The sequence below is a fragment of the Mustelus asterias genome, chromosome 2 (genome assembly GCF_964213995.1).
Source record: "Mustelus asterias chromosome 2, sMusAst1.hap1.1, whole genome shotgun sequence".
Lineage (NCBI taxonomy): Eukaryota > Metazoa > Chordata > Chondrichthyes > Carcharhiniformes > Triakidae > Mustelus > Mustelus asterias.
In genome coordinates this window covers 75,109,683-75,253,861 of record NC_135802.1, presented here as the reverse complement: position 1 = coordinate 75,253,861, position 144,179 = coordinate 75,109,683, and the positions used below count along the sequence as shown (strand labels likewise).

The 144,179-nt window shown below is 45.2% G+C and overlaps 1 non-coding gene across 1 annotated transcript; it reads left to right on the top strand.

Moving 5' to 3' along the window:
* Window positions 1–101,775: 101,775 nt before the first annotated feature.
* trnas-uga (transfer RNA serine (anticodon UGA)) lies at window positions 101,776–101,857 on the top strand. The gene has a single exon. It is a non-coding gene; the product is annotated as a tRNA-Ser (tRNA).
* The last annotated feature ends 42,322 nt before the right edge of the window (window positions 101,858–144,179 follow it).

Genomic DNA, 144,179 nt, shown 5'->3' with positions numbered 1-144,179 from the left:
GCGCCCGTATCGGCCGTTGGTAAAGGCGCGATTGGCCTTGGGTCAGGTCTGGACCGCATTTTAGGCCCGACGCCCAACTTTACCATGATTTCGCGCCCGATCGGGCCCTGAAGAAAAACTGTCAGGTCCAGGTTGGTAATGAAACAAAACCATCCACATTATCCTTGGGGCTTATAGTCTTCAGGCATTCTGATTCATTGAAAAGTCTCCTATCATTACTCAGTACGTCTCAGTACTCAGCATATAAATAAAGCATTTCAGTTGGAAACCTTCTGAGCAGATGCATCTTCAGTCAGTGTATCCTTCACTGCAGTGAGAGTACAACTTTTTAAAATGAATTGACTTTTGAGTCTTCAGAGATGTTTAGAGAAAACTCGACTACAAAGAACAAAGAACAATACGCCCTCCAAGCCTGCGCCGCTCATCTGCCCAACTAGACCATTCGTTTGTATCCCTCTATTCCCAGTCTGTTCATGTGGTTATCTAGATAAGTCTTAAACGATCCCAGCGTGTCCACCTCAATCACCTTGCTTGGGAGTGCATTCCAGGCTCCCACCACCCACTGTGTAAAATACATCCCCCTGACATCTGTGTTGAACCTTGCCCCCCTCACCTTGAACCTGTGACCACTCATGTTCGTCACCTCCGACCTATGCCCTTCATAATTTTATACACCTCTATTAGGTCACCCCTCATCCTCCGTCTTTCCAGGGAGAACATCCCCAGTTTACCCAATCTCTCCTCATAGCTAAGACCCTCCATACCAGGCAACATCCTGGTAAACCTTTTCTGTCCTCGCTCCAAAGCCTCCACGTCCTCCTGGTAGTGTGGCAACCAGAACTGGATGCAGTATTCCAAATGTGGCCTAACCAACATTCTATTCAGCCGCAACATCATATGCCAACTTTTATATTCTATGCCCCGTCCAATAAAGGCAAGCATGCCATATGCCTTCTTCACCATCCTCTCCACCTGTGCTGCCACCTTTAAGGACCTGTGGACTTGTACACCCAGGTCCCTCTGTGTGTCTATACTCCTGATGGTTCTGCCATTTATTGTATAGCTCCCCCTTACATTAGATCTACCGAAATGCATCACTTCGCATTTATCTGGATTAAATTCCATCTGCCATTTCTCCGCCCAATGTTCCAGCCTATCTATATCCTGCTGTATTCTCTGACAATGTTCATCACTATCCGCAACTCCAGCAATCTTTGTGTCGTCTGCAAACTTACTGATCACACCAGCTACATCTTCCTCCAAATCATTTATATATATCACAAACAGCAGAGGTCCCAGTACAGAGCCCTGCGGAACTCCACTAGTCACAGACCTCCAACCGGAAAAAGACCCCTCCACTGTTACCCTCTGTCTTCTATGGCTAAGCCAGTTCTCCACCCATCTAGCTAGCTCACCTTTTATCCCGTGAGATTTAACCTTTTGCACCAGCCTGCCATGAGGGACCTTGTCAAACGCTTTACTAAAATCCATATAGACGACATCCACGGCCCTTCCCTCGTCAATCGTTTTTGTCACCTCCTCAAAAAACTCAACCAAATTTGTGAGGCATGACTTAAAAGACTCCCACATGCCAGATGTGGATTTACCCTCGAACAGCCTCTCCCAATCAACAGCCACCAAATCCTGCCTAATCCAGCTGTAGTTTGCCTTCCCCCAATTCAGCACCTTACCCATAGGACAACACTCATCTTTTTCCATTACTACCCTAAAGTTTACAGAATTGTGGTCACTATTTGCCACATTTCATCACATTTACTACATTTCATTCCTGAACCCGATTCATAATGAAAACAATGTAGAAAATCCTCAGCAGGTCTGGCAGCACCTGCAAGGAGAGAAACAAAGTTAATGGGCCCGATTTTACCATTTTCATTCGAAGTGCGAATCTGGGCATAGTACAGATCCGACTTAGAAATCTGCTTTCAGGCGCCCCCATACGCTCTCAGCCATCTCCAGTCCTATTCACGCTGTGGGCGGGGCTTAGTGCGGCCAAAATGATCGGAGCTCTGAACCACGCTGCACAGTTAGAAAACAATTTGAAAAGCGCGCCCGTGTCGGATCGCTCCCGAGCCACAGAAAGCGGAGAAAGCAGCCCAGGAGCGAAAAGCAGGAGCGAGGGTGTATCTCGGGAGGGAGGATGGAGGCCGGTGAGATGTATCTCGGGGGGGCAGAGGGATCTCTGGTGAGGGGTGGGGGGGCAGATGGATCTCTGGTGGGGGGGCAGGCGGGTCCGCTGCCACTCTGTGGGTGATCGGTGGGGGGGGAGGGGGCAGGGGTGGCAATTGGTCTGGGTAGTGGGGGGGGTGGATAAGGGACACACACACACATCACAGTCTGATCGCCACCCCTGCCCCCCTGCCCACCCACCGATCACCCGCAGAGTGGCAGTGAACCCCCCTTCCCTCCACCAGAGATCCATCTCCCCCCCCCAGAGATCCATCTCCCCCCCCACCAGAGATCCATCTGCCCCCCCAGAGATCCATCTGCCCCCCCAGAGATTCATCTGCCCCCCCACCAGAGATCCATCTGCCCCCCCACCAGAGATCCATCTGCCCCCCCACCAGAGATCCATCTGCACCCCCACCAGAGATCCATCTGCCCCCCCACCAGAGATCCATCTGCCTCCCCACCAGAGATCCATCTGCCCCCCAGAGATCCATCTGCCCCCCCAGAGATCCATCTGCCCCCCCCACGAGAGATCCATCTGCCCCCCCACCAGAGATCCATCTGCCCCCCCACCAGAGATCCATCTGCACCCCCCCACCAGAGATCCATCTGCCCCCCCACCAGAGATCCATCTGCCCCCCCACCAGAGATACATCTGCACCCCCCCACCAGAGATCCATCTGCCCCTCACCAGAGATCCATCTGCCCCCCCCACCAGAGATCCATCTGCCCCCCCAACCAGAGATACATCTGCCCCCCACCAGAGATCCATCTGCCCCCCCACCAGAGATCCATCTGCCCCCCCAACCAGAGATCCATCTGCCCCCCCAACCAGAGGTCCATCTGCCCCCCCAACCAGAGATCCATCTGCCCCCTCCTCCCGCCTCCCTCCTCTCCCCCCCCCCCCCCCCAGACGATGATCTGGCCTCACTCCCCCCCCATACAATAATGTGGCTCACCTCCATCCCCCCAAGACGATGATCTGGCTCACTCCCCCCCCCCCCCCCCCCCGACGATGATCTAGCCTCACTCACCCCCCCCCCCCAACAACGAACTTGCCTCACTCCACCCCCCAGAGAATGGTCTGGCCTCACTCCCCCTCCCCTCCAGAAGAAGGTCTGACCCGCCTCCTCCCCCCCACCACCAGACAACGATCAGCCCTCCCCCCCACCACCAGACAACGATCGGCCCATCCCCCCCCCCACCACCAGACAACGATCAGCCCTCCCCCCCACCACCAGACAACGATCGGCCCATCCCCCCCCCCACCACCAGACAACGATCGGCCCTGCCTCCCCCCCCCTGCCAGAGATACATCTGACCCGCCTCCTCCTCCTCCACCCCCCCAACCAGACAACAATCTGACCTCACTCCCCTCCTCCCCCCTCCAACCAGAGAATGATCTGACCCACCTCCACCCCCACCACCGATCTGAGTCAGGGAGCCGTTGGAAACACTGAACGCACCCTTCAGAGGCTGGAGCACCCGACTCAGACTTTTATTCAGCAGGTCCCTTATGGCGCGGTTCCGGATTGGCAAACGCGGTGGTAAAGGGGGAAATGCTGATAGAATTGGGCGGGCAGTTCATTAATTCAATTTAAATGCATGCAAATGCATTTAAATCGTTGTTGCGCCCAATTTGGGCGCGGAAAGGGTCCCCGCCATTCGCGGGTCTCGGTAAAGTGGCAATCTGCGCGGACGCGGATGCAGATCGCGATAAAGGCCTCACACCCGGCTTTACCACGTTTTCGAGCCCGAAAACGGGCGCAAATCATTGGTAAAATCGGGCCCAATGTCTCTAATTTTCTAATTTGCACCCATCGGTGCAAAGAGCTGGAAAATCCCATCCAACATTTCATATCAATGACCTGCCACCAGAAAAGTTAGAAATTTTGATTTGATTTATTATTGTCACATTTTTAAAGTTTATGTATTAGTGTCACAAGTAGGCTTACATTAACACTGCAATGAAGTTATTGGGAAAAGCCCCTAGTCGCCACACTCCGGCGCCTATTCAGGTACACTGAGGGGGAACTTATCATGGCCAATGTACCTAACCAGCACATCTTTGGACTGCGGGAGGAAACTGGAGCACTCGGAGGAAACCCATGCAGACACAGGGAGAACATACAGATTCTGCACAGACACTAACCCAAGACGAGAATTCAACCCGGGTCTCTGGCGCTGAGAAGCAGCAGTGCTAACTACTGTGCCACTGTGCCGCCCATGTTGTTTTGGGATACAGTGAAAAGTATTGTTTCCTGCGTGCTATACAGACAAAGCATACCGTTCACAGAGTACATAGAGGAGAAGGAAAGAAGAGTGTGCAGAATATAATGTTACAGTCATTGCCAATGTGTAGAGAAAGATCAGCTTAATATATGCTAAGTCCGTTCAAAAATCTGATGGCAGCAGGGAAGAAGCTGTTCTTGCGTCGGTTGGTACATGTCCTCAGACTTTTGTATCTTTTTCCGAATGGAAGAAGGTGGAAGAGAGAATATCTGGGGTGCGTGCGGTCTTTAATTATGCCGGCTGCTTTGCCGAGGCAGCAGGAAGTGTAGACAGAGTCAATGGATGGGAGGCTGGTTTGCGTGATGGACTGGACTACATTCACAATCCTTTGTAGAAATGTTAAAAGTTTTGAGCAATTGAAAAGTGGGAGGGTGAGAAAGCACAAAAAGGGGGTTTGTAATAGGGCAGAGAACAGGAAATGAGAAAAGTTGTTAATGGTGCAATTAGATGAACAAAAGATATGCACAGAGGAGGTGTGAAAGACAGCATCCTGAATGGTGGCATTCCAAAAACAAAGGAATGAAAATACGATAGGAACAAAACAAACACAAACAGGGGTAGAGATTACAATCTAAAATTGTTAAACTGAATATTGAGTTCAGAATGCTGTAAAGTGCTCAGTTAAAAGATGATATGCTTACACCGAGCTTCCTTGGAACAGGACATGATTCAAAGGCACAAAAGTCGGAGTTGGGACAAGGTGGAGAATTAAAATGCTAAGTGTCTGGAAGCTCAGATTCCTACTTGCCTCCCACAAAGTGGTCACCCTGCCTGTATTTGGACTTCCTAATGTAGAGGAGACCACACTGTGAGCAACGAATATATTACACCAAATTGAAAGAAATCCAAGTCATTGCTGAAAAAAGAGACCTGTCAAAGCTTTTCAGCTTGCACTCATCAGGACACTTTGCAAGGATACTAAAATAAGTGAAAACAACTTATACAGTGTGATAAGAGAATGCTGATTAATTGGCAAGTGGACTCTGATTGATGGAGACATTTCCATGAAGAATGCACCAGTTGATGGTGACTGACAGATAACTGTCAAGCATTCGACCTCATTCTTCCGGCAGAGCGGGCAGAGAGGGAAGCGTTTTTGGAAGGGAGAGCTGGAAGTTAAGCTGTGTTTGTTTTCACTTACATTTTTGGAGCTTTTTTTAAAAAAAGCAGCAGGAAACCGGAAACCGGAAGTTGGCCGTGAGGAGACCTGGGTAATTTTGTTGTACCCAATAAATCTGAATGGTGAGGAAACCAGAGACACTCAATGTGTAGAGTCTCCCACCCCTCCCCCCTCCTCTAACCTAAACAAAAGACCCGGAGTGAGAGCAGGTAAGCTCTTTCTTTCTTTCTTCTTGTTGTATTAGCAAGTTATCTAGAGGGGATGGAAGTGAAGGCAGTGCAGTGTTCCTCCTGCAGAATGTTTGAGGTGAGGGACGTTGTCAGTGTCCCTGCTGATTTCACCTGTGGGAAGTGCACCCATCTCCAGCTCCTCAAAAACCGCGTTAGGGAACTGGAGCTGGAGCTGGATGAACTTCGGATCATTCGGGAGGCAGAGGTGGTCAGTAGTTACTCCAAGGAATGAAGATAGATGGGTGATGGTGAGAGGGGCTGGGAGGAAACAGCCAGTGCAGGGATACCCTGTGGTCATTCCCCGCAGCAACAAGTATACCGCTTTGGATACAGTTGAGGGGGACGACCTACCAGTGGTAAGCCACGGTGACCGGATTTCCAGCACTGAGTCCGTCCTTGTGGCTCAGAAGGGAAAGGGGGAGAGCAGGAGAGCAATAGTTATTGGGGACTCGTTAGTTAGAGGGATAGATAGGAGGTTCTGTGGCAGCGAAAGAGACTCACGGATGGTATGTTGCCTCCCGGGTGCCAGGGTCCGTGACATCTCGGACCGTGTTTTCAGGATCCTTAAGGGGGAGGGGGAGCAGTCACAGGTCGTGGTACACATTGGTACCAATGACATAGGTAAGAGAAGGGACGGGGATTTAAAACAGGAATTTAGGGAGCTAGGGTGTAAGCTGAGAGCCAGGACAAACCATATTGTCATCTCTGGTTTGTGGCCGGTGCCACGTGATAGCGAGTTGAGGAACAGGGAGAGAGTGCAGATAAACACGTGGCTGCAGGGATGGTGTAGGAGAGAGGGTTTCAGTTACATGGATAATTGGAACACATTCTGGGGAAGGTGGGACCTGTACAAACAGGATGGGTTGCACCTGAACCAGAGGGGCACCAATATCCTGGGAGGGAAATTTGCTATGGTTCTTCGGGGGGGGTTTAAACTAATTTGTCAGGGGGATGGGATGAGGAGCTGTAGTCCAGAAGCCAGTGTTGAGTGTAGTGAGGTACTGAGGAAGGTATCAAGGTTGCAGGAGTGTACCAACAGACAGGAAGGTGGGTTGAAGTGTGTCTACTTCAATGCAAGGAGCATCCGGAATAAGGTAGGTGAACTTGGAGCGTGGATTGGTACTTGGGACTATGATGTTGTGGCCATCACGGAGACATGGTTAGAACAGGGACAGGAATGGTTGTTGGAAGTTCCGGGGTATAGATGTTTCAGTAAGAGTAGGGAAGGTGGTAAAAGAGGGTGAGGAGTAGCATTGTTAATCAAGGATAGTTTAACGGCTGCAGAAAGGCAGTTTGAAGGGGATCTGCCTACTGAGGTAATATGGGCTGAAGTTAGAAATAGGAAAGGAGCGGTCACGTTGTTAGGAGTTTTCTATAGGCCCCCAAATAGTAATAGAGATGTGGAGGAAGAAATTGCAAAGCAGATTATGGATAGGTGTGGAGGTCACAGGGTAGTTGTCATGGGTGACTTTAACTTTCCAAATATTGATTGGAACCTTTATAGGTCGAATAGTTCGGATGGGGCAGTTTTTGTACAGTGTGTGCAGGAGGAAAGGTTGAGGGAGCTAGGGATATAGTGGGCCAGATGCTCAGGAGGCAGTTGAAGTAGTAGTGGTGGAGGTCAGTGTTTGGACTGTTGCTCCAAAATCATGAATGCGTTTGATAAGGTCCCCCATGGTCGGCTTATGATGAAAGTGAGGAGGTGTGGGATAGAGGGAAAGTTGGCCAATTGGATAGGTAACTGGCTGTCTGATCGAATGATGTGGAGATGCCGGCGCTGGACTGGGGTAAACACAGTAAGAAGTTTATGGACTTTAACCTGGTGTTGTTAAACTTCTTACTGTGTCTGATCGAAGACAGAGGGTGGTGGTGGATGGAAAATTTTCGTCTGGAGGCAGGTTGCTAGCGGAGTGCCACAGGGATCGGTGCTTGGTCCTCTGCTCTTTGTGATTTTTATTAATGACTTAGAGGAGGGGGCTGAAGGGTGGATCAGTAAATTTGCTGATGACACCAAGATTGGTGGAGTAGTGGATGAGGTGGAGGGCTGTTGTAGGCTGCAAAGAGACATAGATAGGATGCAAAGCTGGGCTGAAAAATGGCAAATGGAGTTTAACCCTGATAAATGTGAGGTGATTCATTTTGGTAGGACTAATTTAAATGTGGATTACAGGGTCAAAGGTAGGGTTCTGAAGACTGTGGAGGAACAGAGAGATCTTGGGGTCCATATCCACAGATCCCTAAAGGTTGCCAGTCAAGTGGAGAGAGCTGTGAAGAAGGCCTATAGTGTGTTAGCTTTTATTAACGGGGGGTTGGAGTTTAAGAGCCGTGGGGTTATGCTGCAACTGTACAGGACCTTGGTGAGACCACATTTGGAATATTGTGTGCAGTTCTGGTCACCTCACTATAAGAAGGATGTGGAAGCGCTGGAAAGAGTGCAGAGGAGATTTACCAGGATGCTGCCTGGTTTGGAGGGTAGGTCTTATGAGGAACGGTTGAGGGAGCTGGAGCTGTTCTCTCTGGAGCGGAGGAGGCTGAGGGGAGACTTAATAGAGGTTTATAAAATGATGAAGGGGATAGATAGAGTGAACGTTCAAAGACTATTTCCTCGGGTGGATGGAGCTATTACAAGGGGGCATAACTATAGGGTTCGTGGTGGGAGATATAGGAAGGATGTCAGAGGTAGGTTCTTTACGCAGAGAGTGGTTGGGGTGTGGAATGGACTGCCTGCAGTGATAGTGGAGTCAGACACTTTAGGAACATTTAAGCGGTTATTGGATAGGCACATGGAGCACACCAGGATGATACGGAGTGGGATAGCTTGATCTTGGTTTCAGATAAAGCTCGGCACAACATCGTGGGCCGAAGGGCCTGTTCTGTGCTGTACTGTTCTATGTTCTATGTTCTATGTTCAGTGCAAAAAAAAGTTTAACAATCTGACACAAGTTGTCAAGGTCAATGAGTTCATTGTCAAATGGCACATCTTACAACTACATATCTAGGACAGAATTGAGTTCCCCCTCCCCCTCCCCCTCACCTAGGAGCAGGCAGGGAGGTGGGAGAGAATCACATAATTAGGTTGGAAGATGGGGAGTGGAGTGCTCATACCTTCCCAATGCTCCTTCAGTCAAGGGCAGTGAAAGTCAAGCTCTGCCTTCCCATCTGGAGGCCAACTGATCCTCAATTGGCCAATTAATAGCCAGTTAAGGACCTCATCTCACCATCGCTGGTATTCTGCCAGCAGCAGGGATGGGGACCATAAGCCACATGAAGAGGTTGTTATGTATACGCTGGGTATCTTCTTGTGGGCTCAGGTGGGGGGTGGGGGGAACGGGGGCTTCCATATTAGGCACCTCCAGCTGCATGCATGCATACCAGTTTCTGTAATCTGGATTTAAGAGTCTGCTTGTGCCATATAAATATTCCACATCATATCTATTAATATGGTGCAAAGGTTACATAAACTGAAAATTTAAATTAAACATCACAAAGACTTATACTTGATTGGAACCATCGGAGCACCAGGAAGAAATAGAAACCAAATTCAACTCCGGGTCCTCAACCTATGCTTCTCAAGACTGGTAATGTATTTTAACCAATTGGCACTCAGAAGATCAATTTTTGAACCATCAGAGGAAATTGCTTCCAGTTTGAACATTGCATTTGCTCCATATACTAGGTTTTGCTGATTCACTATATCCTCTGTTTGGCATCTGTTGTTTGGAGATCCTTTTTCATTGAGGAAACAAAATATTATAATTTATGAAAATTGATGAGGCTAAAAATAGAATAAAAATAGTAGAGTTGCCATGGTAGATGACATGCATCCCATAATTCTGGGAGAGGTGGGGGAGAGGTAAACAGAGTTAACTGCAGTTGTCAAAGTGTATGGAATTGTACCAGTTGGGCAATTCATGTGGAGTCACTGTGAATTCATAAAGAGTAAGTCTGAGCTTGACTAATTTCATTGAATTCTTTGAGTAAATTGCATTGTGTGAAAAATAATAATGGGTGGGGACCCTGCTGCCTCCCTGCCTCCATCCTGATTAAGTCCATGTAATTCTCAACAGACAGGACAGAAGTCCTTGATCCTGGGAAAGGATTTCCACTGTCCAGTTAAGTGCCTGAGTTTTTCCTCTCCTTCATTTGGTTATCTAGTTTCCCCTTCTTTGCCCGTTGCCGCAACCATTCCTTAGGGGCTTCTGGTTTCAGGGCCCACTTGCCATCCATATTATTGGGTACTGGACTGGTGGGATGATGTTGGATTGATGACATAATCTGTGTAAGTGCTAGGGCCAGTTTGAGAAGGTTCCTGATTTTCCTCATTAAATTACAGCCCAAAGTTCCCTTTTTTCGAAAGGTAAGTGATTTGGAAGCTACAACAGTCACCTCAGCAATATGAGTTCTGTTTGCTGAGCAAAGGATCCTGAAAGAATAATATGTGACAATGGAACCCAATTCACCTCCAGAAAATTTAAGGAACTTGCTGAACAAGTTAGAATTTATCATCACCTCATCATCGCATTGCCCAGGGGGACACTGGTTTATAGGATGATCAAGGGAACCCTCACAAAATGCTGAGAGATAAAGGAATACCCAAATCTTGCCTTATTGTCACTCCCATTTGCACCTCACCAAGGCTGACATAAAATCCCCTTCAGAGTAGTTGTATGGAAGAAAGCATAAGGCAACTCTGTCAAGCAAGATACTTCCTCAAAGTGACCAGGAAGAATTAAGTAAGATAATAGCTCACTGACGCACAGGTAGCAGGAATCATGATGTGGATTCACCAGATGAAGGAGGAGCGCTCCGAAAAATAAACCTGTTGGACTTTAACCTGGTGTTGTGAGACTTCTTATTGTGCCCGGGTAGAAGGAGGTCAACCCATCCACAAGCATGCCAAACCCTTGCCTGAGTTGTTGAAAGGACAAACTATAATATCCATAGGATCCAATCATGAAAACCTGAACCCGGTAAAGGTTGTTGGTGAAGCTGAGACTCCATGGTCATATACATCATTGAGACCAAAGAGTAAGCAAATGAGAAGGAACAGAGTTCATCTTCGAGCTACACTGAGTTAGGAAAGCAAAAAAGACTAATACCACTAGCAACATCATTGACCAGCAAGACAATATCACTAACATCACCGAGCAGTGAAACAGCAATGTCGTCAGCAAGTGACACAGTAATAGGAACATCAAGCACGACTCCTACAATACCAGGAACAACACATATAACATCACCCGTGCAGTGTCCCAGCTCAACACTCTGAGTGACAAATGCCAAATCCAGAAGATGGAGACACAACATCTACCACTTTAGCGATACTGTGAATAATATTTTGAGAAATGAAACAAGACATAACAGACTCTAAAGGTGTTCAGTTTAGATATAAAAGTCAATTGTTAGTCTTCCTCAGGTAAACATAACACAAAAAAGTAAATGATTGGAACAGTTATATTTATATAGAGATATTATGGGGGGGCGGGGGCGGGGGGGGAGGTTGCTCTCCAGCTTCATCAGGCAGCCCACAGGAATCCCGATGCCCCACAGAATGGGGCGTCAGCCAAAAATCGGGATTCCCCATGGGCGTCAAGTCAAGCGGGTTTGTATAATTCTCAGATTACTGCCCGCTCTGAGTGGGAACCCGATCAGTGCCGGCGAGGGATGGGGACGGATGGTCAGTCACGAGAGCCCTCATGCCCAGCGGGAATCCCGATTTTCGGCTGACGCCCCAAGCACCGGGTCATCGGAATTCCCAATGGCCGTCTGAGAGGGTCAGAGAATCATCCTCCCTTAAAGTGTGCTTATTTCAAACTAATTGGAACCAGAAGACATTACACCCAGGGCGGTGGAAGTAAGCGATGAAGTATCAAATTCAATTCAAATGCAAATACTTTGAATTGAATTCACTAGCCAAGGATAAATATAATATTAGAAATCATCTCTGAGGAAGAAGCTCTGAGTACAGGAAGTCATCACCTCTCACTTCAGGCTGTTGATGGAAATGTGCTGAAATATGAGGATACAAATATTTGATTACCTGATTGATTGCTATCTGCCTGTCATCTGTCCAATAAAAACATTAGAAATATGCTTCTAATTTCTTATGACAGGGTCATTAATTTGTCATCTGATTTCAGTGCAGTTACTCAATCAGCTGACTGAAAATCTCTGTAATGCTAGAACCCTGAGATTAATCTGTAAATAATCTTTTGGCAAAATTAGATCATGTTTTCTTTGATATATATGCAATCACTAATAATAATGGGACATTTCAAGCAACTGGATAAAAATGTCTATAAATAAATACAGCCCCCCAAAAACTGTAAAAGCAGATTTTGGAAATATACATTACGCAGGATTATGTTTTTCCCTCAGCTTATTTCTACTGACTTTGAAAATATAAGTGCTGCTGAATCTGAAGAACTGTTTTTGAGAATTGACACAGGGATTTGGAGGAACACTGAAGTACACTTAAAATGATATGACTGTCAAACATCTTCAGATAATGACTGGCTGTATTTGTTCTCTGTTCAGCTCTGTTTTGCACTATTTGTGTTCATAGTTCATATCAAAACATTGCTTTATGGTCATTCAATTTATTGCTAAATTAATTCACTGCTTAGTAATTCAGCTGTAGACATGAAGCATTAAAACACAAAATTTGGCACTTTAGTCCCATTGGTGTTGGCACTCCAGGAGCTGTCAGGCAAAAAATGGAAGGGGTCCACTATTGACAACTTCTCACGATGCCAGTCAACAGGTTTCTGAGGGTAATAGTGCAGGTGTCCCTTACTTACATGAGAAGCATACAGAGTGAGCAGGTTATGATACCACTCAGCACCAAACCCCTGATTTTGGCATCTGTTGTACAATGGTTCTTTAGATGTCTCAATGATGCAATCTTGAGACTTGTATATTTAAACATGAACCAGCTATTGTTAATCTTCAACTATTTATAGATTTCAAATTTTGTTATGCATGGAGCTACTTCTCCATGCAGCTAGACTTCCTCTTAGAAACTCATAGATCCCTACAGTGCAGAAGGAGGTCATTTGGCCCATCAAACCTGCACCGACAACAATCCCACCCAGGCCCTATCCCCGTAACCCCACATATTTACCCTGCTAATTCTCCTGACACTAAGGATCAATTTAGCATGGCCAATCAACCTAACGCGCACATCTTTGGACTGCGGGAGGAAACCAGAGCACTCGGAGGAAACCCACACAGACATGGGGAGAATGCGCAAACTCCACACAGTCACCCAATGCCAGAATTGAACCTGGGTCCCTGGCGCTGTGAGGCAGCAGTGCTAACCACTGTGCCACAACTCCGCCCGTTCCTGTTCTCTCTATTACCATCTGACTTTATACATCATACTGTGGGTGATGCTATTCTCCAGTCCTACGCTAACTGAGCACCTTTACATTACAATGGCACAGAGGCACATTGCACAACATCCCTCTTTCTTCTCCCTTCCAATAGAGTATAACTGTTTGAATTACAACCTTTACTTGTGATCCCTTCTCCCCCACTTCTGACTTTATAAATTTAGATGGTCTTGAGTCTTGACTGTTCTTCCACATCTTGGTCTGTCTCGTGTGGTGGAATAGTAGTGGTGCTCTGTGTTTCTGGAACTTGTTTATCTCCATTTTATTAGCTTTGTGCGCTTCTTCAAGTTGCATTTCTGAATATTAGCAACTCATCTGCTTTTTCCGCACACTGTGTGTTTGTCCCGTTTCTTTCGAGGGAATTGCGTACTCTGTCCATTCCTAGAATGGACTCAGATTTATTTTTTCCATTGTGTCTCTATGTTCTTGCTGGACGTTCTGTAAATGGAATCATCATTTTCACGTGTTTCACAATCTCAGCCAAAGATTTTTTGCTGTTTTATTTTCAAATCGTTTTGCAATCTTACGAATCTTGTCATTAAGCTAAATGGTTCTCAGCATGCCTGAGACATGCAGTGTTTTTCTTCCACTAGTATCTTGTACTTCAGTGTCTGATTTATAGTTTCCAATCTCATTTCTGTCTGTTCTTCCTCTGCCAGCAAAATAACTTGTACTGTTGGGCAGGCCTGTCTCTAGTAAAGTCCTGATTTGTTTCAGTTCTGTAATTGTGCTACTCCTGGCTGCATCATTCACTCGCAGCATGGAAAGTTTGATGGCTTTTCCTTTCAATGCCTCCTCATTTTCATTCAACTGTTTCTTAAACTCTTCAGTCTGTTTCTTGTAGCTCTTGGCTTCCTCCTGGACTATTGAACATTGCTGAGTCTTCCCTGTGAACTGGTTCTTCAGTTCATTCAGAGATGTTAAATTAATTTTGCTTCTCTTCACAATTTTCCAGAGGAATACATTTTGACCTGAGAGGTTCTTGTGGTGCATGAAGATCTTTCAGCAGGTCTTCCCTTTCTTTGGGAAGATCACTTGAAATCTCCCTTCTTTTCCAGCTCTTCTATCTGGCTTTTTAGACTTGAGTTGAGGGCAGCTGGAACTCTTCTCGGCTATATTGGTCTTACAATCTCATTTACCTACTTCTAGATGATAGTCTCTTGATGGACATCCCAACCCTATAAACACATCTTTGTATTCCTCTAGGATCTCTTTGGTAGTCAAGGGTTTTGTATGCTGTGACGCATTGTAAATCTCTCTTGGCACCTTCAAGTTTTAGACTCGTTTCAGTTGAGATGAGTGGCTGTTGTGTCCCATTTATAATCTCTTCCTTCTTGTGATTGCACTAAGCTCTTAGGCTAATTTGTCCTTTCAGTATGAGCATCGTGCCATCATGTACACGGTACCTCACTTTTCAGTGCTTCAGTTTTGGATCACCATGTCGAGCCACTTTGCACAAATTTGTGAAAGTCATTATGTTGCATGATGCACCAGTGTCTATCTGACATTTAACATTCGCTTGATACTCTCCTGTGGTCATCATTATAACAGTTACAAACCATTTATCACCTATAAACTTGACAGAATCATCCTGTTGTATTGTTTATAGTGCTTAATCAGACTCCATGACTGATATCTCTTATAGTTTTGTTTGGTTTCTTTCTGGCCAAAAACATGTATGGTGAAATGATTCAGCTTCATGCAGTTAAAACACTGCCTTTCCCATGCTGCACAATCCTTATCCTTTGTATGATGTCCTCTGCAGTATTTGTATTCTGACCTTTCTCTGTGATTGCTCTGCTCCTTTGGCCTATGATGTCTGTCAGCGTAATGTATCTCCCGGTCTGCTCCGCCATACATGTGCTCTATAGATGACATTTTAAAAATTCCACATTTTTACACACATCCATTGCTTTCGTGAGTGTACCTTTCTCTTCTTTCAGTAGACTTGCTCTTACTGACGGATCTGTTTGCCTAAGAACATTCTATATTTAATCAGATCATCTTTTAGCTGCTGAATTCATATGATTCTACGAGCTCTGTTATTGCAGTCACATACTGTTTAGTATATTCATTTGCAACTTGGTCTCTAGTGTTGAATACATAACATTCACAAGTAACATTCACTCAGGGTTCAAAATGTGCATTGAAGATAATCAAAACCTTTGTCGTCTGTTTCCTTCATTCTTCAGATAGATATAGGGTGGAATACAATTTATAGCAACCTTGCCCAGAAGTGTTAGATGTGTGGCTCCAGCTTATTAATTAAATCTATTGCTAGCTCATACTTTTGCCATTGCAGGTAGAAAAACTGCCAGTTTTCCACATATCACCTTTCATTTTGACAGTACCTAAGAGTGGAAAGTTTACAGCCATGTTCACTCACCCTAGTACTTCACTTGCAGCCTTTGGTTTGTATTCATTTTCTTTTTCCTTTTTCAACAGCTTTTAGCAGATTTGAATAGTTGTGTGTCTTTCTGAGCTGTGGCTTCTCCGTAGACATTCCAGGGTCTTAAAACTCCATTTTAAATCCTCTCCTTGGCATCGTGTTTTGTGTTCAAAGACAGCAGTGCTTCTTTAGTGTCTTCTCACTAAGAGGCCTTTATTGAACTTATGGTGAGATGGCAACTTACAGAGGCTCCCTCCTGACAAAGGTCACATAAGTACCAAAAGCCAGCTAGGACATGTAGCACTGTATCATTTCAAAACCCAGCCAGGTGATGTGAATGGTAAGTATGAGTCCTGATGGCAAAATATTGCTGATGACTGGGTGATGGGTGTGTGTTATATCAAGTACTGTGAGGTATATGGTGTGTGGTTAGGTGAGGTGTTAGATGATGCATTCACTAAGCTAGACCATTTGTGTGAAGCTATTAAAGCTCTTCAAGTACTGCAGCTGAATTCTCAGGATCAATATTCCAGCATTGGATTCTGTGTCTATGCTCACACTGTCTTTATAGTGTCTGTCGGGAAGCTCCCTGGACCCAGTGGGAAGCTGATTTCTCTCCTCCTTTCAGCACCCTACATGAAGGCCTCCAGCAATGGACTAGAGAATCTGCGAGTCCTGTCTCTGGCCTGCTGGTCAATTGCTGCTGTTCCTTCCTTCTGAAAAAGTCTTTTCCAGAATCTTTCCTGTGATCCATCGCTCTCCCTCCCTCACTCCCGCCTTGAGTCCACCATGTTGGCTTGCACATGGACCAGCCCGATCGATGCGTGCCACTCACATTGCCAACTGCAAATCCCAGTTGAAGCAGGAACGGGACCTTATCATTCATTGTCGTGGATTAACTGCCCGCTAGGAAGTGGTGGGCAACTGTTCTGACCCCTCAAGCCAGCCTCATTCAAAATGGCTCGGGTTGGGAGAGTGTCGGGGAACTGGCACAGAGGGCAGCAATGCGAAATCTGACCTAATATCGAATAATTTAAATTGAGAAGTTGTTATTTTGTTTCACTTATTATGCATTAACCATGATGGTATTAAATGTGTTTCACTGGGTTAGCTTCTGCCTTCTGTCATCATTTTCACTTAGGCATAAGCCTAGCCTGTAGCTTTGCTATGGATGAGAGTGCTGTAATTTCTACAAAGCTGGAGTACATTAACACTGATTACTCTGCAATCAGAAAGCTTTGGGATCTGTAAGCAATTCACACATTTCACAAACCAGCTTCAATTTCAAACTACTTAGTGCATTCAAAAGGGCTGTCAAAATATTCAATAGATTGGAATATTTTATCTAATAGCCTTGATCATTTACTTCGCAAATGACTGACTGCGAGCAGTGCTAGAGGTCCAGTGCAGACATTAGTGAATAAGCATCAGAAAAAATGATTGTGGAAGTTTTCAATGTATTGGAAGAACAGGGAAAGGAAGCTGCTGCCCTTAGCGGCACAGTGGTTAGCACTGCTGCCTCAAAGCGCCAGGGACCCAGGTTTGATTCCCAGTTTGGGTCATTGTCTGTGCAGAGTCTGCACATTCTCCCCGTGTCTGCATGGGTTTCCTCTGGGTGCTCCGGTTTGCTCACACACTCCAAAAATGTGCAAAACTAAATTGGCCCTTAGTGTTAGGGGGAACTAGCTAGGATAAATATATGGAGTTATGGGGATAGGGCCTGGGTGGGATTGTTGTCAGTGCAGACTCGATGGACCGAATGGCCTCTTTCTGCACTGTAGAATTCTATGATCCTCAAAGTTAGACTATCTGCAGGGTGACCAACCATACCTTATTTTACCATTCACCCTGTAATTTATGTTTTGTTCCACGCCTTGTACCTTGGCAATTTGTCCTGCATTTCTCAGGCAGTGATAGGGGAACCACTGGAAAGTCTCCTTTTATTACGTACTGCCTGAATATCGTTTATGTGAAGAAATGATTTCTGACATTAGCCCTGAACGGCCTGGCTCCAATGTTAAGGTGCTGCCCCCACCCCCTGACCCTTGTTCTGGACTCAAAAAATCATTTTCTCTCTCCACCCTCGCAACTCCAATCTTCTTAAACCCCTCAGATAGATCAGTCCTGAGCACCTGCGAATGCAGTCCACTCAGCCACGAGGCCATTGCTCTGTCTCTGCGTCTTCTGGGCAGGGATGTACTGCTGAGGCTGTATAAGGCTCTGGTTAGACCCCATTTGGAATATTGTGAGCGGGTTTGAGTGTCTTTAGGACAGAGGTAGATAGGTTCTTGATCAATAAGGGGATCAAGGGTTACAGGGAGAACGCAGGAGAATGGGGATGAGAATCATATCAGCCATGATTGAATGGTGGAGGAGACTCAATGGGCTGAATGGCCTAATTCTGCTCCTATATCATATGGTCTTGTGATCGTAAATGATATTTCAGTTGTAGAAACATAGAAACATAGAAAGACTACAGCACAAAACAGGCCCTTCGGCCCCACAAGTTGTGCCGAACATATCCCTACCTTTTAGGCCTACCTATAATCCTCCATCCTATTAAGTCCCATGTACTCATCCAGGAGTCTCTTAAAAGACCCTATCGAGTTTGCCTCCACCACCACTGACGGCAGTCGATTCCACTCGCCCACCACCCTCTGTGTGAAAAACGTCTCCCTAACATTTCCCCTGTACCTACCCCCCTAAGCACCTTAAACCTGTGTCCTCTCGTAGCAGCCACTTCCACCCTGGGAAAAAGCCTCTGAGAGTCCACCCGATCTACGCCTCTCAACATCTTATACACCTCTATTAGGTCTCCTCTCATCCTACGTCTCTCTAAGGAGAAAAGACCGAGCTCCCTCAGCCTATCCTCATAAGGCATGCTACTCAATCCAGGCAACATCCTTGTAAATCTCCTCTGCACCCTTTCAATCTTTTCCACATCCTTCGTGTAATGAGGCGACCAGAACTGAGCACAGTACTCCAAGTGGGGTCTGACGAGGGCCTTATATAGCTGCATCATTATCCCCGGACTCCTAAACTCAATCCCTCGATTGATAAAGGCCAGCACACCATATGCCTTCTTAACCACCTCCTCCACCTGTGGGGCCGATTTTAGAGTCCTATGGACCCGGACTCCAAGGTCCTTCTGATCCTCCATAGCACTAAGAGTCTTTCCCTTTATATTGTACTCCTTCATATTGACTAATATTGACTGGAATTGTTATAGCTCTAGCTCGTTAGAGGGGTCAGTTTTTGTTCAAAGCGTGCAGGAAGGTTTTTTGACTCAGTATGTAGACAGGCCAACTAGAGGTGAGGCTATATTGGATCTGGTGCTGGGAAATGAGCCAGACCAGGTGCTAGACTTGGAAGTTGGTGTGCATTTTGGTGATAGTGACCACAATTCGGTTACGTTCACCTTAGTGATGGAAAGGGATAGGCATGAACCTCGGGCCAGTGGTTTTAGCTGGGGGAAGGGTAATTATGAGGCTATTAGGAGAGAATTAGGAAACATAGGTTGGACTAGGAGTTTACAGGGACTGGGAACGTCCGACATGTGGAGTTTTTTCAAGGAGCAGCTACTGCGAGTCTGTGATAGGTATGTCCCTGTCAGGCAAGGAGGAATTGGTAGGGCTAGGGAACCGTGGTGCACCAAAAAAGTTTCTTTGTTGGTTAAAAAGAAAAAGGAGGCTTATGTTCGGATGAGACGTGAGCACTCGGGTAGTGCACTAGAAAGCTTTAGATTGGCTAAGAGGGAGTTGAAGAGCGAGCTTAGAAGGGCTAAAAGGGGACATGAGAAGACTTTGGCGGATAGGGTTAAAGAGAATCCTAAGGCGTTCTATAGGTATGTCAAGAACAGAAGGTTGGTTAGGGCAAGTTTAGGGCCAGTTATAGATGGCAGAGGGAAGTTATGTGTGGAACCGGAGGAGATTGGTGAAGCATTGAACCAATATTTCTCTTCGGTGTTCACGCAAGGGGACATGAATATAGCTGAGGAGGACACTGGGTTGCAGGGGAGTAGAATAGACAGTATTACAGTTGATAAGGAGGATGTGCAGGATATTCTGGAGGGTCTGAAAATAGATAAATCCCCTGGTCCGGATGGGATTTATCCAAGGATTCTCTGGGAGGCAAGAGATGTGATTGCAGAGCCTCTGGCTCTGATCTTCAGGTCGTCGTTGGCCTCTGGTATAGTACCAGAAGATTGGAGGTTAGCGAATGTTGTCCCATTGTTTAAGAAGGGGAACAGAGACTTCCCCGGGAATTATAGACCGGTGAGTCTCACTTCTGTTGTCGGCAAGATGTTGGAAAAAATTATAAGGGATAGGATTTATAGTTATTTGGAGAGTAATGAATTGATAGGTGATAGTCAGCATGGTTTTGTGGCAGGTAGGTCGTGCCTTACTAACCTTATTGAGTTTTTTGAGAAAGTGACCAAGGAGGTGGATGGGGGCAAGGCAGTGGACGTGGTATATATGGATTTTAGTAAGGCGTTTGATAAGGTTCACCATGGTAGGCTTCTGCAGAAAATGCAGATGTATGGGATTGGGGGTGATCTAGGAAATTGGATCAGGAATTGGCTAGCGGATAGGAAACAGAGGGTGGTGGTTGATAGTAAATATTCATCATGGAGTGCGGTTACAAGTGGTGTACCTCAGGGATCTGTTTTGGGGCCACTGCTGTTTGTAATATTTATTAATGATCTGGATGAGGGTATAGTTGGGTGGATTAGCAAATTTGCTGATGACACCAAAGTCGGTGGTGTGGTAGACAGTGAGGAAGGGTGTCGTAGTTTGCAGGAAGACTTAGACAGGTTGCAAAGTTGGGCCGAGAGGTGGCGGATGGAGTTTAATGCGGAGAAGTGTGAGGTAATTCACTTTGGTAGGAATAACAGATGTGTTGAGTATAGGGCTAACGGGAGGACTTTGAATAGTGTGGAGGAGCAGAGGGATCTAGGTGTATGTGTGCATAGATCCCTGAAAGTTGGGAATCAAGTAGATAAGGTTGTTAAGAAGGCATATGGTGTCTTGGCGTTTATTGGTAGGGGGATTGAATTTAGGAGTCGTAGCGTTATGTTGCAACTGTACACAACTCTGGTGCGGCCGCACTTGGAGTACTGTGTGCAGTTCTGGTCCCCACATTACAGGAAGGATGTGGAGGCTTTGGAGAGGGTGCAGAGGAGGTTTACCAGGATGTTGCCTGGTATGGAGGGGAGATCCTATGAGGAGAGGCTGAGGGATTTGGGATTGTTTTCGCTGGAAAGGCGGTGGCTAAGAGGGGATCTTATTGAAACATATAAGATGATTAGAGGTTTAGATAGGGTGGATAGTGATAGCCTTTTTCCTCTGATGGAGAAATCCAGCACGAGGGGGCATGGCTTTAAATTGAGGGGGGGTAGTTATAGAACCGATGTCAGGGGTAGGTTCTTTACCCAGAGGGTGGTGAGGGATTGGAATGCCCTGCCAGCATCAGTTGTAAATGCGCCTAGTTTGGGGGCGTTTAAGAGATCCGTAGATAGGTTCATGGACGAAAAGAAATTGGTTTAGGTTGGAGGGTCACAGTTTTTTTTTTTTTTTAACTGGTCGGTGCAACATCGTGGGCCGAAGGGCCTGTTCTGCGCTGTAATGTTCTATGTTCTATGTTCATCCCATTTGACCTGCCAAAATGGACCACTACGCATTTATCTGGGTTGAAATCCATCTGCCACTTCTCCGCCCAGTCTTGCATCCTATCTATGTCCCTCTGTAACTTCTGACATCCCTCCAGACTATCCACAACCCCACCAACCTTCGTGGGGTGACCTGCCAGGCATCCCCCTGCCTCGAGCTCCACTCACTGAAGGGCCTCAGTTGTGGTGAGGAAAGGGTCCTGTAAAATTGTGGATATTTTGGGTTTGGATGGGATAGCAGCGGGGAGACAACGGTGGAATCTTACAGCAAAAGAATAAAATGTGAAGCAGAAAGTTGTAACTAAGATAAAAGCAAAATACTGCGGATTCTGGAATCTGAAACAAAAACAGAAAATGCTGGAAAATCTCAGCGGAGAGAGAATAGAGCTAATGTTTCGATGGTCCTTCGTCAGAGCTGAAGAGAACTGGAAATAGGATGTTATTTATACTGTTGTGAGGGGGGAGCGTGAAGGGTGGAGCAGTAGAGGCTGGATAGAGGGCCAGCGATCAGTGGAGGCTGGAGAGAGATTGAAAAAAGACAAAGGGAATGTAAATGATGGCGATCATGGCTATGTTCTGTGTGCTGATAGCGGAACATTAAGAAATCAGAATGTGTTACCGGCAGAACAAAGGTAAGCAGTGTGACAAAGGACAACCTGTCACAGGTAACAGATGGCCCTGGTGGGGTGAGGGGGGAGGAGAGACAGTGGTGAGGGGAAAAAAGATGTGATGGGGGTTAAAATAGAGATTGGAAAAATGAATCAATGGAAGAAATGTAAATAAATAGATAAAAATAAAAAATGGGGTGAAGGTGGAGGAGAGAGTTCGCATTCTGGAGTTGTTGAAATCAATGTTAAGTCCAGAAGTGCCTCTTTGGAAAGTGGAGTGCTATTTCTCCAGTTTGCATTGGTCTTCACTGGAACATTGCAGTAGGCAAACACAGAAATGTGGACATGTGAGCACCTGTGAGATTTTCCAGCATATTCTGTTGTTGTGTAAGTTGTAACTGTTAAAGTAACTGTGCTGCAGTAAGGGAATTCAGTGTTAGTGAAAAACTGCTGTGAGAATGGAAGAATCCACCTTGAGGAAGATGCCCAAGATCAAACACCCAATGAGAACAGGGACCAGCCACTGGCCTGGTCTTGAGAATATGTATCAGAATACATCCTGGAAAATTGTCAGAATGGTTACTTCATCAACAGAAACAAAATGTGTATTTACGCACTTAAATCCTGAGTCCAGTAAATATTTCAGAGCAACAGCTTATTGGTGTAGCTAATTCATGGAAGAAAAAATGTCTCATGTTGCACCTGAAGACCAAGATTGTTCAGAGACTAACAAAAAAACCTCGATGCCAAAATGACCAGATTCCAGCAATTCCTCACCAGACTGCAATCCTTACAACGAGGCCATAGCCACAGTGATGCAGAATTAATTTAATGAAATCTCTGCTTCATGTGCTGAAGACAGTGAATGCAAAGCTTTTTAAAAGCTTTGATTGTGGTTAAAGATGTCCTTGTAGAATTAATTCCTCCAACATAATGTTACACATTGATCTAATTTGCATTATTGGTTTTTTTTTAACATTTCATAATGGCAGCCACACACACAAACACAGGCAGTTCACATTTTTCTACTCAACGTATAAGTCGACCCTTTTTTTGGGAAGATTTTTCGAGGCTTCAAATGACCTAAAGGCTGTGATCTACAGTAAATAATATATTAACTAGACAGACAACCCATCTAGCCAACAATACTGAGTCAATGGTCCAACGCAGCTGAAGGCTAAATGGACGATTGTGTAAACGATTGGCAAACTTGAACGGTGAGTGGCTAACTGGTGGTGCAAGGTTACCCGACAGTGCACTGAGCCTGCCATTTCTATGGGCAGTCAGCTTGTTGGAATAATTTATCAACTTTCGGATCAGGCTATGAGATGATTTTGTGTCTTTTTTACATGGGTGTGGAGGTTGGGCAAAGTCCAAACCACCCGCCATTTCTTTGCTGTGAAATGGAACTTACTAAGAGCTGGGTACACTCGGCTATGTTCCTGAACACATGGCCCTTGTTACCTATTAGTAAACATCTATGCCCTGATCAGATCTTGCTAAAAATCACAGTAGCTTTTGTCTCAAAGTTTGAGATCAGGAGAGATTTAGAAGGGAACTTATGATTTTATGGATGAATCTCCCTCTTTGTTTGTTGGAATACCATGAAAGAATGAGAGAATCTCTCCCTTCTATCTTACTCAGCAGTCAGGTTGTGAGGAGGTTCATGCCGCATTGCTGCAGAATGCTGATGTTTGGATTGGAATTGAATATGTTTTGATTATCATAGAAAAAAGTTTGCTCTACAACTAAGGTATACTGCAGCTGACCAGACAACACAGAGCAAACCCTCTCACACAGCAATGAAACAACTGACCAGTCAAGCTATTAGGTGAAAATAAAGATTGTAAAAACTCGCCGGTTCTTCAAATTGTGTTCTGGGATCTTTTGTACCTCCTGTAAACAGGCAGATGGGACCTCAATTTAAGATCTCATCTGAAAGGTGACACATCCGACTGTGCAGTATTTACTGGGCCTTAGATTATGTGCTCAGGTTCTGGATGTACCTTAAACCCATTACCCTTTATTTCAGAGGTGGCAGAGCTACTGCGGAGACATGCTGACATTCAAAAGGTGCGGAAATCTCATTTCAAGCTCACAAATGGTTAAAATTAACAGAGTGGTAAAATGAAAGAAAAGATTTTGAGCTCTGAATTGGGAGATCAACAGTGCATGTCTAGATCAGGAAGCTATTAGTCTGTTTTGTTCAATGTCAGATTTCACCTGATCCATACACATACTAAGCATCCGGAACATTATGGAAGCTATTGAATTTTTTTAAATCAATGACCATACTTGAAAGCTAATCTATCATGTGTAGTCCATCAAAGAATCAATGTTATGTTTTGTCAAGTACACTGCAGAGTATAAGTGATATTTAAAAACACTTTTTCACTGAGATTTTCTGGCCCCGCCATTGCGGGTTTTCCCACGGCAGATACAACAATCCATTAAAATCCCCATTGAAGTCGGCAGGACTGGAAAATCCCGCCAGTGGAAAGGGCTGGTAATTCCATCCTCAATTTTTGCCATCATTGTGCCATAATCATCAAAGCTCCATTGAACCAAGGGCTATCCAATTGTTTTCCAACCGTGCTTTGTCATTAATATTAGCTGGGATTTTCTGGCCCTTCCTGCCGTTGAGATCTTCCAGTCCCGGCAAAACCAATGGATATCTGAATGGCTCGCACATCTGCTGCAGGGGAATCCTCCATAGTAGAGCCATAAAATCCCACCATTAAGTTTTTTATTCCTGTAAACAGCAACAATTTCTCAATTGTGATCCCAGAAAATTGTCACCCCCACCCCCCCATCCCATCCACTCCACTCCAGGCGTTTTGTCTTGGTAAGAATGAGAGCATTTAAGATCTGAAATTAAAACGAAAAATGCTGGAAATACTCAGCTGTTTTGCAGATTCTGCAGAAAGCAAAAGAGAGTGAACAGATGGAATCTTCCGGTCCTTTCAACAGCAGGAAGATTGGCAGCTGGGCTTGGGGAGGCGGGGGGGGGGTATTTTAATTTAATGTGCATTTTCCCAATGTTAGGATGAACTTTAGTAATTACATTTTTGAGAACATAAAGGCAATTTAAAGGCAGGTCGAGCTTCCTGATGACAAATGCTGAGAAATGCTTTTGCATACATTAGCATGTTATACATGCTCATTAAAGGCCAATTTAACGGAATTAAGATCCCCCCCCAAATGAAATTCCCCACAATTGAGAAATTAGAATGTTGACTTTTATGACTGCGCTGAAGTGGCGTGCGCCCAGCGAGGTCGAGGTCTTCCATGATGAACCATGAGTTGCTGCTGCATTGTCCTCTGTGGGGATATCTGTAAATGGCAGCCTGTGCTTGAGAATGGTTGGTTACAGTGCAAGCTGTGTCAGGATGACCAAGAATGGGAGGAAGTGTTAATGGATGAGTGGAGCAGTGGCCAGGTAAAGGTGGAAGGGAAATGCAGGCTGCCCTTTAAATATGGTGCCAGTATTTTTGTCTCCATGAGGTAACGGCAGGGCTGGTGACTTCCCCCCGCCCCCCCGTGAGATTCAGCGAGCTCCCTTGGATGCATGTGTAACAAGCTGAACACATATGGTCAGCCATCCCACCCGCCCCCAGCAGAAATCACACCCGCATCTGCGAACCTCGACTCCAGACAGAGGATTCTGGCCAATGTTTCTGGTCAATGATATTTCATCAGCAGTTAAGGTTGATTTGGAAGGGTAATTTTTAATACTCCCCAACAGATGGAAAACAGAGAGAGGCCTCACTTCCCAAAGACGCTTGCTATTATTCCTCTTCCATTGTGTGTTGTGCAGTTTTCAAGCCTGTTGGGCACCTAGAACAAGCATTTAGTCCCTTGCTCATGTTAATGATGACCCTGATGCTTGTTTTAGATTTCCTCTGCTAAAGTGGCCTTGTGAGCAAATAGCCCCTATGAAAAGTGTAATTTCAATGTTTGTAAAGCTTGACCTGGCATTATGAGGAGCTGGCATGCTCCTTCCAGTTCCACAGTGCTCCGGAGGGCTGCTAGTAACCCACAATTGACAGCACTGCTGTAGTCCTTTCCTTACTTCCTGCTACTCACCCAGCAGCACAAGTAGATCTCAATTGATCCCTTGAAAATGGGTAAGTCATCTCTGTAATTACCACACATGATAGCGGATCCCCAACATATTGAAATGAGGCCCAGGGCTTAATTAAGGCGAGACTCAGGCTTCCCAGTGTTTGATGTACACTTCCTTTGCTCTGCTGATTCTGTGCCCCAAAAATAAGTCATAACCAATTTCCACCCCATTATCTGAATATAGTTTGCTTGCAGTCATCAATGAAAATCCCCTGAGGGACAGTGTTCATTAGACTCTATTCCATGTTCCTGTACTCTCAAAACCATCTCCTCTTGGATACCCAAGGTCAGACCTTTTCAGCTGCCAAGAGGTGGAAAGCACAGAAAGCTGTCACTATGTAGGAGATAAACACAGGATCCTTTTGATTTGATCAACCAAAAAAAAAATACCCTTCAGAACTCTAACAGTTCCCACGTGACCTCTCAAGTTGAGGAATGGGCCCTGTAGCCTTCATCAGCAACTGTTCCCATCACTCACAACAGTCACAATCCATGGGAGCAATGGGCAAGTCTTAACAACAAATGTCATCTGCATGTTTGAACCCTTCTTCCTAAATCGCTGAAGGTGGTTGGGATTCCAGAGTACAAAGGTGTGATGACAATTATTGTATTTATCACTCACACGCGGAGCTGGTGACAGGCTATTTGAATGTGAAGTGAGTAGATATTGAATTTTGTCACCGGCATCTGTAAGAACATTTTGAACTCACACAGAATGCCATGTTGCTGTTGAAACGACTTATTTCTGGTCCAAATATGAAAGTCTAACTTAAACATTACGAGCTGCTGTGATGCTGGTTCAGTCCAAATGCAGAGGATTGCTAAAAGCTTAGCCCACTTGGCTTTGGTGCAAGACCCCAGCCGAATCGAATCCTTTTGTTTACACAGCTGACTCCAAAAATGCAGTCTATTCCACAGAACTCTATTTTTGTCACGATGATGGGTAGCTGGGTTGGCACCATTGTTGGAAATCATTTTGAATTTCTTTCATTGGTTTCTGATTCATTCTGTTTTGAGCTGAACCAAACTAATCATCTGATGATAGGGTCCCAGATAATGACCAATACTAGCAAAGAAAGTGGATAGCCATGTATCTTTAATGAATTAAGCAGGTTGCCTTCATCATTGTGGTTGCATCTTGAATGCCTGCTTACCTCAAATGTGGCAATTTTCTCCTTTCCTGTTGCTGGGAAGGAGATTCAAGTCCCTTTGTAAGTGTGCTTGATTTTGCCGAAGGATATAGGCTATGATTCAAACTAGAACCCTCAAGTGGACATCCCTTCCACCACAAAGTGAGCTGATTCAACTTGCAGTCTGAAAATCTCCAGCCTGAGATGTGCCTGCCTATAGCCAGTCTCCTTGTTTTGGGAAAGTGGAGTTTATTTCAGCTCCTCATGAATCACCATGGAAACCATCAGCCTAAGGGTGGCCTCTGGACTAATTTATTGTTCTCCTGCTGCACTCCCATCAGGATTACAATGCAACTGTGAGAGAAGCACCATGATATTTTCGTCCATAGTGGTCAAGGATAACCTCCAAGAGGTTAATGTTAGGGGATTCAGTGATGATGGGTGAATCTTGTGCCCTACCCTGTGGCAATTCTGGTGGAGGAGGGCACTTAATCAATTGGAAAGATGTCAGGTGGGGGCCTCGCCATCTTCCTGCCTTCATCCCAATTAAGTCCAAGGTGGGAAGGCCCATGGAAAGCTTTGCTATCCCATTGCCAAATGCCTCATCCTGCCATCTCAACTATTAATCCAGCAAAGGACAGGGGGCTTGCCATGTGGGGAGAATAACAAGCAAACCCTTGCAGAGTTGCTTACCAGCCCTCATTGAATAAGTACTCAGTGCCTGATTGAAGGATCCGGCACTAGGAATGGGGCCTCGCTGAGAGCCACCCCTGTTATTGCTGCTGATCATCCTGGAAATCATTCATGGGATCTGGGCATTGCTGACTAGGCCAGCAATTTTGCCCATCCCTAATAACACCTTGAGAAGGTGGTGGTGAGCTGCCTTCATGAATTGCTGCAGTCTGTGAACCACTGCAGTCTGTGTGGTGTAGTTACACTCGCAGATGCAATAAATGGCTGGATTCAATTTATTCTGCCTTTTATAAATAGGTGGATAGGACATAGCTTGGCAATTTTCTACTTTGGTGGGAGGAGCCAGTGTTGTGGTTGTACTGGAATAACTAGGGGCCTGAGTATTCTTGGAGCAAGAAGTTTAACAGCACCAGGTTAAAGTCCAACAGGTTTATTTGGTAGCAAAAGCCACACAATAAACCTGTTGGACTTTAACTTGGTGTTGTTAAACTTCTTACTGTGTTTACCCCAGTCCAACGCCGGCATCTCCACATCATTATTCTTGGAGCACCAGTGGGATGGTGTCGGGGCCCATACTCATTGCCATATTTAATGTCTTCAGTCATATCTTGATTTCGTGTGGAGTAAATTGAGTTACCTAAAGACTGGCATGTGTGATGGTGGGCCCTCGGGCAGATGCCATGATGGATCCTCCACTCGGCACTTCTGGCTGTAGATTGTTGCAAAGATTTGCTGTGTCTTTTTCACTCAAATGCTGGGCTCCACCATCTCTGAAGGTGGGAATGTTCCAGGTGCCTCCTCCTCCTCTGGTTAGTTGTTCAAGTGTTCACCATCATGTATAAATGGACATGGCCAGAATGCAGAGCTTTGATCTCAGCCATTGGTTAGGTCTATCTGTCGCATGCTGTTCCCGTTGTTAAGCATGCATGTAGTCCCTGTTTTGTAACTTCATTAGGTTAGCATCTCTTTTGTAGGAGTTGCAATCAGCAATGAGAAGGCTAATTTATGGAAGGCTAGGTTATCGATTTCTGTGGACTGGATTTCTGTGTACGTAAGTGGAAAAAGAATCAGCAAAAGAAAGTGGATAGTAAATTGTTTTAAGTTCTGCACGACAGAACTTCAAATAGCTCAAACATATGCCATTTCACAGTTTACTTAAAAGAAGTGTGGGCTAATGGCCAGAATAGAAGGCATCCTTGGTGCCGTCGGTGTCACCACTTAATTTTTTTAAAAGTTTATTGACGAGCTTCAGTTTAGCTTTGCTGAGCATGTGCTTCATTAAGAATAATTAGCAGATAGCCGGTATGTCAGGAATATCGGAAATTGTAACACGGGTGAGATATGACAGATTACCCCAAAGCCTCTGCATGTTTGTAAAATGCAATATAAATGTAAATGTGCAATCCTAGTACTGGCACTGCTGGATGGTTTGGGAAATGATTGCCGTAGTGAGTTGGAATAGTGCCCTTAACTTCTCTGCTGGTTCAATGAGTTTATATAGCAGGTAGCTGAGCCACCAGACCAGGAATGGCCTGAGGTTGATTCCCAGCTTGCGATGTGTTCACTGATTTCAGCTCATGTGGTGTTAGAGGTGGCCTCAGTTCACTTTGGTCAGATAGCAGAAAAACCTGTCTGGATTATTGCTTCAGATCAATTATCTAACAGCTCTGCTGGAAACGTCTAGATGTGAACGTTGGTGGGGAGAGGATCAAACATTTGTTGGCAAAGATTGCATTTATTATCCAGTGCACTGAAGGATAAATTGGGCCTGGGAAAGCACAGAGTTAACTTAAAGTTTATTTATTAGTCACAAGTAAGGCTTACATTAACACTGCAATGAAGTTACTGTGAAATTCCCCTAATCGCCACACTTCGGCGCCTGTTCGGGTCAATGCACCTAACCAGCAGACTGTGGGAGAAAACCGGAGCACCCGGAGGAAACCTACGCAGACATGGGGAGAACGTGCAAACTCCCCACAGACAGTGTCCCAAGCTGGGAATCGAACCCCGATCCATGGTGCTGTGAAGCAGCAATGCTAATCACTGTGCCACCGTGCTGCCCCCAGACCACAAGTGAAGGAAAAACGTTGGAAGAGGGGCTGACAAGAATAGAGGCTTCAGTTTATCATCACAGTGTTCACCATCTACAAGATACACTGCAGGAATTTACTAATCCTCCTTAGGCAGCACCTTCCAAACCCATAACCACTACCATCTAGAAGGATAGAAGCAGTAGATACATGGGAATACCACCATCTGAAGCTTGCCTTCAAGTCACTCACCATTCTGTCTTGGAAATACATCGCCATTATTTTACTGTCACTGGATCAAAATCCTGGAACTGCCTCCCAACAGCACAGTTGGTATACCGACACCATAGGGACTGCAGCTGTTCAAGAAGGCCATGCACCACCTTCCCAAGGGCAATTAAGGATGGGCAATAAATGCTGGGCTAGAATTTACAACACAGAAACAATCTCTTCCACCTTCTTCCATCAGGAAAAAGACACAAAAGTCTGAGGTCACATAACCAACCGACTCAAGAACAGCTTCTTCCCTGCTGCCACCAGACTTTTGAATGGACCTACCTTGCATTAAGTTAATCTTTCTCTACACCCTAACTATGACTTAACACTACATTCTGCACCCTCTCGCTTCCTTCTCTATGAAGGGTATGCTTCCTCCATCTCACTTCATCTCTTTCTATTATCCACCTGGCTTTCAAAGTAGATCAATGCTCTTTGCCTCAATTACAACTTATGGTAGCTAGTTCCACATTCTAGCCACTTCTTGTGTAAATAAGTTTATTTTGAATTTGTTACTGGATTTATTGATGACTAACCTATATGTATAATTCTAAAGGGAAACAATTTCTCAATGTCTACCATATCAGCTGCTCTCATAGTCTTAAAGGCCTCAATTAGGTCTCCCTTCAACCTTCTCTTTGCTTGAGAAAAAGCCCACAATCTGTTTAGGCTTTCATTATAGTTACAACCTCTCAATTTGATATTTTTCTCTATATATTTGGTTGATTCCACCTTTTTACCATCTTCTCTTGCTGTCTGTCTATCTTACAATTCTTCTAATTCAGTTTCCCATGTTATTCTCTTGTTCATTGTCAGAGTTTTTCCAACTTTTGGACGGTGGAAATACTGAATCAGACAAGTATACAGGTGTGGGGCTAGTGATGCATGATTAGTCCATGCCCATTCATTCTGATGTAGGCAGGATGTAAACTTCATTGTCTCTGCTAATTTAAATGATTGTTAGCCCAGTGCTCGGTGCGCTGCTGAGGGGCTGCACACCTCAGCAGGGAGTGAAACTAGCATCATTTAAATTTGCCCGCACTACGTAAGGGCAGACCTCTCTGAGTTGAGATGCTGAACCAGCTGCTGGAAGTGATTGCGAAAGAGACTTTGAGAAGAGTGAAAATGGACCAAGGATAAATAACGTACTCCAAGGCTTTGATTCCGTTTTCTGGAGGAGGTGAACAGGAGAACATAATTCCTCTATTTACAGAGGGCCAGGAAATTCACTAGACAGACACTGCAAAGCCAGTGGGATCAGATCGCTCTCATAGCGAGCACCACCAATATAGCTCTAAAGATGTGGATGTGGTGCTACAAGTTTATTGACCTCGCATGAGTGGTAAAGGTCAGCAAATGCATCTTCAAATGCCATATTCTTGCAAACAAACCATTAACCTCACACACTGTTCAATTCGTCAGAGCTCCTTCCCCCTCTCTCGCCTACCCACAATTTCCATTGATCATTACTCATACATTGTTTCACCTCACCCTCGCACGCTTAGCACTGCTGCAAGACACACACTTACATCTCACACTTGCACATACTGCCAGCTATTAAACTGTGGCAGGCACATCATCCCAACCCATTACACTACATTCATTAACTCTCTCTTTCAGGACAAGACAACTATAGTGTGTACAGTTCTGGTCACCCTATTATAGAAAGGATGTTATTAAATTAGAAAGAGTGCATAAAAGATTTACTAGGATGCTACCAGGACTTGATGGTTTGAGTTATAAGGAGAGGCTGGATAGAGTGGGACTTTTTGCTCTGGAGCGTAGGAGGCTTAGGGGTGATTTTATAGAGGTCTATAAATTAATGATGGGCATAGATAAGGTAGATAGTCAACATTTATTTCCCAAAGGTAGGGGAGTCTAAAACTAACCTGAATCTAAATGTATTAATTAAATTAATTTAAATTTTAAAACTAATCTAAAACGAAAGTAATGAGAACTAAAAGAGGGCATAGGTTTAAGGTGAGAGGGGAGAGATACAAAAGGGTCCAGAGGGGCAATTTTTTCACACAGAGGGTGGTGAGTGTCCGGAACAAGCTGCCAGAGGTAGTAGTAGAGGCGGGTACAATTTTGTCTTTTAAAAAGTATTTAGACAGTTACATGGGTAAGATGGGTATAGAGGGATATGGAGCAAACGTGGGCAATTGGGACTAGCTTAGTGGTAAAAACTGGGCGGCATGGGCAAGTTGGGCCGAAGGGCCTATTTCCATGCTGTAAACCTCAATGACTCTATGACAAGATGACGCACAATTTGGCAACAGTGCCAAACCCAGTGTGAGATAGTCCCAGCTGTGTGATCGGGCCCCACGGAGAAGACAGTGCTAACCATCATTGGAGTGGTTATGACTGAGGTTATGGCCAGTGACAGGGCTGAAGCTATTGAGGATACTGGAATGTTCCTACTTAATCCATCATCCCATGATCTCTCCGATTTACAAGCTGCAGATGGTATGAGCATTCACCCATTACCTTTTCCTGTTCCCCTGATCAAAACCCTACTTTGTTCTTTTCTTCACTGAGATACAGAAGAACTACTGGCTGGGTAGGCAAAAAATGAGAGTATGAACTTCAAAAGGAACAAAGAGACTGATGGTGATTAAATATCATCGTTCAATCTCAAACTGGCAGCTACCACCTCAGCTTTGACACTGTGTGTACTTTAGAGGGCAGCATAGAGGCGGAAACAGCATGTGGTGACTTCCCAGCAGAAGTGACCTGCAGCTAGGACAGGGGAAAGGACTCACAGCTTCCCAGTGGGCAGGGTCAGACATTCCACTGCAGGGGACCCAGATGAGGACATTGATGGGAAAGCCTGCAGGAAAGGGGAGGTACAATGCTTGGTGCATTGGTGCCAGAAAGCCTGCAATTACTGTCAAGCAGCATGGTCTGACACCAACTTGGCAAAGGGCTTTGCACAGACATTGGTGCCCATCCTTTCTTGCATGGTAGTGATGTGAATTCAGCATCTGATGGTCAATTCTCAGTTTCCATTGCAGCACAAGCAGAAACTACCTAGTGTCTGAGAACTGCAGTGAAAGCTCAGGATGAAGTTCTGCAATCTCATCTTGCTGCCTTGGAGGCCTAGGCTGCTGCCATCATGGCTGCAGATTCTGGTATTCAAAGGGGCCTGCAGGGAGTTAGAGCTTTCCAGCAGTCTGTACTCCATCACATTACCAGGTTTGTTGAGATTCACCCCTGGGGAGTGACAGTGGTTCCATGGATCAAGAGCCTGCTGTCTCTGATGAAGGCTCATCTAGACTTGAAACATTGGCTCTACTCTCTCCCCACAGATGCTGTCAGGCCTCCTGAGATTTTCCAGCATTTTCTGTTTTTGTTTCACATTCCAGCATCCGCAGTAATTTGCTTTCATCTGCTGTCTTCTCTCCGGGTGACAGTGTTCATCAGTGCCCAGATTACTGTTGTCTATGTTGAGGTGGTTCAGTCTGAAACTGGGTCTTCTAGGGCCAGAGTGAAAGGCTGTCAGCAGTCTCCCCCATTGAACATCAGCAGCCATGATGCAGCCATCGGAGTAGCACGGGGTAAGAGCCAGTTAATGGCACCAGCAAGACAGACAGAAAGGGAATGCACAATGAATGATTAGTTGACTTTTTTAATGGGATATTAGACGGATTACTTAAGAAAATGAGTTTGGAATGGTTGATATGTGGTGTCTTTTATCACAGCATTGTAGTCAGAGAGAATGCTGTGTATATCCCTCTTCCGGCCTCAAGAGCATCAATCACTTCCTTGATACAACAGTGGACAATAAACTGGGAGATGTTAGAGATGTCACCTGCTCCAGTCTGCAAATACCCTGATGTGAAGAAATTCATGGCCACAGCCATATTCAGAGCTACTACCAGCACCGTCCTTGTCCTGCTCTAAGGTTGCAAGTTTGTCTGCAAGGGACAGCAGATTTCAGTGAGCATCTCCTTTGTAAAATGGATATATCATGCACAGTGTTCCTCTCTCAGGGTTCGGAAGAAAATTGCTACCTGGAGACCCTGGGTGGATAAGGTCTCCTGTTGACTGCCCTTCCCCCCTCCTCCCCTTCTGAGCAACATGTCTTCCTCTGTGTGGCCTCTGTTCATTCTCTCTCTCATGCAGCAGCCCAAGGAGGATGGTAATGACAGCCCCCATGACTGAGAGCAAGTGGTCTAACCTGAACGCCTGAAGTCAGAAGCAGGCCTTCAGCACTTACAACATTACTGCCTGTCCAATTCACCAACTTTAAACAGCACAAGAAAACTCACAACAAATTCATACAGAGCCAATAGAAATCAATCACCTACTAAACCGAAAGGAGTTAATGATGCCTTTAAATTGTGCCGCTGGCAATGTCCTTCCTGCTGTTGAATGCATGGTCAGTTCTGTATGTGTTTAAGAGAGGGGATTAGCTGGAGCGACAAGATCAGAAATGGCAGTGATGGCATCAAATCAGCATTGACTGATGTCACAACCTGCCCTAAAGCCCATGCTAATACCCTCAGCAAAATAGCATCTGGCATGAGTCAGACTGGAAATGTACATGTGCCACGTGGCCCCAGTTTAGTGTCAAATCTGCACCCTTTGCACCAATACGATTGGAACTATAGAGCCAGATGTTCTAGCATCATGTTTCTGATTGTACTCTAATCAGAATAACATAAGAATTCCATTCTTTTGATGCCATTCAACACAGTGACATGAACTAGAAAATTTGTGGGACTGTGATAAGCCCTGGAAGATTCTGGTATATCACATTTATGACAAAACTATGGAAGATGCATAATTTTAGTGAGTCTTCATCCAACTGTATTTGCTGATAGTCACAATTTCTATCAAGTATGTTAAAAATGTCACTATTGCTAACTATCTCATTGGGTGGGATTTTATGGCCTCGCTCATCCTGAAACCGTAAAATCCCACCCGAGGTCAACAGATCTTTCCATGGTCCACTCCCCGCCACCACCCCCCCCCCCCCCAACCCCCCTCCCCCGCCAGAGATGGTAGAATTCCGGCCACTATTTCATCTTTGTCTGTTTTGAATAATATTAATTTCTATGGTTTTCATGAAATCACCAAGATCAAGACACATTGGCTTGTTAATCATTCAGTGAGTTGGGTGTAAGTGGGGAGGTAAAACGTGTAAAATCCAAAACCCTATGCCAACAAATCTTCAATGTTTGGCTTTAAAGGAGGTGCAAGTAATCCACTCAACAGTGATTGGTTGATTATTAGCACAGGCTAATGAGGTAGATTTTAAATGATTTCAGCGGGGATTTGAATTAAATGCTCCCAACATTGGTTCCCATGTTCCAGAAACTCGCCGGTGAAACAAAGGTGACATTGAGCAGTGGATTGGTCAGTGTTTACAGCTGTTCTGTCACTTCCTGTCAACAAATGTTTTGTCAAGAGTTCTTGTTGTCATAGACATTTTTCAGAGGTTTGCACGTTCCCATCAGGAATGGTGGGAGCCATGAGATGTTTCTAATGGGACATCAGACAAGGAAGGAAATCACTATCTACAGCAGAAACATTGTGCTGTGGTGGCATCTACAGATGCACAAGTGGGAGATATGCAACACAGGTTGGGTGAACAGAGACTTGGCCAACACAGAGTTGGACAACAGAGTGGAAAACAGCTAACAGCAGAACAGAATGCAGAAGAACAGAAAGGAGAACAACAGAGAGGCTGAGGTCACAGGAAGCACTAACCATCTGGGAGCCTGAAGGCAGATGCTCAGCTTCCTGTCCAAAAAGTATTGATTACACAGGCTCAGATTGACATTGTAGGTGGCTGCAGACATCTGGAGCCTCCTTCAAGATCTGCTCCCAGCTGGACCTGATGGCCATGCATTGCCCATCTCCATAAAAGTCTATTTCTTTGTTTCAAGTACACTACCAGTGACAGTGTGTGGGGTCTCTGGGTCAGCTGCACAAAACCCAGTGTATGTAGGAGATGGGGTAGCTCTATCAATTAAAGCTGAAATTAGGACAATGCAGAGATTTAACTTTGTTCAAAAGTTCAAGATGTAGAATCAATTTGGGTCGAGAGAAGAAGTAGCAAAAATAAGACGTCCCCTCTCTTGTTCCCTAGATTTTGGAAAGGTTCAGTCAGTTTGGAAAATAGGAAATGTAACTCCTTTTTTCAAGAAAGGAAGGAATCAGAAAGGAGGAAACTAAAAGCCAGTTAACCTAATATCTGCCATAGGGAAAATGCTAGAAGCCATTATTAAGGAGTTTATAGCAGGACACTTGGAAAATCGTAATGTAACCAGGCTAAGTCAATATGGTTTTGTGAAAGGGAAATTCTGTTTGCCTAATTTATTACAGTTTTTTGAGGAAGTAACAAGCAACATGGATAGAGGGGAACCTGTAGACGTTGTGTGCTTGGATTTCCAGAAGGCATTTGACAAGGTGCCACATCTATAACTACCACACAAAACCCATGGTGTAGGGGATAACATATTTGCAAGTATGGAGGATTGGTTAGCTAACAGGGAACAGAAAGAATGCATACATGGGGCATTTTCGGTTTGGCAAGATTTAACGTGTGGAATGCTACAAGTATCTGTGCTGGGGCCTCAACTATTTGCAATCTACCTCATTGATTTGGATTAAGGGACCACATGTACGGTTGCTAAATTTGCTGAAGCAGGACAGTAAGTTAAGCCATAGAGTTATAGAGGTTTATAGCATGGAAACAGGCCCTTCGGCCCAACTTGTCCATGCCGCCCTTCTTTTTTAAACCCCTAAGCTAATCCCAAGAGAAGAGGAAAGAAGGATTTTGCAAAGTGTACGGTAAAAATTTTGTCAGATACTGTGCAATGAACTTCCCCACTTTGGCAGGAAGAATAGAAAAGCAATATATAATTTAAATGGAGAGAGATTACAAGAACTCTGCAGAACAGAAGGATCTTGATGTCCTGATACATGAATCACAAAACATGTGCAGGTTTAGCAAGTGCTTAGAATGGCAATTGGAATGTTGTTGTTCATTGCAAGAGAAATAGAACATAAAAGTAGGGAAGTTTTGCTACAGTTACACAGGGCGTTGGTAAGACCACATCTAGAGTACTGTGTACAGCTTTGGTCTCCTTATTTATGAACGAAATGAGGATGTTATCTTTTAAGGAAAGGTTGGACAGGCTGGGCCTGTATCCATTCGAGTTTAAAAAATGAGAGGTGATTGTATTGAGACACATAAGATCCTCAGGAGACTTGACAGGGTGGCTGCTGAAAGGATGTTTCTCCGCGTGGTAGAGACTAGGGCCGGAATTCTCCAACCTCACCCGTGGCTGGTTTTCTCCCATCCTGCTGCTGTGAACGGAGATTTAGCTGAGAGCCAAAGTCTCCGCTCTCACTGGCAGTGATCACAGGGCGTTCGACATAAGAGGATTCTGGCCTACATTACTAAGGTACACAGTTTAAAGTAAGGTGTCTCCCATTTAAGGTGGAGATGAGAATAAATTCTTTCTCTTTGAGGGTCGTGAGCCTGTGGGATTCTCTTCCTCGGAGATTGGTGGAGGCAAGTTCAGAGAATATTTTCAATGCAGTGGTAGATAGATTCTTGGCTAAACAAGGGAGTCAGACAGTATAGGGGATAAATAGGAAAGTGGAGTTGAAGCCACAATCAGATAAACCAGGCCATCTGTAGAAACCAGAAGAGACCAATTTTAATGCATTCCTGGAACATCAATTAATGTTACAGATTGCAAGCCCGTTACAGGAATTCTTCAAATTTCCCATCGAATGAATAATCTCAAATGATCCGGGATACTTAAATCTTCAATTTTGGTTCCCTTTCTCACACCATGTAAAGTTTTTTAGCTTGTTTGAACAAACTCTCTGGATGTCAATATTTATACAAAATGCCATCTTTTTTCCCTGAGCAAGTGTGCCTAGATGTTCCTATACCAGCCTTCAGAAGAAGGCCTGGGATAAAGGAGGACTTCTGGCCACCCCATGGTAGCATCCTTATCCCGGGTGCAGGAACATTATTAGTATGTTTGGGGCAGGGCAGCTGCATCATTTTCAGCAGTCTGTAAGGCCAACAACAAATTCAATGGCTGAAAGCCCACTTTATAAGGCAGCAGAGAAGCTGCACCGATCCGAAGGTGTGAATTAATTTACAGACTGCAGTAGCACCCAGCAGTGAAGAGACTTTTCATCCTGCCTGTTTTCAATACCAGTCGCTCTCAGATCAAGCAAACAACACCAATTGCAGAAATGTACAGAGTGCACTACGAGTCCGATGGGTGCTTCTCCTGGTAATCTGACTTCTGGTCACACATACGATTAAAAAATACATCTTTCAGATGAGAAATTAAACCAAGACCACATCTGCCCTCCCCAGTGAACCTGACTGATTCTATTGCACTGTAATGAAGAAGAACAGGACAGTTCTCCATGATAGCCTGGCCAATATTGACCTCTCAGCCACGAACCACCCTAAAAGAAACATATTATAGGGTAATTATAAATTTGTTGTTTGGAGGAACTTGCTATGCACAATTTGGCTGTGCTGTTTCCTGCCTTACAATGGTGACTATACATCTATAGGTGATGTTAGCTGCCTTCTTGAACTGCTGCAGTCCATGCGGTATAGGTACATCCACAGTGCTGTTAGGAAGGGAGATCTAGGATTTTGATTCAGCGACAGTAAAGGAACAGCGGTATATTTCCAAGTCAGGTTGGTGAGTGGCTTGGAGGGGAACACTGTAGCAATATTACAGTTCACCAAGGAGCATGTGGTAATTGTAATGACATCTACAGTGGGGTTTGGCAAATTTGGCCTTTAAGCATCAGATAGTGATTGGACGAGATTGCCTTTAAATGAAGGCAGCATTGTGCAGAGGTAGCTGAGTATTAATGTTGACAGTATTAAAGTCCTCAGCACTTCTCTTCAGTAGATGTTATTTAATGACACAGAACACAGAAGTTCAGAACTGTTGATGGTTTCACAGCTGTTTTCTTTTCATTTGCTCAATGGATATAAATCAACATACCAAAACCTGAAAAGTTAACAGATTGAGTTGGCATACTTGTTTTTACTGTAATCAGGACCAGAACATACATGACCAATACTGCCAGAATAATTTTAAAAATGTTTTCCTTAACGTAAGTACATTTTTATTAAAAATAGCATCATTTGATAAGAAATAATGAAATAATTAAAGACTATTTTTTCTTCCTTCTTACTTTCAATGAACCTATCTTTCTTCTTTCTCTTTCTATCTGGGTTTCTCCTTCCATTTCCATTAGATTGATTCTGCTCTCTCAACATCTCTGACTGTGTCAAACCTGAACATTGTTTTATATCAAGTCAGAGATTCCAAAGTGTTCTATGAAGTCCGCCTGGATCATAAGTTTTGCAATTTAAATTTGGATAGGATGAGCATGAGGTATTTCACTTCAGGTATGATTCAACTGACCCACTAGGGAGCTTTTATCAAACAAAGCTTATTTAAGAATACAGTTAACATGTATAGAAAGAATATTAGCAATAACTTTTACCAATTACAAACAAAAAAAATTAATGAAATTGTATAATCCTTAACAAGTATATAAAATGTTCCAATCAAACAAACCTCCCCCCTACAAAACCCTTGCCACAGGTTTAGCACAGAAAACATGAATACTCACGTGATGCTGGAACTTAGTCCTTTGGATGGAGAATTGAAACTCTGACTTCCCAGCCTTGTAACTTCTAGCAGCCTTCTTGATATACACACAGACTGGCTTGAAGTCAGAACAGCTTCCTAAAACACCAGGGAGAGAGAGACCAACAGCAGATTTTCCATTCCAGCAAGGCCAGGAGACCTTCTTCCAACTAGCCAACAGAATCTATAATACCAGAGAGAGAGAGGGAGAGAAAAACTGTCTGCCACTTGACAACCAGGGCAGTTTCTGACTCTAAACCAAAACCGAAAGTGAGTTCTTGAATTCTTCTGGGGAGGAACCACCTGACTTTGACTTTTCAATCAATCTTCCCCTCTCAATGCAGGGTCATTAAAGATCCCAGGAAGTACCTGAGGCCCAGAGTAAAAGTAAACAAAACCCCATTTAAACCATTGAAGCAGCAATAACCAGACAACCTGGCAATAATGAAACAAAAAGACCTGCTGACAACTGCAGAGAACATGATATTTTAAAAAACATTTCTTAAAGGTACACTAATGTCACAACATTGACTTTGACAACCAACTCTATTTATTGACTGGGACTGTGACATTGATTGATTTGTCTTAATCAAAGACACTGGCCAAAATTTTTCAGCCACTCCCACTGATGGAATCTTCCAGTCGCAGTGACAGTGACCCTCTGCCCTCTGTTCCCCAGTGGTGGTGTGAACAATAGGAAAACCTGTTGACAGTGGCAGGACTGGAGGATCTCGCCACTGGCCCATGGCAGGCCACCCCCACCACTGGAAAATCCCACCCACTGACTCACTTTGCTCCACCAGTGGATTCTATAAGAATGACAAACTTTCAGCTTCTTTTTGACTTTCACTTTGGGCTGTAGGAGGAAGTCGAATTGTAGAAGGGTTCTCATTCTCTTCCTTTGTCAGCTTTCCTCTTTCACTTAAATGAAGCGGCCTCACCTCAATCTTCACTCGATATGCGAATGCACCTCGTCTCTTTGCAACAACTCCAATCATAAACATCTCCTGGTCACCTCAGTGGTTTTTCACCATGATCTTCCCATTGAACTCTCTATTTTTCATGCTTCATCTCTCATTTTCACCTTGCCTTGCTTTTCTCTTACTTTGTTACTGGCGTCAGGATTAAACAAATTAAAACTTGTCCTTGGAGCATGTTTAAATGCTAATTCGTAAGGTAACCTATTGGATACTATCAGGTTATCTGTAAGAGAACAGTGTAATGACTTCAACGAGGTCCATGAGTTGGACCTGCTGGAACATGAACTCCCTACTTGAGGCCTGTTAATGCTGCCCAATCAGGGAGCTCTACAGAGACATATAATATGGAGTGTCCGGGTCACTGGCACTCAGTACTTTGTACAGGAAACTACCTGCCTGAGTATTGCAAACCATTGTAAATAAATCAGTTGTGATGAAGGGACTCTGGCCTCTCAGAAGTTATTTCAAACAGAAAATTGTCCAGCCTGTGTCAAAGAGAAAGAAGGAAATTACTGCCTAATTTGTCATCCAACAAATACTTCTCCAGAGATCTCTTCACAATCTGTACACTTCTATCTGTAGCACCATTTGATGCTGGGTGATATGGTGGGTAATGGAGTGTGTTTGACTCCATTCTTACTCAGAAATATTTCAAATTCTTCTGATATAAACTGTGGCACGTTATCTGACACCAACACCTCTGGCAACAATTAAATTGCAAAGCAATTTCTCAGAACCTCAGTAGTTTTGCACTTGTATTGGGCACAGGCAATGTGACAATAAGAGAATAACAGAAAATGCTGGATGAACTCAGCTGCCGGAATTTTACCGGCACACCCGCCCGAGGCTCGTAAGGTCGCGTCCAAGGTCAACGGAGAATGCCGTTCTGCGAGCCTCGCCCGCCCTGATTTTGGGGCAGGCATGCCAGTAAAATCAGGGCTGCTGGCAGCATCTGTGGAGAGAAACAAAGTCCCCTGCTGGCTCAGGAAAATAACTCACTTGCAATTCTTTCTGCCATTTTCATGTCAGTGGTCTCATGGCAGGTCGCCTTCCATGTCAGTGTTTTGCCTTTGCTCAAACACTTGGATTTTATTGCCTTCAGGCCTCTTATAAATGTCTCTCTAAAGTCACTTTTTATAATTGCACCATGCACACAGGGATGAGAGAGTTTCTTTAATTGAAGAATGTAACCTGCAACAGTCTCACCTGGCAATTGCTTCCTTTTATGGAATGCAACTTCCAGTGCAATCTCATCCTTAGTCATGTTATGAGTCCATAATCTTAATTTCAAAATAATCCAAAGCACTGGAATCTTGTGGACAACATTGGATAAACACCACTTCAAAGGCATTTGGTCCTATCATGGTGAAGAACGCATTTGCTTTATCTTCCTCTAATATTTTATTTGCTTTCAGCCAAATGCGAAACCTTTTGTTCATAATTACACCAGTCCTCGTTGTTATGGTGAATTTACCATTATCCCCAAATATGTCTTCAGTGCTTTATTTTCAATTGCACAACAAGCTGACTTAGTGGGCTGTACCTGAATACAAGGTGCATATGGAGCAATTTTTAAAATTCATAGCATCATAGAATCGCTGCAGTGCAGAAGGAGACCATCCGGCCCATCGAGTCTGCACCGACTACAATCCCACCCAGGCCCTATTCCTGTAACCCCACGTATTTACCCTACTAATCTCCCTGATACTCAGGTCAGTTTAGCTTGGCCAGTCAACCTAACCCACACATCTTTGGAGTGCGAGAGGAAACCAGAGCACCCGGAGGAAACCCACACAAACATGGGGAGAATGTGCAAACTCCAGCCAGACAGTGACCCGAAGCCGGAATTGAACACGGGTCCCTGGCGCTGTGAGACAGCAGTGCTAACCACTGTGTCACCGTGCCGTCCTTTAATTGCTCAAACTTGCTCAACATAAAATTTAGGAGTTCCAAAAATGTGACATAATGTTCTTCAGTGCTTAATTTATCAAAAGAAATATAAAGAAGAATTTTATCCCAGCCTCGTCATCCTCTTTCTGTTGTATATTGCACTAAGACTACCACATACTCAACTGCAGACTGCCATTATTGAACTAATTTTATTTACACCTCACCAGCAGAGAGGGCAGCAGAGAGGGCAATGTAACAAAATGCTCAGGTGTTGCCATGTACTATACTGAACAGCTTCACAGGCTTTTTTTTCCATTTATTCATGGGATATGAGCATAGATTGCATACCTGTCCTCCCCTAATTGCCTTTGAGAAGGTGGCAATGAGATGTTGCTGCAGTTACAAGGTTTTTTGGGATGTAAAGTTAATGAGAAAATCAACACTACCCCTTCAGAAAGAGCTGAGTACAAAATTCTGTTTGGGCATGCAAAACTGTATGACACAAATATCCCCCAATTAAGCCTTGCTATTCCTCAGCTGAACTTCAGGTAATAGCCATTGGATAACATTTAATATATTCGATTCTGTGTTGTACATTAATGACTAATTGTTAGCAAGAAACCTACCTGTTTGGTCACCAAATGTATCACGCTGCTTGACCCTGCATACAGTTAAGCTCTTGTAGTAAAAAATACCCAGGCAAAGTTGCATCTAATGTGATTTGTATCACCAGTCATGGTGTTAATATAAATAGCTATTTAAGCCTCTTGTCTACAATTAACAATCTTTTTTGTGCAGGTCCAGGAAGACAATTCAAAAATACTGCAGCATAAAGGTAATAACTTCAAAGATGACTCATTGTGGCTTCAAGCAATGATTGATTTATTAACAATATACACACACAGTCTGACAGAACTGCAATACATGTCTACTTTCTTTTCCTTCTTGGTTCCAAAGTTCGATCACATCCTTGTAAGTTCCAGCGTCTCTAATCATCGAGAATACTTGATCGCTTACCTGGGCATGGAACACGTGTAGTTTGTCGGTTTCGGTCCGGACGGCGAAGGCGGTGAGGAAAGTTTCAAAACAGCGCAGCCAGTGATCGAAGCTGTTAGAGGCTCCTACAGCTTGAGGATCCAATTCGAGTCTATCGGGTTTTAGTATCTGCTCCATCCCAAAACTTTTTGCTAATAAAATTGATGCACTATCAATCAAGCAAAGACTAGTTTGTATGCAAGAACAAATAGGCTTTTATTAGCAAAAGACTTGGAGCACACCCATGCCGATGAACTGGTCCAGAGACTGAGGCAGGGGGTGGGGAGCAGTCACCTTTATACCTGGATCAGGGGAGAGGAGTCCCAGGCAGGGCTGACAGGGGCATGTCCAGGCATGTCACACACATACAGGCAATAAGCTAACAGTGGTTTACCACAAAAACATTGAAAAATGATTTGTGGCAATAATTCTGTCTTTTAATAAGAAAATATAAAGTAAATGTCACTCAACAACATTGCACCTTTCATTCCGAGAGTAATGAAGTATTACTCCATGAAAAGTAAATTAATCAGGTTGGTGTTTGTGAGCATTTTAAAGATACATGAGACAATTTTCATTTGTATTTGTTGGGAACATGTTGGTTATAGAACAGTTTAAAAGGCCAGTACAACAAACAGTCTAATGAAATCTACGCCAGACATCTTCTGGCTACTCGCAGACAACAGCCAGGAGAATCGGGTGATCAATTCCTGCGTGTGTTGCGAGCACTTGGCAGGGCCTGCAACTGCAAGGCCGTAACAGCCACCCAAAACACTGAGGATGTAATCAGAGATGCCTATGTCACGGTCATCAGGTCATACTATATCCGACAATGACTGCTGGAACAGGGTGGGCTGGACCTACAAAAGACTGTGGCACTTGCCGACTCGTTAGAGGTGGCCTTCCGTAATCTCTAGGCCTACACCCCCGATCACAGGGGCGCATCGTGGACACCGCGGTCGCCGCCACCTCTGTACTCGGGAGGACCGCAGGCCTACGCCACGCCACGTCCCACCAATGACCCGACCGCTGCGGCAGTCTCCGGAGGCCTGAAGTGCTACTTTTGCAGCCTGGGGAAGCACCCCCAACAATGCTGCCCAGCGAAGGATGCGATCTGCTCTGGGTGTGGAAAGAAGGGCCATTACGTGAAGGTATGCAGGGCGAAATCGACCTCCAAGCCCAGTAGCGCCGCGTGCGACCTGCGGGGGCCGCCATCTTGGACGCCATCAGCCATGTGTGAGCCGTGCAGGCTGCCATCTTGGATGCCATCAGCCGCGTGTGAGCCGTGCGGGCCGCCATCTTGGACGCCATCAGCCGCGTGTGAACTGTGCGGGCCGCCATCTTGGACGCCGTCAGCCGCGTCGCAAAATCCAACGGTGGGTTCGGTTACGCTGGACCAATCCAGGCCTCACCAACTCGCCAGGTCCATGATGGACATCGAGGTAAACGGTCGCATTTCAAACTGTTTATTTGACTGTGGGAGTACGGAGAGCTTTATTCACCCCAACACAGTGAGTCGCTACGCCCTTTCAGTACTGCCAGTGAAGCAAACGATCTCCATGGCTTCAAATCCCACTCGGTGGATGTCCTCGGGTACTGCGTGGCAACCCTGACTGTACGGGCACAGTGTGCAAAAATTTCAGGCTCCTCATGCTGCCACAACTCTGCGCTGCCGTACTCCTGGGGCTAGATTTCCTGAGTCACCTTAAGAGCGTCACCATGGAGTATAATGGGCCTTTTCCCCTGCTCTCCGTTTGCAATCAGCAGTTCTTAGATCGCCCACCGCGCACCACCTGCAGCCTCTCGACCCTCAAAGTTGCCCCTCCCTCACTGTTTGAAAATCTCACCCCGATTGCAAGCCCATCGTCACCAAAAGCAGACGGTACAGTGCTGGAGACAGGGCTTTTATCAGGTCTGAAGTACAACGGCTCCTAGGGGAGGGGATCATTGAGGCCAGTACCAGCCCCTGGAGAGCCCAAGTAGTAGTTGTTAAGACTGGGGAGAAACATCGCATGGTCATTGACTACAGTCAGACCATTAACCGATACACACAGCTGGATGCGTACCCCCTTCCCCGCATATCTGACATGGTTAATCAGATTGCGCAATATCGGGTGTTCTCCACCATCAACTTAAAATCTGCATAACACATGTGTCTTTTTGTGGATTTATAAACCTGGTTAACTTGTTTTGCCTATAGCTGGGCTCTCACCTACTAGTTCTTCACCTGGTGATTGAAGTATAAGGGTCTGGCACATAACGGGTTAATGTGGGATTGCGTACTGTCCCGCCCACACAGTGATGTAAGAAGGCACATAACCCAGAACCAGGGACAATCTAGAGATGGATGGCAATGGATAAAGACTAAGGATGGAGTCAGCTCCATACCTGTACCCTCCACTCTCTCTCTCTCTCTATATATATATATATATATATATATATGTACATCGTTATTAATTGTTAATAAAGACTTGCTGTTGACATACTCTAGTCTAAAAAACTTCTTCACCGCATCCAAAGCAGGATTCTTCTATGATTATAGGAGCAGAACTTTGTGGATTTGGTCTTAACTTCTGGGTCTTAATTAAATGCTGCCTGTTCATTTCCCATCCAGAACAGGTGGAAGAGGAATGCAGCATAAGAGACTTCTGGATGAGTACATGGGATTTAATGGGATTGAGGGCTATAGATAGGCCTAGAGGTGGGGATGTGATCGGCGCAACTTGTGGGCCGAAGGGCCTGTTTGTGCTGTGGCTTTCTATGTTCTATGTTCTATGGTGGCACAGTAGTTAGCACTGCTGCCTCACAATGCTAGGGGCCCGGCTTGGGTCACTGTGTGTGTGGAGTCTACACGTTCTCCCTGTGTCTGTGTGGGTTTCCTCCGGGTGCTCTGGTTTCCTCCCACAGTCTGAAAGAGGTGCTGGTTTGGTGCATTGGCCGTGCTAAATTCTCTTTCAGCGTACCTGAACAGGTGCCAGAGTGTGGCGACTGGGGGATTTTCACAGTAACTTCATTGCAGTGTTAATATAAGCCTACTTGTGGCACTAATAAATAGACTTTTAAATGGCAGCTGGTAAGGGACTGTGGGTCATCTACTGGCACGTTGGTGGGTATGGAGGGAATTTTGGGAGGGTAATTTTAGCAAGCAAGCGGGAATCGAGTCTAGCACCTGCTCCTCTTGGTCCCAGAAGTGACAAATTTTGATTAAGCAGCTTCTCTGTGCCTCCCATCAAATCTGCAACAAGCTAACAGCAGCTTCCCTACACCAGGTGCAGTTAAAATGCCATCAGGATCTCATTGACATATTAGGACCCTAATTGCATACATTCTTAATGCTCTGGCCTGCTTTATTGCAGGTGGCTCACAGTCCGCCGGTTATACTGGGGACAAAGGGAAAGGATTGCATTCTCAGGAGCTAAGTAACTTGTCTTCCTGACTAGCTTCCCCTTCCAAACAGACAGGATTAAGGTTGACCTCCATGACATTAAGAAATGAGTAAAATATGCTGAAAATAATCTAAATCCTATAACTTCTTCCAATCCACCGATCTAACTATTGCTTTGTTTTGAATGACTCTAGTGCAGGTGAGTCCAGAGGAGAAACAAACACCGAAGGAAGAAAAAACAATTACAAATGTGCTGCTTTTATTTTTAAACTTTCAGAGAAGTTCATGATGAATTGGATGAACATTACAAAGTTGATGATTTGTAATGAAGACCCAGTTCCCAATGGTGCAGTTTGCATCTGAAAGCAATTATCTAACACAATAACATGTGGAAAAAAAGTGAATGCTATTTTTATATGGCATGGTCGCTTCGCCGAACCCTGGCTCACCCTGTACGGGGAGGAACAAAGACAAACAGCGGAGATTCAAAGTTATTATCATCTCCTACTTAATTCTAGCTTTGCCGTTGAAAATAAAGGCTCCATAAAGTTCAGAACCACATAACCATAAGCATTTAAATGTGTATATAATGTGAAAACTATGACTAACAAGTTACACTGAGAATATTAGCAAGCTTGTGCATTTTTAACAGCGGTGTTAACCCATGCGTAGAATTTTAAGGATGGCAAGCGATCGGCGCTCACCATTCCGGTATATAACACACCACCGCTGACCCCCGGAAACCCACTGCCATTTAACACTCACTTCTGTCCACCCTCGGAGGGACTTCTGGTTGGTCGACAACTCTCCAACCCAGCCAAGCATAGCGCTGCAGTGGCTATAAGCGGTACTGCAGCCCTCTGACTGGAACAAAGGGCAGTATTTTAACATTTTTTGTCCAAGTGCTGGGCTGACTTGAAACTGGGAGAGTTTCAGATCCATCTTTTGGGGGTGTTTTTAGGCCCTCCCATGCGCACTCTGCCTGCAAAATTCTGAGCAAGCCTGGTGCTCGCTGCAGAAGCCTGTGGGCGGGGCTTAACATGCCTGAAAGCCTGCAGAGGGAGGTAGTGCGCATGTGCAGGCTCTGATGCTGCACATGCGCCTTAGCAGTAGCTGGGATCTGGCAGACAAAGGGTGAGCTGTCAGGCCCCCAGTGCAGGCAGCTTGAAGCAGCTCCTCCCCCCCCCCCCCAATCGTGGAGGCCCGCGGCCCAAGCTACAGCCCCCGCCGCCCAGACCGATCGTGGACCCTCTCCCTCCCCCACCAATCGCTGCAGAGTGGCAGCAGGCCCCCTCCCCCATTATCCTTGCCCTCCCACCGGCCCCTCCCCCACTGGCTACACCCTTAATGGCACACCCCCCCCCCGCTGACCCTCCCCACCCGGGAAGCAGACACCACCCCAGCAGACCACAGCTCCCTCCAGCCCCAACCGATCTTATCTGCAGAGTGGCAGTGGGACCCCCTACCCCCAGATATCGCCCCTAGTCCCGAGCCCCAGTCCCTTGGCCCCCCCACAATAGGCCCTGCCCCTTAGGCCCCACCGCCTTGGCCTTGTTCCCTTGGCCCTGCCCACAACCAGCCCTGTTCCTTTCCCCAGTGGCCCCTCTCCTACTGATCCTGCCCCCACTGGCCCCTCCCCATTATCCCCCCCCCCGCAGGCCCCACCCCCACATTAGCTCCCCCATTGGCCCTGCATCCACTGGCCCCTCCCAAATTAGCCCCGTCCCTGGCACTGCCCGGTAGGCATTATCCAGGTGCCCAGTGGGCATTGCCCTGGTGCCAGACTGGCATTGCCCAGGTGCCAGGGTTGCACTGCCAGTCTGGTACTGCCCAAGTGGCACCGCCCCCCCTTGTCCTTGGCCTCTCCAGGGGGCCTGAATGGCCTCCGGTTCCACCGGCGAGGCCTAGCTGACTGCTCCCCATTTGTGGGGAGCATGTCTATTCCCTGCCGGTGAGAACCTTTCCCAGCGAGGTCATAAAGGCAGGCGAGCCTGGATGATTGAGCGCCGGGCTTGCTAATAACATGTAAATGCTTCTTCAAATAAATTTCAATACACAAATTAATACGTCCATTTCCGGTGAGAGGCTAACCGCACCAGAAATCCAGCACTCGTAACATTACGCTGATCATGAAAAACGGCACTAATTGCGCTAAACGCTTTATGCCCCATTTTACATTCGCGTCGCACCTGAAAACAGGCGCAGCGCAATGGTAAAATCGCCCCCAAAGTCACGGGATCATCGGAATGGTAAGGCTCGAAGCTCCCGGGCAGGAGGGCAGAGAATGCCCTGGAGGTCAGGAGGGTATCGGGAGTTAGGACAGGGGTTGAAGGAATTCTTGAGCTCCAAGGTCCCAGAGGGGAGGGTACCCCAAATCTGAAGGGGGCTTCCCATTAGTAGGAGAGACTAGGAGCTGAGGGCATGGCCTCAGAGTAAAGGACGACCCTTTAGAACTGAGATGAGGAGAACTTTCTTCAACTAGAGGGTGGTGAATCAATGGAATTCATTGCCACAGAAGACTGTGGAGACCAGGGGCCCGATTCTCCCAAAAAAAAGTGCTGAATAGGCGAGAAAAATGGTGTAAATCACGATTGTTTTTTCAGTGGGAGTTCAGACTCGAATCTTCCCTGTGCAATGCAGAGGCCACAATCGTGGATCTCATTAAAAGCTCGGGGGGCGGGGGGGTGGTGGGGGTGTTGCTATTCACGCCGGAGTCTGACAGTTCCAGGACTCTGTCAGACTGCAGTTTGCTGGCCAGCTCAATCACTAGTCAGCAAAATGATCCCTCGCCCATCCCTGACCCCCACTGACCCTCCCCACCTGGGAAGCAGACCCCACCCCAGCAGACCACCCCTCCCTCCAGCCCCAAACGATCTTATCTGCAGAGTGGCAGTGGGACCCCCTACCCCCAGATATCACCCCTAGCCCCTAGCCCCAGTCCCTTGGCCCACCCACAATAGGCCCTGTCCCTTAGGCCCCACTCCCTTGGCCCTGCTCGCTTGGCCCTGCCCACAAGCCCTGTTCCCTTGGCCCCGCCCCCTTAGCATTGCCCCCTGGGCCAGGCTCCAGCTGGCCCTGTCCCCTTAGCTATTTGAAACCGCCCCCTTGGCCACACACCTAGGCCCCACCCTGTTGTCACTTCCTCCTAGGCTCTGCCTCCAGCTGCTCCCCTCCTTGGCCCCTCCACCTTGACCCCTCCCCCTTGGAACCGCCTGTTGCCCCCTGGGCCTGGAGACTTTGCCCCTTGGGCAGTGCTAGGGTGCACAAGCTGGCATTGCCAGGGTGCCCATGCCCAGAGAGCACCACTTTCCCACCGCCCGACCCCCTGGGAGGGTCCTGATTGCCCCCCCTTCACTTCGGTGGGATCTCCCGCTAGTTCCCTGCAAGTGGGGAGCTACTCTAAACCTCGCCGGAGTGAAATACTCCTGGCGGGGTGGGAGATGCTATCAGGCCTGGAGAATTCAGTCCTACGCCCAATAATGACATTTAAATAACATTAAAAATAGATTTAAATCACTTACCTGTCTTCCTGCCGGTTTCCTGCGCGGTCTCTCCAGCTGTGGCCGGCACGCGCATCTCCCAACCTGAAGCACCAAAAAACGTGTGTGTCAGATGGGAGAATCGGGCCCCAGGTCATTGAGTGTATTTAAGGCAGAGATAGGTAGGGTCTTGATTGGTAAGGGTTTCAAAGGTTATGGGGAAAAGGCGGGAGAATGGGGTTGAGAAACGTATCAGCCATGATTGAATGGTGCAACAGACACAATGGGCTGAACGGCCTCATTCTGCTCCTATACCTTTTGGTCTTATGGTCTTCCCGCCCGAGATTGGGAAATGCTTTTTTCTCTTTTCTATCCTATTTACACCTGCTCCTGTAAGCCTAAAAATTGAGGCTGGGTGTATACAAGGGGCTTAATAGGCGAATGGGCAGGTTTCCCACCTGAGACCCTGCCCGGCCAAGCATGAAATTGCATCGGGGCGGACAGGTTCCCAGGAGAGGGGGGAGTCCCGTCCATTCAATTTTAAACTCCCCTTCCCCCACCTCAGAACCCACACTGGAGGGAGTGTAAAATTCTGCCCCATTTGTTTAAAAGACAGTGCAAATTTTAAAAACATGATAGGCACTCCTATATAAATATATATTATCGGAGCATAATAGCAAGGCATAAATGTATAAAGATAAAACCTTTGCAAGATCATTTTTAAATGTTAATTTTCAAATCTTGCAATTGTGCATGACAATGGCAATAGTGAATGGGCATAAAGAGATTTTGTTCCCACGTATAAATGTTTAATATGCTTTGACAGCACTGAGGGTCTCTGGAACTCTTGTTCTGACATTGTGTTAGCTTCACAATCAAGAGCAAACTGCAAAATACAACATCAATTATTTGTTCTTATTTTCAAAAATGAGGTCACATATATATAACTGAAATAATAGATTTTGACAACTTTAATTTATCTTGTTACTTGTGAGGAAGCCTTAGCAAGAACCTGAGGCAGCGAGAAATAAACAGTTGGCGTTCTTTGTTCTGTGTATTGTATTGTTTCAATTTATTTTGAAATCGTTGAGTAGGAAACCACTTAGTGGTAACTGAATTACAATACTTCAGATCAAAAATTCAATACTCGCTGAACCGTGAATTTTTACTTCTTTTGGAAGTAAAAATTACTTTGACTGTGTAATCAAATTGTCTGAACACTGGGAGAATGTATTTCTGCAACCTAACCATTGAAAATATAATCACATTAAACGAGCTATCTTTAGTGAGATTGATTGCTCGATGTTGTTTAATCTTTGGAACAACCCCAACACCATGGGGTGGGATTTTTTGCCCTCCCCCTACCCCCCATCCCCACCCGGCAGTGTGTTTTTCGGTGGTGGGAAGTAGCCCGCCATTGGCCAGTGTCGGGATCTTCTGGTCTTGCCGCTATCAATAGGATTTCCCATTGAATCCACACTCAGTCACTGGCTAACTCACGACAGGGATGCACCATCGGCAGGACCGTAAGATGCCACTGGTGGGAAGGGCAGGAAAATCCTGCCCATTGTTAGAAGCATGCCAGTTTTCAACCTGAGATTTGTCCCTGGCTAAATTTGACCAGACGAAGGATACGAGGGTGGAATTTAACTCACTCTGGGAATGGGGCAGTTCAGAACCTTTTGCTGGGGGCCTTCTCAGGGTGAAACCAGGTGCCCACCTGAGCAGGGGGGAATGTTGTAACACCCCCCTTCACATTCCTTACTTGGAATATTTATACTGCAATTACGATTGTCCCTTCAACAACTTTTATATACGTCTATTTTCATACTCTATTTTTGCGTCTACAAATCCAAACATTACAACAGTCATCACACTGCAAAAGTACTTCATCGTCGAATTGAGGTGTCATGTGGTCATGAAAGGTGCCATATAAATGTAAATCTTTCTTTCCTTTTCCAAAATTAAGCTGGCCCAATATACAGCAAACTCGAATACAAAAGCAAAATATTGAGGATGCTGGAAATCCAAAATGAAAATAGAAAATACTCAATAAATCAGGCAGCATCTATGGAGAAAGAAACAGAGTTAACATTTTGATTTAATTATCCTTTCTATTTCTGAAGAAAGGTCAGGATCCTGAAATGTTAACTTGGCTTCTCTGTCCACAGATGCTGTCAGACCTGCTGAATATTTTAAGAATGTTCTGTTTCTGTTGCAGAGAGCTTTGTGTGTGTTAATGATAATAAGATGAAAAGGGAACTACTGTTTAGAGCAAGGAAAAAGTCTTGATGATTCACAAGTGATTTTTTTTAAATGCAAGGAATTTTTTCTGGTGTGAACAGTGACATCATGCTACATGTTTCTGAACACCTTTGCTGAGAACTTTGCTGACAGGTTTTAGAAGTGGCAATGTCCCTTTAAATGAAGAGAAGAATGAAGTAAAAAGAAATCAAGAGAGATTTTCTGTTCTTACCAAATGTTTTGTATCCACAACATATTTGAGAGCATGCCAAATTATGCATTATTCCAGTATGAAATTCTAAAAAGAAGAGTTAATTGAAATAAAACCCAGAGGCAACTGTCATAAATTGAGATTTAAAAGCTCAGAGAATTTTCCACTGCAATTTTTTGAAAAATGCAAATCTTTACAATAAGTTAGTAACCCATTTTCAGTCAATCTGAGGGGGAATATTTAATCACGCAGGAGTTGTTGATCAAATACATTAAATTTTTTTTTTAAAGTAGATACATTTTCTATCAGTGTGTGCCTGCGGAGTGGGATAAGTGGTTTCCCTGTATACCATCTCCTTTTGAATTAGTGAACAGCATGTTGTTTGGTGACGCTGGAGTTTTTCCATCTAACCACCAGAACAAAACAGGAAAACTGCGGATGATGCACTTTTGCATCGAGTCACATCTAATGAGATCTGATGTTAATCTCCCGATTCCCATTTCTACATATTGGGACAGAAATTAATTAACTACTGAAAACAGGTGCATGGATCACAATGCACGACTAACCCATGCCCATTCATTATATGGAATAAAGACAATTTTGTTAATATACCCTTTTAAGGCGCTTTTATATAGAGTAGATTAATTAGCCCAACAACCTCACCTAGTCATTGCCTCACTGAATCCCACATTCTTTTCTCTCTCCAGAAAAATTTCCAAATTCCTTTTGAATGGCTTACCCTGAGAATATTTTCTCCAACTTCTGTTCCTGCTGATTATCCTTTCTGTAAAAACTGAGTTTTACCTGATTTCCCTTCTTACTTCTAGTTCTCTTTGTCTCGCATTTGAATTGTCTGCCAAACTGAACAATAGGACAGTCCCAAACCATGGGCTGAATTTTCCCGGTCCCACCGATATTGGTTTGGAGGTTGGAGGGCTGGAAAGTGTCGGGAAACACCATCAGATTAGTTCCTCGATACTGTCTTGTCTCCAGGCAACTTTCCTCGGGGCAGGCTGCCAATGGAATCAACAGACTGCTCCACCAAGGCGGGCAGGTGAGGAGTCATGGGCCACTATGCCCGAGTGGTGGAACTTTCCTGGCATTTGCACAGGTCCCCACTGTGACTGAAGCCCAGCTGTGCATCAGTCAGCTTTGTTGTGGGAGCTGCAATGCAGCTGAGGGGTTGCCTTTATTTGTTGACAGCAAGTCACAAAGGGATCTATCCCCAGGCAGTAGACAAGCTTTGGCAGAACCTTCATGGAGACTAATGTCTCTGCTAAGGTTGACCCTGCTTCAATGGCTGTTTCCCTCACACAGCAGATGTCTCCACTGCGCCACGCTGCCACTGCGGTTGATGGTCTTTGACCACTCACTCTGCAAAGGTGGACAGTGGCCACCCCAACGGACTGTGCTGATAGGACTTCCCAACGCTGGAACCTGGGCACCAGACCTAATTGGACAGAGGCAGCTTCTTAACTGACCGCCTCCAGGAAGATCATGTTTGATGTCCCACCATTGGTTCATCCCATTTCCTGACCCGGAATGTCGGGATCGGCATGCTAACAGCAAAATTCACCTCTATAACTTCCTGGCTTGTTTCACTTTTTAAAATTATTGATAAATGATTAGTAACATATGGAAAATGTGTACTGGAGTAGCAAGAAGTGATGAGTTCCCAACCTCAGCTTTGGGGTAGAATTTTACGAGATTGATTCTAAGTGTCCAGCTAGCATGAAAATGGGAGAGTTCCTGATCCATTTTTTGGGTGTGTTTTCATGCCCAATCTTATGCACTTAATCATTGAAAATATGGACTAGACTGTTTCTCGCTGCTGCAGGCAGTGACTAGGCTTACTTCACCAGCCAGCCTGCAGAGGGAGCTATAGCACATGTGCAGACCTCTAATGCTGCACATGCACAATCCCAACAGCAGGGGTCTGACAGACAAAGAGAGAGAGAGCTATCAGGCCCCTGCTGCTGCAGGCAGCCTCAGCACACCACCACCTGCCCTGCAATTGCAGGGGCATGTGCCCGAGGTGCCGCCCCTGCTGCCCTGCCCGCCAACCAGACCAATTGCGCCACCCTCTCCCACCCCCACCTGATCCATTCGCATTGCAGACTGGCTGCAGCCCCCTCTCCCCCCCCCAATTCGATTGCATCTGCAGAGTGGCAGTGGGCCCCCTCAGCCCCCCGATCGGGCTGCCCCTTCAGGCCTCTGTCTCCTTCAGGCCTGTCCATTCAGGCCCCAGCCCTTCAGGCCTGCCCACCATAGGCCCTGCCTCCCTATTTGCCCTGCCCCTGGCACTGCCCAGTGGTCAGTGTCAAGGTGCCCAGTGGGGATTGCCCAGGTGCCAGGCAGGCAGTGCCAAGGTTCCAGGGTGGCACTGCCAGGCTGGCAGTGCTAAGTGGCACACCCTTGCCTTCAGCCTCCCCAGGGGGCCTCAGTGGCCTCCAATTCCACCGGCGACGCTAACACGGCCATTCTCCGTTCATAGGGAGCAGGTGTTTTCCTTGCCGGAGAGAACCTCTACCAGCGAGGCCAGAAAAGCAAGCAAGCCCGGCCGACTCAGCACCGGCCGACTCAGCACCGGGCTCATGTAAATCAGCATTCAAATAAACTTAAATAAATTATTCAGCCTCTTGCCCGTTTCCTGCGAGAGGCTGACCTCGTAAAATCGCGATTGCTGAGAAATCGGGCGCGATCCTCATTTCTCGGCTTGCTCTGCCCATATTGTGTGGGAGGCTTTAAGCACATTCACATCTCCCTCAAGGAGTGGGAAATATTCTTCACTGGAAACATACCTTGTGACCAGCCAGGGGTGCTATCAGCAGGCTGGGGACAACTCTCTACTCCAGACTCTCAACTGCTGGATAGTGAGGAGTGATTCATGAGGAAAAGAAAGAGAAGGGTAGAAGGTGGGTGGCTTTATAGAAGAGTAAGTGCTCTAAACCCACTTCAGGTTTTCTTATAAATCCAATCATTTGAATCCTATTTTCTTTCCAACTGATTCCCAGTCTTAAATATTTACAAAGCCATGTTCTGTCATTTTAAATTATTGACAGTAACAGAACTGTAGCCCACATTAATTAAAACCAATCTGTCCTACAAAGTTCTCAGCAGTCGACAGTCTTAATATTTCTGTGTTTCTCGAGAAACTAGTTTTTCCTGTATAAAGTTCCCTGATCTTTTGAGCTTTAAGCTACTATTCTAAATCAGTGCCAAGAAAGAACATGGGACACCAAGCAGGACACAAAACTGTACGTCACTCAGCTCACGTTCATTTATGGAATTTACTTGATTTCTTACAAACAGCGTCAGTTTGGTTTCGAGCCAAGTAACGCAGCTGGTGGGAACGTGGTCAGCTTTCGACATAACTATGGGAATGGAAAAGAGGGTTGGACAAGTGTCATTTGGCTCAACTCATTGTTCACTAGAGTTTATATTCCCAAGGACCCTTGGGGGTCAATCTCCAGCAATGTGTGGTTAATGTGCAAACAAATAATTGGCTTCTTCAATGCAAAGAATGTTCTTTAAAAACAGTGATTCTTCCATCACTACCAAAAATAGTTGATCTGACATTGTAATATAGAAAGTGTAGATTTTGAAAAATAGAAAATTGTATTCAAAACAGCATCTGTTAAACAAATTAATATATGTTCCAATTTTTCATTTATAAATTTGTATTAAATTATAATGAAACCACGAAGCTCCATTTTACTAAATCAACTGCTTCCACTTCCTCCTCAAAGGCAGGTTGCACCTCAAGTGTGCCAGGCCTATCAGTCAACCAATAGGCGATCATAGAGGAAAACCTCCCCCTTTACTTTGTGAAATAATTCTAGGAGGCCCTAAACTTATTTTTACAATTTTTTTCTAATAAATGGGGCATGTAAGAAAGGCAACACAATAATCACGAGTGACTTCAATTTATTTGTAGATTGGGAGAATTCGAATGGCAAAGATAGCCTAGAAAATGAGTTTGTTGAGTCCTGTTTGGGACAATTTCTTAGAGCAGTATGTTCTAACCATGAAGCAGGATATCCTCAACCTGGTCATATGTAATGAGAGAATTAATCAATAACCTCATGGCCTCATGGTCAAGGAGCCTCTCGGTGACAGCGATAAGAATTTCACTTTCTATTTGAAGGGGATAAGTATGGGTCAAAAGACTAGCATTGTAAATCTACATAAAGGTAATTGTTTGGGTGTGAAGGCAGACCTAGCTAAAGTGAACTGTGAAGCTAGTCTCTGATTCCCAATCTTCGTTGTTTGCAGCTCTGAATATTTGTTTTTCCCTGCTGCTTACCTCCCCAATTATTTGACTTCAGGACCCTCTTATCTTGCTCTCTCCCAATACCCAGCCTGCATTCCCTGCTTTCCAAGCTCCAGTCCCACATTCTCTGGTCCCATGAACCCCATACACTCATACCTGATGCTGAGCTGGCACAGCGAGACTTTTCACTGCTCTTCTCCAGTTTCAGCTCCCCAACTCCTAATATCTGGGAATCTTCAGTCGCACCATTCAAAGAAAAAGCAGCCTCACCATTCAGAGAAAATATACCTTTGAAATCCCTTCAAACCCTTTGGAAAGCTTTGTTTCTATTCAGTTTCAGTCCAGTCCTTTTAACTCTCCTTTGATTGACAGTTTAATGGTTTTTAGACAACATGCAGTCAGCTTTGTTTGTTGATCTTTCTCTTCACGGTTGAATGTATCTCAAGTACCCCGTTCCTCCCCCCCTCCCCCCCTCCACCCTCATAGTTTCTAACTTCAATATTTGCACAAAAGAGGAACTGAAAGCATTTTTCACGTTGCCTGCAGCTATGACCGTAAGAAGTCCAGATCACTCACAGAGGAGCTAGGAGTTCTTGGCAACCCTCAAGGTTCCTCAAGCAGAAGTCTCAAACGTGTCAGGCTGCAGCTCCTCCAGCCTCTCAGTGTGGGATGGCAATTCCCTGCTCCCCATGGATGCTAGTACAGCTGGAGGAATGTCCAGAGACACCATCAACCTCTCACTGATCCCTGCTCATGACGATGGTGATAGTCTTCAGGTTTACACTACCACCAGGTACACACTGAGGGGTCCCCTGGATCTGCCTCTCCATAATAGTCACCAACCTCTCCACAGAGGTAGCAGTGTGCTCGCCGACTTGAGACGTGACTGATATCATGGCCTGGATGGACTCCTCCATTGTGCATGCCTGTCTGCTCACCGCCTCACGCCAGATTCTATCCTGGTTCAGCCCAGCAGGCTAAGTGTGGGCCGCATTAGGAGTCCTCCATCAGCCTGGGGCCCAGCAAAAGTCTGGCTGCCATCAATCCTCTGACTGTCAGTGGTCTCGGCTGTCACAGCCTCTGTCATCTGCATCTGCGCTTCTGTGAGTTGCTCACCGGGGTGGGGCCCACAGCCAATTCACAAGCTACCACCCACCAAGGTGGCTGTATCTGTGCTGGTGCTTGAAGCAGGGGGAAGATGAGACACTGCGCCCTCTGAGACATAGACACTCTCATCCTCGGAGGATGTATGAGGAACTTTGCTGCTTGTTTCACCTCGTGCCTCTGCTACATCAGACCCACAAGGGAAAAACACGCACACTCCGTTCTTATGATACTGGAGGCTTCCTATTGGCTCTCCAGCTTCGAGATATGACCCACCATCTTACTCGGATAGTGAGCCGTCCTCTGGCCATTAATAGGCCAATTTGGTGACAATCACAGACAGGTATCTGTTCGCCAAACAGTGAGGACTTCTGACTCCTATTTGATGAAGAAACATACAGAAAGTTCCGCCCTTAGGCTTGAATTTTCACATCCCGCCTGCCACGGGAATTATAGTGATGGGGGGGGGGGGGGGGGGGGGCGGATCATGCAAAGGTCCATTGACCTCAGGCAGGATTCTCCGGTTTTGGGGCGAATGAGGCTGGAGAATCCCACCATGAGTGTCATCTGTGCCCTGGATGTTCATGTGAAGACAGTGCTTTCTTCAAGCTAAAAAGAATTGAGATAGGATTCATCCGGTTAGACTTAAACAGCAACATAACTGTGTGAGAGCAGTATTCTCATGTGTGTAGAATTAAGAAGAAACCACATGGCCATTATAAACCAATATTTGTAATAATGTGCTAGCCAAACAAATCAGTGACAGATTAGCTAAGCAATTTGCTTTAACTGTTCAAAAAACTCTCCAGAAACAGGGGGCGGGATTCTCCGCAGAATGGAGCATCAACCAAAAATTGGGATTATCGATGGGCGTCAAGGCAATCCTGCAGTGTGGAGTGGGGGCTTACCCATTATTTATGTGTGGAGGGGGGGGGGAAGGAAGCCCCTCTTTGGTGAGGGGTTGGTGGTTCTCCCCTGGTCAGTGAGGGAGGTCACCATTTCAAATTTTTTTTGGGAGGGGGGGCAGTTTCTGAGCGCAGAGATCAGGGAGCCCTTTAAAAACAGCGTCCTGATCTCGGGACAGCAGGGCTGGCCAGCGGGTTCCCCAAGGTGAGCTCATTAACATCTTTCAGGTGGGCGAATTCCACCTGACAGGCGCTGCCAACGCAAGTCACACCTGTTTTCCTGCCGACATGGGCACATAGCCTGAATATGGGAGAAATCTGCCCAGGATATCTGCTTTTTTTGTTCTGTTTAGGCCTCTACCTTACAGGCAAGTTATTATTGTTGTTGTGAAAAAGATGGGTGATCATTTGATGATCAGTTCCATCCACAATTAATTACTAAAACGTTACATGAATCGACAGCAGTACAGGATCTGTTTTTGTGCATTGTCTTATTGGGTGAGCTTACATTACACACACTGTAAATCACCCTGTCAGCTATTAAACTGTCATTATCTTATTCGGTAATATGTTGGATTAAAGGCACTTACTCACTGTAATATCTCAGGAAGAGTGATGACCACCAAGTGGAGTAATTAAAGTACTATTCATTAACAGGAATAACTATATACAGAGAGTGAGAAAGATGCTACTGATTACTTTGATTCCAGTCTCCCGACTGGCTGGCAGAGCCCGCGCTCAGCCCCAGGATTGGTGCATTTGGCGTGCTTGGTTGAGTAGGTCACATGACCCTCCGAAACCATGCCCCTTAAAGTGGCTCACTACTACACTCACAGAGTTGTGCACCTTGACAAGTAATATTATGGAAGGTAATCAATCTTCATTCCTCATATCTGCACACTTCATACATTCATGTAGTTTTGCTGACTTTTATTTGATCGCAATCAAAAGAAGTGCACTCAGCTGCATAATGCATCAAATTCTGCTGTGCCCGTGCAACAGCTTTGCCGACAATGGTTGAACATATTAAGGAATTAGAGCTCGCATATAGGCCATTTGGCCCAACCGATCCCTGCCAGTACAAGGTCTGGTCCACTCTGGAGGCCTTACCTTATTAACAGTGGGCCAGTAGGCTGCAGGTGAAAAACAGGCACCCTGGGGCAGCCAGTTGCCTCTGGGCAGTCCCAGTAACTGATTGTCCATCCAGTATCTGTCTCTGAAACCAGCTGGGGCTTCGGGGGAAGGGTGAATCCATTCTCAAGTTGGAGCGGGTGTGAATTCAGTGTAGCAGAGTCACAGATTGTTTTTTTTTGTGAAGACTGGTGGAACATTTGAATCCGTCCTGACAAAAATAAATAAAAACTTGCCTTCTGAGTTCCTCTTTAGCTGGATTCCTGGCTTGGGTCTCTGTCTGTGTGGAGTTTGCACATTCTCCCCGTGTCTGTGTGGGTTTCCTCCCACAGTCCAAAGATGTGCCGCTTAGGTTGATTGGCCATGATAAATTGCCCCTTAGTGTCAGGGGGACTAGCAGGGTAAATATGTGGGTTGTGAGGATCTCACCTGGGTGGAATTATTGTTGGTTCAGGCTCGATGGGCCAAATGGCCTCCTTCTGCACTGTAGATTCCATGATTCTATGATTCTATGGAGCCCAGCTGCAACTGTGCAGAGTGTTTGTGGCACATAATCCACCCACAAGGGTCCTAAAATGGCAAATGGAATTCTGTGTACCTCAGCGAAGCCCAATTTTCACATAAAAAGACAAAGAACAAAGAATGGTACAGCACAGGAACAGGCCCCTCGGCCCACCCAGCTGACTGCAGTTACCCAGCCTTGGGCACTTGGAAAGAAAGTGTTGACAAGATCATCAGTTAGAATTGTGTGCTAATTCATTTGCCGCCATTTTCAGAGCTTGACTCCTCCTATTCCAGTCAGTTAGGAAGTTTTTCATCTCCGCCACACTACATACACCAGAGTCCCCACACCCCTAAACCTCCTTGAATGCTCTCAGCAGTGTCCAAAACATTAATCTTTAACTTCTGGAGATTCCAGAACAATCTGAGAGAGGTGGCAACTCTACTCCATAGAACCATACAAAAGTTACGGTGTGGAAAAAGGCCATTCAGCCCATCATGTCTGCGCCAGCCTCTAGGAAAGGGCCACAACCTTTGCATCAAACACCCAGAAATTCACTATTCTTGGTATGCTGGTTTGTGTAAAATTCCACTTTTTGCCATTTAACCAAAATCAGTAACCTGTTCATTTTACATGGATTAATTGCTTCATTAAACGGCATGTTTTTTCAACTTAAAGAACCACTGAATTAAATATTATCCTGATGCCATCTATTTCTCTAACATTATCCGCGTGAAACAAGAGATTGTAAATATTTTGAGTGGGTTGTTGTTGATGCCTGAAAAGATATTGCAGCAAAGTAAATCGAAACATCATAAAAAATTTAAGTCATTCTATAACTTGCCTAAAACCAAGGTCTGATTCTCCATCCATATTGAAATCCCATTGCAAAATGCCTTAGTATAAATCCATGGTTTTTCCTTGTTAGTCACTTAAGGGAGATTCCAAAAAGCATGTATGCATGAATAATACATTTGTGGTCTGATGGTAACGTTTAGATCGACAGATAACAACGTCAAAAGAAATCTCTATGAGTCATTGTCAGCCGTTCTGTCCCAGTGCTATGCACAGGATTAGCTGACAGGCAACTTACTGTCATAAAAAACTGATTTGTTTTTGCTGATATGCTACTTAAGCTTGCTGATTACACATAATTACAAAGTTTCTAGACTACCCAATTATAATTCCAGTTACATCTGTGAAAATAGTTGCAACTTAATTTTGATACATTGCACGCCCATTATTACAGTGATGCAAAATGTAAAATTCATTAGTCCTACTGGTGACAGATTCACAAATGATAACATATTCCTATATAACATATTTAACAACACATTTATAAGAGATACCTTAACAACTTCATTTTCTTACAGACTTAACACAACACCCTGTATTTGATTTACTGTCTGCAGACCAAAATTACCTGTCTTCTCCTGTTATTCCCTTCAAATGTCTGGCATTTGTCACTGCTTTTACTTTCTTACATTTTTACTGAAAAATAATGTGCTTCCACTTTAGGATGTGAGCTGTGAAGATCATCTTTAGTTACTTTGTTTTTTGTTCTTTATTGTTGATAGCTCGTTCATGGATTATAAATAAATCACAACCTTGATCTAATTTTACAATTGTAAAAAAAATCACCAAATTCAACAGCATGAGTTGGAATGCCACAGGTACCGTACCCAAATTCAGGCTTTTTAGACAAAAGATGGCTTTACGCTTTTTAGTTTTATCCATCACAGAACCGGATAAACAAGCTGGAAATGAGTGGCAACATAGAGTCAACATGGAAATATTTAAGAGAAGAGGCAATCCCATTGATTGACTCCCAAAAAAGTGTAATGTGTACATATACTAGAAGCTTACGATTGAATGAAGCTGAAGATGATATGACGCATCATAGCCACTATCTGTCATCTGCAGATTTAATGAGAAACAAGGGATGATTGGAATAGTCTGTGCATCTGACAAAGGTTTTGGGTGATACAGAGAAAACCTAGGCCGCGATTCTCCCACTGCGACCCGCAACATTTGGTGGGTCGGGCCGGGAGATGCGCGTGTCGGCCATTTCGGGGGTTCCCTGCCAGCTTTTACAACCCACGCGCATCTCCCAGCCAGAGAAAAATGGCGCCGCCGGGAACCCGCTGAAAATCAGCGGGCCGCGGTTTAGCATGAGTTTATGTACCTTTACATGCCATTATCGGGATCCACATGGCAATCTCCGACCACGTCTGCGTCTCCCATCTCTTTGGCGTGATGTAACTTTGGCATGAATCAGTATAGGTATTTAAAAGTCTCAACCTGGCGTGGCAGCCTTGAACTGGCGTGAGGAGGTAAGTGCTGCGAGCGGAGCATGGGGGATGTTGCAGGCAGGCCCTGGAGATGCCTGGTGGCCTTCCTCCTGCTGCCTTCAGGTGTTGGCCCATAAACCAGTGATATCTGGGGTGGGGAGTGGGGGTCCGGGAGGCTTCAATTTCTTCACAGCTCTCTGGGTGAGGTTCCGTCATGGTTCCGTCACCCCCCCCCCCCCACCCCCCAAATCCAGAGCAGCGCTGTAGCGCAGTGTAGGAAGCAGCCTCGAGGACTCCCACTTCCCCCCCTCCTGACAGCGCTGTCACGCACTGTGGGAAGCAGACTTGAGGGCTCCCGCTTCCCCCCCTCCCCCCCACTCCTGGACAGTGCTGTGCTGCTGGACTCATGGACCTTCCTGTGTCACCAAGTCACAAGGTTGGGGAGTACAGGGATCTCCTTCTCCTTGGTGTCGCACACCAGAGTCTATCAGTACAGCACTGTGATGCGGGATTCATGCAGCCACCACAACAAAGGTTCACAGTTCAACCCGGGGTGGAATGCGAGGTGAGGCCAGGGAGCGGGGGTGGCCTGATGAAGACAAGGAAGACAATGTGGAAGGAGGAGGAGGACTCACGATGGTAGGCCAAGGGATAAAGATGTGGACGAAGAAGATGAAGAATGGAAGACAGAACGAATGCTGAGGGGAGGGGAGCTAGATCAGGCTGCATGAAACGCTCACAAACAAGGGGGTCAAAGGGATACCACATCATTTACTGTAAGGGGATGGATGAAGACTCCAGATCCAATGATTGGAGGTCTAAGTACGGCATGGGTGCCTTGCAGGTGCTGGGCTCGGAGGGAGGGTGGTTGAATCAAGGAACAGTCTTGTTATTGAGGCTGCTAGCCTTTTTCCTCTGGTTTGCTGACATCCTCCATGGGCTGGAGAGAGTGATACAAGAGATGGGTGAGATCCTAAATGAATATTTCTCATCGGTATTTACTCTTGAGAAAAGCATGGATGTTAGGGAACTTGGGGAAATAAATAATGATGTCTTGAGGAGTGCACATATTACAGAGAAAGAGGTGCTGGAAGTCTTAAAGTGCATCAAGGTAGATGAATCCCCAGGATCTGATGAAATGTATCCCAGGACATTGTGGGAGGCTAGGGAGGAAATTGTGGGTCCCCTAGCAGAGATATTTGAATGATCGATAGCCATGGGCGAGGTGCCTGAAGATTGGAGGGTGTCAAATGTTGTGCCTTTGTTTAAAAAGGGCTGCAGGGAAAAGTTTGGCAACTACTGGCCAGTGAGCGTCACATCTGTGGTGGGTAAGTTGTTGGAAGGTATTTTGAGAGACAGGATCTACAGGCATTTAGGGACGCAAGGATTGATTAGGGACAGCATGGCTTTGTGAGTGGAAAATCATGTCTCACAAATTTGATTGAGTTTTTTGAAGGGGTAACCAAGAAGGTAGATGAGGGCAGTTCAGTTGATACTGTCTACATGGACTTCAGCAAGACTTCAGCAAGGCCTTTGACAAGGTACAGCATGGTAGGTTGTTGCATAAGGTTAAATCTCACAGGATCCAGGGTGAGGTATCTAAATGGATACAAAATTGGCTACTTGACAGAAACCAGAGGGTGGTTATAGAGGGTTGTTTTTCAAACTGGAGGCCTGTGACCAGCGGTGTGCCTCAGGGATCAGTGCTGGGTTCACTGTTATTTGTCATTTATATTAATGATTTGGATTCGAATATAGGAGGCATGGTTAGTAAGTTTGCAGATGGCACCAAGATTGGTGGCATAGTGGACAGTGAAGAAAGTTGTCTCCGATTGCAATGGGATCTTGATCAATTGGGCCAGTGGGCTGACGAATGGCAGATGGAGTTTAATTTAGATAAATGCGAGGTGATGCATTCTGGTAGATTGAACCAGGGCAGGACTTACTCAGTTAATGGTAGGGCATTGGGGGGAGTTCCAGAACAAAGAGATCTAGGGGTACAAATTCATAGCTCTTTGAAAGTGGAGTCACAGGTGGACAGAGTGGTGAAGAAGGCATTCGGCATGCTTGGTTTCATTGGTCAGAACATTGAATACAGGAGTTGGGACGTTTTGTTGAAGTTGTACAAGACATTGGTAAGGCCACACTTGAAATACTGTTTACAGTTCTGGTCACTGTATTATAGAAAGGATATTATTAAACTAGAAAGAGTGCAAAAAAGATTTACAAGGATGCTACCGGACTTGATGGTTTGAGTTATGAGAGCTGGATTGACTGGGACTTTTTCCTCTGGAGCATAGGAGGCTGAGGGGTGATCTTATAGAGGTCTATAAAATAGTGAGTGGCACAGATCAGCTAGATAGTCAATATCTATTCCCAAAGGTAGGGGAGTCTAAAGCTAGAGGGCATAGGTTTAAGATGAGAGGGGAGAGATGCAAAAGTGTCCAGAGGGGCAATTTTTTCACAGAGGGTGGTGAGTGTCTGGAACAAGCTGCCAGAGGCAGTAGTAGAGGCTGACCGGACCGACGGCGCAGGTCGGTCAGACCAGTCCGACGGCGCAGGTACAATTTTGTCTTTTAAAAAGCATTTAGACAGTTACATGGGTAAGATGGGTACAGAAGGATATGGGCCAAATGTGGGCAATTGGGATTAGCTTAGGGGTTTAAAAAAAAAAGGCGGCATGGACAAGTTGGGCCAAAGGGCCTGTTTCCATCCTGTAAACCTCTATGACTCTATGACTATGACTCTATATGAGTGTGCTGGACTGGTGTCTAAATATGGCGCGGGGACTTTTGAACCTTGCAGCTGACGGCAGGTGGACCAATCAGCTGTCTGCCTTCCAGGTAGTTCAGAGGGGATCTCACCTGCGCATAATTAATGAGAATCCAAACACAGAACCTGGAGTGGGATGGATGCCCGCCATTCTGGCCAGTGGGAAAGGTGCCACCAGAACCACCTAGCATCGCACTTACTCTCAACATAGGAGAATTCCATCCTGGATCCCGGAAGAATTTTACCATCGCGTGATCTGACAGGATTAGTAAACCACCTACACATTATAGAGTCTCTTAAATTATAAATGGAGACCTATCTTTTGTGTAGATAACTTTCCCAACACCCTACTGTGTTGTGTATATTCACTCTTAGTGTGTGTAATGGTTATCTTTGGGAAAATGGGGATGTTGAAGGGACTATGCAAATCGTATATGCATGTCATTGAAGGATGTGATCTTAAACAGTATTTGATTGTGGTGTGTTGAATTCCTAGGTTAGACATTTTTGTTGAGCTCTCTATAACTTGTTAGTACAAGTCTTCAAATAAGGGAACCTATGCTATTGTGTACCAGTGTTGTGTGTGTGATTGGTAAGTTTGTGTGAAAAATGCAAGTAACACAACAAAGCTGGCTCTGGAATTAGGCTGGTGAGTGGGCACACAATTGTTAATTCAAGATGCAAGTTCTTTTTCCATCAGTTTGAGCATCACGTCCCTCTGCGCCGTTGATGTGTTATTAAACAGCGGAGCTAAAAATGGGAGCATTTGGGATTCACACTTCTGTCTCAGTCTCCAAGACGTTTGTCGTGTTTGATAAATGCTCCAAATCATTTGGTTATATGTGGTTAATACAATAACTATGAATTTTGTATTTATATATTGTATTTATGGGGTGAATTTGAACCTGGAGGAGCATGTCTGTTTTGATGTGTGTGCAGTATTAAAACTGGAAAAAATACCAGCAAGTCAGGAAACGGCTCCAACCAGCTGACTTTCAGCTTTAACGGGAGTGCGTGAGGCTGCTTGGCATAATCCTCTTCTAAGCGGTGACTGCCCATAATTATAAACTAATCGCTAAATTGGAACGATATTCCAATGGACTTTTAAGTTTAATGTTGCAACTATAGCTTCCCTGGGCTTCATTAAACTCATGATGTGGAGATGCTGGTGTTGGACTGGGATAAACATAGTAAGAAGTGTCACAACAAGTGAATCTTTGGAATTCTCTGCCCAATGAAGCGGTAGAGGCTACCTCATTAAATGTGTTTAAGTCACAGATAGATAGGTTTTTAGCCAATAAGAGAATTAAGGGTTATGGGGAGTGGGCAGGTAAGTGGAACTGAACCCACTATCAGGTCAGCCATGATCTTCTTGAATGGCGGAGCAGGCTTGAGGGGCCAGATGGCCTACTCCTGCTTCTATTTCTTATGTTCTTATTTTCTTATGTACACCAGGTTGAAGTCCAACAGGTTTATTTGGTAGCAAAAGCCACTAGCTTTTGGAGCGCTGCTCCTTCGTCAGGTAAGTGGGAGTTCTGTTCACAAACAGGGCATATAAAGACACAAACTCAATTTATAAAATAATGGTTGGAATGCAAGTCTTTACAGGTAATCAAGTCTTAAAGATACAGACAATGTGAGTGGAGAGAGCGTTAAGCACAGGTTAAAGAGATGTGTACTGTCTCCAGACAAGAGAGTTAGTGAGATTTTGCAAGCCCAGGCAAGTCGTGGGGGTTACAGATTATGTGACATGAACCCAAGATCCCGGTTGAGGGGTCCTCATGTGTGCGGAACTTGGCAATCAATCTCTGCTCAGCAACTCTGCGCTGTCGTGTGTCGTGAAGGCCGCCTTGGAGAACGCTTACCCGAAGATCAGAGGCCGAGTGCCCGTGACCGCTGAAGTGTTCCCCAACAGGAAGAGAACACTCTTGCCTGGTGATTGTCGAGCGGTTTTCATTCATCCGTTGTCGTAGCGTCTGCATGGTCTCCCCAATATACCATGCCTCGGGCCATCCTGACTTGTCTGGAGACAATACACATCTCTTTAACCTGTGCTTAACCCTCTCTCCACTCACATTGTCTGTACCTTTAAGACTTGATTACCTGAAAAGACTCGCATTCCAACCATTATTTTGTAAATTGAGTTTGTGTCTTTATATCCCCTGTTTGTGAATAGAACTCCCACTCACCTGACAAAGGAGCAGCGCTCCGAAAGCTAGTGGCTTTTGCTACCAAATACACCTGTTGGACTTTAACCTGGTGTTGTGAGACTTCTTACTTCATTAAACTCACCAGTGAAGGCAAGGCAAGAACGTGACAACAAATGAGTGGGCTGAATTAATCCCATAGAAATACTGTAGTAAATATTCAAAATTACTTTCTTACCTGATAGTGGGAGAGGATTTTCACTGAGATTTTACTTTCAATACTTTGGAGGCTTTTTCCATCACATCGGGATAGACGGCACCTTGGCTGCCTTAGATTGGATCTCGGATGAGGAGCAATATAACCACCAATAGCCTGCTGTTTTGGAGACTTGGAGCTAGACAGCAGAATGGGGGGCAGCAGAGACAGGCAGCTAGCAAAATGCACTATCCACCACACAAGAGGCTGAGTTTCCCTAACATGTCTGAAAGGTAATGTCTCAGGAGACTCCAACTGCCACATCAAAACACCTACAGCCTCCTGCCTAGCGATACAGATCTGCTGTCTCCTGGATCTGGTCACTGCAGTTTACCAGTGAATGGCAAAATGGCCATTACCCTGAAGATTTCTGCCTCCAATTCCTTCAACGGCCTTGTCAGAGACATAAGCAGAATGTGTCAGTTGGAGGCCCACACATACATGCATAATACGGGTGACTGCCTTGTTTGCCAGGACAAGGAATTATATGAACTTCACCTGAAATGACACCAGTCAGAATGAGCGAACACTCAGATTTGCATCATTTACTGGCTTCCGACAGATGAAGGGAGTAATCTACAGCACACACTTTGTAATCCAGGCACTCCCAGATCAACCAGGAATATTCATCAGCCACAAGGATTCCATGCCATCAGCTGGATCCAGCATCAGATTTCTTGCTCCTGTTCTTGTACAGAGTAACTGCGTACGGTTCCTCACAGGCCACCAACAGTATATCAAGGGAGGTGTCAAGGAAATGCCAGGTAGCCTTTGCCTGTCTCAGATCCATTATTGAACACCCTCTTCCATTGTCAAATCCTCCAACTCCCATCAGCAAGATGAACATTTCAATAATGGAGTTCAGATAATGTCATGTGAGTTCTCATTATGTTTATTACCATGTGTCGAACATCAAATGTGGAAATAAAACGCTAATAGATTGCTCAGCTAAACAGACATTGACAGCCATGCTGAACATACTTACAGTTTTCCCAGGTGATCTCAGAGCCTGCCACTCCCAGAGCGTCACCGAGTAAATGTTGAGGCATATAGTTCAGTGCCAGTTGCGAATTGCAGATGGCTTTGTGTAGCGAATCCTATCCCCAGGAGCTGAATTTGAGCTGGCTGGAACTAATTTAATTTAATGGCCACATACTCTATCAGAGAGATATGACTGTCATCTTATCCAACTGCATTTCAATCTCAGTCCCAGTGATGACAGCTGTGCTCTCATTTTCTTTAAGGCTTTAATATTTGTTGAATTCTATGAAGAACAGAAAGACATAAAATTCTAATTTATTTCTAAATGTTTTGACATTAAGGCCTCCTTCAATTCTGGAAGTGTAAATTAGCAGGGTCACTTTTGCAGCCGCTGTAGACTACATAAAAAAACCACAACTTTTGAACCATAAATGGAGATTCCAATATTAAAACTGACCCCATTCCATGGAATTTGGGATGGAATTAGCATCATTAGCCATCACCCACTGGAATCCCTGCCTTGATGTAGTTTCATCAACAGATGAGCAGAATTGTAACTGTTCAGGCAGGGCAGGCTGTTCAAATGTCTGGGAAATGCCGGGGTTTGGGAAAGGTGACACGATCCATTTCACTTCCAGCTTTCAGCAGGACTCAGCTGGAGACACGTGAGTAACACCTGTAGAACTTGCAGGTCAATGATTTAAATATTAAAAACAACAATGAATTGTGGCTTTAACGCAGGCATCCAGCTTTAACGGTCTGCACACAGGTTTCCAAAGCTGCCTGGAAGTCTCCACAGGCATCAAGGCAAGAACACAGTAAGTTTAGAAGAATAAGAGGCAACTTGATCGAAACATTTATGATCCTAAGGGGTATCGACAAGTTGGACATGGAGAGGATGTTTCCTCTTATGGATGAATCTTGAACAAGGGATCACTAGATGTTAGTCACCATGGTGGGAGAAGTAGTCGCTCCTAGTCCTGCTCATCCCCGAAGTGAGACGCTATCAGGTCATCCCTAGCATTTTGGCCCAGTCGGATCCTGACCACTGCCTGGTCCTCTTCGGCCTCCTCCTCTGCATGATCATCCACACTCCCTCCTCAACATCCTCCTCATCTGAGGAGATGTGACACTCCACCATCTCCTCTGGGTTCCAGGTGGTCTCCCTGTGCAGTGCCAAGTTGTGGAGAGCGCAGCAGATCACAGTAATGCAAGCGAGGGCCTTTGGGGCCTGTATTGATTTGATTTGATTTGATTTATTATTGTCACATGTATTAGCTTTGTTTCTTAGGTGCTATACAGACAAAGCATATTGTTCATAGAGAAGGAAAGGAGAGAGTGTAGAATGCAGTCATAGCTAGGATGTAGAAAAAGACCAACTTAATGCAAGGTAGGTCCATTCCAAAGTCTGATGGCAGCAGGGAGGAAGCTGTTCTTGAGTTGGTTGGTACGTGACCTCAGACTTTTGTATCTCTTCCCCGACGGAAGAGGCACTTCCTGATAGTCTTGACACAAGAACTGCCCCTTCAGCAGGCCAATTGCCTGCTCAACCAGCATGTGTGTTGCAACGTGAGCCTCATTGTAAGGAGTCTCCGCTGGCGTTGGTGGCCTCCGCACTGGCATCTTTGGCCATCTCCTGAGTGGATACCCCTTGTCCCCAAGGAGCCCATCCTTCAGCCACCGCTCTCCCTCGAAGACGACTGGGATCTGATGCTCCCCAGGAAACGGGCACACACCTGCATGAAGCACATTGTGTGATCGAGCTGCACATTGAGGGAGTGATATCCCTTGTGGTTCATGAATGGCACCATGTGGCACCATGGAGCTCACAGGGCAACGTGAATACAGTCAATCAATCCTTGCCCTTGGACAAGCCTGCTAAGGTGGCGAAGCCCATGGCCTGGCATCTTGGCTTGCCTGGTCCGGGTCCAAGTTGATATACATGTGAGTCCTTGCACAATGGGCATCTGTAACCCCTTGGATGCGTTTGTGTGTGGCTGACTGAGAGGTGCCACACAGGTCGCCCATGCTGCCCTGGAATGAGCCACTCGCATGGAAATTCAGAGCGGCTTTGAGTTTAAGGGCCACAGGCAGTGGGTGTCCTCCCATTCCATGTGGTGCCAGCTCTTGCAGGGTCTGGCAGAGGTGGTCCACCATCCCCCGGGACAGATGCAGCCATCCACAGCACTGCATCCCTATCATCTGCAGGTACGAAGCCCGACATCGGAAAACCCTCGGTTGGTACCTGTGCATCTACAGTGTTGCTCCCAGGGCAGCGAGAGGCCATTCCCTCCTCTGCAGGGCACTGGTCCTGGCCAGATGCCGTGGCACATTGATGTCTCTGCCGCTGCTCTATAACATCCTCACACTCTCCACTAGGACATCGCAGTCACATCTCCACATTGGTCCCTGCCAACTCCAGCAGGATGCAGCACGTGGACTCACCAGAGACTCAGTGGCACCACATGGACCCATTACCCCAGCCTCCAAGCATCTCACAAAGAAACCTGGCGTCACGTTAGAGGGCAGTTGAGTGGCTGCATGGGGCCAGTGTTTGCATTCTGAGGGGGGACCTCGCCGATGCACCCTGTCATGACCTCGATTGGGGTGTAAGATGATACACATCATCATCATGCCTTGCCTAGAGGGGCACATCAGTGTTATCTGTGTGATGTTGCAGCCTTCCTGGGAATGTCTGCTCAATGCTTGGGACATACGCTTGCAAAGATGGTCTCCAACATATGGCTCTGCTGTTTGGTTACGCAGCATTTATTGGCATAACCACGAGTAAGGGGAGGCCGGGATGCCTGTTCAGCCAAATGTCTTCCTCTTGTGCTAGACGAGGGTCAGATGAATCATGAGAGACCAGCAATTAGCATATCCAGTGCATTCCTAGATCTCAAGAGGTGGAGAGCTGATCAACCTTCCATGATCCATTGAGATCTACCGTAGCACGCAAGCACCCATGACAATTGGTTTGGGACTTCTGACAGCCTCTCCCTTTTGTCCTCACGCTGCTGCCTGAGTGTGGGTTCCAATCACACTGCAGTCACCCTCCCCCGAGTGTGAGGCCCTTCAGGCTGCATGAGGGGAAACTCAGCCCATTCCTGAATCTCCCACTCTGCCCTCACAGTCTGGCCTGTCGTGGAACCCCACCCGGGTAACTCACAGTTGTCCCCAGTGCTGAGTCTCTTGTTTACAAGCCCTCTGAGCCTTTTGCCAGCCCTCACTAAGGAAGGGTACTCCCTCAGCTGCTATATGGACAGGAATCCAGGAAGGAGGGAAGGGAGAGCATTGCCTCCACACCAGCCTTCACAACCCCTTCAAAACCAGGGACACCTCAATATGAAGGGAAGGTAAGGCCTGCAAGTGACCCTCCCCAATGCCTCTCCCCGAAATGGTGATTCTGGGACTCCTGTTGAACATATCTGTGTCCCCCAAGCCCTCTCCTGTGCCCCGTGAGCAGTGCACGCCCGCGGAGGGTGCTGGCTACCTGAGCACTCACCTCTGAGATCTCCCTTGGAGGTGAAGATGCCAGGATCATGCTTATGTAGAGCTGGTACAAAAGTGACGTCATGCTGGTGCCCACTGAATATCCGGTGAGGAGGGAAGTCCAGACGAGAGTGCTCACTAATGACATGTTAATGTACTAAAATGAGCTTTCTGTGGTCTAGTGGTGTGTTTCAGATCACTCTACCGGTGAGGGGCCGGTAAGATCGGAACTGAGATAGTCACCAGCACAGATCGCACTTTCTGGAATGTCAGTGCGCACCGCCATTCCCTCAGACGGAGAGTGCGGGCTCAAACCCGCCTGCCTAATGTTGTAGCTGAAAAGGTTGTATGCAGAGTACATGCAAAAACATGATTTTTGGGGTGGAAAAATTGGGTTTGTCTTGACGCCAAATAGACATACACCCCACGATTTACTGTGTTTCATTTTTTTTTAGACATGAAGATTGACATAGAATCAAATAGTTTCTTACTTAAAATATCAATACAGTGTTAATTGTAATTGCTCTTGCCACAAAATGCCACAAACACAGCAGAGGAGCCTGCGGCACAAGTGTTGTCAAGTTGTAGCAGTTTTCAAATGTGCTGATAAGGCTAAATGGAATCCCAAACCTTCTGCATATCTGAAGCGAGCAGCAAAGTGACATCGGTGTAAACAGCTGTGGAAAAGGCTAAAAACCCACCCCCCACCATGGCCTAATGAAAAGAAACTGAACAACATCTGTGCAAATGGGAAGAGGGAGGAATACAAAAGAGAATTGAAAAAAAAACCCAGAATGTTACATTTAATAAAGAACAAGCTTGAGGACCTCTGATTATGGCAAAATAATAATAAGCAATTTTGATAGGTTTTCATACATAACTTTTCCCCTGGCCATAAGTGTCTACATTTTTCATTACATATCATTACTTGTTATTATTTCCAAAGCGAATTATAATAATTAACTAAGCAATGATCTCCAGCTTTTAACATGTCGTTCTTACAAAACGACTGGGTTTCATGTTGAAAATGTAATAAATTTGAAGGGCCCCAGTGGGAGAACTAAAATGAGCTTCCTAATTAATAAGAAATAAAATGCACAGTTTCTCTGAAGAATGAACAACCCACGGATTTACGACAATATGGAAATAGGTAATAATAAACAGAGGGAAACATTATTCCGTCGTTTTGTTTGTTGGGTTTTCTTTAGGGGGACCTCAGGGATAAGCAGAAGTGAACTGAGCCATGGTATAGGGAATTGGCTGCTATAAAATATATTCTTATCATCATGAAATTGGGCAATTAATGACAGAAGCAGATGAGATGACAACGGACATATGAGGGAGCAGTTTGCAGTAGCGAGCTGATAATGAGCGTGAGTGAATGAATTGGGCACAAATTGATTGGGCAAAGATTGGGTAAAGAACGGAAGGAAAATTAAAAGTACATGGAAAGGTGCTGGTTAGGGGGGTGGGGAGGGGGGCAAAAGAATTTGTAAATAATAATGCGATCAATTGCAATGCAAAGGCCAGGTAAATGTATTTTATTCATCTATTCATCTAACTCCAAGGCACTTAAGATGACTGGATGCTTCCCCCAAATATTATATAAATGAGACTTCTGGAAACATAGGAGAAATTCCTCTGGAGCCTGGGGGAATGTGCTTATTAGCTCAGGGTGGAGGCGAGTTGTTCTCTAATCTTTAAGTCTTTTTTTTCAGTAGACCTTATTCTGTGAAGCAGCATCTGGTGAAACAAAAGAATTGACAACTGAATGCTAAATGTCAGGAGATCTGGTTTTAAGAGATTGTTGGTTCCTTGAACAGATACCAAATATCTATCTCTAGAGTGAGGACATATTGGTAATGGTGTCAAAGGAAAGAGTGAAAAGGCAGTACTGGGTAATGGGAATACCAGATTGTGAATTGTTCACTGTGGCTTGACATGTTTACATAGTGGTATTGGTTACACAGTTGAAAACTTGTGCGCTATTCTCCCAAAATATTTCCGAGTGTGGTCTCCGGTGGGAAATGTGGTACAATTCCCACTAGGTGGGTCGGTGCAATCCTGATCTCAATCCACACACTCAGACATTTTTTTGGAACCTGGAGTGCAATTAATGAGATATACGGGACCCAAAGACACTGACAAGGATGGCTCCTCAGAGATCAGGGTGCCTTTGAAAAAGGGCGCCCCGATCTCAGAATAATGCCATCGATCCTCCCCGCCCCGCAAATGGAATGTTAACAAAGTAGTAAATTTTAAGCATCATAGCAAACCCAAAAGCTTGAAAAAGTTAATGGGGCATAAAATTGAATGTAAACAAAGCACTTCAAAGCTTTTTAAAGCAACAGATAAAAGACTTTCAACTGCAATCTGACAGCCTTTTAAATAGACAAGCTGGGAGAGAATTCAAAGCTTTTCAAAGTAACAGAGAGATGACTCGGCACTTGGCCCCCATCCCAGGGGAGGCCCCATCCTGAACCCCTCAAGCCCAGCTCGAGATCCCACCCCCCCCCCCCCCCCCCCGACCTCGACCTTCCTTGAAGGATCCCACCCCACCCCTGCACCTTGGCAGTGGCTGCTTTGCCCATGAAGTTAAGTGTACAGATGGTACTCACCTCCCTGCCCCCTCCCGGAAGTCCATGGCACCTGGGCCCTGCTTTTAGGGATCTGTAGTGATTTGTACTCACATGATGCCCTGCTGCATTTGACTTTAATCTCACCCAATGAGATTAAAACAAATGCAAATTAGTTCTAATCAGGTTTTCGCCATTTCTGGGACACCAGTTGGAACCTTCTACAGACTGGTGCAGAAGGTAAAGTCACATGGGATCAGAGGTGAGCTGGCAAAGTAGATACAGAACTGGCTCAGTTGTAGAAGACAGAGATAGAAGTGGAAGGGTGCATTTCTGAATGGAGGGCGTGACAAGTGGTGTTCCTCAGGGATCAATCTTAGAAATCTTAGAAACCCTACAGCACAGAAAGAGGCCACTCAGCCCATCGAGTCTGCACCAACCACAATCCCACACAGGCCCTATCCCCATATCCCTACATATTTACCCACTAATCCCTCTAACCGTCGCATCCCAGGACACTAAGGGCAATTTTTTTAGCATGGCCAATCAACCTAACCCGCACATCTTTGGACTGTGGGAGGAAACCGGAGCACCCGGAGGAAACCCACGCAGACACGAGGAGAATGTGCAAACTCCACACAGACAGTGACCCAAGCCGGGAATCGAACCCAGGTCCCTGGAGCTGTGAAACAGCAGTGCTAACCACTGTGCTACCGTGCCGCCCCAGATCAGTGCTGGGACCTTTGCTGTTTGTAATATATATAAATGATTTGGGGGTAAATGTAACTGGTTTGATTAGTAAGTTTGCGGACCACACAAAGGTTGGTGGATTTGCGGATAGTGATGAGGACCATCAGAGGATACAGCAGGATATAGATCGGTTGGAGACTTGGCGGAGAGATGGCAGATGGAGTTTAATCCCTACAAATGTGAGGTAATGCATTTTGGAAGGTCTAATACACATAGGAAATATACAGTAAATGGCAAATTCCTTAAGGATATTGATAGGCAGAGGGATCTGGGTGTACAGGTACACAGGTCACTGAAAATAGCAACGCAGGTGGAGAAGGTAGTCAAGAAGGCATACGGCATGCTTGCCTTCATCGACTGGGGTATTGAGTTTAAAAATTGGCAAGTCACGTTGCAGCTTTATAGAACCTTAGTTAGGCCGCACTTGGAATATACGGCCTGATTTTACCATTTTGATTCGAAGTGCTGGACAGACTTGAAACAGGGAGTGTTTCAGATCCGACTGTTAGACCCGTTCTCCGGCGCCCCCATACGCACTCTGCCTGAAAAAATATCAGCAATTCTGAATCGCGCTGCACAAGCCTGTGGGCGGAGCTTACCGTGCCCGAAACACTGCTGCTCCGATCGGCACCTCCAACTGCGCATGGTCACAAAAAAAGATAGAATACTGCTCCCCTACCACATCGCACCCAGGCTCCCACAGACATTGCCCCACCCCACAATATTACTGATCCCCTTATCCCTCCACCCGTCAGCCACCCAGACTGATCACAGACCCCTTCCCCTTTCCCCCAACGATCTCAGGCAGAGTGGCAGCAAACCCCCCCTTCCCCCTCACTCATCACAGGCAGAGAGATCCAGCCTCCCCCCTCCATCCTACAGTTATCAGGCAGAGTGATCCCCCTCACCCCCACCCCAGACCCTCTCGCACAAGGTCCCCATCTCCTCCAGACTCTGATGGCTGTGTGACACCTCCCTCTCTCTCCCCTGTTCCCCAATCATTGAGGCACTGACCCACCACCTCCCCACTCACCATCAGTACACCTGCAAGTTCTCACTTGCCTTCCCCTCAATGCTAAGAAGCAAACTGCATGGAACTTGCTGGAATGTTCTGTCAAACTGCCTGCAGCTGCTCTGTTCAAACGAGGAGCAGCTCCATTAAAAACTCAAGAATGGACAGGCAGGCAGGCATTCCTGCACAAAATGTGCGCACGACCAGCCCCCCGATTCTCTGAGGGTGACCTGGGGAGGCTGCTGGATGCAGCAGAGGCGAGGCGGGACACCCTCTTCCCCCAAGGAGGATGCAGACCAAGGGGGGCTGATGGAATTTCAGCCTGGGAGGAAGTCGCTGCCTCAATCAGTGCCAGGGCACTGGCCCCCCCGAACCAGGAAACTGTGTTAGAAAAAAGTCAATTACCTCATCCGTGCAGCAAGGGTGAGTGCTGATCCCCATTTTGCATCTTCCCCCAAATCCCCCGCAGATCCTCCCATCCCCAGCACCCTGCATGCTTCCAGCTCCTGACCCCCAAGCACCTCCTTCTTATCGCCCCAAGAGCACCACTGCGCTTGTCCTCTAAGGGTCACCACTTGATACTCTGCAGGAGTCACGCCACCATTTCTTTCATGGCTCCTTCTGTCTCCACAGAAGAAGATCGAGCACAACACCCATGAGAGGGTGAAGACAGAGGGTGGTGAGCCAGACCTCCGGGTCCTCACCCCCTTTGAGCAGCCGGCGCTGGAGCTCTCCAGAGAAGGGGAGATCCAGGCTGTCAGTGACAGCATGGTCGGGCTGCTGTCAAGACATGAGCACCTGTCATTCCTCCACTCACTTTGAAGCAACTTCTCGGGGGCACGAGTTTCGGGTGCGAGGGGCAAGGTTTAAAGGAGATGTACGGGGCATGCTTGTTTACACAGAGAGGGTAGTGGGTGCCTGGAACTCGCTGCCAGGGGAGGTCGTGGATGTAGATATGATTGTGACCTTTAAGGGGCATCTTTACAGCTATGTGAATGGGATGGGAATAGAGGCATATGGTCCCCGGAAGGGTAGGGGGTTACAAATCAGATGAGCAGCCTGGTCACTACAGGGTTGGAGGGCCGAAGGGCCTGTTTCTGTGATGAAACTTTCTTGGTGCTTTGTTCTATGTTCAATGGAGAAATGTGAATCAGGTGTTTGGCATCCCAGATTCCTCTCCCTCCCTTGCACTTAACCTTGTGTCCTGTGTTGCAGGGACAGATCCAGATGCTCCAGGGCCTTCTGGACTACAGACCCCGGCTACAGCTCCCCCCCCTGGTCCAGACAGCTCGGACAAGCCCTTGGAGGATATGGGTGAAGGGACCTCTGAAGGTAGCACCGTTTTGGCATCAGTTGCCACCTCACAACTCACCATCCCATATACTGACATGTCAGTGGGTTCAGTTAGTGGTGAAGCTTCTGGGTCACTCTCTGGTGAGCATGGCACATCTGATAATGTACATCGGGTGGAGGAGGGAATGTCCGAGTCCTCTGGCATGCGGGGGCCTGCCGGAGGCGAGAACTCAGCTGTCCCCAGGTTACATGCTGGACCTCTGAGATCGCTTCTCCCTCAGCTGCTGGAGATGCAGCAACAGAGCCAGGGAATGCAGGAGGGGCTGACAACCACACTGGACCAACTGTGATTCTTGGGAGGAGTCCCAGAGCTTTCAGGTGGACCAGCTATTGACTGTCTTGCGTGCTTCCCAGGCCAACACTGCAAGGGTGGCGTCTGCAGTGGAAAGCCTGGGGCAGGGGATCCTCACCATGAGTGGTAGGCTCCAAGTGATGGCCGAGTTACAGCAGGCCACAGCAGAGTCCCAGAGAGCCGTGACCAAGTCACAGCGGGCCACAGCTGAGGGACTGAACAGGATTCTCGAGATTCTGCGGCCTTTGGCTAAAAGGCTCGAGAGCTTGCAGGAGACCCAGCGGGACAGCGCTGAGACACAGCGGGCTATGGCAGGAGCTGTTGAGAACATGGCCCAGTCTCAGAGGGCCAAGGCCGAAGGCTTGCAAAGCATGGCCAAGTGTCAGAGGGCCACGGCAGAGCATGGCCCAGTCTCAGAGGGCACTTGCTGCGGCCATTAAGAGATGGCCCCGACTCAAGTGGCCATCGCAGAGGGCTCGACCACCGTGGGTAGGACGCAGGTGATCCTCCAGGACTGGCAGGGCCAGGTGATGCCGGAGCTTCTGGAGCTCACTGCAGAAGCATCGCCAACCTATGGAGTGACCCAGGGGCTCACAGGAACCCCAAGGGAGGAGGAAGGGCTCGAGCCCATGCCGGGGCATTTCAGCCAGGAGACAGTGGCTGTGGCCACACCTTCCTGACACTGCGGCATCTCAGGGGCAGCGGGATGAAGAGAGTGTCATGGAAACATCCCAGACACCTGGAAGTAGGTCAGGGCCCTCAAAGTCCAGGGCCTCCAGAGGACGCCTGCCACGTGCATCACAGGCCACGGGGCGAGGTAGGCAGCTAGCTCCCTCCACCTCCAATTACATTCTGGGGAGTCGCTGAAACGTAGTGGCACGTAAGGTTAGGAAGTTGAGTTGCAGTGAGATGGCACGGTGAAGAGCTGCACTAGTTAGAAAGGTATTTAAGCACCTTAACGTTTTCTGTTCACACGTTTTTATGTTAGAATGTCTTATTTAAACACCTTTATTGTATATAACCGTTTTTTCACCACCCACCTGTGACTAATTTGTCTCGATAATGAATCCGCTTCCATTGATGATCGCGGGAGCGATGCTTCCTGTTGATGTCAGTTGGGGAGGCCCCTCAATGCTGTGTCACTGAGAAAAGGAAGGTATTGCGTGATTCCCTCCCGTCCCCAGCCCACCCTCCCCAGGGCCCTGTATGGGGGTTTCAGATCCCTTACCCACTACACAGACATGGGCCCAGGTGCCAGCGTGCATGTGGAGCTCAGGTAGGAGTCGGAGTAGTTTGCACCAGGGCATCACCATAATGGTGTGCTTAGCGAGTTGTCATCGCCCTCCTGTCTGCCAAAAAACTCTCTAACACAGAGTACCCAGGCCCACCACTCTGGTGTGCCAATGTGCAGGATATATAGAAGGAATTTTGCGGGGGGGTGGGGACGGCGGGGGGGAGGGGGGGGTGGTGAATGGAACCCACAGACACAAACCTTTAGAGAGTGGTGATCAGGGCCTCCCTTGCTGCCCTTGCATACCTCATTTAGGCTGCCAGCCCTCGAGCGTCTGGTTGGTGTTCCTCGACATGCTCTTCCCCATCTTCCTCCTCCTCCTCATCTTCCTCCTCCTGCTGGTCATCCTCCCCAGCGACGGCCGGCTGGTCAGCCTCCAGGTCCTCCTCCTCCTCTCCTCCTCCTCCAAAAGGTCACCTCGCTGTAGAGCCAGATTGTGCAAGGCACAGCACACGACCACGATGCAGGCACAGATCACTGGGCTGTATTGGAGGGCCCTGCCAGATCAGTCCAGGCACCGGAATCGCATCTTGAGGAGTCCAATGCGCCTCTCCACTATCACGTGGGTGGCTACATGGGCCTCATTATAGTGGGTCTCCGCCTCACATACAGGCCTCCGCACAGGCGTCATCAGCCATGACTGAAGTGGGTAACCCATATCACCCAGGAGCCACCCCCGCAACCTGGGCTCCTCCTCAAATGCCTCCAGGATATCCGAGCTCCTGACAATGAAGCTGTCATGCACACTGCCTGGATGTCTAGCGCAGACGTGCATGATGGTCATACTATGGTCGCACACTAATGAACATTCAGGGAGTGGAACCTCTTCCGATTTACAAATCTTCGTGGATTCTGTAGGGGGGCCTGGGGGGTGATGTGTGTGCAGGTCGATCGCCCGCTGCACGTTAGGGGTCCCCGCAATGGCTGCAGACCCTGCAGCCCGGGCTTCCTGCTGCACCTGGTCCAGGTTGAAGTTGATGATCTGGCCAGCCCGGGCAACAGGGCTTCAGTAACCTGCCTCACACAGGTGTGCACAGCAGGTTGGGAGATACCACAGACATCTCCGCTCGGGGTCTGGAAAGAACCAGTCGTGTGGAAGTTTAGAGCAGCTGCCAATTTGACAGCCATCCCCGCCTCTAGGTGCCAGGTCCTGCAACAGGTTGCACAGGTGTTGCACGGTCTCCTTTCGGAGTTGGAGACGTCGGCGGCACTCGGTGTCCAACATCTGCTCGAAGGACACTCGTGCACGGAACTGCTGGGGTCTCTGCTCCCTCCTGCTCCTACGTGCCCCCCTCTGGGTGAATGGCGGCCACCTCCTGCCTCTGGTGGCCATCTCCCTCTGGTCCTGGAAGTGGTAAGGCCGGGGCCTCCTGTGCCCCCAATTCTTCCTCCTGCTCCTGCTCCTTAGCTCCAGCAGCAACCAAAAGGACAGCAAGATCTATTGGTTGAATAGAAAAAGCCATATTGGCACTCTGAAGAGGGGTGGGGTGATGGATAGGAATACATGTAAAGGTTATGGACTGCTACTTGCCCCAGTACATCAACAGTCACTGTCCATACCCCCCAATTCTCCCAGCCACATGCTCCCCACAATCACAGCCCTCCCAATTCCCCCAGCCTCATGCTCACCACAATCACAGCCCCCCAATTCCCCCAGCCACATGCTCCCCACAATCACAGCTCCTTGAAAAGTTGAGAGGCTGCAGCAGTGCAATTTGCAAGGGCTTTGTGCACACCCTTCAGCTGGAAGTGAGCTGAGTGCACTAGGACCCAGCAGCACCGCAAGACCCCCCGCCCCCCCACACACCCGCAGAGCCGCCACCGACCCGAGATAGAAAATGGCCACAACAACAGGACACCCGTGAGTAGCAGAAAGCCATCGGACACTACGCACTTACCTCCTCACTAACCCTCACTGATGGAGCGCCCGAATCGGACTTTTAACGAGCATGTCTGATTCGCGTCAATTCCCGATTGACGAACGCAGCGATAAAGGGGGAAGTGCTGGTAAAGTTGGGCGTCCAACCTATTAATTCAATTTAAATGCATTCAAATGCATTTAAATTGCTGTCGCACTCGTTCCGGGCACGGTCTCAATTGCAGCCATTTTAGGCGCTTGGTAAAGGGGAACGGTCATGGAGGCGGTCGTGGATCACACTACTCGCCTCATGCCCGACTTTACCAAGTTTTTGCACCCGGAAATGGGCGCATCTTGATGGTAAAATCGGGCCCATAGTGTTCAATTCTGGTTGCCACACTAGCAGAAGGTTATGGAGGTTTTGGAGGGGGTGCAGAAAAGATTTATCAGGGTGTTGCCTGGTATGGAGGGCGTTAGCTATGAGGAGAGGTTGGAGAAACTAGGTTTGTTCTCACTGGAACGACGGAGGTTGAGGGGCGACCTGATAGAAGTCTACAAGATTATGAGGAGCATGGACAGAGTGGATAGTTAGAAGCTTTTTCCCAGGGTGGACGAGTCAATTACTGGGGGGCATAGGTTTAAGGTGCGAGGGCAATGTTTAAAAAAGATGTACGAGGCAAGTTTTTTACAGAGAAGATGGTGGGTGCCTGGAACTCGCTGCTGGAGGAGGTAATGGAAGCAAATACAATTGTGACTTTTAAGGGGCGTCTTGACAAATACATGAATAGGATGGGAATAGAGGGATACGGTCCCCGGAAGGGCAGGGGGTTTTAGTTCAGTCGGGCAGCATGGTTGGTGCAGGCTTGGAGGGCCGAAGGGCCTGTTCCTGTGCTGTAATTTTCTTTGTTCCCTTTGAGCCGGGGGTATCGTAATCTGATTGATGCAAATCCCGTTTCAGGTCTCTCGCTGAATTCACCAGCCCAGCAGGATCAGTGACTGGGAACAGGGCCAATGAATCCCTTCCTCCTCCTTGTTTCACAATCCCAATGAGTAATTCCTATTGATTTTTAAAGAATTTAGCAATTAGGTTTAGATTTAGACTTTAACTGTGAACACAACTTGTGTTATGATCAGGTGACGAGGAATAGATCAGGTTTCCTCTTTTCTCAAATTCCTTATTTGTTTATAATGGAAATTTTGAATTTTAAAAAGGATGCTGTATTGTGAATTCACTATGTACTTGACTGTGAACAGTTTGAAAGAATTAAGCCAGACAGCTACTCTTGAGTCAAGCATGTAAGCGGTTTGTTTCGTTGTTACTAAAGCCTACCCAAGTAAAAATATTAAAAATATACAAATATGTCCTACTTCCCACTAACGCATGCAAACACACACTCCAACCCCAATATACTGAAAATAGTACAGCTTTACAGAGTATCGAAGGTTAAATCTGGCCAAGCTAATGTGAAGATTAAAAAAGGATAAAGATTCACTGATTTGATTATGAGAAGATAGTTCATCAGCTGAGGCTGTTGGTTTAAAATCTGGCTGGTCTGTCCCTTTTCTCTTGGAAACATTGTGGAGTTTGCATGTTGTCTCTGTGTCTGCGTGGGTTTTCCACAGTCTGAAAGATATGCTGGTTAAGTGCATTGACCTGAACAGTTGCCGGAGTGTGGCGACGAGGGGAATTTCACAGTTACTTCGGTGCAGTGTTAATGTAAGCCTTAATTGTGACTAATAAATAAACTTTACCTTTTACTTTAAATCCAATGGTTTTCAGTAGAGTTCGCTGTCAGAATGTGAATAAACCTTAACTCAGCAAAACAGGGTTCAAAGCTTAGATGGACTATTGTAGAGAGAGAAAGAGAAGGCAAAAGACTGATACCCTCTCCAGCAGCTGAAATATCATTGCCAAATTCCAAATTTAAGCATCCACACAAAAGTTTGTATCACATAACCTCTCTCCGTGTTGCTTTAATATTGTAAAATGAAGTTGATTAGTTCAAATATGGCACAGCTCCTCATAACCATAAAGGCGATTTATTTTTAATAATTACGGCAATTAACTCCTGACTGGTTCATTCATTCATTTGGATGAGATAGGAAGGAAGCTTTATTACACCTCCGGGCAGGTCATTGTCTGCCGGGGCCTCCATTGAACCTATGTCTTCATGAATGGACTGTGGCAGCCAATTTAGGGCCCTATTTTACCATTGCATAACCAGGCGCGAAAACCTGGTAAAGTCAGGTGTGAGGCCATTAACGTGATCCGTGCCCGCGTCCGCACAGATGGCCACTTTACTGAGACCCGGGAATGGCCGTGATCCGATTCGCACCCGAAATGGGCGCAACGGCAATTTAAACGCATTTGCATGCATTTAAATTGAATTAATGAGCTGCCCGCCCAACTTTATCAGCATTTCCCCCTTTACCACCGCATTCGCCGATCCGGAATCGTGCTGAAATGGACCTGCTAAATAAAAGTTTGAATCGAGCGCTCCAGCTGCTGAAGAGGTGAATTCAGAGCTTCCAACGGCTCTCTGACTCAGATCGGTGGTGGGGGGGAGGGAGGCGGGTCAGATCATTCTCTGGTTGCGGGGGGAGGAGGGGAGTGAGGCCAGATCGTTGTCTGGTTGGGGTGGGGGGCAGGGCTGATCGTTGTCTGGTTGAGGGGGAGGGGTGCGATCATTGTCTGATTGTGGGGGGGGAGGGCCGATCGTTGTCTGGTTGTGGGGGGGGGCGATCATTGTCTGGTTGGGGGGAGGGAGGCGGGCCAGATCATTCTCTGGTGAGGGGGCGGGGAGGGAGGAGAAGGTGGGTCAGATGTTCCTCTGGGGGGGGTGCGGGTGGAGTGAGGCCAGATCATTCTCTGACGGGGGGTGGAGTGAGGCCAGATCATTCTCTGATGGGGCGGGGGGGAGGCCCGATCGCTCACTGGTGGAGGGGGGGCAGATGGATCTCTGGTGGGGAGGGGAGGTGGGCAGGGGCAGGGGGCTCCGCTGCCACTCTGCAGGCAATTGGTGGTGGGGGAAGGGGACAGCAGATCGTGATCGGTCTGGGTAACGGGGGGGTGCGTGGATAAGGGGGACAGTGATGTCTGTGGGGGCCATCGCTCTCGCTTTTCGCTCCTGGGTCGTTTTCTCTGCTTTCTGCGGCCCGGGAGCGATCTGACACGGGCGCGCTTTTTCAATTTTTTTTCTAACTGCGCATGCGCAGTTCAGAGCTCCGATCATTTCGGGCGGCCGAAGCCCCACCCACTGTGCAAATAGGACTTGATGCACTATCAATCGAGCCGAGACTAGTTGTGAGCAAGACAAATAGGCTTTTATTGGCAAGAACTTGGAGCCATCCCTGTCGGTGATCTGGTCTGATCTGAGAGCAAGGGGGGAGGAACCACCGCCTTTATACCCAGACCAGAGGGGAGGAGACTTGGGCAGAACCGACAGGGATGTGCCACATATACAGGTGCTAACTACGGTGGTTAACCACTCCAGATAACATATAACAGTGGTTTACCACAGGACTCACGATTTGTTTTTCAGCCTAAGTGCTAATGGGGGCGCCTGAGAACAGATTTCCAAGTCGGATCTGAATTGCGCCCAGACTCAGCACTTAGAATGAAAATGGTAAAATCAGGCCCTTAGTGTCTTTGTGTCCAAGTGAAATGTCTCCTTTTTAAAAAAGTTTAATATGTGAGACCAGCCGATGCAAATCAAATTAATTGCATATAGCACATCTTTCTGACACTGGATTAGACAAACTGATGACATGTTAATGAGTTCTTGATGTGCCCCAGATAGAAATAGCTGTAAATACAAAAACTGTGGGACTCAGTAAGTCAGTGATGTATAATAGTACTAGGTTTAGATTTCCAGATACAATTTGATATCCTAAAAGGATATCTGTATAATACTGCAGAAAAGTTATAAATAAACCCAGAAAGCCATTGGACAACTGTCCTGAACAGTTGCCAACAAGGGGTTCATAAAGGTCAATTCATAGGAAGCAGGAAATATATCAACAATTTGGATTTAATTGTCGGGGGAATAATTTTAAAAATTGCAGATTATATAAAATGTTGTGATTGATGGTGAGGAAAAGAGCTGTGGGCTGCAGGAGAATATCAATACACTGGTCAGGTGGGCAGAAAAATGTTTTCTTCGGGACAGAGAGATTCAATTGAGGTGTGAGCAACTATGAAGGGTGTAGATTGATAGGAAGGATTCATTGCCCTACGCAGAGAGGTCAATAACCAGGAATCATAGATTGAAGTTATTGCAAAAAGATTTGAATGGAGTTAAGAAGTCTACCGTGGCCTGGAACTCACTGTCTGAAAGGGTAGTATGAATAGAAAGCCACAATGCATTTGAAAAATAATCAGATGTGCACTTGAAATGCAGTAACTCACAGGGCAACAGATCAAGAATTGGAAACTGGGATAAGGCTAGGTTGCTCTTTCCCATTCGGCTGAATGGTCTCTGATGACCAGGTCGGAGGCATTCACGTCAGGCGACTCTGACCTATACAAGAAATCCAGATACGATCTACGGAGATCCATCAAGGGGGCCAAAAAACAATATCGAACGAAGCTAGAGTCCCAGGCTAGCCACACGGATCCCTGCCAACTATGGCAAGGTCTGCAAGACATAGGCTACAAGATGAAGGCATGTAGAATCGCTGGCACCAATGCACCCCTCCCTGATGAACTCAATGCATTCAATGCCCATTTTGAGAAAGAGGTCAGCGAGAGCACACTCTCTATCCCGGAAGTCTCGGCCAAACCAGTATTCCAGATGGAGTACCCGGACGAGCACTCAGATCCTGCCTGGATCAGCTGGCGGGGGTATTTGCAGACATCTTTATCTCTCCTTACACCGATCTGAGATGACCATCATCCTGGTACCAAAGAAAAACCAGGCAGCATGCCTTAATGACTATTGTCCAGTGGCTCTGACATCCATCATTATGAAGTGCTCCGAAAGGTTAGTCATGGCATGAATCAATTCCGGTCTTCCATATTGCCTGGATCGACTACAGTTCACCCATTGCCACAACAGGTCCACAGCAGACGCTATCTCCCTGGCCCTACACTCAACCATGGAACACCTAGACAACAAAGACACCTATGTCAGACTCCTATTTATTGAATATATCTCAGCCTTTAGCACCATTGTTCCTAAAAACTCATCTCCAAACTCCATGGCCTGGGGCTCAGCTCGTCCCTCTGCAACTGGATCTTAGGCTTCCTAACCCACAGACCACAATCAGTAAGGATAGGCAACAATGCCTCCACCACGATCATCCTCAACACCGGTGCCCCACAAAGCTTATTCTCAGCCCCCTACTATACTCCTTATACACCTATGACTGTGTGGCCAAATTCCCCTCCAACTTGATTTTCAAGTTTGCTGATGACACCACCGTAGTGGGTCGGATCTTAAACAATGATGCAATAGAGTACAGAAAAAAGATAAAGAATCTGGTGAACTGGTGCAACGACAATAATCTCTCCCTCAATATCAGTCAAACAAAGGACTTCAGGAAGCATAGTGGAGGGTATGCCTCTGTCTACAGCAACAGGGATGAAGTGGAAATGGTCAAGAACTTCAAGTTTCTAGGTGGCCAGATCACCAACAACCTGTCCTTGTCCTTCCATGCCTAGGCTATAACTAAGAAAACCCACCAATGCCACTGCTTTTTCAGGAGACTAACGAAATTTGGCATGTCCACTACAACTCTCACCAACTTTTACAGATGCACCATAGAAAGCATCCCTTCTGGTTGTATTGCAGCTTGATATGACTCCTGCTCTGTCCAAGACCACAAGAAACTACAAAAGGTCGTGAACGAAGCTCAGTCCATCACACAAACCAACCTCCCATCCATTGACTCTGTCTACACTTCTTGCTGCCTCTGAAAAGCAGCCAGCATAATCAAGGACCCCATGCACCTTGGACATACTCACTTCCATCTTCTTTCATCAGGAAAAAGATACAAAAGTCTGAGATCACGTACCAACCGACTCAAGAACAGCTTCTTCCCTGCTGCCATCGGACTTTTGAATGGACCTGCCTTATATTAAGTTGATCTTTCTCTACTACAGTCTAGCTATGACTGTAACACTTCATTCTGCACTCTCTCCTTTTCTTATCTATGAACGGTATGCTTTGTCTGTATAGTGCGCAAGAAACAATACTTTTCACTGTATTCTAATACATGTGACAATAATAAATCAAATCAAATCTGTGCTGTAAATTTTCTATGGCCTTAGTGTTTTGGATGACAGGGGCTCACATTGTGAAGAGTCAGCGTGGAAGACATTGACACCAACTCCGACTGCCCTGCCGTCAATTTATCTTCCGATAAGCATTGATTACCTGCAGGCAGAACTTCCAATCCGCACTCAGGAGAGCTACTAGCCAATTTGATTGGCTGGCAGCTCTCCAGTCTCTGCAGTGACTGCACTGAGTGGACAGCAGAGGAACTACACAAACCTGCCTGAGCCCAAGTGCTGGAACCAGAGGATCAGGTAACTGTAAGGGGTCCCAGGACGTGGAGGGTAGGGAAGGCCTCGGGCTTGAAAGAAGGGCGATCGGGGTCTTAGGGGAGAGCTGGGGGTCGGGTAGAAGTCACTGGGCCTTAAGGGGAAGCTGTCCCCAGTCAGTAGGGCATTTCTGATTAAGGTAATGCCCCCCCCCCGCCCCAATCCCATTTTTTCACCTGAGATCTAATTTTGTTTCTTTTTGGCCTTCTCCCATGGAGGTTCAATGCCCCCGCCACCCCCCCCCCCCCCCCCCCCCCCGCCAGTCTAAAAATTGAAGCTTGGTGGGAAACAGCCGTTAAGTGGCCATTTATTGTTGGCTCAAGAAACTCAATTGAGGCAAAGGCATTCAAGGCCTTTCCCGCTCCAGGGTGGACAGGAGCCCAGAGAGAATCCTCTCCCTGAAAGTTCACATTCCCTGCCCCACCTAAAAACTCACTTGGCTGGAGGACTATAACATTCAGGCCTATGTTTCTATCTTAAGTCAAAAAATGCTGTTCCATTTATCCAATAAGCTAGATTTCAGAACAATAGCATTTGATGCCCACTGATTAATTGCTAACATATGGTGCTCAAACAGAAACTGTTATCAGAGAAAGTATCTTTGGATAGAATTTCCACAGCTTCCTTCTCATCCCTCCCCCCACCCCCCATTTACTTTGCCAGATCAGCAGAAACCTCAGAGAAACAGCATTAGCTTGTGTTCATGCCAGTTCTCCTGAGTTTCCTTTGATCTCCCACCAAAGATAGAGGGGTGATTAAGAGAACCTCCACCCCAGCCCCCACAGAAGTTCCAGATATTTCAGTTTAGGAATCAGTTCAGTCAGTGCTGCATAATATCATAGTTGGTGAATCTTGAATCACGTGTTCACTGGAAAAACATGTTTCAGTGTCATGTGGTCATTGCTATGAGAAGAATCATGTAAAAAATTTACCAATTTACATTATTAAGAATTTGATTTATTATTGTCAGATGTATTAGTATACAGTGAAAAGTATTGTTTCTTGTGCGCTACACAGACAAAGCATACCGTTCATAGAGCAGGAAGAGAGAGAGTGCAGAAGAGTGTTACAGTCATAGCTAGGGGTGTAGAGAAAGATCAACTTAATGCAAGGTAGGTCCATTCAAAAGTCTGATGGCAGCAGGGAAGAAGCCGTTCTTGAGTCGGTTGGTGTGACTTTTAGTTCATGAGACTTTTTTGTCTTTGAGGTTGGCATTCCTAAACTGGGATTGATCAAATGACTGACAGCTAACTTATGCTCTTAGTTTAAAACTGTGGCTCCATAAGATACTGTCAAAGAAATCAGCACTAAGTGAAGTCAGACAAACACTTAATGGGGTTAGTGACATTGTCAATGTAGCAAATCTTTGTTGGTATTTTCTGAAAGTGCAGGCAATAAATCCAAGCAAACAAGGGTTTATGAAATTAAAAACAGAAAACGCTGGATAAACTCAGCAGGTCTGGCAGCATTTGTGAAGAGAGGAATATGTCAATTTTCTGTTTCTATTTCAGATTTCCAGCATCCGCAGTATTTCGCTTTTATTGAAGGGTTTATGAAATGCCAGGCGCTGGCAATGGGAGTAAAGTGTCAGAATGTTGAGTGTAAGCTGAAGCTGAGGAAGCCCTTTAAATATCCCAAACTGAGCATTAACATAAACACTGTCAATTGATGCCTGGTCCTGCAAGCTTTCTGATACCTAAAATCAGTGAAGGAGGCTGCTGGGTGGGTTCTACTGTAAAGCCATCCAGAGGGAATATTCCCTCATTCATACTAGCCCCAGCTATGTCCCTGTTGCTGGACTCTCGCTCACCCTATTCCCTCATCTCAGTGTCAGCAATGAGATCTGTGAAGTCTTTGGTGAAGCTTTGCTTAATCTGCATCTAGAATCCAGAGGAGAAGACGTTGGAAAGTGAGGTTGATGTGGGAACCATAGCTGATGCCCCTGGATTTGTAATATATTTGGCACTGGACTGCAATACTCTGAATGCATCTTATATTCAGATATAACCTTTAGCTGTTCTGGGTAGATGGGAATCCTGTCCCCTGAATGTTCAGTGTTTTGTGTTTGTAAAACATCCTTCGTTTCAAAGCAGTTTGTGTGATGTCGGCTTTTGTTGCCACTTCAGCTGGGACAGAGCACAACTAGGCATTTGAACAACAGGTCCCTGCTTCTCCCATGTTTCTTATTCATACATTAGAAATCAACCACTTCACTCTTGTTACTGTCACTAAAGAAATCCTACCAGATGGGCTGGATTTTAATGGAGTTGTGGAGACTTCATGGACCTTTAAAAACAGCTGATGGAACTGAATTCTGGGATTCGCAGTGCCCTCAACTTTTGTTGGGCATGGACAGCAAGCCTACATCCTGCCTTCCTAAGCAGACTGACTCCAGGGTACGAATCTCCTAGCTCCCAACAATTGTGTTGTGTTAAAACAGCTTCTCAAGGACTAGTGGTTCATGGCCCCTCGGAGGAGTCGTAGAGCATTGTCTGGATGTGGGAACTGTTTGTAAGATGACTTTGAATTCACCTACCCATGCCAAGCCATGCCCTCACCAAACCCCAATGACCCCTCATACCCTCCATGTCAACTCATAGTTGCAATTGCTGAAGTTATAAAGGGCCTTGGTGAGGCCACGCCTGGAATATTGTGTGAAGTTTTGGTCTCCTTATCTGAGGAAGGATGTTCTTGTTATGGAGGGAGTACAATGAAGGTTTACCAGACTGATTCCTGGGTTGGCAGGACTGATGTATGAGGAGAGATTGAGTCGGTTAGAATTATATTTGCTGGAGTTTAGAAAAATGAGGGGGGAATCTAAAATTCTAACAGGACTAGACAGGATAGGTGCAGGAAAGAAGTTCCCAGTGATGGGGTGTCCAAAACTAGGGACCATAGTCTAAGGACACGAGGTAGACCATTTAGGACTGAGTTGAGGAGTAATTTCTTCACCCAGAAAACGGTGAGCCTGTCGAATTCTCCAAAGTGAGGCCAAAATCTTATATGTTTTCAAGAAGGAGTTAGATATAGCTCTTGAGGTGAAGGGGATCAAAGGATACGGGGGAAGGTTGGATCGGGCTATTAAGTTAGATAATCAGCCATGATCATAATGAATGGAGGAGCAGGCTTGAAGAGCCAAATGGCATATTCCTGCTCCTATTTTCTATGTTTCTATAGCACTTTCATGCCTGTTCAACCAGTATACACTCTGTATAGAACCAATGAACTTTATTCTAACAATGGCATGTGTGGAAATGCTTGAAAGGCCAGCCATTTTTACTTGCTGTTGCAGTGTCAATCAATCACTCATTTAAAGTATCAATAATTGAAACTATAAGCACTTGACACCCCTCTTTATTATGTATATGAACACTGAGTCAGTGACAAAATAGGTCACAGAAAAAAAGCTTGTAAAGCTATCGACCCAGCAATATTTTCCCTTCTGCGCATCTGTTTCAACTTTCTTTAGGAAAGTCTAGGCTCTCGGCCAAGCCTCATTATATTTGGGATGGGGAATACGGTGTTACACAAAATCCAGCCCCGGATACAAGTACAAAAAGCCTGGAAATTTCCCAACTTAATCTACCTACCCTAATGCGAAAATCCAGTTCGATATATCAGAGCTGACAATTGGCTAAGTACAAATGTCAACACAGTTTGTACTTTGATGTTCTAAGACAATGGTCTGGTGAAACTAATTGCTTCTGTTCTACATATAGCGGAGGGGAAGACATATTATAATTGTTGAATCACATTAATAATGGGTTACATGAAAATTTCCCATACCTTCCTGCACTTGATTGTATTGGTGACAGTGAGTGGGTGAGTGAGGAAATGGATGATGCTTAAATGATACTACACCTCAACAAATTTAGCTCCATCTCCCTGAAGCTTTGAAATTCCAATTCTTCAAAAGAACAGAAGAGCTGGTAATTCTTGTATTTGTCTGCCTTTGCCAGTTATGTGTTACCTTGTCTTGCAAAAAGAGAAACAGGGATAAGGCAAAAGCAGATGTGATTTTAAGGATATGTATCAGGCAGCCACATTGGTAAAGGATGAAAGTCGAGTGCAGTATGCAAGGACATTTGTGAGTGATTATAACAATGTGTGTGGCTGGCAAAGCTGTCAAAGTGTCCCATAAACAACATGGACAACAATGGAAAGTCAGACATTTGCAGCGCATCTACAGTGGCAGGCAAAAAGATCTACCAAGCATTGAGACAAACAATGCATGCTCCCCCACACATTGAAAACTTTGGCAGGACCACCAGTGGAGGCCTTTCAATATTTATATCAGAATACACCCTCTTAGATTTTTGCCACCGGCATATCGCTGCATTGAAAATAAATTTTCCATGATGATGCAACCAAGGGCCAAACCTATGGGAGTTGGAAAATGAAATGATGCCATAAACCTCTTCCTCAGCCAATCCCTACCAATCCTGAGACTTTTTTTATATGTGGAGATTGTATGCATGAAATGTGCGAGAGATCATTAACACCCTGAAAAATAGTTTTTAAAAATATTTAAATTGGATGCATGTGCAATTGAAGATTTTTTTAAAATTTGAATCATATTGTTTGTCATCTTAGTTTATTTTGACTTGTGTCCTTAAAGGGACCTGGGATCTTTGTGGATTTTTAAAATTTCATTTTGGCAATTTATTCTTGTTGTCTTTTATATAATAGCTTTTTGTCACATTTTGTTGAATATAATTTAAAAGTCTATTTTTTGTCCATATTATTCTGGTATAGTTTGCATTCCAGTATAAAATTAGGTAGATTTTTAGTTGTTGCAAGAAAAATGGCTGGTGATTAACTGCTAAGTCTGTCAGAGACAGCGATGCACTGATTGCATTCCACCGATTTGTAATAAACACACAGATCCACATCTTAATGTTTTCCTGAACTTTGGCCTTCTGAGCACTGGACATTGTGAGAGCATAGCAGAATTTAAACTGAGAAATAAATATTCATCTACATTGTGAAAAAACACTCAAATGGCAATGTCCTTATGGAGTACAGTCGAGCCCTCCAGTATTTTCCTCCCTGAGTCAGTTTTATCGGGCTGCTAATCATGCTTAGTTTCCTGCTCCACTCCGACCTGTGACGCAATAATTTTCATGTGCCATCGACAGTGCCAAAGCCAACCACTACCTTCTCCCTAAAACCAGAGTCCAATTCTTTGCACGCTATTTTTCAAATGCCTCGTTTGGCATGCTCATTGTCATGTCGATTTTCTGTGAGCTTCTTCTGATGACATTCTTGTCATTAAGCAAATCATTTTCACTTTGCCTTCCAGAGAACGCTGTCAGGTGTGTTTTACTCTTGATGTTTCACAGTTCCTTTTTGTTGGAGGAAGAATCACCATCAACATTTCAATGTCAATATTTTACGAACAGGCTGATAACTGATTGCTTGCAACACTCTTGGGGAGAATTCCTGAGAAGCCTTAGTTTTTACCCTCCATGCCACCACCCAGAAACTGATAGAGTTGTTTGGAAATTCTGGGTAGAAGTTCCTTATACTGTATAAATGATCATGTGGTACAAGAATCCAAGGAGCGAAAGCCAAGGGCACTATTGGGGAAGTTCGTCCACAGGGGGAACAGGAATTTCTTTTCAGCGGAACTTTGTATCCAACAGGCTTTCACCTATTCACACTGCGGCTCAGATTGTGATGGGGAGAAGATGAATCTTTAAGCCCTCCTTAGCTCCATAGCAAGCTTTGCAGGTCTGAACAAGGGCATTCCCATGCTATCTTAACTATTAGGGGATAAGTCGGAAAAGGTCTCAAAATAGACAGTAAGAAAGATAATTGATCCTACACTTTCATTCCCTGAGAAGCAGAACAGAAATCCTGTCTACAGCTCATCCTGGGCCTTTGGAGTTCCCTGCCCAAGCAGCAGAGCACAGCTCTTATTAGAACAGCTTCAGGAGTGATTGCCAGGGACGACAGCTGGAGACACAGCCACCTGCCCCAACCATTTAACGAACCCTGTCCCAGCATGTTCTGACAGGGTCAACTTCAGGTCACAGAGTGTCCCCAACTTCTGGCAATGAAGGAGTGACCACAGAATTTTGTATCCAAAGTTTAAGTGAACCAGAATTAAACTGCTAATTTACAAGGTGTCAGAGGAAATCGGAGCAGTACGTCGTTTTATGATGATAGCAACAATTGCCAGCTGTAGTGAAGATAAATTGTAAGCACGTGAGAAGAAACCTTAGTCAGGCGCACAGATAAGCTTATTTCTATGATATAAGTGACAACAAAAGCTAAGGACGAGACCTAGATTTGTCCACCATACAAGCACCACTTCAAAAATAAACCGGAACTCTGGGTTTACAAAATCTTGACAAATACCAAACATTAGTAAGCAACTGACATGATGAAAATACTTTGCTGCCTTCTGTAAAATCAAAAGTGTACATTGGCCAGAATTTTACACAACCCTGTGCCTAACTCAATATACTGTTGAATCAGACAGTAATTTTGTTAAGGAGCCTGCCCTTTCGAGAGATGGCTTTGTGCTTTACAGTTTTTACTGTTTAGAAAATTCAGTCATGCCTAGTTGTGGCACCTCTAACTTCTAAGCCCTCCTTTTCTCTCTGCCTTGTTCATTCTTTTTAAGATAGATGCCTGCCATGCTAGGTCTCTTGAACTAACATTAGATCCAACCACTTTATGTAAATTATTGCAATGCTAGCAGTCCTCCTGTGATGTTGCTCAGGCTGTGTCAGAAGCTATTCCGTGGTTAGATGCCAGCCTAGGCTCAGTTTTAACACTCACACCTCGTTACAGGTTCAGGGGGTCAAATCCCACTGCAGAGACTCGAAAAGACTATCCATACTTCATTATTGTTCTGAGGGAATGCTGCACTGACAGAAATGTCTTTCAATTGAGATGTTAACTCAAGAGTTCATAAAAGAGCCCAAGGCATTTTCAAATGTGAATACCTTCAGTAAAATTTTTGTGAAGGCCTCAACCTTTTCCAATAGCCAGAGCTTGGACTTGATATTTTTGATTAGTGTTGTGACTTTGTTAGCTGAATGAAATTGTGCTGTTTCTGCAGATAGGGATCCCAAATTTCCCATGTTGCGCCAGTTTTATCAAGTCAACTAAACTGTTAAATATTTATCTTTAGCTTCCAGCATTTTTTGCTCTTTTGCTGAATGATTTGAAAGTAGCAATGGCAGGGGATTGCTCTCTGGGTTCCTCTTCCCAATGTCAGGGCTGAAATCAGACACTGAATGAGGGACCTTGACTGTGAGCCCCCAAGCAATCCCACATAGGTTTTATTTTCATGGTCCTCCACATGGTGATTGGAAAACTGCCAATGTAACACCCTTATTCAAAAAGAGAGGGAGACAAAAACAGGTAACTATAGGCTAATTAGCTTAACATCTGTCATGGGGAAAATGTTGGGAAAATGCATCCATTATAAAGGATGTATAGCAGAGCATTTAGAAATACATAATATAAACAAGCAGCATCTCCATGACTTCATGAAGGGGAAATCATGCCTGACAAGTTTATTAGAATTCTTGAAGTGGTAATGTCAGATTAGATAAAGGGGAACCAGTAAATGTGATATATATTTGGATATCCGAAAAGTGTTTGATAAGGTACCTCGCAAAAGGCTACTTAATAAGATAAGAGCCCATGGTGTTGGGGGTAGTATATTAGCATGATAATATTAGATAACTAACAGAAGACAGGGTTGGGATAGGAGCAGCATTTTCAGAATGGCAACCTATAACTAATGGAGTGTCACAGGGATCAGAGCTGGAGCCACAATTATTTACAATATACATTAATGACTTGGACGAGGGAAGTGAATGTACTGTTGCCAAGTTCAAGGATGACACAAAAATAGGTGGGAAGGCAAGTGGTGGGGATGACACAGAGGGCCTTATTTTATCATTTTGATTCTAAGTACTGGGCGGACTTGAAACTGGGAGTGTTTCAGATCCGACTTTTAGACACGTTCTCAGGCGCCCCCAGTTGCACTTTGCCTGAAAAAATATCAGCAATTCCAAATCGTGCTGCAGAAGTCTGTGGGCGGGACTTAATGCGTCCGAAACCCTGCAGCTCCGATCTGCCTCCAACTGTGCATGCGCAGAAAGAAAGGATAGATTGCGGCTCCCCTGCCACACTCGTCCCGGGCTGGATAATGCCTCCCCCTGACCTCCATAGACATAGCCCAACCCCCACAACATTACTGACCCCCTTATCCCCCCACCCCCCAGACAGATCATAGGCCCCTCCCCCTCTTCCCCTCCACCGATCTCAGGCAGAGTGGCTGTGGACCCCCCTTTCCCTCCACTGATCTCAGGCAGAGTAGCAGCAGACCCCCCCCCCCTTCCCCTCCACTGATCTCAGGCAGAATGGCAGCAGACGCCCCCTTCCCCCCCACTGATCTCAGGCAGAGTGGCAGCGGACCTCCCCTTCCCCTCCACTGATCTCAGGTAGAGTGGCAGCGGACCCTCTTTCCCCCCCCAAACCTCCTCACCAACTGCAGGGCCCGAATCAGACTTTTATGGAGCATGTCTGTTTCGCGCCAATTCTGGACAGGCGAATGTGGTGGTAAAGGGGGAAGTGCCAGTAAAGTTGGGCGTGCAGCCCATTAAGTTAATTTAAATGCATGCAAATGCAGTTAAATGGCTGTCACGCCCATTTCAGGCGCAGCACCGATGGCGGCCATTTTTGGGCCTTGGTAAAGGGGGAACTGGCGCAGAGGCGGACGTAGATCACGCTACTCACTTCATGCCCGACTTTACCACGCTTTTGCGCCTGAAGACTGGGGGCAACGCGATGGTAAAATCGGGCCCAGAGTCTACAGAGGGATTTGGACAGGTTAGGTGAGTGGGCAAAAACTTGGCAGATGGAATACAGTGTAGGAAAATGTGAAGTTATTCACTTTGGAAGGAAGAATAAAGAAACTGAGTGTTATTTAAGTGGAGAAAGACTGCAGAAAACTGCAGTGCAGAGGGATTTGGCGGCCCCTGTGCATGAATCACAAAATGCTAGGAAGCAAGTTTAGCAGGTTATTGGGAAAATAAATGGAATGCTGGACTTTATTTCAAAGAGAATGGAGCATTATGATAGTGAAGTCTTGCTAAAACTATACACAGCATCAGTTAGATCACACCTGGAATACTGTGAACAATTTTGGTCCCCTTATCTAAGGAAAGATATACTGACATTGGAGGCAGTCCAGAGAAGATTCACTTGGTTGATCTCAGGTATGGAGGGATTTTCTTATGAGGAGCGGTTGAGTAAGTTGGGCCTGTACTCATTGGCATTTAGAAGAATGAGAGGCGACCTTATTGAGACATATTGGATTCTCAGGGACCTTGACAGGGTTGATGCTGAAAGGTTGTGGGAGAGTCGAGGACCAGAGGGCATAATCTCAGAGTTAGGGCTGCCCATTTAAGACGGAGATGAGGAGGAATTTCTTCTCTCAGAGGGTAGTGAATCTGTGGAATTCTTTATCGTAGAGGGAGGTAGAGGCTGGGTCATTATGTATAGTCAAGGATGAGGTAGACAGATTTTTAATCAGTAAGGGAATCAATGGTTTTGGGGATAAGGTGAAAAAGTTGAAGATTAACACATCAGATCAGTTATGATCTCAATGAATGGTGGAGCAGACTCAATAGGCCGGATGGCCTCCTTCTACTCCTACGTCTTATAGTCTTATGGTCTTATAAATGGTCAGCCTGTTACCACCCATTTTACAACCCTGCTGAAGTTGAATTTCATCCCCTTCTATATTTCCACATTGCTAGTCCTTCACCATAACTGATACACTGCTATTCTCACATTTTCATGCTGACATATGGTAAACTTATTATAATGCAATTTCACCAACCTCTTTACATTTTTACTCTGATAAATTTCCTTTTATGGATCGCTTTGTCTTTGAACAACTAAACAGCAAACGTGTAGAATATGATCCTCCAAATGTGACATTAGTTAAAGCTAATGCATAATAAATATTTTATATGCATACAGCAAATTAGAATTGTGGCATAATTAACATCAGAAAATTATTATTAATGGATGACTTTGGAAACTGCTAACACCACATATTCAACCACCGGGAAAGTAAGTCTTTCTTGCTTGTATTAAGGAACAAAGCTTAAAAAAAATTAAAGTAATGGATAATGCAAAAAGAACTTCATTTAAATTATTCTGATATGTCCGGGATTTATTGGAAATATCATAATTTGTTTTCCCCTTCCAATTACATTTCATACATAAAACATAATGTTAAAACCCTTAAGTTACAGGATAAGTACTTCAAGAAAGGTAAAAATAACATTATGAAAACAGATCTTGTACATCTTGGGTAAACATTCTCGAGCACTTTCTGCATAATAATCACTCCACCAAAAATGTTTTATTGTGTAAGACATTTTGACATTTTAAGGTAGTGTAGAAATTCAAATATTGCTATTATTATGATGAAATCTGCGAGTGTGTGTATATTTGTTGAGCAGTGGAGCATTATACTGTGAAGGGATTAGAATAATATCTTTTCACCTCAGGGATCAGGGCTTGAAACCCAGACTCAGATGGATGGAGTGGAAGATTCCTCCTGCTGGCTCTACAGATCCCCCATGAAATGAAAAGAAACAACTGCAAACTCTTGAACCCTTTGTTAAATAAAAAGAAAGCATAGAAAATGCTGAAATGCACAGCAGGTTTGACAGTAGATGAAGTATTTTTTCCAGAAAAATTTACCTTTCATTTTTCTTTACAGATGCTAACGGATTTGCTAAGTATTTCAACACTTCCTGTTTTTTATTTAAAACCATACATGAAATTATTCTGACCATCATTGTCACAGTTTCTATGCCATATAATACAAAACTGATTGTCAGTAAGTTGTAAATTTCTCTCTCAGAGAACGCAAGGGCGTTTGATATCAGAATTTAACAAAATATCACATGGTGCCATTCTGACACTAAGAATGAAAGATGTTGATGGAGCAGAGGGAACGTTTGTTTACATTTAACCAGTACTTCACTAGTGCTGAGAGGTTAAACTCAGGCTTTTAGTTGATGTGAAGCCTTTGGGGAAAAATTTCAATGCCGGCATTAAAAGGCTGTGGAATCCTCTGTATGGTTTGCCCCATTAAAAAGCTTCTTTTACTGCATTTCTGCCTAATGTAACTAATTGTGCTATGCTTTAAGCTAACTTAAGCTAATTTGGCCACATTTTAAAACTCAGCTTGGAATTCTGGGTTCAGCTTAGAAAATTGGCTACATTCTTTGAAAGTACAATGCGAGGTAAACAGGCTTTCTCATAAGGTAAACAGCAGTGATTCATGGCCACAGATGCCAATTGTTTATGCAGCTAGAGACTGCTTGTACTCAGCTCTTTAAAAAAACACGGATAACCGAAAAGCTATATTGTTAATAACAGCTACGTATTCAGTTCAGTTGGTGTTCAGTTGCTGTTGGAATGCTGTACAAGCTTTTGAGGCAAGATCTCTCTCTCACCAGTAAAATTAATCTCTTTCGCTTTCTGTAAAATGCTAATTATAAAGGACGCTTAATAAAGAAGTTTCCACTTCGAACCAGTTGTGCCTACGTCTATTCTAAAGGAATGAACGAATCCTACAAAGGCACCAAAGAAAATTCAACAGATAAATGCAGCAATATCACTAAATATGTCACTTTTTAATTTTCTTTTGCATACAAATAGAAATTTCAGGTCCTGTGGGAAAGAATGCTAAAATTATTTTATAAAGTATTTTGAGCAATTGCCAGATTGTGCATTCACAGATTGCCCCCATAAAATAGCAGGTGTTTAGGGTCAATGTGATGTCTTTAAATTTGAAAACAACTATCACAGTATCACCTATAAGTGTAACAAAAATGATTTCTGTATAAAAGATGCATCCCGCAGACTAAAAGCAAAATACTGTGGATGCTGGAAATCTGAAATAAAAACAGAAAATGCTGGAAAGAGTCAGCAGGTCTGGCAGCATCTGTGGAGAAAAGAGTCATACAGATTCCAAACATTCTCTCTGTTTCTCTCTTCACAGATAACGCTAGACCTGCTGAGTCTTTCAAGCATTTTCTGTTCTTATTTCACGCCGCATATCAAACTGACTAAATAGCAAAAGGCCATCACTGCAATGGTGAGACTTTTTGATAATTCTCTTGAAGTAATCAACAAGAGGTCATTCCAAGCACAAGTCTGCCACAATTTCAGATTGGTAATTGTAACAAAGTCCTGCCAATGTACCTGATCCTTCAGCTTATACGTGAAAACAGCTTGCACAACTCTCGTGGTGTTTCTTTGGAGACAAAGATTTTAGGAAGCTTCGTGCTCAGCGATTGCAGTCCCACGGGTAGCCAGTTAGACCTAACTATGACTGGCAGATACTCCCACAGTGGGTTCAAGTGAAGGTGCAATCATTGCTTGGGGGCAATTTGTTTTTTCCTTCTCTTCTATTTTTCACTCAGTCTCAAGGATATCTGTAGCACTCCCGATGTACCACCTCTAGGCATCGCGATCTAGTGCCTGTGCTTCCCCCTGATGATGGTCGATGTGACACTCAAAGAGAGGGGAGTCCTTGAAATGTTTGTGTGGATCTCCTCTGTTCCCTTTGTCAGTGGTCAGCTCTTCATACAACACAATCTTGGACAGCTGACTGTCATCCATCTGGGCAACTTAGTCTACCCAATACAGTTGACTTTGCAGAAGGATGGCCTCAATGCTGGAGATGTTAGCTGTATCCAAGATATAGTGTTTGTGATGCAGTCTCGCCAGTGAATATTGAGCATGCTGTGGAGGCAGTGCCGATGGAAGTGTTCTCAAAGGCACACATGACAGTGGTAAGGGACTCCTGACTCACTACCATACAGGAGGGTGGTGAGGATAATGGTTTTATACGCTTTGATTTGCACTGTGCTCCAAAACTGTGGATGCTCCACACTGGTCTGGAGAATTTGCAGGACTAGAAGCTTTAAAATACAATGGAACAGAATTGAGCTTGGGAAGGGCTAAACAATTGACTTCCCTAGAAGTCTTGGACACTATTTATACGCAAGGATACAGTGGGAGAATTGCATACAATGTACAACTCAGAAACCAGCCATTTCATCAACTGCCAGTTTTTATACTCCATTCAATCTCCTCCCATTCTTCATCTAACCCTATCAGCGCATCTTTCTGTCAATTTATCCCTCACTGGATTAGCTGCGATGGCCGAGTGGTTAAAGCGTTGGACTTGAAATCCAATGGGGTTTCCCCACGCAGATTCGAACCCTGCTCACAGCGAGTGTGAGTGAAGCTGCTTATTCTCTTTGGGGCAGCACAGTGGCACAGTGGTTAACACTGCTGCCTCACAGCGCCAGGGACCCAGGTTCGATTCCTGGCTTGGGTCACTGTCTGTGTGGAGTTTGCACATTCTCCCCGTGTCTGCGTGAGTTTCCTCCGGGTGCTCCAGTTTCCTCCCACAGTCTGAAAGACGTGCTGGTTTGGTGCATTGGCCCGAACAGGTGCCGGAGTGTGGCAACTAGGGGAATTTCACAGTAACTTCATTGCAGTGTTCATGTAAGCCTTACTTGTGACGAATAAATAAATATTACATTATTATCTAGCTTCCCCTTAAATACATTTATGCTACTGCGTCCTTGTAGTAGCAAGTTCCACATTCCAACCACTCTCTGGGTAAAGAGGTTTCTTGCTTTGGTTTTCTTAGTGACCATCTTATATTTATGGCCCTTGGTTCTAATCATCTCACAATTAGAAATGGCTTCTCTCTATCTAATGTATCAAACCATTTCACCATCTTAAAGATCTTTATTAAGACCTGCGGGGGGCCAAGGGGATTGGGGGACTTGGGGGTGGGGGGAGTGTATGGGAGTGTGAGTTGGGGGGAATCCCATAGGGGGTCGTTGGGGTGAGGATTACTGTGGGGGAGTGGTTAGTCAAGGGGTGGGAGAGTCCATTGGGGGGGCCGGGGTGACTTCCATGTGGTGTTCGGTCAGGGTATTTAAAATAGTTACGCAGAAGTTAAAAGATGTTATATTGCTTCTAAATTTTTCTGAATAACTATTGGTGTAACCCTGGCTGAACCAGCTGAAGTTAGTGAGCTAAATCGCTTCATTGGATTGCTCCCAGTGCAATTGTTCAGAGGAAGTTAGTATGTCTGGGCAATTGCCATGCAGACCCTTATCTGGGAATGTCAGAGAGGGATTCTCCAATGCATTTTTGGGGTACCCCTCAAATCCAACACTCGGGAGCCAGGAAGTTACAGCCATTGAGAGAGTCACAATGCCTGTTCAATAAGGAGAAAATTATGTTGGCTGCAGAGTAGCAGGAACTTGAAGCCTCGGTGACTGCATGGATTCCATCAATTCAGGCTTGTAGTTTAGGAAATGCAGCCATGCGGTGACATTGGACAATTGCTTCACACTCTTGTTGCTATTCCATAGGAAAAAGACAAAAACATTGACCACCTTAAGCAATGCACTAAACAACTGTGCAACTGTGTGTTTCTTCAATAGGGAGGACACTGCCTGATGTCACAGGTGATCTCTAAATCAGCCAAGAAAGAGACGGAGGCAGAAAGTTGGTAATTATCATGAGCAATGTCACCCCATGGCGACACTTTGTAACAGATGGCACCTTGCAGAACTGGCTCCCCGCTGATCCAGAGCCTGTCAAAACACTTGTTTTTGTTCATTACCATACTGGCTTGCCAGAGCCTACAGACAGTAATGAGAATTACAGGTAGTCCTTATTTTAACACCATGAGGTGCAACCCCACAGCACCATTTGCTGCAGCCCAACCTGAGCCAAGTTTACATATTGCTATCAAGTGATGGTTTATCATATGTAATTTTACTGCTCCAGAATTTAGGGAGGGAGTTTCTGAATATAGGTTTGAGGAGTTTCTGAATATAGGTTTGTTGGTTGAGCAGAGGGGGTAATTCACTGGAGGCCATTGAACAAAGAATGTTTTTTCAGCTGGTAAAAAGAGCTTTGAAAAAGTCAAACACGGATATTCTTCCCTCCATCATGAAGACAGAAGTGGGGATGTTTGCTGATGACTGCAGTGTTTACTATAATTCACGACTCCTCAGATGAAACAGCCCATGCCCCATTGCAACATTCAAGATTTCACTTAAATGGAAAGTAATCGTTTCCCGATTCTCTCCAGGTTTTGAATGCCCGCCGTTCTCTGATGGCGAACGTGGGCTGAAAATCCAGGGACTACTGTTTAAAAATAAGGGATGGTGGAATTTAAAAACTCAATTAAAAAAAAACCCGGAATTAAAACTCTAATGACGACTATGAAACCATTGTTAATTGTCCCCCTTTCGGGAAGGAAATCTGCTGTCCTTAACTGGTCTGGTTGACTCATAAATGGCCCAGTAAATCATTCAGTTGTATTTATTTAAGACAGTGATGGTAAAAATTATTTTCTCTCAGTGGGTTGTAAGACTTTGGAATTCTCTTCCTCAAAAGGTGGCTGAGGCAGTCTTTGAATATTTTTAAGACAGAAGTCGATAGATTCTTGATAAGCAATGGGGGTAAAAAGTTATTGGGGGTAGGCAGGAGTGTGAAATTGAGTGTGAAATAGATGAGCAATGATGTTATTCAATGGAGAAGCAAGCTCGAGGGGCCGAGTGGCCTATTTCTGCTCCTACTTTGTATGTTTATATCAACAAATTAAAAACATTTGGTGAATCTAAACTTGGATATTAAAAGCCTCTAGACTGTAGAAAGACAAACCTTTTAATCTCTCCTTTATCCCTGCAACTGTGCTAATTGCTCACCTAAATGTGTCCCTCATTGCCCCTCATTCTCAATCACTGTGTTGCAATTAAGACTCAATGCACAGCCTCCTGCTGATTCTTTCCCAGGCCTCAAAACTCCAGCCCTCCCCCAACCAGTCCTCCCTCCTACAACTTAAAAGATCCAACAACTAAAAAGAAATCAAAGGATGCTGTTTGTTTTGAAAGGGGAACAAAATCCTCTGAAACGCTGCCTCATTCCCAGGAGATTTCTCTGTCATTCTTATAGTGTGGTGAGGAGGCAGTGGTATTGTCATTAGACTAGTAATGCAGGGACCCAGGATAATACTCTGGAGATCTGGGTTCAAATCCCACCATGGCAGATGGTGGAATTAAAAAACTCAATTTTTAAAAATCCGGAATTAAAACTCTAATATTGACCATGAAACCATTGTTAATTGTCCTCCTTTTGGGAAGGAAATCTGCTGTCCTTACCTGGTTTGGTTGTGGCTCATTAATAGCCCAGTAAATCATTCAGTTATATTCAACCACTACAAATAGAACAAGAAGAAACAAAACCAGATGGACCTCACAACATTGACATAGGCATGGAAATGACAATGGCAAACCCAGCCCTATCAACCCTGCCATGTCCTCCTTACTAACACAGTAAGAAGTCTCACAACACCAGGTTAAAGTCCAACAGGTTTATTTGGTAGCAAATACCATACGCTTTCGAAGCGCTGCTCCTTCGTCAGATGGAGTGGAAATGTGCTCTCAAACAGTGCACAGAGACACAACATCAAGTTACAGAATACTGATTAGAATGCGAATCCCTAAAGCCAGCGAGGTCTTAAAGGTACAGACAATGTGGGTGGAGGGAGCATTAAACACAGGTTAAAGAGATGTGTAATGTCTCCAGACAGAACAGCTAGTGAGATTCTGCAAGCCCAGGAGGCAAGCTGTGGGGGTTACTGATAATGTGACATAAATCCAACATTCCGGTTTAGGCCGTCCTCATGTGTGCGGAACTTGGCTATCAGTTTCTGCTCAGCGACTCTGCGCTGTCGTGTGTCGTGAAGGCCGCCTTGGAGAACGCTTACCTGAAGATCCAAGGCTGAATGCTCGTGACTGCTGAAGTGCTCCCCCACAGGAAGAGAACAGTCTTGCCTGGTGATTGTCGAGCGGTGTTCATTCATCCGTTGTCGCAGCGTCTGCATGGTTTCCCCAATGTACCATGCCTCGGGACATCCTTTCCTGCAGCGTATCAGGTAGACAATGTTGGCCGAGTTGCAAGAGTAGGTACCGTGTACCTGGTCGATGGTGTTCTCACGTGAGATGATGGCATCCGTGTCTACGGTCCGGCACGTCTTGCAGAGGTTGCTGTGGCAGGGTTGTGTGGTGTCGTGGTCACTGTTCTCCTGAAGGCTGGGTAGTTTGCTGCGGACAATGGTCTGTTTGAGGTTGTGCGGTTGTTTGAAGGCAAGAAGTGGGGGTGTGGGGATGGCCTTGGCGAGATGTTCGTCTTCATCAATGACATGTTGAAGGCTCCGGAGGAGATGCCGTAGCTTCTCCGCTCCGGGGATGTACTGGACGACGAAGGGTACTCTGTCCACTGTGTCCCGTGTTTGTCTTCTGAGGAGGTCGATGCGGTTTTTCGCTGTGGCGCGTCGGAACTGTTGATCGATGAGTCGAGCGCCTTATCCTGTTCTTATGAGGGCATCTTTCAGCGTCTGGAGGTGTCTGTTGCGATCCTCCTCATCCGAGCAGATCCTGTGTATTCGGAGGGCTTGTCCGTAGGGGATGGCTTCTTTAACGTGTTTAGTCTCCTTACTAACATCAGGATGCTTGCCTTCTGGGTGGGGAACTTCAATGTCCATTACCAAGAATATCTCGGTAGTACCACCACAGACAGAGCTGCTAGACTGGGACAGCGACAGGTGGTGAGGGAACCAAGAGGGAAAACGTAATTGACATCCCCACCTGACAGTTTTAGTAGGAGTGTCCATGACAGTTTTAGTAGGAGTGTCCACTGCACAGTCCTTGTGGAGACAAAGTCTTATCTTCACATTGAGGATACCCTCCATCGTGCTGTGTGGCATTACCACCCTGCTAAATGGGATCAACTTCAAACATATCCAGCAACTCAATCCGGGCATCCATGAGATGCTGTTGGCCGTCAGCAGCAGCAGAATTGTACTCAAGCACAATCTGTAACCTCATGGCCTGGCATATCCCCCCCACTCTCCCATTACCACCAAGTCATGCGATCAACTCTGGTAAATGAAGAGTGCAGAAAGAAATGCATGGAGTAGCACCAAACATACCTAAAAATTAGATGTCAACCTGGTGAAGCTACAACACACTTGCGTGCCAAACAGCAAGTAATGGACAGAGCTAAGCGATCCCACAATCAACGGATCAGATCTAAGCACTGCAGTCCTGCCACATCGAGCCACGAATGGTGGTGGACAATTAAATAATTCACTGGAGAAGGAGGAGCCAAATATCCCCACCCTCAATAATGGGGGAGCACAGCACATCAGTGCAAAAGATGCATTTGCAACAATCTTCAGCCAGAAGTGCCAAGTGGATGATCCATATTGGCCTCCTCCAGAGGTCTCCAGCATCACAGATGTCAGTCATCAGCCATTCAATTCACTTCCATGTGATGTCAAAAAATGGCTGAAGGCACTGGAAACTGCAAAGGCTAAGGGCCCTGACAATATGCTGGCAATAGTCCTGAAGACTTGAAGAACTTGCCTCACCCCTTGCCAAATTGTTCCAGTACAACTACAACTTTGGCATCTATCTGGCAATATGGAAAATTGCCCAGGTATGTCCTATGCTCAAGATATAGGACACATCCAACCCAGCCAGTTTATTGCCCCATCAATCTATTTTACATCATCAGCAAAGTGATGGAAAGGGTTATCAAGCGGCACTTATTCAGCCACAAGCTGCTCATGACTGCTCAGTTTGGGTTCCACCAGAGGCACTCAGCTCCTGACCTCATTACAGCCTTTGTTCAAACATGGACAAAAGAGTTGAACTCCGGGGGTGAAGTGAGAGTGACAGCCCTTGACATCAAAACTACATTTGACTGAGTGTATCATCAAGGAGTTCTAGCTAAACTGGAGTCAATGGTAATCGGGGAAAACTCTCTATTGGTTGGAGTCATACCTCTCACAAAGGAATATGGTTGTGGTGGTTGGTAGTCAGTTTTCTCAACTCCAGGACGTTACTTGAGGAGTTCATCATAAGTTCAGAAGCGGGAATGTTCACTGTGTTAACATCATTCATGACTCCTCAGGTACTGAAGCAGTTCATGTCCAAATGCAGCAAGGTCTGGATAATATATAAACTTGGGCTGACAAGTGGCAAGTAACATTCGCGCCACACTAGTGCCAGACAACAACCATCTCCAACAAGAGAGGATCTAATCCCTTGACATTCAAGGCATTAGCATCACTGAATCCCCCACTATCAACATTCTTGGGCTTACCACTGACCAGAAACTGAATTGGACTAGCCATGTTAATACTGTGGCTACCAGAGCAAGTCTTAGGCTAGGAATCCTGCAACGAGTAACTCACTTGCTGACCCCACCAAAGCCTGTCCACCATCCAAAAGGCACAAATCCGGAGTGTGATGCAATACTCTCCACTTGCCTGGGGTGAGTGCAGCTCCAACAACACTCAAGAAGTTCAACACCATCCGGGCCAAAGCAGCCTGCTTGATTGCTACCCTTCCACCAAAATTTAATACCTCCACCACCGACAAACAGTGGCAGCCATGTGTACCACCTTCAAGATGTGTTGCAGGAACTCATCAAGGTTCTTTAGGCAGCACCTTCCAAACCCATGACCACTACCATCTAGAAGGACAAGAGCAGCAGATACCTGGGAAAACCACCACCTGGAGGTTCCCCTCCAAGTCACTCACCATCCTGACTTGGAAATATATCACCGTTCCTTCACTGTTGCTGAGTCAAAATCCAGGAATTCCCTTCCTAACAGCACTGTGGGTGTACCTTCACCTCAGGGACTGCAGCTGTTCAAGAAGACAGCTCTTCACCGCCTTAAGAGCAACTAGAGATGGGCAATAGATGTTGGTCTAGCCAGTATGCCCACATCCCATAAATGAATTAGAAAGAGGTGTAACACAACTTGGGAATGAAGTCTTCATAAACATTCACAAGCTAAGCTTAAGAGCAAACGTCGGCCCAAAAGGATTCCTTAGATTTGGAGGCACAAGATTTACTTTGTTTAGATGGGAAATGGTAAATGCCTGTCGACTCCCCAGCAGTACCCATTTCTTCATGGGGAAGATTTAAAGCTGGCCGTTAGAAAATGCTGAATATTTAAATTAGTCGGATTAATAGGAACCTTTTTTTTTGTTGAAATGTGAATTTATTTTCACCTTCAATCTGACTGGCTCAGTGCTGATGAAAAGCAGTTCAGTTAAACACAATTCATTGCCATTCCTGTCACTATTTCCAGAGGTGTGATCCGTGAGGGAGAAGTGTATGAAAGAGCTGCCAGTTCTATTTATTTGTACATTGAAAATCCAATTCTATGGAGCACTTGATAGATAACAAGCATGAATCTGTAGAGAACAAATGAGACAGTCACTCTCTATGTGCGTGTATTAACAGACCAGCATACCAAATGTTACAAGTGTTCATGCAAAGAAGAGCTGTCCTGACTTGTAATTTTAGAAATCTTCAGCATGTATCTAGTGCAGTGAAGGCCCACAGAGGTAACTTAGCAAGATTCACAACCATTCAAAATAAATAACAAGGTTTTCCACCTGTAAAATTATTGCAATTCCATTGGAATTTAACTCAGAATTATACCCTCATTCTCCTGCATTTTCCGTTCTCAATCACCACTCATCACAGTGTTTTTGGAAGGACTTTTTCACCTAAAATACTAATACTACAATAAATGCTGCAGTAAACTTTATAAATTTCAGGTCATCGAAAGTTCCGCTGCTCATATCTCATCCCGCACTGTTAAAAATACACATCACCCTGGTCCTTACTAATCTCTCCAGCTCCCTTTCTTACCTTTGGCTTATTTGTGTTAATATCTCCTGCCTCCACACATAGGAATGAGCGTAAATATTTGAGCCAGTCTCCATTTGCTTATTTGTGCCGTTATCCTTTGCGATATTTTTGTTTGTTAAAGACCAGCTTTTTTTTGTGCATTTTTGATGCAAGTGTTCTTTTGTCTTTTGTCCGCTGTTGCTTTTTTTCCCCTTTTCTTGTTTTACTCTCCTGTAGATTCTGACTAAATTGGCACAAGTGACTCGTTGAGGAAGGGTCAGGGAGCTGATTGGACAAGGCACACCTGATTCATGTTAAGATAACAATTTGCAGTCACCCTATTCCTTAGATGGCACCTCCATTCCCCCAGCTCTGATGGACTGTGGATTAAACAAGCCTCTCAGCTTGAGCAGCCAGCCACCCATGCTTTATTCCTTGATAGCCTGCCAGTGGCTTTGCCCTTCTAGACAGCTCATGCCCTGAGAATGCACTTTGCAACCTGAGGGGGGGGGGGAATCATTCTGATTGTACTCGTCCTTCCCTGTGTGAGGGTCTTCTGCCCTCATGTCGCTGTTAAACTTCCCTTGTCAGAGACCCCCACTCTGCACATGCAACCTGCAATTTCATGGGACCCCACCTAGGGACCTCACATTTGCCCCCTGTGCTGACCCAGTCATTTCACCTGCTCCCACCCACTTCCAGCTGCCACTTGAGAAGGGCAATCCCTTAGCAGTGATATCAGCACAAGTCCAGCAAGGGGGACCTGAACACCAGCCGCCAGACCCCTTGAGACCTTGAGGCCCACAGCAATGAAAGGCCGCCAAGGCTTGCGAGCGACCCCACCCCAAGATGCTGAGATTCAACCCCTTGGGGTTTCACTTATCTGGGTCCCCTGTGCTACCTTCACCAATTTACACCCTGGAGGGTGATGGCGGCCTGAACACTCACCTCCGATATCCCCAGGTTCTGGTTTTTATACATTGTTGTAAATCATGCTGGCGTGACGTAACGCTGATGCATCAATGAATATTCAGTGAGGGAGGAAGTCTTGCTGGAAGGGCCGCTTAATTATGTGTTAAATCATTCAAATGAGGTTCCCGACCTTCCTGGGCAGAGTCCACATTATGTCATTGGGTGTGGGAAATGTGACCTCACTGGCAAGAATGGTGTTTTCCGATTCTCGAAGGATTTTACGCTCACTTTGCCGTTCTCGCTGACAGGTAACGTGAGCTCAAAATTCCACCCTGTACATCAACTCCGCACTTTCCCCAGTCAAATGGAAAGGCTGAGGTGGCAGTGAAAATCACTGAAGGAATCATCAAGAAATCGAGCAAATCTAGCACAAAAGTACACAAGACGATGATTGAGTGGTGAAACACGCTGACTGAAAGCGTGGGAATTAGTCCAAAGAATAATGTCATGTCACATCTCAACAACTCTTCCGATAGCAAAAAAGCTGCAGGAAACAAAAGTAGAACCAGACATGAGTGGAATGGCAGAAAGTCAAATTTCATTTTGAAAGACTGCCAAACTATGGCTGGAATTGAGCGCTCGAGAGCCAGTCAGGGTACAAACCTTCAGTGCTCTCAACAGGCACCAGCCACATGGGATAGAACAGTTGTCAACTCGATCGTTAGCAGTGGAATTGAACTACCAGATACACTGGTACAACCGCAGGCATCTACGAACAACTAGAGATGCTGTTCCATCACTGCAGGCAGCCAGTCAGGAAGATGAGATCTCACCAGCTGCACACTGTACAGAATGAGCATCAGTCACAGAGGTACACTGGTGCCCAACAATGGAAATGGAAAGAGAACCCTCTGGGGAGTTCCACTGGGGAGGGTTCCCCTTTCCCCTTATGTGTGTGTGGGTGGGGGGTTTGCCCTGGTGCTTGTGGGTGAAGTTGGGGGAGGTTCCCTGTATCCGTGTGGCTGGGCGGGAAGGGGGGTGCTCCAGGGCTTGTGGCAGGGAGGGGGTGACCGGTTGCCCTGGTGCTTGTGCCAGGGGAGGAGGTCCCCATAGTGGGGCAGGGAGGGGGGGGGGGGGGGGCGTGCAGAGTTTATGCTTTCCAGCGCAGATTGGGGTGCCCTTTCTCTGTGCAGCTGATGTTGCTGGCTCAATCAGGCCCTGCCCCACCAGCATGAAGGTGGAAACCACACCTCCAGAACCTTTGTGCATAGAGTACCAGAGAATCTGGAGGGAAAACTCAACTGTGCAACTGGAGAGCTACACGGCGGTTTTCTCACCCCCAGCCAGCACTCACAGAGTGCAAACTTCAAATCTGTTACTGGGCATGATGACACCTAGGTAGAATATATCTGTACAGAAAAGCTCAGCAATCACAAAATGGCTTGCATGAGGACATGAGATCATCCCAAAATGTTTCCCAGGAAATAAAGTACTTTTAATCCAGAGTCACAATAGTAATGAAGGAAAATGCGACAGCCAGTCTGAACACAATAAGGGTCCATAGACAGTAATGAGCTAATCTGTTTGTGGAAGAACTTTCTGACTCTTTAAATAATGTCATGGAATCCTTAACCCTTGACACTTGCTGTTAGAGGGCAAACAAAGGTTCAGTTTAATGTCTCATCAATAAAAAACAACTCCAACAGTGTAGCATTCCCCAATTGAACTTAAAACGTTCTGACACAGACTTGTATAGATTATATCTGGTGAGTTATTGGTATAATAAAACACGGCATGATAATATGAATAAAATGTTTAAGCAGTTACATAGTAATAATTTGAATGAATAACTTAGTGAAAATTACATTTCTCTAATTTTTTAATGAGAAGTTTTCCAATTCAGCAGTTCCAATGACTCAGTGCGTCAGTACACTGTGCCTCACTGTTGGATCTCAGTAATTCTCCACAGAGTCACTTCCTGGGTTTTCAATACAGCAAGGGCTAACTGGAGTAGTGGCAAATAGAGGAGACAATGCTTCCCATATAGAAGTGATGGACTATCTAATGACAGTTAAACCATGCCAATCTCATACTATCACGTGAAACTGGTGTTACAAGGATGATGATGTAAATTGTGAGGCTGATTCACTTGAATCCCATTGGGAGAGGGGAAGAGTGTGTGTTACACAGGGATTGGAGCTGAGAGAAAATTAACAGATTCTTTGAAATAATGAAATGAAATAATGTAATCGTTACTTTGAGCTTTGTTCACTTGGTAATGAAGCCCATTAATTGATACCTAAGCTTTTATTTAAAAATGTGCAATACTTACTTTTGAAACCACTGTGATTTTTTTTTGGCGTAACCTCAATTTATTTCCAAACCCTCTCAAACACGGATAGAGCACACATCTTTGAAGCCAGGCTGCCTACTACTGCCACCTGCAATTAACGTATAATGAAACCAGGATCCTGCTAAGATATCTTCCCTTCTTTTAGAGGTAACTACGTCATTTGCAAAAGGACCCCCAGCTGGCTGTCAAGTGCTATACAGAAGTATTTCCTCTACAGCAAAGATGTTCCACATTTTTCATTTATGAGAAGGCTCGACGCCAGTTGTTGAGCAGGTGACATTTATGACTTCCAAAACAAGGACAATTCATTTTTATGCTCCAGGTTTTGATGCCAAAATATTGTTTGAAGGATATTTTTAAGGCTCTAATCCAAAGTAAACATATAAATTCTTAAATGTTGGGGTATCAGTCAATGCATTTGACACTTAGATTTTTCATTTATAATATATGCTTTATTTTATTTTTACTCTCTGTGTTCTGAACACTGGCATTTGTTGTGGAACTGTTCCCTGAGTTATGGATATTGTCCAGACCCCCTGTTCCCTGAGTGATGAATACACTCCAGTCCGTGTCCCCTGAGTGATGAACACACTCCAGTCCCTTTCCCCGAGTGATGAATACACTCCAGTCCCTTTCCCCGACTGATGGACACTGTCCAATCCCCCTGTTAGAAGTCTCACAACACCAGGTTAAAGTCCAACAGATTTATTTGGTAGCAAATACTACAATCCCCCTGTTCCCAGGGTTTGAGACTGAAGGAAAGAACAGTAAAACTTGGAAATGATGGGTTCTGGCCAAACTATATCTAAACATGGAACTCCAGTAATACTGGTGCCAATGGTAATGGTTTTTGACAAGTTTTAACTGTTATTTCTTCCTGAGGGTTCAAGTGATCACTTGCCATGCATGTTTGTTACCAAGAATGGGGCTATCTTCAGTGAATTTGTGCCTATCTTTGTTCAATGTCCACACATATAAACTTCTTAATAGAAGTTACTGACTGCGATAAGAAGAGAGAACATTGATTGATTATTTTTTTTCCCCAGCCAAGCCCAATGGGACCAATTCTAGCACCACGACTGCTGTCTTGGTTAAGCTGAACTAACTCACAGGTGGTGTATTTAAACTAGTATTGGTATAGCTGAGTTGTAAATCATACAGTACATTAATTCATTGAGCTATTAGGGGAATCGTTCATGAAAAAAGAGCTTAGGAGCAGAGAAAGTGTTGAATGAAATGCAGTATAATTATGCCTGAGTTTTATATTAATCCTGTACCCAATATTGCATAATATAGTAATGATTGCATATCAAAACCAAAATTGGGGACACAGTGGCACAGTGATTAGCACTGCTGCCTCACAGCACCAACAACCCAGGTTTGATTCGGCTCGGGTGATATTGAGAGTGATTCTCCTCGTGTCTGCATGGGTTTCCTCCGGGTGCTCCGGTTCCCTCCCACAGTCCAAAGATGTGTAGGTTAGGTAGATTGGCCATGCTAAATTGTCCCTTGGTGTCCCAAGATGTGTAGATTAGGATTGGTGAGGTAAATATGTGAGGTTACGGGGATAGTGCGGAGGGTGAGCCTGGTTAGGATGTTGGAAGTATCTGTCGGAGAGTCAATGCAGACTCAATGGGCCGAGTGGCCTCCTCCTGAATTGTAGGAATTTCATGATTCTATGAAATTCTATGATTCCATGAAATATCTAAGTGTCTGACCTGGCTTGCCGTAGGCATGTGTGCTCTGCAATGAGGGAATGTCTGTGGGCAGCCATGTTACATTCAAGTCAGTAAAATACACTGTAGTTTTTATGGTGTCAGGAGTGCAGCTATGAATGAGTTTTGAAATTCTGGAAGAGAAGACACAGAAATGTTCTACAGGCTGCAAGTAAAATACCGGGGCAGATAAAAATGGCTGTAACTTCCACTCACAGCTCCCATCGAATTGAGAGGAGAAATAGTAACTTGTGGTTGATTCGGAAGATGTGGGCAGGGTTCTCAATGAGTACTTTATCCCCGTCCTCACTATGGAGAGGAATAATTCAGACGTTCTAGTTAAAGAGGAGCTGTGTGAAATATTAGATACAATAAGCACAGTGAGAGAAGAATTACTGGAGGGACGGGCATACTTGAAGGTAGATCAATCACCAGGGCCAGATGGATTGTATCCCAGGCTCTTGAAGGAAGCCAGGGAGGAAAGAGATGTTCTGAGAATCATTTTCCAATATTCACTAGATAGAGGTGAGGTACCAGCGGATTGGAGGTATGCGAATGTTGTACCACTATTTAAAAAGGGTGCGTGGGATAGGCCAGAAAACTATAGGCCAGTCAGTCTGACTTCAGTGGTGGAAAAATTATTGGAAATAATTCTGAGACAGAATAGACTTGGGAAGGCATGGATTGATCAGGGATAGTCAGCATTGTTCTGTTAGGGGAAGATGTCTTTCTAACTAAATAGAATTTTTTGAGGAAGTAACAAGGAGGATTGATGGGGGTAGTGCAGTGGAAATTGTCTATGTAGATTTCAGTAAGGCTAGTGACAAGATCCCACATGGCAGACTGGTCAGAAAAGTGAGATCTCATGGGACACAGGGGAAGGTTGGAGGTTGATCTTAAATTGGCTCAGTGACAGGAAATGAATGGTAATAGTGGATGGATGTTTTTGCGAATGGAAGACGGCTTCCACTGGTGTTCCACAGGGCTCACTGTGGGATCCTTGCTATTTATTGTATTTTTAGCGATTTAGACTTAAATGTAGGTGGCACAAAAATTGATTGTGTGGTTGATAGTGAAGAGGATAGCTGTCAATTCCAGAATGACATCAATGGTTTCGTTGAGTGGAATATCCAATAAGCGGAAAGATGTTGAGAGGGATTGAGGAAGTGAGAAACATTGGAGGTCCTTGAAAGTGGCAGATCAGATGGAAAAGGTGATCAAGAAAGCATATGGAATGCTTTCCTTTATTGGGTGAGGTTTTCAACACAAAAATAGGGATGTAATGATGGAACTGTATAAAATGCTGGTGAGGCCACAGCTGAAATGTTTTGTGCGCCTCTGGTCATCACATTACAGGAAGGACATAATTGCTCTGGAGAGAGTGTAGAGCAGATTTACAAGCATGTTGCCAGGTGTTGAAAATTGCAGCTATGAGGAGAGATTAGATAGGCTAAGGTTGTTGATCTAATTGAAGAATATAAAATTATGAGGGGCCTAGACAGGGTAGACTAGCTGAGGGGTCAATTAACAGTGGGCATAGATTTAAGGTAAAAGGATTAGAGGGGACATGAGGAAAAGGGTTTCCCAGTGGGTGATGGGTGTCTGGAATTCACTGTCTAAGTTGGGGGTTGAGGCAAAAATGCTCAACTCATTTAAAAGGTACCTGGATCTGCATCTGAATTGCTGTAAACTGCAAGCCAATGACTAGGTGCCGGAAAATGGGATTAAAATGAGCAGCTAGTTTCTTTTTTTGGCTGGCGCAGACACAATGGGCTGAACGGCCTCTTTCTGCTCGGTACCTTTTCTACTGTTGTACATGTGACAGAACTGGGAATTTTTCCACTTGCAATTGCAAAGCTATAGGACTGCAACAGATTTAACTAACAAGTCAGAATCGATACAAATAGAAACACTTTTAACAATGCTAGAGAGAGACTGCTACAAACTGTATTCCACCCAAAATCTATCTGAAGGACAGAAAAACAGTTTGTGGAAATTTTTAAAGATTTGAAGGCATGCTTTGAACCCCAAGTGAACGTAACTTATGAAAGGTATGTGTCCAACATTAGGGTTCAAGGTGAAAAAGAGTCTATTGATAAGTATGTGACCTCAGTAACACAGCTTGCAATATCTTGTGAATATGCACAACTAAAAAATGATCTTGTCAAAGATAGAATTGTCTTAGGCACAAGAGATCAGACAGTGAGAGCAAGTCCACTGAGAGAGGAGAAACCTACTCTCAGGAAAGCAATATATATGTGCAGAAACCTGGATGTTATAAAGTATTAGAGCGCATGTCTGGTAGCACAGACCAGGAGATCTGTTATGCTGAGAGATATTTCAGACCGAAAGCACAGAATAATCAAAGACAAAGGGCATGATATAAATACTGCAGGGGACATCATACAAAGGAAAAGATGGATTGCCCAGTCTGGAGAAAGCAGTATTGTAATTGCAAGAAGCCTAATAATTTTGCACACATGGTTTGCTGGAAAGAAGCGAAACAAGCTGGTACAGATGGCCGCTGGAGAGATATCAGCCAAAGATTCAGATGAAGCACTATATACCATACAGCAGGGTGGTTCCATCAAGTCAATAGGTGTTAAATAGTTTGGGACTGTTAGAATGCTGACCTCAAAAGGAGAACATCAAGTGACAATGAAATGTCAGATAGATGCTGGTGCATCATGCAACATCATGACCTTCACAGACCTGTGTGAAGTGGTTCAACATGATGATGCAAAAATGAAGGCCTTGAAACCAATGTTGAGGCTATATCACACTGCAAGGACAAATTAATCCAAGAGTCCAATGTAATGGCAAGAATGTAGATTTGGAGCTACAGATGATAGTCAGTGAGCAAAAACCACTCGTCTCAGCTGGAGCAAGTCTAAAGCTTGGACTGGTCACCCTAAAAGTGCCAACAGAGATTTACAATGTGTCACAGCATACAAAACTATTGACCGCCAAACAGATTCTCAAGGATTAGAAAGAGCTTAGAAATTTACCTGGAAAATATCAGCTCAAGTAAATGAAAGTGTAAGACCAATTCAGCATCAGTCGAGAAACCTCCTAGGCATTTAATTTGATTGTCATTACATTTACATGCAATAATTTAAACTGCCCCAAGGCTGTGCTGCCTCATGTCAAAGATACAGATTCCTATCTCACTCTTCAACGTACATTCACTAAAACATACTGAATCTTTTCGAAATATGCAATCTCTTTTTAATGATGTTCTATCTCTAAGTTTAAGTTTAAACACTTAAATATTTTATTCTTCCCATTTCTTTGGAAAATGATGTTTAAATTGATGTTTTGATGATTGCCTTTAAAAGGTGCTTCATTTGCAGGGGTAGGGAAAATAGATTTATTATTGTTTTACACGTGGAAGATATAAACTGCTTGTGGTTTAAAGAAAAATATTCCATTGGCATTTATTGAAATGTAAAAAGATACGCACCTTATTAAAATCAGCATGCATTCCATAACATTTCCCCCTTCTCAACATATCTTGCTTAGATTTATTTTTCCAATAAAGAAACCTCGCTGAAGCATCAATGTTAATGAAGCAGAAAATATTCAGAGCGGGATAGTGGTTGTTTGAGGCCAATCCTGAGTTTTGACAGCTTGTGGATTGCAGGAGAAAGGATAGACCAAGGAAGGTAAGGGGTGATATGGCTCAGCACTCCTGGTGGTAACCAACAATGGTTCACCACAAGGGGTTCCACAATGTGAAGCCTAAAGACAATAAAGCAATAACCAACGTGCAATTGCAATTGTACATTAAGATCATCAGCATCCAATTGAAAATTAATTGTTTGAGGAAGTACTGAATGTGATGGTAAGTTTATTTGAACCACATTCCTGAAGTTGCTGCCAAATAATGTTATTAATAAATGATGAGATAATTGATATTAATCAATAACAAAAGTAGCAACCGCTAATGGGCAAATGCTAGCAATTAGTTATTAAAGTGGAAGCTCAGCCTTGAAATTCCCCTGGTGTTCTTGTTTCCACCTTAATTCTGGAGTACCCGTTACTTCACTGCAGATTTTGGGATGGGAACTACTTTGAAATTTGGGGGCCTCTCTGTGACCTAGGTGAGTCATTGTTGTGTTTTACCTTCTTTGTCCTGATCCAGCTCGTTTTTAATTCTTTTAATCTCAGGGAATAGATCACAGCTATTGTTGTGAGCTCTGCAAAATGATTCCATCGTTAACATCGTCACTGCTGCTTCTTGTTCTGCCCCCCATTACCACAGCACATACTTGGCAGTGAGCTGGTGTAATGGTTCATACTCTGATAATAAATAAGGCAAAAGGTTTGCTAAGTAGTTCACAAATCCAACAAATCATTGCAATACTTTCATATCTGTGGTTGGAACATCGCTGCTCCAGCTCTCATCTTGTTAGGATCTGGGTGAAGACCTTTTGCTGCCAGGACATGACCTATGTACTTGACATCAAGCATCTTGTTGGTTTCAGGTTTATATGGCGAGCTCTCTCTTGCTCTTGTATTAAATTCTGATCATGGCCAACAATTGCTTCTTTCATTGAATCTCCATTTACATTGACTAGCAGGTCATCCAATATGTTGTGTAATCCGGGAAGATCACTGCTACCTCATGTTGTCTACGTTGATTTTCTTCTGGAGGTCTGTGACCAGTGGTGTTCCGCAGGGCTCTGTACTGGGACCTCTGCTATTTGTGATATATATAAATGATTTGGAAGAAGGTGTAACTGGTGTTATCAGCAAGTTTGTGGATGACACGAAGATGGCTGGACTTGCGGATAGCGATGAACATTGTCGGACAATACAGCAGGATATAGATAGGCTGGAAAATTGGGCGGAGAGGTGGCAGATGGAATTTAATCCGAATAAATGTGAAGTGATGCATTTTGGAAGAACTAATGTAGGGGGGAGTTATACAATAAATGGCAGAGCCATCTAGGTGTGCAAGTCCACAAATCCTTGAAGGTGGCAACACAGGTGGAGAAGGTGGTGAAGAAGGCATATGGTATGCTTGCCTTTATAGGACGGGGTATAGAGTATAAAAGCTGGAGTCTGATGTTGCAGCTGTATAGAGCGCTGGTCAGGCCACATTTGGAGTACTACGTCCAGTTCTGGTCGCCGCACTAGCAGAAGGACGTGGAGGCTTTAGAGAGAGTGCAGAGAAGGTTTACCAGGATGTTGCCTGGTATGGAGGGTCTTAGCTATGAGGAGAGATTGGGTAAACTGGGCTTGTTCTCCCTGGAAAGACTGAGAATGAGGGGAGACCTAATAGAGGTGTACAAAATTATGAAGGGTATAGATAGGGTGAACAGTGGGAAGCTTTTTCCCAGGTCGGAGGTGACGATCATGAGGGGTCACAGGCTCAAGGTGAGAGGGGCGAGGTATAACTCAGATATCAGAGGGACGTTTTTTACACAGAGAGTGGTGGGGGCCTGGAATGCGCTGCCAAGTAGGGTGGTGGAGGCAGACAAGCTGGCATCTTTTAAGACTTACCTGGATCGTCACATGAGCAGTCTGGGAATGGAGGGATACAAACAAATGGTCTAGTTGGACCAAGGGGCGGCACAGGCTTGGAGGGCCGAAGGGCCTGTTTCCTGTGCTGTACTGTTCTTTGTTCTTTGTTCTTTGAACTTCCAAACAGCATGTGTGACTATCTGTATCTCCCAAATCATGTCCAAAATGTAGTTAGAAAGCTGTTGCTTTCATCCAGCTTCACTTGCCAGTTACTATCCTTCATATTTAGGGTCATAAAGATCTTTGCCTTGGCAACATGTGGCAAAATCCCTTTGACTGGCATAGGTAGTGAGATCTCTTCAAAGCTATATTTAGATCATTTGGATCTAAGCATACTTGCAGCTTTCCGGGATGTTTCACTGCTAGCATGCTGCCAATCCTGTGTGGAGCAGTTTCACTTAACTTATTACTCTCCTCTTTTCCTGCTCTTCAAGCTTGTTTTTTAGATTGAATTTGAGGGCAACTGGAACTTTCCTGGGAAAGTGACCATGCCACCATTCAATTCCATGGATTGGACTTGGGGTTTTGCGACAGCGGAGGCAACCCGCCATTGGCTGGTGGTGGGATCTACTGGATTCCGCCATTGTCAACGCAGTTTCCCATTGAATGCACCCTTCAATTCCGGGAATCTCATGGCAGGAATGTACTATCGGCGGGACTAGAAGATCCTGTCGGCATGAATGGCTGGAAAGTTCCAGCCCCTTTTAGTTTCAAAAGTGACTCATTCCAATCACAAACAAAAATCTGAAATTAAACAAAGCCAATTACATTGATATGAGAAGAGAACTGGGTGAGTAGACTAAAAGGTATGCAGGTAAATGAACAGTGGGAAACATTTAAAGAAATAATTCAAAAGGTTCAACAAAAATATATTCCAGTGAAGAACAAACACTCAGCAAGAAGCACCCATCTGTAACACACTGAGGAAGTTAAAGATAATAGATTAATAATAGAGGCTTACACTGCGGCAAACAACATTAGCAAGTCTGAGCATTTGCAAAGGGTTGATAAAAAGGAAAAAAATTAATATGAGTAAACTAGCCAGAAATATAAAAACCAAATTGTAAGAGCTTTTATAAGTATATAAAAAGGAATTCAGTAGTTCATATTAACATTGGTCCATTAGAACCAGACACAGGAGAAATTATCATAGGGAACAAGGAAATGGCAGAGACATTGAACAACAATTGTGTGTCTGTCTTCACAGTAGAATGCACAGTTCAATTCCCAATATAGACAATAACCTAACAGCTAAAAAAAATGTGGAAATTAATATCAGCAGAGATGAAGGGCAGGATTCTCCAATCTCATCCTTGGCCGCCTCACTGCAAGTGAGAATAGAGAATTTGGCATTCCAGCCAAAACTCCGTTCACTTGCAGAACAGGAGAATCCTAGCGGAGAACAAGGATGGAGATTTTCAGCATAGGTATTGAAGCAACTGAAGGGACTAAAATCTGACAAATTCCTTGGACCTGATGGCCTACATCTCAGAGTTCTAAAAGAGATAGTGGATGTGTATTATAATAGTCCAGTCTAGAAATAACAAGCGCATGAATGAACATTTCAGCAGCCGATGAGTTGAGACAGGTAAAGTCAAGTGATGGTAGAGATGGAAATAGGCAGTTTTTAATGTAGGTATGTGGCTGGATGCTCATCTCAGGGTCAAATATGACACCAAGTTTGTGAACACTCTGGTTCAACCTTAGACAGTTGTGAATGCTACAAAAAAGCATATCAACTTCTCCACTTTTCTTGTTGCTGGATGGTTGAAGTGGACTTTTGAAATCTATCTAAAAACTTTCTGGAGACATTTTATGAAGATTTTATCAACACTCTATCAACATTTCTTCCTGAATTTCATCTAAATAGAGAGAATGCTGCGTTACTGTACCATTGAACACCTTACAGGAGCCACCAGGAGAACTGGAGAGCTTGACATTAATGTCTTGCCAGGAGTCTGCAGGGAAAATGGAAGGAAGACATGAGGCCAAGTAGAGTAAAACCAGTGGCTATGGAAGAGAAGGATAGGACGTCAAGGTGGGCTCCTACCCACTGCTGGTACATGACCGTTCATTCTCTGACCTCCTCCGCCAGTGCCACATCTGAGAATCTACTGCACTCTCAATCAATTCCTGGGCCATCTTGAAATGTGCTGCCCTGTGTCAGCCTGCTAGCAATCACCACCCCTTCATTGGAAATGGTTGTGCAGAGTCCTATATAGTCCTCCATGAAAATCATGTCTTACCAGCAGAGTGCTGTAGGCATCTGTTATAGCTGCTCGAGGCAAGTTTAAAGTCTGATCATCAGCGGTAGGGCCAAAATAAGGAGCTAAATCCAGCCTTTCATGCAGGTGGGTTTTATTAGCAGGCTACCCATTTTAGCACCTGTTTCATCCTTTCATCAAAGCAATCTCCAGTGTGCTTTATTAACACCATATGATTGCAATAAGAAAACAGAAACATGAGGAAAAACATTTTCATGCAAGTTATACGTTGGAATATACTGCCTGAAAAGGTGATGGAGACAGATTTAAAGGAAATTGGATAAGCATCTCAAGGGGAAAAAATAGCAGGGTACAGGGAAAGAGTGGGAATGTGGTATTTGTTACATTGCTCTAGCAGTGATCTAGCACAGGCTTGATGGACTGAATGGTCCCTTTCTGTGCTGTAACTATTCTGTAATTCTATTCCATGAAACAAATGCAAATCCCTATTTATGTTTCAACTCATTAACAACACTGAAAGGGCTGATCATTGAACATTGCAGTAAAGCTAGCAAAACATCCATTAAATAATGAAGGAATGGGCCACTGGAATCAATAAATTCATACAGCAACATGCACAAGCAAACTATTGAGATAACAGTGAATCCAATTAATTAATACAGCACCAATGAGCAAAATAGAGAACTGGGCAGTAATGAGTTAATAAATTCACAGAGCAATGAGTACAAATCAATAAATTAATAGAGCATTGAAAAATCCATAAAGCACCATGCATACTGACAAATCAATTTGCAGTGGGCAAGGGTTAATTAATATGTTAATAGAACTGTGGACACACAGAATCGTTGATTAATGAAGCAGTAGATACATCAATAAGTTCATGGAATTCAGTCTTATGTGCTCTGCTTGAAGGCTCACTGCCTGCTGATGCTTCATCTTGAACTGTTTTCTTGGCAGTTTTTGTCAATGGTGGTTTACCATTCCTTCTATTCTCACTGGCAGGGTGAGGAGGCAGGTCCCAAGTCTACTTCAACTGGAATGGGAATTGAAGCCATGTTGTTGATGTTATCCCGAAGTACAAGCTAGCCACCTAGCCAACTGAACTAACCACACCACCCAGCCAGATGATTGAATAATGGGCTCAGATTGATCAATTAATGGAGCTATGAGTTAATTACTCCGCTATACAAACCCTGTTGGCATTATTTCTGGCCTGCTCAGCTACAAACTGATTTTCACTGGCTCTTTGCTTTTCAAAGCAGTGTATGTGACCATCATGTGTTTCCTGACTTTAAAGGTAAGTTACAAAATGTTAAAGGCTCTTTAGTTTTGGTAAGGCACTTAATCAGTTAATACTAAAGAAGAGATTTCTTTGTGTCTCAATGAAAGGTTAGTCCATCTTCTGTAGGCAACATTATGAACATTTGACTTCCCTGTGTTCGAGCAATCCCGATGCAGAAAGATCTGATCAGTGCCAGGGCAAATTATGTTAAATCAACTCTGAAAGATTGTGTTCCAAAGCGCTCTGTTTTCTTACTGCAATAGCTTAAGGTGTGAAGGCCAGTGGTCAACAGCTCCACAAACATGTGACAAACTGCTCTTCAGATTGCTTGTTTAGGAAGGATAGACGCAGATAATAACACCAAAAAATAATTATATGGCACCTTTAATATAATAAAACATCCTAAGTTGCTTCAGAGGAAACAAAGTATGAAACTTTGGGGTGAATGTTATGGAGATGGCTTGCCCTGGGGGTGGTAGTGGGGCAGCTAGGGGGGTTGGGGTGATGGTTAGCTCAGTTGGGCTAGATGGCCAGCTAATACTTCAGGATAACACCAACCACGCAGCCCTAGTGTTTACATCATCACATCTGTCTCCAGTAATCTGGAACTCCAGTGAATGCTGAAATTGGCTTCCAGCCTGATGTTTCAGGAAACCTAATTAACCATTAATAACTAATTAAACTTGTTAAATGACCAATAGACCAAGATTTCACATTGCCCACACTATTTTTTGATGGACACATGGAAAAAGTGTTCAGAGAGAATTATGTTAGGTATGAGGAGATATTCCAAAGGCAGAGAGAAAGGTTACAAGCAGGACTATAGCTATCCTTCGCTGATATGTCTGCCAGTGAAGGTGGGAGAGGTTTTTTAAATTCATTTGTGGGACATGGGCGTCGTTGGCTGGCCAGCATTTATTGCCCATCCAAAGTTGCCCTTGAGAAGGTGGTGATGAGCTGCCTTCTTGAATCGTTACAGTCCATGTTCTCTGGGTTGACCCACAATGCCGTTAGGGAGGGAATTCCAGGATTTTGATCCAGCAACTGCGAAGGAACAGCAATATAGTTCCAAGTCAGGATGGTGAGTGGCTTGGAGGGGAACTTGCAGGTGGTGGTGTTCCCATTTATCTGCTGCCCTTATCCTTACAGATAGAAGTGGTCATGGGTTTGGAAGGTGCTGTCTAAGGACCTTTGGTGAATTGCTGCAGTGCATCTTGTAGATAGTACACACCGCTGCTTCTGAGCGTTGGTGGTGAAGAGATTGAGTGTTTGTAGATGTGGTGCCAATCAAGCGGGCTGTTTTGTCCTGGATGGTGTCAAGCATCTTGAGCGTTGTTGGAGCTGCACTCATCCAGGCAAGTGGGGAGTATTCCATCACACTCCTGACTTGTGCCTTGTAGATGGTGGATAGGCTTTGGGGAGTCAGGAGGTGAGTTACTCGCTGCAGTATTCCTAGCCTCTGACCTGCCCTTGTAGCCACTGTGTTTATGTGGTGAGTCCAGTTGAGTTTCTGGTCAATGGTATCCCCAAGGATGTTGATAGTGGAGGATTCAGTGATGGTAACACCATTGAATGTCAAGGGGCGGTGTTTAGCGTCTCTTATTGGTGATGGTCATTGCCTGGCATTTGTGTGGCACAAATGTTACTTGCCACTTGTCAGCCCAAGCCTGGATATTGTCCAGATCTTGTTGCATTTGAGCATGGACTGATTCAGTATCTGAGGAGTCACGAATGGTGCTGAACATTGTGCAATCATCAGCGAACATCGCCACTCCTGACCTTATGATGGAGGAAATGTCATTGATGAAGCAGATGAAGATTGTTGGGCCCAGGACACTACCCGAAGGGACTCCTGTGGAGATGTCCTGGAGCTGAGATGACTGACCCTCTACAACTACAACCATCTTCCTATGTACCAGGTATGTTTCCAACTAGCGGAGAGTTTGCCCCCTGATACCCATTGATTCCAGTTTTGCTGGGGCTCCTTGATGCCACACTCAGTCGAATGCAGCCTTGATGTCAAGGGCTGTCACTCACACCTCACATCTGAAATTCAGCTCTTTTGTCCATGTTTGAACCAAGGCTGTGATGAGGTCAGGAGCTGAGTGAACCTGGCGAAACCCAAACTGGGCGTCAGTGAGCAGGTTATTGCTGAGCAGGTGCTGCTTGATAGCACTGTTGATGACCCCTTCCATCACTTTACTGATGACCAAGAGTAGACTGATTGGGCAATAATTGGCCGGGTTGGATTTGTCCTGCTTTTTGTGTACAGGACATACCTGGGCAATTTTCTACATTGTTGGAGAGATGCCAATGCTGTAACTGTACTGGAAGAGCTTGGCTAAGGGAGTGGCAAGTTCTGGAGCACAAGTCTTCAGTACTATTGCCGGAATGTTATCAGGGCCCATTGCCTTTGCAGTATCCAGTGCCTCCAACCGTTTCTTGATATCACATGGAGTGAATCAAATTGGCTGGAGGCTGGCATCTGAGATGCGGGGGTCCACTGGAGGAGACCAAGATGGATCATGCACTTGGCACTTCTGGCTGAAGTATTCGCAGCATCTTTTGCACTGATGTGCTGGGAAAATCCATCATTGAGGATGGGGATATTTGTGGAGCCTCCTCCTCCAGTGAGTTGTTTAATTGTCCACCACCGGATGGATGTGGAAGGACTGCAGAGCTTAGATCTGATCCGTTGGTTGTGGGATCGCTTAGCTCTGTCTATCACTTGCTGTTTTTGCCATTTGGCATGCAAGTAGTCCTGTTTGGTAGCTTCACCAGGTTGACACCTCATTTTTAGGTATGCCTGGTGCTGCTCCTGGCATGCCTTCCTGCACTCTCCATTGAACCAGGGTTGATCCCCTGGCTTGATGGTAATGGTTGAGCGAGGGATATGCCAGACCATGAGGTTGCAGATTGTGCTGGAGTACAATTCCGCTGCTGTTGATGGCCTACAGCGCGTCATGGATGCCTAGGCTTGAGTTGCTGGATCTGTTCGAAGTCTGTCCCATTTAGCACGGTGATAGTGCCACACAACACGATGGAGGTTATTCTCAATGTGAAGGCGGGACTTCATCTCCACAAGGACTGTGTGGTGGTCACTCTTATCGATACTGTCATGGACAGATGCATCTGCAGCCGGCAGATGGGTAAGGAAGAGGTCAAGTATGTTATTTCCTCTTGTTGGTTCCTTCACCACTTGCTGCAGACCCAGTCTAGCAGTTATATCCTTTAGGACCCGACCAGTTCAATCAGTAGTGCTGGTACTGAGCCACTCTTGGTGGACATTGAAATCCCTCATCCAGAAGACATTTTGCGCCCTTGCCACCCTCCGTGCTTCCTCCAAGTGTAGTTCAACATGGAGGAATACTGATTCATCAGCCGAAGGAGGACGGTGCGTGGTAACCAGTAAGAGATTTCCTTGCCCATGTTTAACCTGAAGCTGTGAGACTTTGTGGGGCTCGGAGTCGATGTTAAGGACTCCCAGGGCAACTCCCTTCCTCTGTATACCACTGCGCCACCACCTCTGCTGGGTCTGTCCTGCCGGTGGGACAGGACATATCCAGAGATGGTAATGGTGGTATCTGGAGTGTTATCTGTAAGGTATGATTCCGTGAGAATGACTATGTCAGGCTGTTGCTTGACTAGTCTGTGAAACATCTCTCCCAATTTTGGCACTAGCCCCCAGATGTTAGTAAGGAGGACTTTGCAGGGTCGACAGGGCTGTTTGTTTTGCCGTTGTCTTTTCCGGTACCTAGGCCGATGCCAGGTGGTCCATCCGGTTTCATTTCTTTGTTGAGACTTTGTAGCGATTGTTACAACTGAGTGGCTTGCTAGGCCATTTCAGAGGGCAGTTGAGAGTCAACCACATTGCTGTGGCTCTGGAGTCACATGTAGGCCAGACCAGGTAAGGGCAGCAGATTTCCTTCTCTAAGAGACATTAGTGAACCAGATGGGTTTTTACAACAATCGACAATGGTTTCATGGTCATCAGTAGATTCTTAATTCCAGATATTTTTTATTAAATTCAAATTCCACCATCTTCCTTGGTGGGATTCGAACCCAGGTCCCCAGAACATTATCTGGGTTTCTGGATTAATAGCCGAGCAATAATACCACTAGGCCATTGCCTCCCTGAGCTTGCCAGGGTTGCGGGTTGCAAGTTGCTTTAGTAATCATTTGAGCCTTCAGTGGGAAATATTGTCAGGGAGGGGCATCTAGAGACAGGTAGTCCAGTATTAGACTCTGAGATCAGTGTCCCAATGGGCATTGTCTGTGAGGAGAGAAGCTGGGCCGGCAGAGTGCACCCGGTGGACCAGGTAGTTGAGGAAGCTGCTGCTGAGCAAAAAGCCTGTTGGAGGAGAGACACCAGCAGTCAGAAGGGAAACTGTCAACAAATTATAATGGTAATGAATGACATACTTCCAAACGTCAGAGAGCCAGTGCCCAAGAACACTGCATCTCTCCAGGGAGACTGCCACATTAGTGTATGATAGATTGCCTCAAATTGTGATGGTGGACACTCTATGCCTGTGGAGTTGAAGATAACAGTGGCCCTGAATTTGTTTCACTTCAGGATCCTCCGGAGACTGACCTGGAGACATTTGCGAGATCTCACAGCCAGCGGCTCTTCATTGCACATATGAGAATCGTGAATTTGTGGTTTCAAGTCACTGGACTGCTGCCTCTGTTACTTTAAAATTCAATGCGTGGTTTTGTGTTAGTAAATACAGAGTCATTTTTCATAAAGCATGGCTTCGTAACAGTTATCGGACAATCACTGCTGTCATTTGTAGAAGGCTGAGCTGGTGCAGCTGACCTTGTGTTGGATGGCCTTGTCAGTAGTGGATTTTTGAGAGAGGTGGCTGCCCAGGTATGGGAAGTGCTATTGGTTGCCATAGCACTGTAGTTATTGTATGCTGGTGCCTTCCCACATCCACTGAGAATGGAAGAATTGCACAATATTGACAGATCTTTGTGAGTTTGTTCTCTGAACATACCTTTTTTATTGGAGATATCTTACAGAAAATCACTTGGATTCACAATTTTGTATTTTTTTCCCTGTTTAAATAAACTTTATGAACAGTTTTTAAATGGAAAACAGGGTCACACTGATTTGCAACTTGTGCTTTGCAGATACATTTCCTGCTGATTGGGGCTGCACCTGTCAACATGCGTCAATGCGGCACATCTATTAAACTCAGTGCGCATCAATCCCCAAAACATATCCTGCTAACAAGTCCTTTCATTTTACAACTGAAACCTGTTAACCAGGATGGAAATGAAACCATCCAATTTGCCAGGCTGTGATCCTCATTAAAGAAACAAATCCATTCAGGTTCAAATAGCATACAATGAATCACTTCTGTTAACTACATCCCGAATGCCATCTGTGCCACTCGTGTATATATATTATCAGGTAACAGATCTTTAAAATGTGTTTATTAAGTTTAATAAATGAAGACAGCAGGCTTTCCCAAGATAATTGCATTGGAAGGTCAGAAATGAGGATCTGCACTGAAAATTTACTCCTAACCAGCAAATTGTCAATTTTAATTTCTATTTTCTTTTACTCAAGTGAGCACCCGTCACCCAGCCAAGACAGCATGAGGCACTGATTATTTTAGCTGCCAGGTCTCATCAGCTGCTCACAATGCAACAGGCAGGAAGCAGCAATTGCTGGTGGGTAAGACCCAAACTGAGGGCTGCTGGTCGGTGCCAATGGGCAGTTACTAATACCCAACTAAACAGTAAGGAGGGAGTATCGGGATCATGAAGGTGGAAGGAATCTAGAGCCTCCTTAAGGTGCCTGGAGCAAGTTTCCTGCTCCTGAATCTACAAGGAAGGTAAAATATCTTATCTGGCCTGATTTCCTCTGCCCTCTGATCTTTCTCGTGCTACCTGCACCGACTGGAAAACCAACATTCATTCCTCTGCATCTTTAAAGAAGGACCTCATTCAAGTAGGTGACTCTGCCACCCATTCAGAAGAGCAAATTCAAGAAAGCCGAGTCAATTCACCCTGCTGACTTTAACAGGAATGGAAATAGGCCATTCAGCCCCTTCAGCCTGTTCCACCATTCAATTCTAGCATAGCTGATGTGTATCTTAGATCCATTTACCTCTGAGCCACATCGCATGACATTCTTACCCACCAAAACTCTCAATCTTTAAACATTTTAATTAACCCAGCTTCAACAGTCTTTTGAGAAGAAACTTCTGATCATCATATCATAAGGTTTAGACGCAGAAGAGCAACAAAAGGAAGAACTGAAACTAAATGAATTCCTGTGCGGACAATGAAGTGAAATTGAAAAAATATGAAGGGATTGAATTGGAACATCTAAACTGGAATGTCTAATTTGGAAGAGGATTGATTCCAATGTGAAAAGAATAGACCTAGCCAGAATAAAATAGAACCAAACACTGACAGTAACTGTAATGGAACAATGGGTAATCTTCAAGGAAAAGATACTACAGGTACGAGTTAGGTATATTCTAATAAGTGCAATAGATAAGATAACAAACAAGAGGGTTAGAATGCATGTCAGGTGAATTCTTCAAGCAAGGACCAGGTCAAGTACAGTAGGTTGAGAGGGGAGTTGAAGAGGAAAGTAAGACTGGCAAAGGGTGAATGTGAGAATAGACTTTCAGTCAACATAAAACAGAACACAAAGTCTTCTGTAAATAATAAATGGGTCGCATTGTGATTGGTGAGGATTTGTGTCAGGACTCGGGCGTTCTTTACTTCTCCTTGATTGATTGTAACCGGGTTTTTAGGAATTAAAAAGGACAAAGGTATTAATTCAATGTTTGTATTTAACCATTTATGCACTGATTGCACGGAACTCAGTCTGACAGACTTCCTTGAGTCTAAACAAAAATGGGTTAGTTTTTTTGTGCTAAAACCCACCCAGGTAAAGAGTTAAAGGCATTTCAAAAAGGTAACCCCACATCCCGATCTTCGCAACACACACATACACATACACAAGCATGTAAATTTACAAATTATACAGTATAAAAGGTTAAACGTTTGTAGATATTAAGATTCAAAGATAAAAAGTAAATAAAAAAGTGAGTTAACTGTTTATGAGTCCTTAGCTGTTTGTTGTTGCTGAGGAAGCTTTTTCCACAGTGGTCTTGAAATTCCAGTGGGATTGAGGCTGATATAAACTGCAATTTCTGGAGACAGTCTCAAACTGTAATCTGTTTTTTCCAAAAGTTGATGCTATTGTATCCGAAGTCCCTTTCAGTTGAAATTCTCTGTCTCTATGAGGGATTCCATAATATAATGGACATAGAGCTCTGGACTTGAGCACAGGGGAGACAGATGGTGTTACTGCTCCATTCGCAGACTCCTTCCAGACCGTCCAAAAGCAGCCAGGGTGTTGTAATAAAAGACATTATAAAATGGTTATTCTGGTCACATGACCTTTTCTCCCATAATGAGTTCAATAATCCACAGAAGGTAATTGATTCGCTCCTATCTGAACAGACCTAGGCTTTTGTGTTACGTCCTAGGTGATTAATTTCTTTAATGTCCCAGCCATCAGTTCTGAATGGATCATTCTTTCCTGTAATGAGCTCGGGAGAACACCTTCTATGTAGCTATTCTCCAGCAGACTTTCTGTCTCTGCCTGAAAGCTAGTTTTATAAAAATGCAAATGTTGAGAGCCAGTTACAGTTTTGGTTCATCATTGAATAATTCCTGGCATCAGCATCTGTGAAATTCCATAGGAGGTTTGCCTTAGGGTGTCCTAATTGAAATTCACATTGGAAACTTCCAGAAACTGACCCAGCTGTAATACCAGATGTGTCAGGTGACCTCTGACAGCCATATCAAGCCATTGTTTTAAAAACTCCTTTTAAAAGGAGTTAAATATATATTTGACCAGCCGAAGAAATTTAAGATTAATATTATTAGTACGTCGTCATCATCATCATCATGACAGTAGTTAGAGGTGGAGTGGATCCTATTAGTGACAGTGAGGGTGATATATGCTGAGGGGTGCAGAGCAAGGCAAGAGCACTTAATGAATATTTTGTGTCAGTTTTTACTGAGAAGTGAAATCTGACAAAATACCAGTAAAGTGGAGGCAATAGTGGTAATGGATAGGGTGAAAATTGAGTGGTCGCAAGTACTGGAAAGGTTAGCTATACACCAAGTAGGTAAGTTACCTGGTTTACATGCCCGGTTGTGAAGGGACGAGGAGGTTGGGGAGGTCCCAGAAGATTAGAGAGTGACAAATGTGATACCCTTATTTAAGAAAGGGTGCAAGGACAGTCCTAGCAAAAACAGACCAGTTAATTTAACCTTAATGATGGGTAAAATTCTAGAAACAATAATCGGCAGGGACTTGGAAAGGTTTGAGTTAATTAAGGATAACCAGCATGGATTTGCCAGAGAGGAAAGGATACACTTTGATCAGCTCACAGAAGGGTGGGTAGTGCTCACAGCAGTGGGGCAGGAACCTGATCATTGCTGCACTGTTCATTGCCATGGTATTTATTAAAATTCATGACATTAGGGTTCAGGTTTCCAAACCAATCGCATGATGGCAATTGGAACCCATCAATGAAAGGAATTCTAGCTAACCAGAACCCACACACATCAGAATGGCTGCATCCTTCTTTGGTTCTTTCAGCTTCAGGATGGAAAAGGATAAAAGCAAGACATGGGAGGCTGACACTTCTGGTTCTTTGACTCTTCCCTGGAGGTCGTGTTGCAAACTCTGGGGGCCCAATCGGGAAGTGCTCTTTCTTCAGAAGAGGAAAGACATGCCTCTCAGGCCAACCAGGTGAGAATGGAAGTGGCCAAGTGGCTGAAGAACAGGACTGCAGTCCCTCAAACCTGGACACAATACCCCAAGAGGTTCATTGACCCCATGAAGGCAGGAAAGTTGAGTGGTGTCCAACTTTAGGTGCCCGCACTCACATTACGACTTTCCAGTGATCCGCTGCACAACACTCCTGACACACTTTGCAACTCCACTCATTCCCGTCTCCCCCAGCATCTCCTCAAATCCCTGCCTAGACACCCAACCATGACACTCACCCCCAGCTTTATGCTGCCTCATACCTAACCCTCAATCACTTTTCATAAATGTTGACTTCCATCCTCTAATCATTCCATTTGGCGCACTCATATCTCTGCTTTCTCTCCTTGAAGAAAACAGCACCGAACTCCTGGGAACACCAAGAATATGAACTGACCCTCAAGCTGTAGCCACCCTGCCCACTGCAGAGGAGGAGACCTTGGAGATCGACAGGGTAGAGGAGTCTTGGCATTGGTGATGCAAAAGTGGGGACCTTCTGAATAGAATTAGGTATGGCACTGCCCTGTGGCACATTGTATTCTCTTACTGTCACTTTGCTTTCACTGCAAACTGAAATGTGAACACCTCCACAATGGTGACACTGCAGCCTTTCCTCATCTCAGTTCTAATTCATGATGTTAATCACTCAAGGGTCCTTCAAAGCCAGAGCAAGGAGTAGGTTTACATCACGTGACTCCTGTGCCGCCTCCATCAGCTCAGATTTGGATCAGATGGAGGTGTTTACTCTTCGAGGCCCCTCACTTTTCATCCCTTGTCCCTGACTACCCACCACACACACAATCCCATATCCTGTCCCAATGACAGGTCTGCACATGTGCAGCAGGGCAGACTTTGATGGGGCTCTCATGGGCTCCAAAACCCAGAGAATGTCTCCCAAAATATCTCAGCTGTCAAAGCAGGAGAACAAGCAGCTTATTTCTAGCTCAGCTAAAGTAACAGGATTAATAGAAAGCTTAAGAGAAAAACTTCTAAGTTTCAAGGGAATTCACTTGGGTATTTATAACAATGCATTCTACAAGTATGTGAAGAGCAAGAGGATAAGACGCGAAAGAATAGGACCTATCAAGTGTGACGGTGGGAAAGTTTGTATGGAACCGGAAGAAATAGCAGAGGTACTTAATAAATACTTTACTTCAGTATTCACTATGGAAAAGGATCTTGGTGGTTGTAGTGCAGACTTGCAGCGGACTGAAAAGCTTGAGCATGTAGATATTAAGAAAGAGGATGTGTTGGAGCTTTTGAAAAGCATCAAGTTAGATAAGTCGCCGGGACTGGATGAGATGTACCCCAGGCTACTGTGGGAGGCGAGGGAGGAAATTGCTGAGCCTCTGGCGATGATCTTTGCATCATCAATGGAGATGGGAGAGGTTCCGCAGGATTGGAGAATTGCGGATGTTGTTCCTTTATTCAAGAAAGGGAGTAGAGATAGCCCTGGAAATTATAGACCAGTGAGTCTAACCTCAGTGGTTGGTAAGTTGATGGAGAAGATCCTGAGAGGCAGGATTTATGAACATTTGGAGAGGTATAATATGATTAAGAATAGTCAGCATGGCTTTGTCAAAGGCAGATCATGCCTTACGAGCCTGGTTGAATTTTTTGAGGATGTGACTAAACACATTGATGAAGGAAGAGCAGTAGATGTATATATGGACTTCAGCAAGGCATTTGATAAGGTGCCCATGCAAGGCTTATTGAGAAAGTGAGGGGGCATAGGATCCAAGGGGACACTGCTTTGTGGATCCAGAAGTGGCTTGCCCACAGAAGGCAAAGAGTGGTTATAGATGGGTCATATTCTGAATGGAGGTCGGTCACCAGTGGAGTGCCCCAGGGATCTGTTCTGGGACCATTACTCTTTGTGATTTTTATAAATGACCTGGATGAGGAAGTGGAGGGATGGGTTGGTAAGTTTGCTGATGACACAAAGGTTAGAGGTGTTGTGGATAGTGTGGAGGGATGTCAGAAGTTGCAGCGAGACATTGATAGGATGCAAGACTGGGCGGAGAAGTGACAGATGGAGTTAAACCCAGATAAGTGTGAGGTCGTTCATTTTGGCAGGTCAAATAGGATGGCGGAATATAATATTAATGGTAGGACTCTTGGCAGTGTGGAAGATCAGAAGTATCTTGGGGTCCGAGTTCATAGGACGCTCAAAGCAGCTGTGCATGTTGAGGCTGTGGTTAAGAAGGCGTATGGTGTACTGGCCTTGATCAATCGAGGAATTGAGTTTAGGAGTCGTGAGATAATGTTGCAGCTATATAGGACCCTGGTCAGACCACACTTGGAGTACTGTGCTCAGTTCTGGTCGCCTCATTACAGGAAGGATGTGGAACCCATAGAAAGAGTGCAGAAGAGATTTACAGGGATGTTGCCTGGGTTGGGGGAGCATGCCTTATGATGATAGGTTGAGTGAGCTTGGCCTTTTCTCCTTGGAGAGACAAAGGATAAGGGGTGACCTGATAGAGGTGTATAAGATGTTGAGAGGTATTGATCAAGTGGACAGTCAGAGGCTTTTTCCTAGGGCTGAAATGGTTGCCACGAGAGGACACAGGTTTAAGGTGCTGGGGAGTAGGTACAGAGGAGATGTTAGGGGTACGTTTTTCAATCAGAGGGTGGTGGGTGCGTGGAATGGACTGCCAGCAACGGTGGTGGAGGCAGATTCGATAGGGTCTTTTAAGAGACTTTTAGATAAGTACATGGAACTTAGTAAGATAGAGGGTTGTAGGTAAGCCTAGTAATCGCTAAGGGAGGGACATGTTAGGCACAACTTTGTGGGCTGAAGGGCCTGTATTGTGCTGTAGACTTTCTATGTTTCTATGTTTCTAATGCCAGTGTTGTCACGTATGTGAGTATTTCAAAGAACAAAGAAAAGTACAGCACAGGAACAGGCCCTTTGGCCCTTCAAGCCTGTGCCAATCATGATGCCCTAACTAAACTAAAAAAAAACCTTCTATCCTTACTCAGTCCATATCCCTCTATTCCCTTCCTATTCAGGTACCCATCCAGGTGCCTCTTAAATGTTGCTAATGTGTCTGCTTCCACCACCTCCTCGGCAGCGCATTCCAGGCACCCACTACTCTCTGCATGGAAAACCTCCCTCGCACATCTCCCCTAAACTTACCCCCTCTCACCATGAACCTGTGCCCACTTGTAATTGACATTTCCACTCTTGGAAAAAGCCTCCGACTATCCACCCTGTCTATGCCTCTCATAATTTTGTCGACCTCTGTCAGGTCTCCCCTCAGCCTCTGTCTTCCAGTGAAAACAATCCTAGTTTATTCAACCTCTCCGCATAGTCAACACCCTTGAGACCAGACAACATTCTGGTGAGCCCTCTTTGCACTCTCTCCAAAGCTTCCACATCCATCTGGTAGCGTGGTGATCAGAACTGCGCACAATACTCCAAATGCGACCTAACCAAGATTTTATATAGCTGCAACATGATGTCCCAACTCCTGTACTCAATGCCCGGCTGATGAAAGCAAGCATGACATATGCTTTCTTAATCACCTTGGCCACTTGTGTTGCCACTTTTAGGGAACTGCAGACCTGTACGCTCAGATCCCTCTGTATATTTATGTTCCTGAGTGTTCTGCCATTTACAGTATAATTCACACCGAAATTGGATCCTCCAAAATGCATCATCTCACATTTGTCTAGTTTAAACCCCATCCGCCATTTCTGTGCCCAAGTCCAATCTATCTATATCCTTTTGTATGCTCTGACAATCCCTGGCACTATCAGCAACTCCACCAATCTTCATGTCATCCACAAACTTACTAATCAGACCTACCCACATTTTCCTCCAAATCATTTATATATACAACAAACAACAGAGGTCTCGGCACTGGTCCCTGCGGAACATCACTAGCTCCAGTTCTCCATTCTACAAAACACCCTCCCACCACTACTCAGTGCCTCCTATAACCAAGCCAGTTCTGTATCCACCTAGCCAGCCCACCCCGAATCCCATGTTATTTTAGTTTTTGTACCAATCTGCCATGTGGGATCTTGTCAAACGCCATACTGAAGTCCATATAAACTACATCCACAGCCCTTGCCTCATCAGTTATCTTTGTCACCACTTCAGACACTCAATCAAGTTGGTGAGACATGACCTTCCCCGTACAAAGCCATGCTGCCTGTCACTAACGAATCCATTTTCTTCCAAATGTGCATATAATCCTGTCCCTCAGTATCTTCTCCAAAAGCTTCCCCACCAGTGACGTTAGGCTCACTGACCTATATTTTCCTGGATTATTCCTGCTTCCTTTCTTAAACCAGGGAACACATTGACTATTCTCCAGTCCTCTGGAACCTCACCTGTGGTCAAAGTTGATGTGAAGATATTTGTTAAGGCCCCAGCTATTTCTTCCCTTGCCTCCCACAGTAACCTGGGAACATATAAGCATACGAATTAAGAGCAGGAGTAGGCCATTTGGCCCTTCAGGCTTGATCTTCTATTTGGTAAGACCATGGTCGATCTCAAAATCCCTACAGTGCAGAAAGAGGTCATTCAGTCCAACAAGCCTGAACTGACAACATTCCCACCCAGGCCCTATCCCCGTAATCACATGGATTTACCCTTCTAATCCCTCTGACACTAGGGGCAATTTAGTATGGCCAATCCACCTAACCTACGCTCTGGGGCCTATTTGGGTACACTGAGGGAGAATTTAACATGGCCAATGTATCTAACCAGCACGTGGGAGAAAACCGGAGCACCCAGAGGAAACCCACACAGACACGGGAATAATGTGCAAACTCCACACGGACAGTTGCCCAAGGCCAGAATCGAACCCAGGTCCCTGGCACTGTGAGCCAGCAGTACTAACCACTATGCCACCATGCCACCCTGATCTGAATGAGGCCTCACCTCCACTTTCCTGTTTACCCCCTCTATCCTTCAACTCCCTTATCATTCAAGAATTTATCTAATTCAGTCTTAAAAACATTCAATGATCTGGCTACTGCTGCTGTCTGGGGGAAAGATTTCCACAGACCAATGACCTTCTGGAATAAAATAAATTCTCCTTATCTATGTCTGTTTATCTCTTATGGGCGGCACGGTAGCACTGTGATTAGCACTGCTGCCTCACAGCACTAGGGACCTGGGTTCGATTCCCAGCATGGGTCACTGTCTGTACGGAGTTTGCACATTCTCCCTGTGTCTGCGTGGGGTTTCCTCCAGGTGCTCCAGTTTCCTCCCACAGTCCAAACGATGTGCTCGTTAGGTGCATTGGCCATGCTAAATTCTCCCTCAGTGTATCCAAATAGGCCCCGGAGTGTGGCAACTAGAGAATTTTTGCAGTAACTTCATTGCAGTGTTAATGTAAGCCTACTTGTGACAAAATAAAATAAAACAAAATCTAAAATGGGGGAACCCCTAATTTTTAAATTGTGTGTACCATAATCTCTCTCATAAGGAAGAGCATATACCTTGTTAAGTCCCCTCAATATCTTCTATGTCTCAATAAGATCACCTCTCATTACTATAAACCTCAGTGGTTACAGGCCCAAACTGTCCAATCTTTCTTCATTAGATACTTCCTCCATCTCAGGAATCAGTCAAGTGAACTTTCTGAATTGCTTTTAATGCAATTATGTCCTTTCTTAAGTAAGGAGACCAAAATAGTACACAGTACTCCAGATGTGGTCTCACCAATGCCTTATGAAACTGTAGCAAACCTTCTCTACTTTTATATTCCATTCCTCTTGCAATAAGTGACAATATTCAACTTGCCTTCCTATTCGCCTACTGTACCTGGATACTAATATTTTTGTGATTTGTGTACCTATAGGGCACCCAGATCCCTTTTAGAGTTCTGAAATATCACTCCATTTAAATAATACATTTTATTTATTTATTAGTGTCACAAGTAGGCTTACATTAACACTGCAATGAAGTTACTGTGAAAATCCCCTACTCTGCTTTTTATTCTTCCTGCCAAAGTGGAGAATCTCATATTTTTCCAGCTTATACTTCATCTGTTAATTTTTTGTCCACACACTTAGGATAACTATGTGCTTTTGTAGCCTCCTTTCATCCTCTTCACAACTTACTTTCCTTCCTATGTTTGTGTTGTCAGCAAATTTAGTAACCATACCTTGAATCCCTTCATCCAAGTTATTTATACAGATGGAATAATTGAGGCCCAAGCACTGTATTTGAGGTCTCCATTGTCCTGCTATCTCTATTGTAACATCCTAATGGACATTTGCCTTGATGAGAATGGTATGACCACACTGGATCATGAGTAAAGGGCATCAATGTGATGGAGGGATTTTTGACTGTGTCATGAGCCCTTGTCTCCATGAAGCCACACATTCGCTGTGTTTGATCTGTGCGAGATGTTACTGTCACAGATTGAAATAATCATGGTAGCTTCCAGGATATTTCGCACAGGTAATGATGAAAACCTCCTGGTGATTGCTGACCAGCTGAATGTTGATGGAGCAGAATTCCTTTCAATGGGCAAAGACTACAGAATAATCTGAAGGCACCTTGACTACTTTATTTGAGCAGTCTGTGTGATGCTCTGGACCTGTGGGAATCCAGCCACATAAGCAAATGCAAAGAGTCCTTTGGTCCCTTCTCCTCTCATCTGCGTCAAAGTGGACCTAAGTGTCAGCCCTGGCAAACTTGACATCAATCACCTGGGAGATATATTCCTGGATAGCAATTTGTGAAATGCTGCATATTTCACCTGCAGATCCCCGGAAGGAACCGGAGGCAGAGAAATTCAGGGCTGTGCTGGCAATGTCTGCCCACCTGGCCCTCTGAGAATGAGGTCTTGTTGCAGATGTTGATAACAAAATAGCACAAAAGCCTGAACCTCATGTCAAGGAAGCTGATCCCCTGCCTGTATAATCTGTGCTGGGGCATCACCTCCTTCAGACTGGAGTTCTGCGCCCATCTCCCTGTCTATTGGAGCAACAAGGGGCCACAGAGAAGGCTGCAGCTGTAGCACTTACTCCTGCAGCTCCTGGTGATGCTGGTTCTGCTGCTGCTCATGTTCCTCAGCAAAGGTCCCTGGTTTTTGCTGCATAAGCTCTTCCCATCCTGCAGTGAGGCTGACAGCAGGAAGCTGCACAGATCAAAGTGAACAAAGTGTAAGACGGGTGAAATGGCTTCCAAAATTGCGGAAATCACCTATAAAAGCACATTCTTAGAGAACACAAGCCTTGCGCACGGGCAGGGCAGCGACTTTGCTGTTTCACTCTTTAAATCCTTTCAAGTCTGTTAGTTTCATTGAAAAATGATTCCCCTCTGTGCCTTTTTTTATTGATTCCTGAGATATGGGTGTTGCTGGCTGGGCCAGGATTTATTGCTCATCCATAATTACCCTTAACTGAGTGGCTTGCTAGGCTAATTCGGAGGGTATTTAAGAGTCAACCACATTGCTGTGGGTTTGGAATCATGTGTAGGCCAGACCGGGTAAGGATGGTAGATTTCTTTCCCTAAAAGTCATTAGTGAACGACATGGGTTTTTACAACAATTGATAATGGTTTCATGCCCATCATTTAATTCCAGATTTTTATTGAACTTAAATTCCACCATCTGCCACGGTGGGATCCAAGCCTGTGTCCCTAGAGAACATTACCCTGGATCTCTGGGTTACTAGTCCAGTGACAATACCATTGCAGCATCAGCTCCCTCGTCTTACCTTGTTGATCTGGCGAATTCCACACAGGTCTCAAAATCTACGCGTTGACTGTTAACGTCAGACTATTGGGTTGAAGGCAAAATTTATCAGCACTTTATATATTTAAATTACAGACCTGAAAACTTCAAATGGCTCCAAACGCACCCTCCGTCAGCTGGAAGTAAGCAGAAACATGTCAGATTTTCGACATGCCAGAACTCTTTGGGGACTTAACCCTCGTACACATCCAAATCTGCCCCACCATGACTGCTAAATTCTGCCCTATGGCTCTAGCATTAGACGTACATCAGTACAGCTGTGAATCCAGCATCAATCTGGCAGCGTTAAGGTCACATTAATCACTACTCAGTTTTTTAAAAATTTCGAATAATGATCTGAGGCTTTTGTGCAAGTTCTTCACCAAGGGCATGGATTAATTCTTGCTGGAGCCAATGCCCTAACTCGGTGTGAAAAATGCAGGAAGAGAAACATACTGTGCTGTGGTGATGTAAAAATGGAAAAATAAAATAAAGTTAGACATCCACTGTGTGCTTCTAGCCATCAAAGCCTGCAACACTCCAACTAGACTGGCTAATGATGTACTTTGAATTTCATTAACAAGCGCTGCAGCAGTCGTGAAGGTATCCTTAATCAGTGATTGAATGGACAGTCTGTTTGCCTTGTCCATTCTGGTTAGGTAATGAATAAAGTAATGCAATAGATTGTCATTCTGTAATCTGGGAACAACAGCAATGTCCTGGCAGATCATGAGTGGCTCAACTTGACCATTTTTTAAACCCTTTTCAGAGCTGCTCAGAGCTGCCTGACTTAATGAGTATTTCTGGCGTATTCTGTGTGTTTTGGTATTAAGCAAGGGTTTAGAACTCACAGTCTGCCACATCAGTAAGACAGAACTCTGGAGCCCCAGACTGCACACTCGTGCTTTCCACTGTACAAACGTCTGCTAGAATTTTACCGCCTTGCCCGCCCGAGGCCAACGGAGAATGCCGTTCTGCGAGCCTCACCCGCCCCGATTCTGGGGCGGGCGTGCCAGTAAAATTCTGGCCGTCACGTCTGTGAAGTTGCAGGTCCAGTTTGGTGAAAGGCAATGGCAAATAGCTCACTTCGCCATATATTACCTGTTTTCTATCCCACTCGGTGAGGCTCCTTGAGCTACTTGCATACTCTGTTCTCACTCTTACACACCAGCTAGAATATCGGCTGCTCATTGCATGTGTCTCTGTGCTGCTGTTTGTTTTGCATTTCTGGGGGAAGATAGCCCACTGCTTTTTGAAAGACAACCTAACCAGTATTACCAACCAACCTGCAATGCCTCTCCCATCATGAGAAACAAACATAATACATTATTGATCCGGGGTCGATTGTGACAGTCCTCACAAACCGCAAAACAGGGGCGGCACGATCTCGCAGTGTTTAGCACTGCTGTCTCACAGGCCAGGGACCCGGATTCGATTCCCGGCTTGGGTCACTGTCTGTGTGGAGTCTGCACATTCTCCCCATGTCTGCGTGGGTTTCCTCTGGGTGCTCTGGTTTCATCCCAAAATCCAAAAGATATGCTGGCCATGCTAAATTCTCCCTCAGTGTACCCAAACAGGCACCGGAGTGTGGCAACTAGGAGATTTTCACAGTAACTTCATTGCAGTGTTAATGTAAACTTAGTTGTGACACTAATAAATAAACTTAAACCCCTTACATAGCCCTAACAATTCAATCAGTGAGTAACAAGCACGCACGTCTGCTATCAGCAGCTATTGCCACTGCTGCAACAGTAAAAATAAACTTTAGAGATTCAGAGGTGAAACTTACGTTGATGAACTCTTAATGTTTGGTAAAGCAATGTTTGAAACATCAATGAGATTATCAAGCTTCTTGGCAAGAAACTATCAAAATTCAAAAAGATGGAGAGGATCATGAGAAATGTTTAAAAACTGATATTAAAAGAGATAAAATTGCACAAAGCTGGAATGTGAGGAATATTATTGTAGGAACGTCACTATCAGAAAGTGGATGTAACATTGCTGAGGAGGAGGTATTACGTTTCTTCGACGTGGAGAGAATAAGTTAGACAATAAATCTCCATTGGTGATTGTTTGTTCAGACATGTCTCTAAGGGGCAGTAGCTTACGGCTAACAAAGGCGTCACATTAATGGCCACAGGCTCAGTAGCAGAGCTGACAGAATGAGACTCTCAATCATTCCACTGATCTTGTCAGGCATGTTAATCAGAATTCACCAAACTCAGCCAAAAGCATTTAATACATTGCATGCTAGTTAAAGTTGGTCATTCAGATCATTCTTCTGAAACTCATTTGTTTCTTCAGCTTCTGCTTTCATTTTGTTAGTATCACGGACTAACATTCATATTCCGCCAACATTTATATGATTAACACTAGTTAACCAGACCTGGCCTGCTCAGACATTAATCCTGATAATGAAATACGTAGAAATGGAAATATTCTGAAGATGGGTTTGGAGGATTTCCAGTTAAGGGGTTCTGACTCTTTCCTTTGGCAGCTTGTTCCATTGTGACATTGACCTTGGGAAGAAAGCTTGTTGACATATTGCCTTGGAAACAAATGGGCCTGAATTTTCAGGGTGGTGGGGGCTCCTTGGAAACACATCCCCACTGACTCCAGCATCCCAATGCCACATTACACTCTTATGAGTATTGATTGGCGTAAGGCGGGACTTCTGCCTCTCATTCGGGAGCAAGGTCTGCTTTTGAGGGCTGCCAGCCAATCAGATTGACCAGCAGCTCTCCAGTCTCTCCAGGAACACTGCTGCAGTGGCTGGAAGAAGCACTGCAGGGAGCTGCCTGGCACTAAGTCAGAGGAACCAGAGGACAGATATGTGGCAGAGGCATCAGGAAAGGGAGGGTAGGGAAATCCTGGGAGGTTGCAATGGAGGGGCAGGTGGAGGCAGTCTTGAGGAATAGGCTGGGCAGCAAGGGAGGTCCATAATTCACCGAGCCTCAAGGGGGCTTCTGATGGAAACAGCCCACCCTTTTCCCATCAGCGATCCAGCCATGTTCATTTATGTATTTTCTCTCCCCGATCAGTCATCAAGGACTCAGGGCAAACCCGCTGGTTCTAGTCATAGCTGGCACAAAGGAAGATGGTTGTGCTGGTTGGAGTGGAGTCAATCATCTCAGCTCCAGGACATCACTGCAGGACATCACTGCAGGAGTTCCTCAGGGTAGTGTCCTAGGCCCAACTATCTTCAGTTGCTTCATCAATGATTTTCCTTCTATAATAAGATCAAAAGTAGGGATGTTTGCTGATGACTGCACAATGTTCCATACCAATCGCAACTCCTCAGATACTGAAGCAGTCCATGTCCAAACACAGCAAGACCCAGACAATATACAGGCTTGGGCTGACACCTGGCAAGTAACATTCACGCCACACAATTGCCAGGCAATGACCATCTCCAACAAGAGTGAATCTAACCATCTCTCCTTGACATTCAGTGGCATGAACATCACTAAATCCCCCACTATCAACGTCCTGGGGTTTACCATTGACCAGAAACTGAACTGGATCAGCCATATCAATATCTTAGGTACCACGTCAAATACTAGGAATCATGCAGTAAGTAGCTTACTTCTTGACTCTCCACAGTCTGTCCACCATCTACAAGGTACAGGTCAGGGGTGTGATTGAGTATTCTCCACTTGCCTGGATGAGTGCAGTTTCAACAACACTCAAGAAGCCCAATACCATCCAGAACAAAGCAGCCTGCTTGATTGGCACCACAAGTGGCAGAAGTGTAAAACATCTACAAGATGCACTGCACGAACACACCAAGGCTCCATAGAAGCACCTGCCAAAACTATGGCCATTACCATCTAGAAGGACAGGGATAGCAGACATCTGGGAATGCCACCACCTGGAGGTTTCCCTCCAAGTCACTAACTATCCTGACTTGGAAATATATTGCCGTTCCTTCACTATTGCTGAGTAGAAATCCTGGAATTCCCTCCCTAACAGCACTGTGGGTGTCCCTATACCTCAGGGACTGCAAGTCATTCTGGGTGGGAAGCTCATTTCCATACATAATAATAAATCTCCAACTACAGCCAAATGATCCCACCCCTCCAAATACTAAATATTCATTCCTCGCCGACAAGATGTCACATCGGCAAGGTTTGCAACAACAATAAAAGAATGGGAATCAGTTGAGGGTAATCTAAGTATAGCCCCTGGCAGGAGAGGGACATGCCTGGGCAGTGCCCCTTTTGTTTGGTGATGGAGGCAATACCTGTGAAGTGGAGAATGATGGCTGTGAAGG